The sequence below is a fragment of the Lacerta agilis genome, chromosome 2, assembly GCF_009819535.1.
Source record: "Lacerta agilis isolate rLacAgi1 chromosome 2, rLacAgi1.pri, whole genome shotgun sequence".
Lineage (NCBI taxonomy): Eukaryota > Metazoa > Chordata > Lepidosauria > Squamata > Lacertidae > Lacerta > Lacerta agilis.
The window spans coordinates 52,346,873-52,474,873 of record NC_046313.1 but is presented as its reverse complement, the minus strand read 5'-3'; the positions used below and the strand labels follow the sequence as shown (position 1 = coordinate 52,474,873).

The 128,001-nt window shown below is 43.0% G+C and overlaps 4 protein-coding genes across 5 annotated transcripts; 3 read left to right on the top strand and 1 right to left on the bottom strand.

Moving 5' to 3' along the window:
* Positions 1–14,288: 14,288 nt before the first annotated feature.
* On the top strand, positions 14,289–16,882 carry SOWAHA (sosondowah ankyrin repeat domain family member A). The gene has a single exon (XM_033140045.1). It carries the CDS (start codon positions 14,597–14,599, stop codon positions 16,055–16,057), a length of 1,461 nt encoding a protein of 486 aa, XP_032995936.1. The 5' UTR covers positions 14,289–14,596; the 3' UTR covers positions 16,058–16,882.
* An 18,351-nt stretch (positions 16,883–35,233) lies between these two features.
* On the bottom strand, positions 35,234–84,781 carry SHROOM1 (shroom family member 1). The gene is made up of 9 exons (XM_033140044.1): positions 84,568–84,781; positions 79,695–79,838; positions 54,080–56,861; positions 50,532–50,602; positions 46,215–46,859; positions 44,372–44,944; positions 43,319–43,448; positions 36,931–37,203; positions 35,234–35,826 (listed from the first exon to the last, which is right to left on the bottom strand). Exons 3-9 carry the CDS (start codon positions 56,714–56,716, stop codon positions 35,572–35,574), a joined length of 4,584 nt encoding a protein of 1,527 aa, XP_032995935.1. The 5' UTR covers positions 56,717–56,861; positions 79,695–79,838; positions 84,568–84,781; the 3' UTR covers positions 35,234–35,571.
* A 138-nt stretch (positions 84,782–84,919) lies between these two features.
* Positions 84,920–102,173, top strand: GDF9 (growth differentiation factor 9). 2 transcript variants are annotated; one of them, XM_033140042.1, is made up of 4 exons: positions 84,920–85,041; positions 93,218–93,330; positions 99,152–99,477; positions 101,145–102,173. In XM_033140042.1, the coding sequence occupies exons 2-4, from the start codon at positions 93,257–93,259 to the stop codon at positions 102,083–102,085; spliced, it is 1,341 nt and encodes a 446-aa protein (XP_032995933.1). In that variant the 5' UTR covers positions 84,920–85,041; positions 93,218–93,256; the 3' UTR covers positions 102,086–102,173. The 2 variants fall into 2 exon arrangements, with proteins under 2 accessions (XP_032995933.1, XP_032995932.1); XM_033140041.1 differs by lacking the exon at positions 84,920–85,041 and having other exon boundaries at positions 93,297–93,330; positions 98,963–99,477.
* A 19,186-nt stretch (positions 102,174–121,359) lies between these two features.
* Positions 121,360–123,161, top strand: LEAP2 (liver enriched antimicrobial peptide 2). Its single transcript, XM_033140043.1, has 3 exons — positions 121,360–121,514; positions 122,101–122,237; positions 122,837–123,161. Exons 1-3 carry the CDS (start codon positions 121,455–121,457, stop codon positions 122,871–122,873), a joined length of 234 nt encoding a protein of 77 aa, XP_032995934.1. The 5' UTR covers positions 121,360–121,454; the 3' UTR covers positions 122,874–123,161.
* Positions 123,162–128,001: the final 4,840 nt, after the last annotated feature.

The window sequence follows — 128,001 nt, the reverse complement described above, 5'->3', positions numbered from 1 at the left end:
GTTGGACTAGGATTGGTGTGAAATGCTCAAACCATCTTGCCCCAGTGAGCAACCTGGCTGCTGAATTCTGCACCAGCTGAAGTTTCTGAAACATCTTCAGAGGCAGCCCCACATCTAACCCAGTAGTTACCAGAGCATTCTGATCTGGATTGAGCTTCAGTTTGTTGGCTCTCATCCAGTCCATTACCGAGGCAAGACAACAGTCTAGACCATTCACTGCCTCACCTGCAGGTGTAAAGGAGAAGTAGAGCTGTGTGCCATCAGCATATTGCTGACAGTGTACTCCAAAATGTCAGATGACCCCACTCAGCAGTTTCACGTAGATGTTAAACAGCATGGGGGATAAAACAAAACTCTGAGGAACCCCACAGTGAAGAGTCAAAGAGCACTTACCAAGCATCAGCCTCTGGAAATGACTGTCCAAGTAGGACCAGAACCACTGCAAAGCAGTGCTGCCCACTCCTAACTCTGACAGCCGCTCCAGGATACCATGATCAATGGTATTGAAAGCCAATGAGGGGTTGAGGAGACAGGGACACATTTCCCCTGTGTCAAAAAGAGGCCTAAACCCCAATTAAAATGAATCTAAAACATCCGTTTTAGCACCTTGATCTGGACCATGGCTCAAGAATCTTGCCCAAGAAGGGGAGATTGGCACCTGGCCAGTAATGAGTTAGATTTTCCAAATCCAGGGAGGGCTTCTTGAGGAGTGGTTTTACCACTGCCTCCTTCAAGCAGAATGAACTCTGATGAACCACAGCAACTCCCCCTGCCCTGCTGCCCTCTAGCCTCGCTTGATGCTGCATGGAGTACCCAGTAGGGCAGACCTGAGTATCCCCCCCCCCCAGGTCTGACATTTATAGCAGCAGCATCACCACCATGCTATGGGGCCCTGTGGAAGAACATCCAACCATACCATAGGACTGCAGGGAGTTGGGGGCAGGCACCAGATACAACCACCTGTTGCTCCATCTCTGCTTCTCCCCTTGATCACTTAGGTGCCGTTATCCCAGCTCATGTAAAAACATATAATATGCTTAGGTGTGGGGAGGAACAACTTGGGATTTAAGATACCTAGTTTGAGCTATTTCTTACTGCCACCTCTGCATTCAGAACTCAAGCAAGACACAGATGCAAGCCAGAAACATTTTCCCCCCTGGGTTGTATTTGAATTAAGACAGCAGAAGCTGCCACCAGCTTCCAAGATTGCAGCAGCATTTTCCCCAGCTCCTTTGATCATAGCAGTCCCTGTTATCTGCTGCTAGCTGTATCTCTGTGCAGGTCTGTTCAGGTTGTCATTTCCCCACATGATCCTGTATCCAGGAACAGTCAGGGTGACCTGTGCAGTGTAGTAAAAAGCTGCTTATTTCTCCCACTTATGTCCTGAAAGGTAATCTATATTCCAAGCAACTTACATAAAGAACTCCAGGACATTCTGACTCAGCTATGCGGGCATGTTCAACGTAAGGCAAATTTCTCTGTATACATTTAAGATCTGCTGTTTACAATTTGCATACCAGGCAGCCCTTCCACAGATGTTTGTGTTTTCTAATCTTTGTTCAGCAGATGTAAACAATCTTAAATGCGAGCTGGGTTTTGCACAGGTAAGCAGTTTGCCACCAGTATCCTCACCCTGGTCCATTTGCAAGGAAGCTTGAGAAGCAGAGTTGGCCCCACTCTTGTCCCATAATCCCATGTTCACCCTCTTACTTCTAGGCTTTCGAGCAAAGACTTTTAACTGATTATTATTTGGCTTCTGGCTAATTTGAAAAATCCCACATCAGTTACATGAATTGTGGGATGGGTTTTAAAGGCTAGGAGAGAATATATTAATTGCAATTTATCCCTTCAGGCTCCTGTATGTGTGGGTTGAACAGAATTTTTAAAATCCCATCCTTGACAGCAAAATTAAAAGAATAGGAACTAGGCTGCAAAGCCTCCATTTTAGCAAGTCTAGCTACAAAGTAAGCTGCTTTCCCCAGTGCTGGATTTACGTATAAGCTAAACATGCTATAGCTTAGGGCCGCACTCCCCCCTCCCAATTTCACTATTAATATAGGTAAAGGGTAAAGAGACCCCTGACCGTTAGATCCGGTCGCGGATGACTCTGGGGTTGCGGCGCTCATCTCGCTCTATAGGCCAAGGGAGCCGGTGTTTGTCCACAGACAGCTTCCAGGTCATGTGGCCAGCAAGACTAAGCCGCTTCTGGCGAACCAGAGCAGCGCACAGAAACACCGTTTACCTTCCCGCCAGAGTGGTACCTGTTTATCTACTTGCACTTGATGTGCTTTTGAACTGCTAGGTGGGCAGGAGCTGGGACCGAGCAACAGGAGCTCACCCCGTTGCAGGGATTCAAACTGCCAAAACTCCGATCGGCAAGCCCTAGGCTCTGTGGTTTAGACCACAGCGCCACCTGTGTCCCTACACAATTAATATACTACTTCTTCTTAATTGTATTTCAGTTCAACAATTACTTTGATAAAATACATAGTACATCAGCAATACATATTTTGTTATGTGCAAATGGGTTTAGATACCTATTAGGTCCATAAATTACTATATAGCACAGGAGTCAGCAAAAATTTTAACGATTGACAATTGGTGCTAAACTGTTAGGGAAACAGGATTAATTTTGTGACTGCTGTGACCATCTGCAGTGATCATGGAGCCCAAGAAAGTAAAATCTCTCACTGCCTCAATTTCTTCCCCTTCTATTTGCCAGGAGATAATGGCCATGATCTTAGTTTTTTTGCTGTTGAGCTTCAGACCATATTTTGCGCTCTCCTCTTTCACCCTCATTAAAAGGTTCTTTAATTCCTCCTTGTTTTCTGCCATCAAATATGTGTCATCTGTATATCTGAGGTTGTTAACAAATAAACTACTGCCCAACAAACCTAGATCATGTCTAACTTCAAGTGTAACTCCACTTTTTAAAAAATTGAGCAAAAAGATTATTCTACAACACTAAGAATTTTTTTTTAATTGGTTCTTGATTTGTATCCAGCTCTTTGTTCAGAGAATGCCTTTTATCTGTGGATGCCACCCCCGTCTCCCCACAATCTCTTGTTTGATTGTTTATCCATTGAAATGTTACTGCGTCTTTCACCCTAACAATGGAGAAGCTGTTTTGCCTGCACATAGCACACCCTTTGTTTCAAAGGAAAATATGAATGAGGAAATTCGATAGCCCTGGCTTTCATGGTTCTGTTTGTTGTACAATGCAAGATTGCATTCCAGGAGCAGATTCACTTGGTCAGAAAGGTTTGAAAATATCACCAGTTCTCACAATGGAGGGATAGCTCACAACTGTTCAGCTATGAAGCATGACTTTCCCTTCACATTGTTCATTCTCATATTTTTCCGGCTCATTCAGCATTGCTGCTGTTTCTCTCCACCTGTATTGCAACATGATGCCACACCTTATTTACAACAGTGAAGTTTGGCTGTCACTTAAATTGCTTTTAACCATAAGTTTGTTTGGGAAGGAACATCTGGGTGGAAATCTGTTTGCGTTAGGAGTTAAATCACTCAGCAGAAGTTGAACTTCATGCTGAATAATGGTTGGAGAAGCACACTTTATCCTGCATATAATCACACTGAGATTCTGAGTTTAGAAAAATAAGAAAGCTATGTTTATTATGGGAATACACGTCTGGCTGGAAAGGTCCTAGTTCTATTTAACTAAGGTGGAGATGCCTTGAGCCATGTTTGCTCTTGCATCTCAACAGGAAAGACACAAAAGATATGTCCTCTCCCAAGATGAGAACGAAGAAGGAGGAAGGAGGAAATGAGGTCAGCAACCCTGAGAGTATCAGTCTAGTACCCGAGGGCAGGTCAGCACAAGTTAGGTCAGAAAGGACATTCTAGGAAACTTGTCCCTGTACTCTACTTAAAGCTAAAGCTAAAGGGACCCCTGACCATTAGGTCCAGTCGCAAACGACTCTGGGGTTGTGGCGCTCATCTCGCTTTACTGGCCGAGGGAGCCGGTGTACAGCTTCCGGGTCATGTGGCCAGCATGACTAAGCTGCTTCTGGCGAACCAGAGCAGCGCACGGAAACACCATTTACCTTCCCGCCGGAGCAGTACCTATTTATCTACTTGCACTTTGACGTGCTTTCGAACTGCTAGGTTGGCATGAGCAGGGACCGAGCAATGGGAGCTCACCCCGTTGCAGAGATTTGAACTGCCGACCTTCTGATCAGCAAGCCCTAGGATCTGTGGTTTAGACCACAGCGCCACCCACGTCCCATACTCTACTTAACTCAGCTTAAAAATGTGTAGTTGAAACACAAGCACATTCCACCCTTAATTCTCCCTGCCTTCATTTCTCTCCCCCAATATATGAATTTTAGATTGTTAGCACCTCAGGACAAGGGTTTTGTCCTTTCGGACTTTTTAAATTGCCGTGTGTGGTGCAGCAGTAATAATTTACCAGTGCCTAAATCAATATAATTAATATGGAATCCCTGTCTCTATTCTCTATCTCTTCTTCTCTAGTGCAAGGCACATATTAGTTTAAGACTGGGACAGTTTGTGCACAATCAAAAAGCAGCAGCCACAACACCCTCTAATGAAATGCAGCTCAGCACTCATAATTCCCCACCCCTCACGTCATTGGATCCTTAGATGAATACAAAATATTCTACCTAGTAGATGCTATTCGTTGAGCTACTTTCTGCTGTAATGTCCATAGTCAGACAGAGTAATGGTGGCCTTCTGCTTAGACTTTGAAGGAAACACATTGACACTAACAGGCTGCTGAGAGCCAGTGTGGTGTAGTGGTTAAGAGCGGTAGACTCGTAATCTGGGGAACCGGGTTCGCGTCTCCACTCCTCCACATGCAGCTGCTGGGTGACCTTGGGCTAGTCACACTTCTCTGAAGTCTCTCAGCCCCACTCACCTCACAGTGTTTGTTGTGGGGGAGGAAGGAAAAGGAGAATGTTAGCCGCTTTGAGACTCCTTCGGGTAGTGAAAAACGGGATATCAAATCCAAACTCTTCTTCTGCTGCTGCTGCTGAGAGAAGGAACAGACTCAGGAACTTGCTTGTGGGACTCAGTACTGCCTCAACAATATTTGTGTTAATAATAATAATTGTTTTGGGTAGATTTGAGTCAGCACCCTTGGGCTCACAGAAGGGCTTTTGATCCAGTGAAAGCTAATGAAAGGGAAGATGGGGTGATTTTTACCAGCTGCTGCTCTGCCACCCCCCACCCTCCAGAACAAGGCAGGTGGTGGCATGGGGACTATGGAAGGAAGCATAAATCAATAAAAACACTTTGCTTTCCTTTTGAGGGATACAGGCCATAGCTCAGTGTTAGAACATTTGCTTTGCATGCAGAATGCCCCAGAGTCAGAGGCGGTTCGAATCCCTGCGGCATCTCCAGATACAGTTGTGAAAGAGCCCCTGCCTGAAACGCTGGAGACCTACTGCCAGTCAGTGTAGGCAATGCTGAGTGAGATGGGTCACTGGTCCAAGTTCATATAAGGCAGTTCCGCACCTTCCTTTTCTGTTAACATAGATACCTCCGCTGGCCTCAAAGATCTTCCATGCACACCACCAGGACACCACTGGGATTCCATCCAATGGTTTTGTTTGCTGAAGGTGTAAGTTACAAATTGAATGAAGAAATGAAGAGCTACACATGCTGAAGGCAAACACAGTGGGTGGTTTTCTAAGAGTTAGGTGCTCTAAATGTAATGATGTGTCAAGTTAGGCATGCCTTGACAGTTTTACAAAATTAATTCACCAAGGAACCAGTAAAAACTTATTTAGTTGAGGTCTGGTGATGGGAAACACGCATTACCCTAAGAATTCATGACTTAAATTATGTTTTAACATTTGGGAAGTTTTGTAATGTTTAATGTTTCATTGTTTTTGTATATGCTGGAAGCCACCCAGAGTGGCTGGGGCAACCAAGTCAGATGAGCGGGGTATTATTATTATTATTATTATTATTATTATTATTATTATTACTACCAGATTACATTCATCATGATGATACAAACATCCTAATTATATAATATAGTGCTGTTTATAATGTTAAAGGGTTTGCTTTCAGCTTTCTGTGAATATGCTATCAGATTTCTGTGAATAGGGTTACTGGCCTCACTATGGGGGAATCTTGGACTTGACAAAGAAGTGTTAGTAGCCCAGGATTTTCAGGTGATGTCTCTCCATAGAAGCCAGGGCTTTTTTTCCCATCTGGAACTTGCCAGAACTCAGTTCTGGCACTTCTCGGGTGGGCACCATTGCCATTCTAAGAGAACAAGGGAGGTGTTCAGGCACCTCTTTTTCCTAGAAAAAGTAGCAGTGATGGGAGCTAATTGTTAGAAGATGACTTCTTGGTACAAGTCCACTCTTTATTGCTCTAAATAGGAAAACCAGTCAGAGGCAAGGGTAGTGGAAGGACATACCTTTCTACCTCCCATCTAAGGATGATGTAATCCAGTGCTTTTTTTTAAAGAAAAAAATGGGTGCCGGTACTCAACATGAAGTTATTACAGTAAGTGCCACACTTTTAACATCTGCAGGGGCGGGGAAGGTGCTGCTGCTTTGTACCCTTGAGTACCCCCCCCCGGGGGGGGGGAAGCACTGATATAATCTAAGTTGCTGTGTATCTTAGAAAGCTAACAAAAAAGGGAAGACTGAAGTTTTCTGAGCACAGCACAAGAGGAAGAGAGCTCTCTAAGCATTTGGGGAGTTGCCTCTTCCTAAAGATTTGATGTGTGCCAGTGGTATTTTTGGTTGGAGTGTTTAAACTGTACATCCACCCATGCACAGTCTGTGCATTTGTAAATAAACCCAGATTTTGCAAAATGCCAGAAGCCTACAGCGACTTCCTTCCAAAGCAGTAGCGGATGGCATAGTGGGGTGGAGGTAGTTATTTGACCTCCCTGCAGGTGAAGTGCTTCTGCTTACCAGGAGGGGGAGAAGCGAGGTGACAATGAGGTTGGTGTGGTCCAAACACACCAGCGGAGCCAGCTTGGCACTCCACCACTCTCCCTGCCACCTCAGCCTCCACTCTCCTTCCTGGTGAGCAGCGATGATTCACTTGCTGAGAGGTCCAGAAAGTGTCTCTGTTCCACTGCACCATCTGCTACTGTTCCATAGGAAGCCAAATCTGGGTAAGGTTGTGTGCCACTAGGACATCTCACCTGAGCAGCTGGAGACTTATCAAAGGGATTGCTAAATGTACTCTGCAGCAAAGGTGACAAGAAAGAAGGGGGAATATTTGGAATTGACAGGAACTGCCAAAGCTGATCCTGGCAACTTTGAAGTTATTAGCTGTGAGAATATTTGGTTGTTTTTTTTTTAAAGCATTTTAAAATGTGGATACTGTTTCTGCTCTTTTGTACTTTGCCACCATGGGCTCCTTCCGCAGGGGTGGCGGCAGCGAGGTGGAAGTTAAATAAATAATATTTTCACATGTTGTTCTGTTTTATAAGCACTTCCATAGAGGAAAGAAGTATGAAACCTGAGCATAGATAGCTAAACATGATAATCAGACATTAATTTTGCTGTGGTTTATTTGTACAAGGAAATTGTGACTGTGGCTTCCCAGTGTTTGCACATATAGCAAAATAAACATTCATTCGTTGTCGCAAAAACCAAACCTCAATTATCACATCTGAAAGAGTATTTATGAACTGTACCCGTCAGTGCAAATTGTGACTTCTGGTTCCAAGTGCATGCACACGGAGGCACATAATTTTCTTGATTGCAGCTCATAAATGTTTTGCAAGCAAATCAGTCCACATACAAGTGCACTATTCACGAATAATGTTGTTTGCATATATTTTGTACATTTCTATGGCCCTGAATATACTTATAGGTTTCTCTGAACATTTCACTAACATTTCCCAAGTTGCTGGCACCACTAGTGGGACAATGGTAGGAAGTTTAGTTAGATCTTGATATTTCATCTGAGCTAGGGTTCACCAAATCTTTTTTTTTATTATTATTATTATTATTATTATTATTATTATTATTATTATTATTACTAATTTTCATTTATGACAAATAAACATTTCAAACAGAATCATCTTTACATATCATATTTTTATTTCCCTCCCCCTCTTTCTGTGGTTCCTTATATTTACTCTATTTTCCTGCATATTCCAATTTAAAACTATTTATTTCCATCCATTTTATATATGCTTTCAATACTGCACATTTTTACATTTTTAAAAAAATAATTTTTATTCATTTTAAAAGAAAGGAAAAAGACAAAACATAAAAAGGAAAATAACAACAAAAAAAAGGATTCTTCTTACAATAACATAACTTTTTCTTTACATCAGTAAGTGACTTCCCCCAGTCCCCTCCACCTTCTGAATTTCAATTCCCTAATCTTCTTTGGCAGTTTCTAACAAATTACCATCTTAATCAAAATTTCTTTCAAAAACAGTTTAAAATTAACCTAATTCCTGAGTAAATTGCGAAGACCTATAATTAATTCCCTAAGCTTTAAAAAATATTACACCCCCCCCAATATAATTTAAATTTCTTCCAATCTTCTTCCACCGTCTCTTCTCCCTGGTCACGGAGTCTCCCTGTCAGCTCGGTGAGTTCCATAAAGTCCAACATCTTCATTTGCCATTCATCTATAGTTGCTAAATCTTGGCTCTTCCAATTCTTAGCTAATAGTAGCCTCGCAGCAGTTGTGGCATACTTTACATTAATCCTGCTCATGTCTTAATTTGTTTATGATGAGTTTGTAAATATTCAATAAATGATTTCCATTCCCCCTTAAAGACTTTGTTATCTTGATTTCTTATTCTTCCTGTAAGTTTTGCCATTTCTGCATATTCTGTTAGTTTCTGTAGCCATTCTTCTTTCAATGGGACATCTTCCTCCTTCCGTCTTTGGGCAAATACCATTCTTGCAGCAGTGGTTGCATACATAAATATATTATGATATTGTTTAGGTAACTCCAATCCCATAATTCCTAAAAGAAAAGCTTGTGGCTTTTGTTTTTTACAAAAACTAGGGCTCACCAAATCTTAACCCCCATGATCTGCTTACACAGTCTTAGTTCAGCTCTGAAATGTGGAAACAGTGCCTCTGAGCATGTACAGTCTGCCTTTCACTTAATAGATATAACCATCCCATTATCTTTCATTATAGCACTGCTAGATCGACAGAGAAAGTTCTAAATAATCAATCAACTTGCTTTATGGTAATTATTCTCTTTACTTACTTATGTACTCTCAATGCCTTGAATCTCTTCAAAGGCTCACATAAAATGAGGTGTGTGTGTTTCATTCAGTTTTGCTTGCTTAACCCAGAAAATATGAGAAAACCCAACATGGACAAGGAATTTAAGAACACGGAAGAAGTAATGAAGTCAAATGATTCCAACAGACAAGAGGGATGGCACTATAGCTGTTGCTGCTAGAAAGATTCAGGACAGCCTTCTGCAGGAGATATATCAGCACTGCAGAATCTCTGTAAGGCAAAGGGGTGTTTCCGGGAGAAAGGTCACCTCCACAAAATTCCCACACACAAAACAGGTAGCCTCAGCAAAGGGTGCGGTAGTGTGTAAACAATGTGAAAGGCGGGGCAAGGAAGTTACACAAGAAGCCAACAAACATCAGAGGGTTATAAGCAACAGAAGGATGAGGCTGAATTAAGACAGCAAGACCCAGCAGGGCAGAACATTCTGCAGACTGTTTTGGCAGGAGGTTTAGTCACTTGCCCCATTTAATGGGACATGGGAACTATTGCAGGCCGGCTATGATAAGTTCTCTAGGCGCTTTGAGGACAAAGTCACTTGCGTGCACACAGATTTTGATGCCCCTGTTAATGCTGCCTCTGCTCTGGCGAGGTGCCTGGTGTTGTTGTCCTATTTGATTCTGTGGGGTCAGTTCCAGTTACTGAGGCCTGAAGGTGTGGATGAGGTGCTTGTGACTGTCCATCCCAGTAGTCACCCCCTCAACTCTTACCCATCCTGGCTTGTTTGTACAGATTGGGGTGGGACAGAGTGGCTGAAGAAGGTGACTAATGCATCCTCCCATGAGAGGGTGGTCCCTTGAAGGAGGTGGTGGTATATCTCCTCCTGAATAAACCCTCCCTGGACCCTGAGGCACTTGACAACTACTGCCTGGTCACTGATACCTCTTTTCTAGACAAGGTGCTCTAGAGGCTTAAAGCTGCAGACATTCCTGGAATATCACCAGAATATGTGGGGCACAATGTTATCAGGATGCCAATGGCACCCAGCACTACTCATCTATTAAATCTGGGTCAGGAGAGGCTCTGCACAATCGGAACCAGTGTCTTGAGACAATGGGGGTTAGTGGACATATCATATGACTCTGAGTTGTATGGATCGAAAGTCACACAAGGTGGTTAGGCTCACTCAAGATTTCTGGCTACTGTTAGGTACATAAGAAGCTGATTTATACCACGTTCATCTAGCTCAGTATTGTCTGCTACACTGACTGTGGCTTTTTGGGGTCTCAGGCAGGACGCAGGAGCCTTTACCCATCCTACATGGAGATACCCAGCAATTGAAGCTAGCATAAGAAAGAAGAGCCCTGCTGGATCAGGCCAAAGGCATCCTGTTCTTACTGTGGCCAGCTGTAAGGGAAGCTACAGAAAAGACTTCCCCCATTTGTGTGCCCCAGCAATTGGTATTCAGAGGTATACTCTCTCTGATACACGGAGCTTTTGCATGCAAATTATATGCTCTGCCACTGAGTCATGGCCCTTCCCTGTCGGAAGAGTCTATCCAGAGCTGATTTCATTAGTTGTACAAGCATCTACACATCTAAAAGGTGTGCTAATGTTTTCATGCATACACTTTCACCTTCCCATTTGATTTTGAAAGACATTAAACAAAACCACACCACTCTCTGCCTCCCGTCGGGAGGACATACCCACACGTCTGAATGACTTTGTATAACCTTCTCCAACATTGGGAAGATAGACCCATAAGCCTTATAGACTTTTGCATAACCATCTTTAACATTATATTGCACTTTGTATATTGCACTTTGAATCAGCACTTTGATGTTTGAAAGCATATATAGACTTTGCCTCTGAGGAAATATCTATGTATACTTTTTGTATGATGATATTGTCAGTTTTGTTCTATAATTAATATATTTCTATCCAGAGATATATACAGTTTTGTATTTTATCCCCGGCAGATTTGGCACAAAACCACCCCCTTGCAAACAGTTGGGTAGATCAGGATTTAATTTCATGACCCTGAAAGCAAAACAAAAACAAACACATGGTACTGTTGCATAGTGTAGTCTTCCTGCAAAAAGGCCTTTTTGTCCTGCCAAAGCATACATCAGTATTAACAGGGACTAGAGGCAAGGATTGCAGAGAGCACTTCTAATTTTTTTCAGAAACCTAAAGAGGCATGATCCTATTCATTTTCATGTAGCAATATATTTAATTGCATTACAATAACAAATTCATTTGGCAATCCAAAGCAGTGCAATGCTCCTTTCAGAATGCTAAATTCAAACCACGAAATCTTGCCTAACAGTTCCAGCAGCTGCAGAGCAAATGATGACTTGAGCCACTAAAACTGTCATATCCAAATACAATCTGGGCAAGCAAGGCAGGGGACACCACACTGGCCGCACCCATCCTGCAGGAGCATCCTGCAGCCAATCAGAAACTGTGCTTTGGTTTCTAAACATTTTGGAATTCAAACGGATTTCCAGAACAGATTCCATTCGACTTCCAAGGTATGACTGTACAAGCGCTTCACTTCTGTCCCTGCACTCGAGTGCTGCTCCCTACATGTAAACCTATGGACTGTTATGCCTTACAGAAGCAGGCAGATTTTATAGCCAGCTGGAAATATATGTGCAGGCCCGTCTTAGAGGGATCGGCCGCCCTGGCGCAGCGATCCCTCGGCGCCCCCAGCCTGCCGCCTCTCCGCCCGCCTCCCTCCCGCGCTGGCCGCCCCTCGGGAGAGGGGGTGGGCGAGCGGGGATGAGAGGCGTGGCGTTGGAGCGGGCGCCCGCGCGCCGGCGGGCGGAGGATGAGGGGCGGGCGGGCGGGCGCTCGCGCACCGGCGGGAGGGCTGCAAGCCGGCCGCCCTCGCCTCCCAGAGCCCCAGCTGGGAGGCGAGGGCGGGCGGCTTACAGCCCGCCCGCCGGCGCACGAGTGCCTGCCTGCCCGTGGGGGCGGGGGCGGGTTGGGGAGGGGGAGCCCGGTATGCCGGTGGGCTCGCGGGGGCGCCCCTGGGGTGCCCTGCGCCCTGGCGCGCCGCGCCACCGGCCTCTATGGATGAGACGGCTCTGTATATGTGTCACCAAAACTGCAGCTTGAGATGCATACAGACGAGAGGTTCTTGGGAACAATAAAAATGCAATTTACAAACCTCAATAATTGTACTGAAAGCTGCGGCTTTGGCATGATAACTGAGGGAAAAAAGTATTCATTACTTCAGGAAATTGTGGCAGAAATAAATCAAGTGAGCATCTTTTATTAGCCCTGGCAATCTTGCTATAAAAATTATTTGATCTGTTGCCTTTAGAAGTTAGTTTGACAAGTGGAATTAAAAAATGCTGTTGCTGCCAACCCCTTTAATCTCTTCCATATCCAGCTGTAGGTAGCGAAAGGGTGGACTGTGAAATATTATCAAGGTGGAAGATATCTTCTTAGCAAAGCTTCTTCCTTCTTCTAAAATCACTTAAGGAAGGGAAATGCAGTCCACTATATACTGTACTATGTAATAACTTACCATGGCAGACATGGAAACACGAGGGAGGTGGTCATTTGTGCCATCTATTCATGTGGCAAGGATAATTTTAGCATTCTTTTGCTTCTACAAATTTCTGATCGGGTTCAGATTAAGGTAACATTTTCTCTCCACCTCTTGGCTAAAAGGTTAGGGTTGGGTTGGCATCCATCTTTCTCAGAAGACAATGGAGGAGTGTGCCTCTGGGGGTGAAGTCAAATTGTTGGAAGGTTACAGCACCTGCTGTGGCTGTAGAAACCAATACGGGAGAGACATGTTTTGTTGCTATTGGTGCAGATGTAGGCATCTGGTTGTGCTGCTGCAGATGCACCATGGCTTTTATTCTCTCTACGCTCCTTCCAGTGGTCATTTCTCCTCTGGTCACTGCTATGGATAAACAAGTTGACTGTCTCCAGGCACTGTGGTCATCTGCAAGAGATGACTACATGATGGGGTTGATGTTGTCAGTCTTCAAGTCACACTTGCAGATATCTCTGTAGTGCAGAGTTGGTCTGCCAACATGCCAGTAGTACATCCTCTCTTTAGCTTTAAACGGGAACAAACGACAATGCATGGAAAACCCGAATTGCTGTTTGGTCTAATAGAGTACTAAAGAGTAGTTCCTCCAGGGGGAAGCAGCAGGACAAGAGGAAGTGTGTACAAGCCCAAAATGTACAGGTAGGACCACCTTTCTAGTTAGATTACATTTACAGCAATGCACACTGAAAGCACATGACTTCCCCCAAAGACTCCTGGGACCTGTAGGCCTAATTCAACATTTCACTATTCAGTGAGGCTCTCACCTGTGGACAAGCAGCAGCTGTGTCAAGTGTACACACCTCAGTCTAACCACAGCTTGCTTATTCGAATCAGGTGGAAGCTGGCTTGAGGGGGAAATGCATCAAACACCAGAATTTCTCCAGCGGCTACAGGATGCATAATATGGATCCGGGCTAACATCCTCACGTGTATTCAGCTTCAAACACCAGCAGTGGGAGCGCCCAAGAGCCCGAGTAAACGGCAATGTGTACACAGCCTTAGAGAAAGCCGGATTATAAACAAGTAAGCGTCGCAATAAGAGTGGGTGGAGGGTCTGTATATATATATATTCACCTAAATATGTCCTCTCCCTCTGCGGTTCTTGCTCTACCAGATATCGCTGGCGGCAACTGCAGACGCGTTTAATTCTCCTTATCAGAGCATTCTATTAAAGCGTGTATAGGCAAGGTTACTACTACGAACAACCCTGAAAATATTTTCAAGACAGCTGCTCGAGCTAATAAGCGGTTCTGCACGGTCCACGATGCCCGCCACATTGGATACCACGCTCGATTAACGAGGTGCTGGTTTAGTTCGGTGCGATGGCGATGCTGCCGGCCAACCTGCCACTGGCTACGCGGCCGCTCCTGGGAATCAATGGCAACGTCGTGTGTTGGAATGCTTTATTTCTGACTTGCGCGCGGGGGGGGGGGGAGTGCAGTGCGCCTTGCTCTTATCTTCTTCGCGTGGGATGGGACCCGAGATGCGCGCTTTGTGGGCACAACCACTTGGGAAAGAGAGGCGGGGGTGGGGAGAGCCTTGCGGCGGTGCCTAGAAGCCGCGCTCGGCTTCGGGAGAGGCGCGCGGGGCTTCCGCCTCAGGTGTGTCCTCGCCTACAACTCCCAGGCACCTCGGCTGTGGGTGGCCTTTCCTTCTTCTCCACTCCCCCCGCCGCGCTGCCGGCCAGCTGGGAGAGCGCCAGAGCTGCTCCTTCCCTCATTAGAGGCGGCGGCGGCGGCGGCGGCGGCGGCAGCAGCAGGTGGCTTCACCCTCCCGGGAAAGAGCGCCCGACGCCACCGCTGACTCTCTCTCTTCCCGCGCTGCGTCTGTCCGCGCTGAGGCGGGCATGGGTGAGCCCGAGCTGAGCCAGGCTGCCGTGCTGGGCTTCCTGCGGGAGCGCGGCGGCAAGGTGCGCAATTCGGAGCTGCTGAGCCGCTTCAAGCCGCTCGTGGAAGCGCCCGGCGGGGAGCCTGAAGCCCGAGCCGCCCTCCGAGAGCGGTTTAAGCACTTCGTCAACAACGTGGCCGTCGTGAAGGAGGAAGACGGAGCGAAGTTCGTGGTGCTGAGGAAGAATTGGCGCCTGGAGGAGGCGGAAGTGAGCGCAGCGCCCGCTGGGGGGCGCTCTGGCGAGGAGGAGGAAGGAGAGGAAGGCTCGGTCACTTTGGCGCCTGCTTGCCATGCCGGCCCAGAGGGTCCAGAGCAGGAAAGCGGGACTGAGGCGAGCCCAGCAATGCCTGTGTCCCAGTTGAAGAGCCTGTTTCAAAAGGAGGGCATGGAGGCACCCAAAGCCCCAGGGGACCAAGACAAGTTGGCTCCCAAAGCTGCCCCACAGAAACCCTGCATGTTGCCCGTGCGCTGTGTGCTGCCTGCCAGTGGGGCCAAGGAGCCCAAGGACCTGAGCCCCGAGCCGAAGCAGCCCGAAGTCAAAGACTGGCTCCAAGTTGGGCTCCCGGCCGTTACCCCCTCTACGTCGCCTTACATGAGAAGGCGTCAGCTTGAAGAGATGGGGTCTAGCTCCCCTTACCTGAGGAGGGTGCCGAAGTCTCAGAAGGTGGGCGAGGAAGCGGACTATCCCGCTACGACCATCCCTTTGGAAGCCGCTGAGCACGAGTGGCTGGTGAAGGCCACAGCCGGCCAGTGGTCCCAGCAGCTTCACGGCCTGCTGCTGAGCGACAAAAACCTGGCGAGCAAAAGGGACTTTATGACCGGCTTCACCGTTCTGCACTGGGCGGCCAAGAGCGGGAACTGCGAGATGTTGGGTAAAGTCATCGAGGTGGCCGAGAAAGGTGGCGCTCATGTCAACGTGAACTCCAAGTCCTACGGCGGTTATACCCCGCTCCACATCGCCGCCATACATGGGCAAGAGGAAGTCATCGCCCAGTTGGTCAGGGATTACGACGCCAACGTTCACCTGAGAGACTACAGTGGGAAGAAACCGTTTCAGTATTTGAAAGAGGGCTCCTCTTTTGCAGTCAGGCACCTCTTGCGGGACCCCCACCTTCACACGGTCTCTGGACACAACGCCTCCATCAAGAAGAACCCCAAAGTGGCAGCTTCCATTTTGAGTTCCACTAGTGCTGTCCTGGGGCTTTTGTCTGATGACACTGCTTTCTATGAGCTGACCAAAGGCTTAAAGAAACCAGCTACGCTCAATAAGTTCTTTAATGCAGCCTCGGCTCCAAGGAGGAAGCTGAAGTCCAGAGGGACTTTCTCATCCTATTCTTCCTTGTCTGAGGCAGTGGAAGATGACCAAGAGGAAGCAACGACAAAACGCAGACCAGTTTCAGAGTTGTTTTTTGGTCACTAAGCTCTGTCTCCCTGAAATCAAAATATGAATACTGAAGCAGGCATGTGTTGCTTATTCTTTCGCAGAAATACTTCTGCTTTTGTGTTTTTAAATGTGTTTCTCATTAGCATGTCTAATCCAGGGACTGAATGGATTCTCTATAGGGTTGTATCTGAATACCAGTTGAATTCAATATTCCTGAATATGATCTTTGCCTCATACATTTCACTGAAAATAGTTTTGCTCAGCAAAAATTACCCTTACTAAATCCATGTGACATTTCATGCAGGGCTTGGTTTGTTTTCTTTTGTTTTAGTGAGTGAGTTTAATGTGAGACCCTTATTTTGTTTAGACTCTATTAAGTGATGGAAGTTCCATTAAAACTGAATGAATTATCGGTAAGTAACAGTGCAGTCCCAGACACAGAAGTAAGACGCAAACCAATGGGACGTATTCCCAGGTGAGTTTGTATAGGATTAAGACTCTGTCTTGGGAGTAAGGAAGTCCCATGGAATACAGTTGGCTTCCTTTTGAGGAAGCATGAATAGGATTGAGTTGCATGTCTGAAAAGGACAGGAATAAAAATGTCAATTTCAGATAGATGCATATAAAGCAGTACATCTTGAAACAAACACTATGTTCAGTTCACGGCATGCACATTTTTTAAAGAACAAAATGTTTCCTTTATAGCCTCTAAAAACTTGTGATCTGGGAATGAAAAGCATTTCAGGGAGGTTCTTTGCATCCCATCCATGCCTGTCATCACAGATTAATGAGTTAATTAAAGGAAGTGCTGCCTTCCTAATGCTGTGCCATATTTAGTATTAAAAACATTGAACGTGTTCTGTAATACAGTAGTTTGCATTGGATGCAGTTCTTATGAAATCCACCTTACAGTTCAGTGAATCTGTGATCCCTATAGTTAAAAAGGAAGGAACAGTTATGCCATAGTAAAGCTTTATTTTGGCTTTTAAAGCAGATGCCAAAAATTCAAAATGTCAATTTTTTAAAATTATACTGTAGTTTTAATTATGTTTGAAAAGGGATACATAATTTTAGTGGCATGCTGGAGAGAAGGGCAGTTCATTATATTTTATACTTTGTACTAAAAACGCCTCCTAGTAAGAATTTTACTGCATGCAGAAAACAAAATATACAGTGAATTTGGAGAACCAGCTCTAGCCAACTTAAAAAGAAAAGAGAAGAAAAAGCCCTAAGCATCTCTACCTCAGTGCTGTATTTATATTATCAACTTAAACTGCAATCCCTGCCCCACTTACTTGGGAGTAAGCACCATTGAACTCAATAGGACTCACTTCTGAGTAGGCATGGCTGAGATTGCAGGTGGAGATACGTCTTGTTTTATTCAGAGAATATATATATATATAATAGTTTTTGCAAACTAATGAAAACCTGTGCAATTCTAAATGCTATAACAGTTTGACAAAATATACAAACCTCTTGTCCTCTGAGTAGAGTATAACATTTCATAAATGTAACAAAAGGAAAAATCTATTTAGGGTACATATTTTTATATGAGGAATAGACTAATGGAAATATAGCTCTTTAAGACAGTTATTTTTATATTGTATATTATGTAAATACTGACATGTTTTGGTGTCTTTCTGGTGACAAACTTTTATGTAAACTAAGGCTGATCATGTTAGGTAGGTGCACCATCAGCCATCATTAAACACTCAAAAGAAGTGTGCATCTCAATGACATAACTAACTTAAAATATGTCAGCTGGTAAGGCTCCGTGGGTAGTTTTTGAAAAGACATTGTGGCTCTGTGAAAATTCATTTTCAGTATGATACTCATCTTGATTGAATAATGCTCTGCATGAAGTAAAAGCCTTTTGTAAATAAGGGTAATTATTGTCCCACCATTAAAAAATTGTATGGATGACAGTTCAGTAAAAATTGATTTTAATACAATTGACTATTTAGTGGCATTGCATGGGGACTTCTAACCTAATTCTGTGGCAAGGTTTGTGAATCACTTTAAATCACAGTTACACTTAACTCCAAACAAACATTGAGTTCATAGGTATGTTCCTGGCTTGCTGCTCATGGATTGTTTGCAAGAGACAAACCATAAACCCAGGTTTAAACATAATGCTATGCCAAACCATTGTTTACTTTGCAGCAGCAGGGGAAGAGCAAAATAGCTGTGATTTTAGTGCTGTGTACCAGCTTCATCCAAGCGATACATCCAGTCCCTCCTCCAAAAGTTGCAGTTTTGGGACAATTTAAATTCTGTTATTGAAGAAGAGCAGATTGACTTCAGAAAGGATTAGTGTATGATTGATCAGTCTCATGTGTCACACATTTAATCTCTCAATACACCAAGGGCCCAAACAGGCAATGGCTGCAACCCTTATTGATTTTTACGTCAGACTTTGACCTAGTAAACAAAGGCCCTGCTGTGGCACAAGCTGGCTCTTGGAATGTTGTATCTGCCTTGCTTTAATAAACTCAATACAGTACTACTCTCTGGTTACCTATGTGTGCATATGCATAATAGTCTTTGCTAAAGCATTCCACAAGATGTTGTAGGACTTTATCTGCTCAAGAGATTGGTAGCTAACAAATTGTTTCTGTTCCCATTCTTAGCAAATAAAAATAGCAAGATCAATCCAGCGTAGAGCTAGGGCCAAACATTGCCAGACGTGGGTGTTTAAATCTGGACCGGCCCCATTCACACAGAAAGAGGGGAGTGAGTATGGGTTCAGTTTTAACAGCCATTGGGCAGATGAGTGAGGATTGCAAAACAACCTGCAGCCTTCCAGCTGAGCTCATTTCTTATATTAAAGGTTGGCTAAGGAGAAAAGCGCTCAGGGATTTTGAATATAGGAGGTTTACCATCCCCTGGCCATGTGCTCACTTTGCTGTTAAAAGTGGACCTCCTCCAAACCCCTTTCTTTGCGAAGCAGGTGTTTGTAAAAGGAATATACTGGCATACTGAAGGAAATGCAAAGACTGTTTCTCCAGTATGACTGATTTATTAATCAAAGATGAAAACAAGTGCCACACATATGTAACATGCGTATTTCATTTGCAATATTATATGGGTAATATCCAACTAAAGTCATTCCCAGAGAAGCCTTATTAAAATGAATGGATTGATATCAATGAATGTATATACTGAATATGACTAAGAGTGGATATTGCCTTAGGCAAGCTTTCCAAGCAACTCTGTAGTAGTTTTCCTTAAAGAGACTAGGGGTTACTTAGAACTATGGCTATTGCCAACATTAGTCCCACTCAGAGTAGACCCATTGAAATTAGTGGACATGACTAACCTAGGCTCATTAATTTCAATCAAGCTACTTTGAATCTGACTTAGTTCAGTGCAGCCCCAAACTACATGACCAGCAGAACTATATTATCCATGTCAGCTGACATTTTTGGCATCACTGCATTTATGCACAAAGTAACAGCATGCTGAGTTTTTTTTTACTAGTCACATACATACCCATGGAAGTCATGAGAGCCTTACCAGGAAAAGAGAAAGTCAACCATCATACACTGAATAACAAATAGCATTTTGGATTACCTTTTGGAACACTTTTCTTTTTGTTTTGTTCTTTTTTCATTTCCGTTACTCCACTGAAAAATTTCATTAAAATGTAATTAAAAAAAATATCCATTTGGATTATGTTGTAAGGTGTGGCAAGGACTTAGCAGTACAGAGAATATCCCCCCAAAGACTTTGCAACTGTATGAATCAATGATGTTATCAAATGGTTCATTACCCATTTCTAGTGAACAATGACATTAATTCACTTTAGTTATCTAAGCTGTAGTTAATTAACATAGTGAATGAGCAGTAAATAACAGTATTCTCATTATACGAGAAGTAATTATTCTGCACAAGCAAATTATATATAACTACCACAATGGGAAGCAAAAAAACAACCCTTTATTCACAATGTCTCGTGTTTTACTTTAGGAGCATAGCCATGAATCAGTTTGCTTCTGAGCGAAGAAAATACATTATCAAATTGATATGATACATATGTTCTATGGTTGCAAGAAGGTAAAACAGCTCATATAAGGTGTTGGCTGAATATTATGAAATGAAGTGCTCCCTTGTCTATCTAATTTTGAATGGTTTGATAGGACTTACTTCACCCTTGTAAAGGTATAGATGATTAGTGAGTCAGTGGGTAATTCAAAGGAGCAGAGTCCCAACAGAGCTTCATTTTTATTATAAAAATGTGTGGGATTAATCTTTTGGTTCTTGCATTGACAAAGTCCTCATCAAAGCAACTAGTCATTTCCTTCAGTGTAAAGCATACAAAGAATTTAGCCTATGATTATTGAAATGTATGAGAAAATACTTGTCCTATTAACCAAGGTAATTGTTTTGTCATGCTGATAATAACATAAACTCTCCCACTGCAGGTTAGTGATGTAACAATCCTATGCTCATATTACATCAGGACATATTGCACTGGAGGTACAATACTGCTTACACCAGCAGAATACCCCCCCCCCCCATATCCAATGTGTGTGCACAGCTTCAGAAGGAACAAGAAAAACACAGAACTAGAAAATGGAAAAATTGAATTGAAACACCGGAATTTCCCACAGTCTAAACCTCTAGTGGCAACCAGTCAGGACTGTATGAATAATACCCACAAGCTGTCCATGCATGAAGCTCATGATGGTAAGGAGGGACCCCCAGCATGTACCTTTGCATCACAACCACACAGAGATGCCACAGTGCCCCACTCCAGCCATCTCAGTGACTCTGCAACAACCATCCTGAATACTTGTTTATAGGCAGAGCACATCTTGTCACCAGACCATAAACATGCTTTTCCTGAGACGTAACACTGCAATGTGCCCACGCCCAACTACTACAGACTAAAGTTCAGTTAGGTAGGTGTTTACCTTTGCCCTCTAAAGAAATGAAAATAAGATTCATTGTGCAGAATTGAAATGAAGTCTAAATGTGCAACTTCTGGTCTTGGCTTTTGTTGTTCAGTCGTTCAGTCGTTTCCGACTCTTCATGACCCCATGGACCAGAGCACGCCAGGCACCCCTATCCTCCACTGCCTCCCGCAGTTTGGCCAAACTCATGCCAGTTGCTTCGAGAACACTGTCCATCCATCTCATCCTCTGTCGTCCCCTTCTCCTTGTGCCCTCCATCTTTCCCAACATGAGGGTCTTTTCCAGGGAGTCTTCTCTTCTCATGAGATGGCCAAAGTACTAGAACCTCAACTTCAGGATCTGACCTTCCAGTGAGCACTCAGGGCTGATTTCTTTAAGAATGGATAAGTTTGATCTTTTTGCAGTCCATGGGACTCTCAAGAGTCTCCTCCAGCACTATAATTCAAAAGCATCAATTCTTCAGCAATCAGTCTTCTTTATGGTCCAGCTGTCACTTCCATACATTACTACTGGGAGAACCATAGCTTTAACTATACGGACTTTTGTTGGCAAGGTGATGTCTCTGCTTTTTAAGATGCTGTCTAGGTTTGTCATTACTTTCCTCCCAAGAAGCAGGCGTCTTCTAATTTCGTGACTGCTGTCACCATCTGCAGTGATCATGGAGCCCAAGAAAGTAAAATCTCTCACTGCCTCCAATTCTTCCCCTACTATTTGCCAGGAGGTGATGGGACCAGTGGCCATGATCTTAGTTTTTTTGATGTTGAGCTTCAGACCATATTTTGCGCTGTCCTCTTTCACCCTCATTAAAAGGTTATTTAATTCCTCCTCACCTTCTGCATATCTGAGGTTGTTGATATTTCTTCCGGCAATCCTAATTCCGGCTTGGGATTCATCCACTCCAGCCTTTCACATGATGAATTCTGCATATAAGTTAAATAAGCAGGGAGACAATATACAGCCTTGTCGTACTCCTTTCCCAATTTTGAACCAATCAGTTGTTCCATATCCAGTTCTAACTGTAGCTTCTTGTCCCACATAGAGATTTCTCAGGAGACAAATGAGGTGATCCGGCACTCCCATTTCTTTAAGAACTTGCCATAGTTTGCTGTGGTCGACACAGTCAAATGCTTTTGCGTAGTCAATGAAGCAGAAGTAGATGTTTTTCTGGAACTCTCTAGCTTTCTCCATAATCCAGCGCATGTTTGCAATTTCGTCTCCGGTTCCTCTGCCCCTTCGAAATCCAGCTTGCACTTCTGGGAGTTCTCGGTCCACATACTGCTTAAGCCTGCCTTGTAGAATTTTAAGCATAACCTTGCTAGCTTAAAGATGCTATTACTAGATGTGTAAGACTCCTTAAGCTACTGCGGCTCATTCATGGACTCCTAAGGATTTCTAAACATAATGAGAAAGGAAGTGTGGCAGGTATTCAGGTTTGGGGTTTAGTCTTCCAAGGGATTAGGAACGTGGTTCATTCTGCTGACTAGTATCTCTTTTAAAAACTGGTTTAGAAGGGAAACTAAATTTAATGCAAGCATAAACATCCTTATGCTTGTAAATGCTCAACTCTGAATTGTAACCACACATTTCACAGATGAACATGGTTTAGTGTTTAGGATTTATTAGTGTAGCTTTTGACATACTTGTTTTAAATTTAGTTTTCTTGTAAAAATCAGATTGGGTGGAATTCAACATTGCGGTCTTCCAGCTGCTCCACTGTACATTGCAGCTTGACAGATAGAATGACCCCCCTCCTCTCCTCAAGTGCTGTTGTGGGGGGTTCTCCTGATAATCCCCAAACCTAATTTAGGGGGTACAGGAAGTGTGCAGGGGAAAGGAGAAGGCGGGCAAAGCCCTGTTGTGCAAGCAGAAGTCCTTACACAGAGCTTCCATGGATGGGGCTGGTTAGGTGACTCCTACTCTGTTTGTTTTAAAAGATATTGCAACAAAAGTTTTTTGTTTTTTTTAAAAAAGATCCAATATACATTTTTTTTAAAGGCAACTCAGATTTTTAAAAATAATTGTTTTTCAATCAGATCGTCTGTGCAGCCCTTATGAGTATTTTGTAAACACACAAAGAATCATGTTGCACAACTTCTGAAAATGATGGCAGCTTGCCATTTTCCCTTCAGTTGTTTCTACCCTGGCTCTGCAGGTTCTCTGAGATCTGGTTACTTTCTGCACTTCCTCAAAGATGGAAAATAGCTGTATATGATTGTGGACCCCTATTTTGAATAATGGGAGAGAAAAACATGAAAGATTGCAGTGCTACTTCTATGAAAACATTGTTTTAATTCACCATGTGCATAGATTTTGTTTTCTCTGGCCTTCGCTCTATGTATTGCTTTTCTGGCTACATTGACCTACATTCCCTTGGTCTGCTTTGTTGTTTGATTTGCATGTGAATCTAAGTAAAGCCGGGCACCGTGACAGCAATTGATGTTTCCAGGGCCAATGCAGTAATGAAGAAACCTCTAAAGGGTGCCCTTGGTGCAGGCCATTTGCTAGGCACAATGTAGTAATTGTCTGCAGTGAAAACAGATGAGCACATGCATCCTCTGTCCCCATTTAGCAGGGACAGACCTTGCTTATGATGCTGAGGTTAGTTACTGCTTCCGTTTCCTGGGTCCTGCCCCTGATAAATCACTGGGTCCTCCTTTTCATGGGATGCCTTCTTACAATGGCTAGTGTGGTGTAGTGGTTAAGAGCAGTAGACTCGTAATCTGGTGGACCAGGTTTGCGTCTCCGCTCCTCCACATGCAGCTGCTGGGTGACCTTGGGCTAGTCACACTTCTCTGAAGTCTCTCAGCCCCACTCACCTCACAAAGTGTTTGTTGTGGGGAAGGAAGGGAAAGGAGAATGTTAGCCGCTTTGAGACTCCTTCGGGTAGTGATAAAGGGGGATATCAAATACAAACTACCGGTACTCCTCCTCCTCCTCCTCCTCCTCCTCCTCTTCTTCTTCTTCTTCTTCTTCTTCTTCTTCTTCTTCTTCTTCTTCTTCTTCTAGCTATTGTCTTTTTCTCTTAAGTGCACCTGCAAGTTTGCAGTCTATGATCCACGCAACTGAAATTTTAGAGGAGATATCAAACCAAAGGTTGATTCATATAATAGAGAGCAGCAGAACTGCCAGTAGTATATGAGAGAACCCAAATAAAAACAATACATGTGGCATATGTTGTAGAGTGTGAAGATAGAAAACAGTCTCTGAAGCTGTACCCACAGCTTGCCAGTGGCTAAGCACAAGATACAGTATTCAAAGTGAAACCATATGGTTGATATTCTGCCCCCTAAGCAGATGTGTTTTATATTGCTCTGATACAGAACAATACCCTGCAAAAGTTTTACCACGGCTGGCAATGGGGTGGAGGGAATTTATGGACTTGGCTGGACTAGAGATGTAAAATTTCTGGAAATTTTGAAGCTCAGAAAAACCCCTTCTTTTTTCTCAGAAAAAGCACTTCTTTTTTCTTTTTCAGATTGAAAGTCATTCTGTTACTCTAGAAACATAAAATATAACTATGGACAATTTTAATGGACATAAAATTATCACAACTAGCATATTAAAAATATAGTGTATCCAAACAATTATTACAAACAGAATTTACTTTTAAAATAATATTTATTTGTATTTGTAACAAATGGAGCAACAATCTCCTGAACTATTTACTAGTTTATGTGAAACAAAAAAAACCTCCACAAAACAATTTTTAAAAACCCAGAAGTAACAATTATTCATATTTCCTCTCCACAGTATTAAAAAAAAAACATTCTCATAAAAAGAACTGAAGAAGGAAGTGGGACTAAATTTCAATGAATGGGCATGAAATTTAATCAGAATCATTTTCTGAGCTGTAATGAACCTTTTTCTTTTCTGGTGACAATAGCAGCTCCTAAAGGAAGAAATGTATCTTGTTCTTGCATTGGAGAGTTCAGTTTGTAACCTAGGACTTGCTTGTCCTCACAGAAATCAGAATAATCTGATACCATACATATTTTTTAGAAACGATTTATAAAATATTTGAACCCCTTATCTTAAAATATGTTATCCATCATGTTAAAATAAAACATTCCATAATCTATTTTTTATTTTTCCTATTTTTCGGGGGAAAACAAAAAAGGCTTCAGGGATAAAACTGGGAGGGGGGAACCATTCCCCCCCCCCGAATTTTTCCAGTTTTTTCCTGGGCCTTCACATCTCTAGGCTGGACCCTGGGGAGCTATTTTAGGAATTCGGGGTCTGGTTTTGCTTCAGAACCAGCACTGCCTCCCTGTGTGATTGCTGCTGTGCATCTATTCAGTTTGTGCAGTTATAAATTAACAGGGCCACAGCCAGAATCCATGTCTTTAAAGGGAAGGGTGTGGAGGCTTTGCACATGCAAATTAACTCTGGAGTCTCCGGAATGCAAAACCAAATCTGGAGAGCTGCACACACGCAGATCTCACTGCAACACAGCTGCTCATGAGAGCAACCAGAAGGGCTTCAAACTTTGCAGGATGTGAGACAGTAGCTTAGGCCCGGGAAAGTCCAAATGCACAGGTTACAGTTGCTGTGTAGGTGGCCATTTATGCATCACACACAAAAAAGGACAACAAAAGAGAGTATCTATTTTCAAAGAGACAAAAATGCATCTGCTAATGTTTTGTGCATAGCTGTACACTCAGAATTAATTACTATAATTTAAATAGAATTGTAGTACATCTCACCATACTGAGGAAGATGGTTACCAGGCGACCTGTGTTCCTGTTCAGTCTGCCATCCAGTTGCTACCTACTGCTGACCAACTGCTCAGGGGGCTTGGGCCAGACAGCCTTTCCAACTTTACCCTGTAAAGTAGAACACATGGCCGGCTGAGTGTGTGCATGGGGAATCTGAATGGAGCCAGGATGCCACCTGAGAAGGGGTGTCAATGCAAGGGGGCATCCAGGGCCGTCTCAGCCATAGGGGCTTGTGGCGTGGCGCACCAGGGCGCCAGGCCCCCCAGGGGCACCTCCGCGAGCCCGCCGGCATACCGGGCTCCCCCACCCCAACCCACTCCCGGGCGGGCGGGCACTCGCGCGCCAGCGGGCGGGCTACAAGCCGGCCGCCCTCGCCTCCCGGAGCCCCAGCTGGAGCGGTGCGGGGCTTTGCGCGCCCTTCCAGCACTCCAGCTGGGGCTCCAGGAGGCGAGGGCGACCGGCTTGCAGCCCGCCCGCCCGCCGGTGCGCGAGCGCCAGCCCGCCCGCTCCAACGCCACGCCCCTCATCCCCCGCTCGCCCACCCCCCTCCCGAGGGGCGGCCAGCGCGGGAGGGAGGTGGGCGGAGAGGCGGCAGGGGCGCGGGGGTGTGTGCCAGAGGGATCTTTGAACCAGGGCGCCGGATAGGCTTAAGATGGCCCTGGGGGCATCCCATGTCACAGTGTGGGTCACAACTCCTTTACTTCCTTAGAGTCATGAAGCTTTAGATTCCGATGAAGAAGAGCCCAGACACAATGGAATGCACACTCCTCAATTTTTCTGTGTGTGAGAGCACAGTCCCCTCCAAAGCACCTAAGATCTTGTGCAGGTCATATGATTTGCATGGGAGTGTGTCCCCGGAAGACCTCTGTGGGCCTGCACTTGGAATCAGAAGTCACAATTTGCACTGGTGGGTACAATTCATAAATACTGTTTCAGATGGAATAATTGAGGTTTGGTTTTTGTGACAATGGGTGCAAGCTTATCTGATCTTTCGGTTTCTGCTTCTTCATGTTTGTCATATTTATCACGTGCTTCTAAAAAATGAAGCTTTGCCCAGATTGGAACAAGCTTCTTGACACTTTCACATGTCAGTTTATTTCTTGATTTGGTGTGAGTATTTCCAAACATAGAACAGCTTTTCACAAGCTGCAGTAGGAATCTGAAGTAGACAAGGAGCCAGAGGAGTCAGAGGCTGTATTGCGCAAAGGCCTTGCCACCATGTTGCAGGAGGGTGTTTTTTTTACAGAATCCTGGACTGCATGCCTGGACCAAACACCTGAAGATGTTGTATCAGCAACATTTGAAAGTATTTTTCCCGCCCCAAGCCCCAAGTGTGCTGCTTGTTTTGCAATTCAATCAAATGAAGCATCAGTGATATCATCACTTCAATTTCTGCCTTTGAATCTTGGATGTAACAAGTTTGCAGCAGGGCAAGTTAGTAATCTGAAGGCTGTGGCTGTGTTAATGGGCTTCTGTTGTGCTGTACACAGATGTATTTTATATAGGATGTAGCAATATCATTAGAGAGCTAGGCTTAGTTCCCTGGGAGAGCACATGTTTTGCATGCAAAAGGCTGATTCCTGGCATCTCCAGATAGGGCTAGGAATGCTCCCTGCTTGTAGAAAAAACAACAACAGGAGATCTAATGCTAGTCAGCAAAAGAAGATACTGAGCTGGGTGGGCCAGTGGTGCGGCTCGCCGTAGAATTGATGCTTTTGAATTATGGTGCTGGAGGAGACTCTTGAGAGTCCCATGGACTGCAAAAAGATCAAACTTATCCATCCTTAAAGAAATCAGCCCTGAGTGCTCACTGGAAGGGCAGATCCTGAAGTTGAGGCTCCAGTACTTTGGCCACCTCATGAGAAGAGAAGACTCCCTGGAAAAGACCCTGATGTTGGGAAAGATGGAGGGTACAAGGAGAAGGGGACGACAGAGGATGAGATGGTTGGACAGTGTTCTCGAAGCTACTAACATGAGTTTGGCCAAACTGCGAGAGGCAGTGAAGGATAGGCGTGCCTGGCGTGCTCTGGTCCATGGGGTCACGAAGAGTCGGACACGACTGAACGACTGAACAACAACAACAACAATGCGGCTCCCTAACTTACATTCTTCCCAATACTCTTCAGCAAGAAAGCTGCGAGGCTGTGCTTTGCTTGTGAGCCAGAGAGATTTTAGCACATGGATTCCTAAATTCTCTCACATCCCACCAAGATTACCATTATATAAAGAAAGTGCACATGTCTAGTTAATTATGTTCTCCATGGAGGAATTATATTTGGTACTTCATACAGTATAATGAGATTTTGAAGGCTAACACTTGTACGGCTCACCGAAGGGTTTTAATCTTCCATTCTACAGCTACTTTGCAGAGAACTATGAAAAGGATAAAGAGTGAGCCACAAAGCATTTATCACACGGTGCACCTGCACACAGCTCTCTGTTGCTGATGGGCTGGAGGGCATAGAAACCTTTATCTGGAGACATTACCCATGATGGGAGATAGAAAGATTTATGCTGGCAAAGTCCTAATGGAGGCAATGCATCTGTGCTGTATCTCCTAAGAATGAACATAGGATGAAAGCTCCTCCTTAGAAAAACTAGATGACAGGGGAAGGGGCTCAGTATAGCTATTCCCCAGACTAGTTTTCCATTCGTACAAAGAAGCATTTCATTATGTTACTTCCCATTTTCAATCTGCCCAGACATCGATTAAACTCCTTGGTGAAATTTAACAGTCTCCAGTTTAGACTCTGGAGAGGTGACTTCAGTTTATATAATTACACAGAGGTAACAAACTATTTCTGTATGTAGGAGACAAAGTGGACTACACTTCCCGTGGTCAGAACCCTGTAAAAGTTTATCTAAAATAGAAAAAACCACTTTAAAGAGTTAAAAGCATTGGCAGGGATGTAAAGACACTTGTAATGTGGAATCAACTATGGTAATTATGGATATATAACAGATGGGCAATGGTAAAAGATGCAGTAAATTTAATCGTAAATATGGAACCCATGGAGGGAGGGAAGGAGGTCCGAAGGTTCAAAAGAACCTTTTATTTTAATGTTTGAAATGGTTCAAGTTAAAATGTATAAAATTGTGAAAATTATTATTATTATTATTATTATTATTATTATTATTAATAATAATAACAGTAACAATAAAGTTTATCTAAAATAGTTGTGTGTTCATGCCCTAGTCTCACCTACTGGACATTGCAAGATGGGTACAGCATGGCAAAACTGCACATACAGTGGTACCTCTGGTTACATACTTAATTCGATCTGGAGGTCCGTTCTTAACCTGAAACTGTTCTTAACCTGAAGCACCACTTTATCTAATGGGACCTCCAGCTGCCACTGCGCCGCCAGAGCACGATTTCTGTTCTTATCCTGAAGCAAAGTTCTTAACCTGAAGCATTATTTCTGGGTTAGCGGAGTCTGTAACCTGAAGCGTATGTAACCTGAAGTGTATGTAACTTGAGGTACCACTGTATTTCTAAACCTACTATGGTACTAAGCACCAGCAATCAGCACCTGGTCCCACGGTTTCACTTTCCACCATGTTGCTCCAAGTTACATTTGAGAATGCAACTAATACAAAACTCTGTGCATTTTTGCAGATACGCCCCCATTGCTTCAAGAATAGAGCAACAAGCAGGGATTCTACAGAGGCCAGTCATTTTTAAGGTAAGACCTTAGCCTAGCCTCCACAGGAGACTGTGTGCTCTTGATCATGATTGTATTCAAAGGCCATCTTAAGGGAACACCAATTAAAAACACTAAACTGATTTGCTTGCGAATTTGTGAGTATACCAGTTCACACATGCTATTGTCTGGAAAATCGTAATACCTTCAAGTACAGTGGTAACTTGGTACTTGAACAGCTTGGCACCTGAACAAATCGGCTCCTGAACGCCGCAAACCAAGAAGTGAGTGTTACGGTTTGCAAACATTCTGGGGAAGCCGAACATCCAGCACAACTTCCATGGCTTACGATTGAGTGCAGGAAGCTCCTGCAGCCAATCGGAAGCCGTGGCTTGGTTTTCGAACCATTTCTGGAGTCTAAAGGACTCCCGGAATGGATTAAGTTTGAGCCGAAGTACCACTGTGCCTGCCACTCAAACACTCTTTCAGTCGTTCCCACTTTCTCCCTCCCACCCTACCCTTTCCACACGGGTGCTTCCTGATGTAAAAAGCAGCACCAGCATATTCCTTTGGGTCCTGCTCCACCTCTTACACACTCACCTGCTTTCCATTCCTGCCTGTATGTGTGCTTCCCCCTCCCCATCTCACTTGTTACTATTTCTACGCCCACCTCTCCTGCTTTTGCCTGCACTGCACTTTGTTATATCAGAATTATGAAACCTTATGTAACAAGAAAGCACTCTCTCTTGACACCTACTTTTCAGCTCTGAGTTACCTTGGAGCTCTAAGAGAAAAGGCGCACATGAATAATAAGTGACTATTCCCAGGGTGCTTGCAGATCCTGTGGGATGGAAGTAGCGATGGAACGCATCGATTTCTTTATATAGTTTTTGAAATGTGTGTAATAACTGAGCCAGCTGGTTAAGCCGCTTGAGCAAAAGGGGAGGTTACAGTCCCCTGTAGCTTTGCAAACCAGTAATTTTCCAGTTCTTTGAACAGGCTATGGAATGCAAGATCTAAAGAGATCGGTTGCTTAATCTAATGCATATTTGGCTATCATGGCTGAAGGCAGGGGGGTGAACATTTAGCAATTTGCAACTGCTGACTTAACCTTCCACCTATGACCCATGATTATCTTATCATACAGTATGTTAAGTCAACTGTAGACGGGGGAGGGAGGGGGAAGATAATTGTATCGTTCGCAGGGGTAGAACTGCAGTATATGGGTAGAAGGAATTTTAACATCTTGTTGATCTAAGTCCATAGCAGGCTCTACAAATTTGCCTATTTGACTGTGATAGTTGGTGTGTGAACCCACATTCAGTGTGTGTGTGTGTGTGTGTGTGTGTGAGAGAGAGAGAGAGAGAGAGAGAGAGAGAGAGAGAGAGAGAGAGAGCGCCTTGTGGGTGGGGATGCTTGAGGAATTTAATCTTTCTCAAATTCAGATGTGAACTGATCTGTTCCTCCACCTCCTCCTCCTCCTGAGCTGAAGTTTGGACGGGAACAAGAGGTAGCCTTCAGATTTGGCCCTTCTCCAGATTTTGCTGTGCAGCTCTTGGCAAAAACAAAATCTCAAAAACGTGTATTTTAAGAGAAATTATATTTAGAGATGTGCAGAAATAGGCTAAAAAATTATGGAGTTGTATAATCTTTAAATGCAAATTTTTGTATGGATTAAAAATGAAAAAAAACATAGACCAACATGGACATAGGGCGGAAGGCATTTATGAATGAGCACGGGAAAAGTGACAACAAACTGCAAATATTCTGAGCCCTCTTATCTGTACCTATTTCCAGGCTTCCTGGAAACAAGATGATGAACTAGATCAGGGTGAGGAAACTCAGGACACAGGACTGAATGTACCCCTCCAGGCCTCTCTTCCCAGGCCACGCCCCTTCCCAGGCCACACCCCTTTCCCCAGGCTTGACCCTTTAACAGCCTTGCTCTTCCTCCTCAAGTGCCTTTGCATGGCTGGAATGCATCCCGGATTTGGATTTGGATTTGATATCCCGCTTTATCACTACCCAAAGGAGTCTCAAAGCGGCTAACATTCTCCTTTCCCTTCCTTCCCCACAACAAACACTCTGTGAGGTGAGTGGGGCTGAGAGACTTCAGAGAAGTATGACTAGCCCAAGGTCACACAGCAGCTGCATGTGGAGGAGCGGAGACGCGAACCCGGTTCCCCAGATTACGAGTCTACTGCTCTTAACCACTACACCACACTGGCTCTCGGAGTGGGATTATCCCGGGAGTGGGATAATGCCTACTGCTTGCCTGGATGGAGGCTAAAGAGATGTGTTTGCAATGTGGCTGTATGTGTGTAGAAACCTCAGGGTTTTTTTTACTGTACAAAGGTAAAAGTTGCACCTTTTGCTCCAAACACTTCTGCCTCTGGCCATGCTTACCATTTGCATGTGGCCCCTTGCAAAACTGCCCATGAGGTAATGTGGTCCTCTGGCTGAAGCAAATTCCCCAACCCTGGGCAAGATAGACCTTTGATTGGAGGCATCTTTGCCAATGCCTGACTTCGATCTAGGCTGTACTTCTGCTTTGCTCTTGCTGTTTTTCTTTTGCCTTGTTCTTCAAAAAGAAAGGGAAAGGAAGGAAGACTGTAGACATTTCTGCTTTCGAAATTCAGCCCAGATAAATGGAAATAGTATGAAATTTGAATCCTGCCTCTGTATTTTTATTTTTATCCTAAAACATATATTCTACCAACTTAAGGATGAAAGAAATGTAAGGCAGCTAATGCATTCAAACATCAAACAATCAAAACCTATATCACAATCATAAGACCAGAATATTAATATTAACATTAAAAATAAAAACAGTAATCATTTCTAAAACAGCTATCTAAACTAAGGATTGTAGCCAATGTCACACTAAGCAAATCTCCCATCAGCACAAGGATTTCTGCACAAAGTGGCCTTTCACCCCCCTCTTCTCCAGCCCCATGCAAAGCCTAAAATTGTTCTGAAGGTTCCCCCAAACCCTGCATTTGGGGAGGATGTATGTATGTGGGGGGGGGGGGAATACCCCTGGACTAATGAATCCAGAGAAGGCAAAGCAGGATGTTTAATACTAAATATTGTGCTGTAAGGTAGGGTTGCCATATTTCAAACACTGAAAATCAGGACAGGAAAGCTAAATATTGAGCTAAATATTGTGTTTCTTCTCTTTCTCTGTGTGTGCTGTGTCTGTGTCTACCCTTTTCTGTACCTGTAGACTGCAGCATGTAGCAACTGACCGGTATAGCTACTGTGCTAGACAACAGTGCAGAGAACAGTGCATGGTCCCTTGGTGTAACAGTAATGTGAGGAACAAGCAAAAGGATCTGTTGCTGCCACTAGAAGGTGCTCATTCACCAGTGCAGGGGATATGTAAATGCACAGCCTCCAACAAATGACAGAGACAAAAGTTCCTCAAATGCAAGTGTCTCTGTCTTGTGGTAGAGGGGTTAGCATGCTTGGAGTTCAGTATTCCCAGAGAAGTACTCCTAAGATGATGTGACACTAGGGTAGAGGAATTAGCTACAGAGCATAGCCAGTTGTAATAACATCTGCACAGGTTCCAGGCCTCATTGAACTCAGTGGAGCTTATTTCTCTGTGCTTAGGACTGTGCTACTGCAGCTAAGGGCTCATCCAGACTTCCACATGCCCCACCTCTTTCCCCTGAGAAAACCCAATCTTTAGAGCTAAATTGGAGCAAACATTGATTGGGTTTTCTCCAGATTGATGTTTGCTCTGATTTAGCACTAAAAAGCAGGTTTCTTCGGGGGGGGGGGGGAGCAACAGGTCAAAGGCAAAACTGCTCAGATACATGCCTACAAAGCATGGGACAAGCAGAAAACTGCTCTGACCCGTGGTTTATAGGCACAGGACAAGTGGGAGTGTGGCAAAGACCAAAGGCTGTGGCTCAAAATGCAGCTGGATTGTTCTTACTCTCAGTTTTGGATCAAAGCTGGTTTGGTGTGAAATGCATTGAAATGCAGTATTTCGTAAGAAACAATAGAATAGATGCAAGACAGATATGGTTTGTGGCTAACATGTGCACACCACTTCCCAAACCAGGGGTGGGAGTGCACAGGATCCGTATGGCCGAAGTCAGGGGTCGGCAAGGTTTACCTCGCCTAGGCTGGTTCACTCCAGCAGAGATCCCTCCATGGACTGGATCATGCCCGCCCGCAATTTCCAGCATCTGTGTCTGCGCAGACGTGATTTCCGGCACTGCGGATGTGAGTCCCCACGCTGCGCTGTGCTGGTTTAGCCCAGTGCATGGGGGCTCGCCGAACAGGCGGCTCAGTTCGGGGGAGGCTCATGGGCCAGTTAAACGACCCCCATGGGCCGCTTGTGGCCCATGGGCCTTAGGTTGCCGACCCCTGGTCTAAGTCATGGGCAAGTTTTCAGTTGTTAGTTGCAACTGTGATGGGCAAAAGGGTTTCCTTGGAACTGAGCTTAATGTCAGGGATACTAGCTCTTTCTCCTACACAGTATCTCAGGTTGTTGATTGTAAGAGGAAAGGCTATTACCCCTGATAGTAAATCCAGATCCAAATGGTAGCCCTTTTGCTCATCCCAACTGCAATTAACTACTGTAAACTTGCAGTGTTCCCCCTCTGGTTTAAGGAACCAAATGCCCCTTCTGATTTTGTTGGACTTCCAACTTCCATCTGCCCCAAACCACTACAGCCATTGGTCAGGGATGATGGGAGTTGTACTCCAACAGCATTATGTTCCCCATCCCAGTCTTGAACTGATCATTCTAGTCCATTGGTTTTGTCCTTTTCCCATTCAGCACCCTTTCCTTGTCCTTCAGTTAGACAAAGGCAGTCAAAGTAACCTACAAATGTGCAAATGGTGGTGGGTGTTTGAAAGAAAGATGTGGCAAAACAATAAATAACATAGCATATGGTCAGCTGGAAGAGTACATTCCCTAGAGCTGTATATTGCACCAAAGCCTGTGTTTTTGAGATACTTAGTTTTCGTTTAAGTATTTTTAAATGCCTAGAAATGCCATGTGTATTTATTTACCCCACTCTGATTTTTATGTTTCAATTAGAGAGGAGAGATCCTTGCATTAAAAAAAATGAGCATTTTGATATATCGACCATTGTAAAATGTATTAAACACAACCAGCATTTGGAATAGATTAGCCGAGTGGAAAGTTATGCCCCCTGCACACAACACTCTATGGTGACAAAGTTGGGTTTTGGCCAAGGCCAGCAAAGAGGCACTCTAACAGTGTTATCATTTCCATTTTGCACAGAGTATTCAAGAAGAACTGATTCAGCTTAAGAGAATTATTAGGCAATGACCCGCCTCTTCCACATTTGGGGGTGGGGATTGAGGGTGCTCTGGTGAAGAACTGCCCAATCCCTGGAGCCAGGACCCATCAGAACAGACCAATGGTTGGACCCAGTATAAGGCAGCTTCTTATGTCTGCTAAATTTACATATTGCTTCTTAAGGAATAAATGTTATAATTAAATTGAATGCTGTCCAAAAAAAAAATTCATTCATAGGATACCAATTATTTCATATAAAATCTGGGTACATATTTTGAAAAAGATATGGCTGTATAGGGGAAATAACTTTAAGCACACCTAGTAAGAGTAAGGTAGGGGAGCAAGAAAGAAAGGCAGGTGGAAAGGGGTATTCCTCAACATCCTGCACACCTATGTTCCAAAGAAACAATTCTAGTTTGTGAATAGCTCCAGGCTGGGTTTTATTACTGTTTCATAGAGCCAAGAGTTATTGGCCCTGCAGGCTGCTCCCTTTGTTAGAGGGAAGCCCTGTGGTTAAACTGGAAAAGGGGTTTGTTAAAAGGCCTGCAAGTGTTGTGCCACAGAGTTGGTGCTATTGTGTTTCACATTTAAACGTGAACGTTGCCTGTCAATTAACTACCCACTCCATCCAGAAAGAGGAAAACATTTTATGATACTTATATATTCTTTATTGGGATGATGTCAGTCTGTAAACAGACCAGCAGTCTGCAGGAAAGAAAAACAGCGCACCAGCTCATTAATGAAAGGTAATACGCATTGCATCAGTCATTCCAAGATAAAATGCATTGCCACCTACAGTTAAGGTTTTGTCACTTTCTCCTAAGAATGTTTGCCCGGGCCAATTAAGCCCTTGTCAGCACTGAGGCATGGAGATGCCTATGTGAAGTCACCAAACACAGCCTTGCTCCCTTCTTAAATGTTTCCATGGATACAGATGGAGTTCTAGCACAGTCGTTTCATTCATGAAAACTAGTGGCCTGCTAATATGGCTTTAAGTAGGAATACTCTTCTCCAACCTCTCCAGCTTCTCTTCAAGAAATTTAATCTGCTCCTCAAGGTCCTTCTGTTCAATCAGTAGTGATGTCTTTTCCTGTACAAAGTGCTTGTAGTCCTGAAGCTGCGTTTCAGTCATGTATTTGGAAAGAATACCTGACACCACCCTTTCTCTCCGATCCAGATTCTCTTTCAGGTCCTTTGCATCCTCCCGCTGCCTGGACAAGAGTCTGTGCCGCTCTTTTAATGACTGCTAAAGACAACCAAAACAACACAGAAATTAGTGTGCGAACATGCAACGATTATTTCCTTCTGTCCTGTAGTCAGTCAACTGGTCCTCCTGACACTTCGTGTTTAGAACTTGCATTGTATTTTAACAAAACCGGAAATGATTCCTATCATGCCCTAAATTAATCTACCATGAATCTGAGTGTGGATCGTGGCCAGAGAATGCCCGCGGATGCCTATTTGTTCATAATATTTATTATCTGCTCAAAGTAATATCAGAGCAAGTTACATTAAAAACAGCAGAGACTCTCTGTAGTTTCAATATGGCACATGTTAACTGTGGTGTATTTTATGGACCCGAGAAGTGACAGAAATGTGATCAGAGCAAACAAATGGATTTTACCAACATCACTGAAGTTGCAGAATGATCTCCCACACCCACACCCCCGAAATATTTGTGCTTGTCTGACCAGGTACAGCTTATGGTGGAAAGACTGACTGAGGATCAAATTTAATGCAACACACAGTAAATGTATGAACAGTTTCTTGTCAGTGTGAGGGTGCTTCCCTGTTTTTTCTTTCTTTCTTTTTTTAAAAAAGCTTTCTGTTTACTTTTCTACCCATCTTTTACCTTATGGAAATAATTCTGAAGGGGAAAATAGCCAGAGATGAAAGAGATTCCATACACCCCACTACCAATTCCTCTGGTGTCTCCTATGCCATGTGTTTAGTTTCAGTCTCCAAACAAGAGTTAATACTTCGCCTGAGAGACCTCTGTATTGTGGAACACTGAAAAATTGTCCAAGATTTCAGAGGGGCAGAAGTCAGATAGGGGACAGCTGGCAACATGGTGATTTCTCACCCCATTATTGACACATGTGACACACACCCTCCTTCAAATGTTACTAGCAACAGCCTGGGATCAGCTACATCACAGCAGCACCCAAGCTGCTGAAGGCAAATATTACATACTAGATCCTAAGCACCATTAATCATGGAATCCACATTGTTGCAGCAGGTGTCTAGATTTAGAAATTTATGTCCACAGAAGTCCAGGCAACCAGAGAAGTCATATCTTGAAGGGCATATAGTAAAACAGCCTACCCTCAGTTCCTTCCTTGCAACCCACCTTCTCCTCAGCATCTGTGTTTTCATCCATTTTCTCCATAGCGTTTTGGACCCGAGCAAGGCGGCTGGAGAGGCACAGCAGCAGGCTCACCACCTTCTCCAGATCGCCAATGAACATCATGTAGCGCTCGTACTCATTGGGTTTACACAGGTCTTGGACCAGGGACTCCAGCTCCTTGCCATGCACAGCATACCCCTTAGCTTCAGACTCAATAAGCTCTCTCTCAAGCCACAGAGCCTGTAGCTTCAGATGGATGCTGGAAATAAGTTCTCTCTGCAAGGAAGGAAGGCATTGAGAAACTGAACTCGGTTTGATAGACAGGTTTTAAGTAGGGTGGTTCTCGGATAAGGTGGCAGGCCCTGAAGGAACACTTCGGAGGAGAACATTTTAAGCCAAAATTCTCTCCTACCTGGCATGGCAGGGTTTATAAGCCTCTTTTTACTGCCTTAAGCTCCTTGTTGAGTTTCTGTGGGAGTGAAGGAAATCCAAGTCTGTCTAAAACATTGGACAGCTAGGAAGGCCTATTGCTCCATATTTGCCACCACAGAAATTGTCTTATTGAGGTTACAGGGATATCCTAAAAGGGACACAAAGCTTGGGCTAACATTGCTTCTGAGTATATAATCCTTTTCAAGAAAACTAATTGAGGCAAGCCTTTTCACAAAATGCAGGAGCAAAGCTATACAATTCTGAAATGAAATAAATACAGTTTATTATAATGAAAATGCTGGCAAATATTACTTAGGTGAATGCCTTTTTTCACCGATTGGCCTGGGTAGTAGTAGCTGCTATTGTTGTTGTTGTTGTTATAATAATAATTAGATTCACAGAACAAAATCAAAATATAAAACCACAAAATATATAATCAAAATAAAAACAACGCAATAACCCCCCCCCAAAAAAATACATTTTAAAAGGGCATAGAATGTCAATGAAAGATGGAGGGCACAAGGAGAAGGGGACGACAGAGGATGAGATGGTTGGACAGTGTTCTTGAAGCTACTAACATGAGTTTGGCCAAACTGCGAGAGGCAGTGAAGGATAGGCGTGCCTGGCGTACTCTGGTCCATGGGGTCACGAAGAGTCGGACACGACTGAACGACTGAACAACAACAACAGAATGTCAATGAAATCAACCAAAGGCCTCGCTAAAAAGGTACATTTTTGCCTGTCGCCTAAAGGTGTATAATGAAGACGCCAGGCGAACTTTTCCGGGGAGAACATTCCACCGATGGGGAGCCACTGCAGAGAAGGCCTGTTCTCGTGTTGCCACCCTCCGGACCTCTCGAGCAGGAGGCACACAAAGCAAGGCCTCAGAAGATGATCTCAGGGTCCAGGTAGGTTCATATGGAAAGAGGCAGTCCTAGAGGTATTGTGGTCGTGAGCTGTTTAAGGATCTATAGGTCAAAACCAGCAATTTGAATTGGGCCCGGAAACTAATTGGTAGCCAGTGCAGTCCAATCAGGATTGGTGTAATATGCTCAAACTGTCTTGCTCCGGTGAGCAACCTGGCCACTGAATTCTGCAATAGCTGAAGATTCTGAACGTATAATGCATTGCAGTAATCTAACCTTGAGGTTACCAGAGCATAGACAACAGTATTGAGGCTATCCCTGTCCAGATAGGGGCATAGCTGGGCCACCAACCAAAGCTGATGGAAGGCACTCCGGGCCACTGAAGCCACCAGGAGTACCCACAAGCTATAAACCTGCTTCTTCATGGTGCGGTCCTGGATATGGAAGGCTAGAATAATAGATATGGATGGCACGCATATCTGATATATGACAAAACAACAGTCCACAAAGAATTTTTAAATCATACTATAAGAAAACCCATATATAAAACTTGGATAAAGTATAAGTGGCTCTTGGAGCCAAAAATACCAAAGTGGGTGTCACCATTGGAAGCAATAGCATTAAAGAAAAGTTATTTGGAAACAATTTGGCCTACTTATCAACAATTAACATTTGAAAAAGAGGGAGATATCCAATTGAAACCATATGAGGAAATAAAACACCATTGCAATAGTTGGCTACAATATCATCAATTAGCAAATAGATTCAGACAGGATAAAAAGAAAGGATTTGAAAATAATATATCTAAATTGCAGAGCGAGTTAATACAGCCTAAGAAAAAGAATATATCGAGACTGTACAGATTGCTGTTAGAATGGGAATTGAAGGATGAAATCACTAAGGAGGTAATGATTAGATGGGCGAAAGATATTGGACATGCAATTGATTTTGATAGATGGGAGAGATTATGGAGAAGAGATTTATATTTTACAGCCTGCGTAACCATAAAAGAAAATATATTTAAAATGATGTACCAATGGTACATCACACCAGAAAAATTATCTAAAATATACAAAAATCAGTCTAAATTTTGCTGGAAGTGTAAAAAAGAAGTGGGTACATTTTATCATTCATGGTGGGGATGTAAAGTGGTTAAAAAATTCTGGGGTGAAGTACATGATGAGTTAAAAAAATTATTCCAAATCACATTTTCAAAGAAACCAGAGGGCTATCTACTGGGTTTAATTTCGAACAATATATCGGAAAGGGGACAAAATTCCGACAATTTCTGAATGGAGAATTAAAATGTGTGAGATGGTAGAGATGGCAAAAATAACAGCAAATATTAGAGGTTGCTCTAATCAAGAACTAATAAAGGAATGGGAAAGACTAAAAGAATACATGATCATATCTTGTTCCGGAATTTATATTTTGTTTAATTTGGAGTAAATCGTACAGGGGAAATGAGAGATTTGGAAAATCTAGAATAAGGATAAAAGGATATAGGATGTAGTAACACGATTATAAAAGATAACACAAGGTATTGAATAAATAAAATCACGTACGAGTGTGGGGGAGTGAAGGGGGTGGGATAAGGGGATTTAATAATTTCATTGCTTTTATTGTATGGATATATATTGGTATGTGTGTTTGTGTTTTATGGAAATCAAATACAGATTATTTAAATAAAAAAAAGAACCTGCTCCTTCAGAAAAGCATTTCCCAAGCAACACCCTCTGGGAACGACCATCCAAGTAGGACTGGAACTACTGCAAGGGTCTAAAAAGCAAGTGGTTGCCCCAACTGATCCGAGCATCTTGTCCACATCCTTGAGCCTTATCAGCTGAAACTCATCTAATGCAACAGGACTAGACTGTGCTTTGGACACCCCATTTGGTTCATCTGCTAGTGGGATTCAAGACTTACAGTCACCAAAGAACTTTGTTTCTAGCACTTCTGTAAGTGTAAAAAATAGCTCACACCACCATGGGGTCCAGCTCAGCCATCTGTCCTCAAGCAGGCATCAGGCAGAAGAGGAAAAATAGATTCCAGGAAGTGGAAGAAAGCAAGCTACTGGTCCCCAATTGTTTTAAAGCCTCAACTCTCTACAATAAAGTCAGATTGCCCTGTCTCCAGGGCCCTGGTATGCACACAATGAATGTCACTATACATCAGAGTTGAGGCAGCCACACCTCTGTCTGATGCCAAGATTTATCAACATTTAGATGGGGGAAAGCATGGTAGGGCAGATATAGAGTAAGTAAGTGGATCCTGTCTATGTGTGTGATAGGCGGGATTCAGCCACAGGAACTTGAACATGCATGTTTATGCTAACTAGGCTGCACCTATAATGGTTTTTAAAACAGAGGGCAGTAAGATCAACATGGCCATGTTTTAACAATGATTTATTTGTGCCTTGCTCAGGTGGCTTATGAGGTTCTTGCTCACCCATTTATTCTCACATCACAGCAACCCTATGAGATAGGTTAGAGAGAGAGGGATTGAGTAGCCTGAGCTCACTCAGTGAACTGTCGGGGTTTGGGTGCTGGAGCTCCTCGTGCACAACTTGAACTAGTCATGCACGAGGTACCAGTTGCGGGGAAAGCGGCCAGCGTTCCGCGTGCTTTTGAGCACGGTCGCCGGCCAAGTCTCACAATCCGAAGGAAGCTGAGTAAGCCAATTGATGACTCCGAAGGTGTATGAGTTCCTAGTTGCCTTCTTAGTGAAAAGTTGCCTCGTGAAATAGAATATACCCTGACTCTGAATAGATGAACCAACTTAGGAAAAATAAAATTTTACTTTAAACCTTTTACTCCCCCTTTTACCCCAAAGGAAGACAGACACCGGTTGTATCTTTAGTGGCTTCGGCAGAACCCGCATAGGCTCGTCCCCTAAGCTAAGTTCACCTAAGCTTAAAGTCCCTGCGCGCCCAATCTTCCGCGAGGCTAGCTAAATAACACTAAAACCGAAATATCTTCCGCGAATCTAGCCCTAGGCTAAACCTAAAAGAAACCTGTCTAAGGCTAAACCGAATGATCTTCCGCGATCTAACTCTAACTAAAGAAAAACCCATCCAACCCGTCCAGCCCGCTCCCAATACCCTTAAACTAAACCCTGAACTTAAACTAAGGTAAAAGAACGTCGACTGACTAAACCAAAGAAACCAAGGAAAAAAACGCGCCTAAGCGGGGGTGCCTCTGCCTTTTATTAGGGAACAAACGTGACATCATCATCAATGCCTCAACCAATAAAATCACTGTTGCTGCCCTCCAAAAAGGCGGGAAGCAAGTTTAACGCTCATTAACAACTTTGAACATGACCGGAACTATAAAATAAAGGCGGATTAATCTCATAAGTGAACCACACTATTCATTCATGCTTTCACTTTCGCTTTTGCGCGTAGTTATACCAAAAGTAGATCTCGAAAACCTCATTAAATAACCAAATAAATATGAATCCATGGCGGATCCGTGAAACGTATTCCGACAGTGAACTTCATTGTTGAGTGGGGATTTGAACTTGGCTCTCTCTGATCTTAGTCTGGCGTTCAAACCACTATTCAACACTGGCGCTTATATCAATGGCTGGGACAAGTCAGGTTCATCATCGGAAGTGACAACTTATAAACCGCCGAAGAAAGTTACAGGTGGGCAGAACATGACTGGCAGAGTTGAAATGTCGCCAAGTTTTAATGACTAGCGAGCCTCCTTTGCAAAGAAACTTGGGATTTCTGCCAAAGGAGCCTCAGTATAACTATTTCCTCAGTTATGGTTTCATTCTCTGCATTGTGAAAGCCAATATGACACACCGAGCCTGTCAATAAGAAGGGCTGCCAGATTTCAAAATGAAGCGTATCATATTCCCACAGGATGCCAGGTCTCATTCATGTAGGGTTCATGGCCTTTCCGGGGAAAAGTGGTGGAGTAAAGGCAAAACCACTCAGATTCATACCTAGAAAGCATGGGGCAAGTGGAAAATTGCCCAGACCCGTGCTTTCCAGGTACAGGACAAGCGGAAGTGTGGATGAGCCCTTAGTCTGCATCCTTCTTGAGAGAGAGAGATAGAGAGAGAGAGAGAGACCCTGACCAGGAGGTTGGCAGGCACATGTATGACAACAAACAGTGGGCCTAGAATGTATTTAGATGCTCTAGGTGCTGTCCTAACCATCCTTAAAGAAATCAGGCCTGAGTGCTCACTGGAAGGACAGATCCTGAAGCTGAGGCTCCAGTACTTTGGCTACCTCATGAGAAGAGAAGACTCCCTGGAAAATACCCTGATGCTGGGAAAGATGGAGGGCACAAGGAGAAGGGGACGACAGAGGATGAGATGGTTGGACAGTGTTCTCGAAGCTACCACCATGAGTCTGACCAAATTGCGGGAGGCAGTGGAAGACAGGAGTGCCTGGCGTGCTCTGGTCCATGGGGTCACGAAGAGTCGGGCATGACTAAATGACTAAACAACAACAGGTGCTGTCCTCTAAGGCTGGCTTATTAAACTGCCACATTTGCCTCGCTGCCTGCCTCTGGTTTCCCTTTCTCTGTCTTGTTCTCATTTTTTCAGAGGAGGAGAGCAGGAGGGAGAACCAGAGAGAGAGAGAAAGACAGAGACTTTGTTGGAGGAGGTTGTTGCTGTTATTGGTGTTATTATTTTTTATTTCTTTATGTGTTATAATTTATGTGGAAATTGTTTCAATTGGGTTGTGTGCTTTTTGATGGTTTTTATTTTTTATGACTACTTTTGTTATGTTTGTAATTATGTGTTTTTTAATGTTGTAAGCTGCCTTGAGCATGGTTTTAACTGTGGAATGGCAGCACACTAAAACAATTATGTATGTATGTCTATATGTCTGTATGAAAGGATGCAGTCAGACAAACATGGAATCTTAGGAAACTGACAGAGGGTGGCTGCTAGTGTGTCATGTGTCATGGCTTGAAGAGACCTCCAAAATCTGGAGCGGGATGGTTGTCCAAAGGTTGTCTGAAGTTTCCCCAGCCCTACTACACTCACATATCAGAAATGAAGTCCCACGGAACCCAAACTAACTTCTATCTGAATAAACATATACAGGATTGCATGGTCACTTGTCTACCTACTTTCTTTGATGTAATGCTGTCTGGATCATCAAGACTTTCTCTGCTTTTACTCAGAATTTGGTCCGTACTTTGCTCAAGAAAACTCTGAGTCCCATGAGATGGGTCTGCTGCACAGTCACTGCTTCTTTGGCTGTTAAAATAAAAAAACAATCATTATAAATGCTTCTTTAACAATGTGACAAATAATATATTAACAGAGATATTATTGATCACAAAAAAGTGCTCACACAGAGCACTCAAAACCACTTTCCCAGCCTCTCAAACATTGGGATGGCATTCAAAGTATTACTAATTCAACAAAGATACTGTAATGGCTGCTGGGTCACCATACTTCGTAGTTTGTTAGGAACCTCTGATGTAAATTTTCTTAATGGGAGTTCAGGGTTATAAGGAGACCCCCCCCCAAAAAAATGATTTTCTTGCAGGTGGGGTATGAAGCCAGTACTCTGCTGGGTGTGGAGCATGTGTATGAGAGAGAAAAACGTGGTTAGCAGTTTCAAAGGAGTCATCACAGGTGCCCTTCCCTGCTGGCGAAGCGAGGAAGAAGCATATACTGTGGGTTCTGGTGAAATCTTGCGAGTGCCTCGCAAAATTTTGCAGAGACCCTCATGAGATCTCGCTGGTACCTGGAAGCCGCACGACCCAGTAAGCAAGGCCAGTGATGGAGCTTCATGCTCTGGGACCGGGGGCGGGGAGCAGGCGGAGGCGGGTCTGGCACCGGGGGTGGGGTGCGCCGCCCGCGGGGGTGGCGCACCCAGCCTGGGCAGGGGGGCAGCTGTGATGGAACCCCACCAGGATCGCGCTGCCCGGGGTGGTGCGCTCCCATCGCCCCCCTTCCTCCGCCCCTGAGCGAGGCTTTGGCAGGACTGGCAAAGGGTGGTGAGTTGTGTGCAGCATGCACCTTCCCATTTCACCTCATGTGGCAAAACAGGATGGGATTCCCCTGCCCCTACCCAAAGTGTGCTTCCTGTGGTTCTCTGTGCCATGTATGTACTTTCCTAACCCAAGAAAATCTTTAATAAAAAACAAATAATAAGAAATATATAAACTTACTCTTTTTCTTGGACAGACTGAATTCCCTCCTTCCTTCTGCAGGATCTGCCTGGCATTGAAATGTTCACAGGGAAAAGGCCTTCCATGAGATCTAAAGCAGTCTTCCTGGTGGGATGGGGCGTGAGGATGTCAACCAGAGACTTGTCTTTGGCAATAATCTCAACTGCAAGGTCTTCACACCTTTGGTCCTCTGTTGATATTGACTGTGCTAAAGATAAATCTGTGCCTTGTGCTGGAAAGTTACAATCATGCTCATCTTGCAGAGCACTCGAATCTGCTAATGGATGGCTAGTATTTCTATGTCCTTGGCTGTCTAACAAGGCAGTGCAATAATATGCCCTGCTCTCTGAGTGATGGGTTGCGTTATTTGCCTCTAATTGCTGCCACCGGGTTCTTCCAGAAGCACTGGGAAGTTGGGATTTGTCACTTAATTCTTTCTTCAACAGTCTGCTGTTCTGTTCTTTGAAAGCCGGGAAGTCAAGAGCCATGTCTGCACCATGTGAATTTTCAGGAGAATTCTCATCTTCTCTGCTATTTCCAAGACCAGATTCTTCTTTTTCATAGACAGGGAAGCTAGAAGAAAGACAAAGCTGTATAAAATTATTTTGCTTCTTCTTTGCCTCTGGGTTCCAGGGATGGAGTACTCACTCAAGCTTCCATGTCTGGTTAAGTCCTGCTTTTAGGTTCATGACTGGTAGGTTTATAAACAGCTTTGTTGTTATTGTTGTTGTTGTTGTTGTTATGAACAACAAATAGAAACACAACTGTCTTTCGGCAAGCCAGAGCAGCACACACAGCCTTCTCTTCCATCGTATAGAAACATAAGCATGTGCACATGTGCACACACAGAGCCATACCCAGTAGGACTACACCACACCTAGCAAGTATTAATGGGGAAACCAGATTATTCAAGTACAGGCCCCTGAAAAGGTACATTGAGTACACAACAGGAATTGTGCGCGGCTGCTACAACTGATTCTGCTCCTTTGCCCATCACACAGAAATGCCACAAATGACGCTTCCTAGCATGGACAGAAGAGTAAGCTGCATCTAATTAATTTCTGTGCATCAAGCAAAAGTCAGATATTTAGTTGCAGTGTCTTTCAGGATCTCCCACCCCCTGCCCCACATTTAACCAGACATGCTCATAACATGCTCATAACAAAGGTGCTCCTGAAACCTTTTGTTTTTGTTATTTGAGTTATATTGGGGCCACTGTGTTGTGTTGTATACAATAGAATTCTTCAGGCATGGTATAACCATGGTTTAGATGTATGGTGTGAATGTGCCCCAAACGTAAGGGTCACACAGACTATGCTGTGTACCACACACATCTCTGCCCTCCCAACATCCCACTGCCATCTGTGCCCCTTAGCACCTGTCACCCAAGGTGACTGCATCACGCCTCCTAGTGGTAGGGGCTGCCCCTGGAGCCTGGATGGAGAAAGCTGGTCCAGAGCCTGAGAATGCTTTGCAGCAAGGAAGATGCTCCAGGCTGCAGTTCTTATAGCCTGCCACATGGGACAGCAGCACACAGAAAAAAACATGCCCAATTCCAGCCCCAGCAGTTCTTGGCACTCAAGACTATGATTAAGAAGCAGTGGAGGGAGGCAAGCATGATTATAGTGTCAGCAACATTCTGTTCCTCTCCTTCAAAATTGCACTTTTCCAGGACAAATTGATTGTGCCAAAGTGATTGTGAGCTTTTCCCAGGGGATTGCAGAGTGCATCACCTTCTACGTATTGCACATTTTATATGTGCATGTGTGCTCTCTCTGAGTTAACATGGCAGCTCAGAATAAATAGAAACACATTGGCCCCAAACGGGAATGTTTATTTTTACCTGGTACTAGGCTCTTCCTTGACTTGCTTTCCTTCTGTGGAAGCCGGAGGCATCGGGGCAGGCTGTGGTGCTCTTCCGCTCGGAATAAAACTCCTACTTTCCCTCTGGAGGGGAGGGAGGTCAGAGGCTGCATCTGAGCCGCTGCCGAAAGACTCCTTAAAAACCTCATCGTCCATCTCAGCAGGGGCTGGTGAAGAAGGAAGGGGCTCCAAAGGTACGTTTGGAGAAGGCAACCTGCCAACCGAAAGCAGGGGTACACTGCTTACACCTGGGAAAGTGTGCGAGACTTTATTTGTGGTAGGGGGTTGTTTCAGTTCATGGACTGTTGAATTTGATCCCCTTTGTCCTCCAACACCTTCCACATGTGGCTGTCTGAGCCCAGATGATGCAGGCTCACAATGCGCCAGAGTATTTGCATGCTTTTCTCCTTGCCAGTCTTTGCCTGTCTGTAGCCCAGAGGAAATATGCCACCTCTTCAGGTGGTGAAGCTGATCTGTACTTTGGCTCAATGGGGACAGTCTAGCCATTTCAGAGGTGCCAGGTTCTCCCATAGACTCCCCTCTTCTTCCAGCACTTTGCTTTGCAACCACCAGAGCATCTGTTTTGTCAGACAGATCAGCTTCCAGTTTCTCCTTTGATGGGGAGCTAAAGTTTGGTTTTATATATATATATATATATATATATATATATATATATATATATATGTATGTATGTATGAATGAAAGCAAAGTCACTTCATTTCATTCATCCTTTGCCCTAACAGACCAGCTTCCAGTGTCTAATTATAAATGAGGCTTCCCTCCCCACCTAGTGCCAAATGGAAACAGTAGGGAAGCACTTGCACTGAGAAAACTTTTGAAGATTCATAGCCTGAGTAGCAAGGCCACCTTTATTGTGTGTGCATGTGTATGAAAAGCAAGCACCTGGAAGCTCTCTGATACCCAAATTGTTATTCATTCATATGTAAAATCTGCTAGGTAAACGCACCCTCAGTGATGTTAACTGACACATGCAAATTGATTTTGTGTAAGGCTTTCTACGTGATCACTTAGCTTCTCCCTCTCAAGGGTGTTTAGCTGTCCTGCTTCTACCCACCTTAGGTAATGAACGCCAGCTTTTTGTGTACGTGCAAACAACAACTTGTTCGTTTGCTATATTAATGCACGCATTAAAAGAGCAGATGTCCCTACCATCAGATAACAACAGGCATATATTGGGGGCAGGTGGGTTATAAAATGATCTGTTCCCTTTAGAGCAGCTGACTGTGCAAACCTAATAAATCTGAAGCACTTTTATGAGTTGCTTTGAAGTTGGAATCCTAATTCACTGGAATGCAGTTATGGTACCAACATTTCTTTCTGGAAAGGAACTGAAGAATTTAAAGGGTACGGGAAATGGAGGTAACTGATGAAGGTTAATGTGTGCTATTTTAGTCGGGCCTGTGGCTTTCTCTGTCAGTGAAAGATAATAAAATGTATCATCCATAGTCTATAAATCTGTGCTAACTGAGGGGATAATCTTACATCTAAGTATTTTTCCATCCTTCACTTAACTTGAATTTTAACCAGTCTTTTTATACTGCATCAGTGCCAAAACTCCCTTTTGTTTTAAAGTTCTATTTTAAGCATGCATCTTAAGAGTTATAAACAGATCCAGAGGAAACTTCCATTTTCTTCTCCTTGCAAGTCAAATGCTGTTTCAACAGGAGATCAGATGGTGGAGCTATGATCTCAAATAATGGGCAACAGAACTACTGTTTTGCACCTCTGGAATATGGAGAGGAGTTTCCCCTGCTCCATTTGCAGCCATTTCACATTTTTCTTCTTCACATTTTGAGGCCCATGAGAGACTCAAACAACAGTCGAAATAAATTAAAAAAATTGTCCAGTAGCACCTTAGAGACCAACTAAGTTTGTTCTGGGTATAAGCTTTCGTGTGCATGCACACTTCTTCAGATACACTGAATCAGAAGTCACCAGACCCTTATATATAGTGGGAGGGTGGGTTGGGGTTTTTCTCAGCTGTAGGGCTGCTGAGGCCCCATGGCGCGCCCTGTCCCTATGGGCGCCACGTGTCCCCTGCCGCATGGGGTTCGCAGCATCCATAGGGTGTCCTGTCCCGATGGGCATTGCACCCTGCCCCTATGGGCAGTTCACCCTGCCCCCAATGCCCCAGGTGCCCAAGAGTCTTCCTCCGCCCCTGTTTACAGTACATTTCTAGGGGCTTTTCTTGCATGTGTTTATTACTCAGTTGCAGAAAATTACAAGTCTGATCTATATATACAGCAGAATAAGTTTGCAGAATCTTGAGATGTGGCAGAGTGGATTGTACTACTCCAGACTGCAAGTAGATCATTATATTTTTTCAATGCTGCCTCATGTCAAAAACTCCCTGCAAGTAAAAATAAAACAAACAAAAAACCTACCAAACTAGGAGAGGGGAACTTGTGCAACATGGCTTGCTCAATGCTGTGCTAGTTTTCTACCTGCAGTGAAGACCTTTTAAAAGCAGGGAAGCATTCAACAATATCATTCTATGTACAGTCGGAAGTAGCACAGTTCTTTCTGCTGCATGTGTAGACCAGGTCACTGGTGAAGACCCTCTTAAGGAAAATAATAATAATAATAATAATAATAATAATAATAATAATAATAATAATAATGTATTTGTACCCTACCCATCTGACTGGGTTGCCCCAGCCACTCTGGGGAGCTTCCAGCATATTAAAAACCTAGTAAAACCTTAAACTTTAAAAAAATTCCCTGTACACGGCTGCCTTCAGATGTTTCCTAAATGAAAGGCTTCTATTGCATAGAAATCAGTTTCCCACCTCTCAAAATGTAGCATTTTCTTGCACGGGAAATACTATCTTGCCCCAAACAGGCATGCCTGTCATAACACTTTGCATAGTTTCGGTGATTGCTGTGCAAAGGTCATAGGCAACAGGAAACTGGTAGGACTGAAGTCAGAATCCGCAAGCTGCAGAACCAACCGCAGCAGACATTAGGTCAGTGGCTCCCACTTCTGCTTAACAGCTATGGGGACAACAGAAAGTTTGGCTGTAGCCCTAACAATGCCACAAGTAAATCCTACTGTATAGCTTTACTCTTAATGGTAGGTGGGGTTAGGATTGCAGCCTCAACACTTGGTTCTGGCTAGCAAAGTCCTTATGAAGAAGTTGCTGAGTGTCTTTCTCCATGCCCCCAACCTGCTCTATCAATCTTAAAAGTAGTCAAGGACTGGAGCACCGCAAATAAGCAGGCCCTGGATCCTACTGAACCAAGATGCCAGTTTTATGAACATTTATTCAAAGGATTGTGGCATGCAGAAGAGAAAGTTCTTCCTAAGGAAAAAGAAATGGCTAGATAGAAATTAAGACTTCTGGATTAATTCCATGAGCTGTTAAAGTTTTGGGTATACAGATCCAGAAGCTCTTGCTTTCTTCAAATATCCCTGAATTTGATGGTTGATGTAGGGGAAATCTTCAAGTCAGAGATATTGTGGTAATGCCCCCTCCCCTCAACAACAACAACAACAACAAAACACCAAATAAAACACTCTCCAACTCTTGAATTCCATCCTAAGTATTCTTTAAAACCGTTATCTGCAACCACTGCATTCATTTGCAATCCCAATAGTGCTACATAGAAGGCAGAACCATTAAACCCTTTCAGTTATATAGATGTTTTGTTATTCACAAAGCGACAGATCAACAAATATATGTGCTGGAACGAAGGGGAACTGAATGGAGAATGCAATTCCATTTTGCCAGCAACCGTGCACATTCACAAGAAAGCCTGACCATACATTCACCCAGTCCTCATGCACTGTCTCAAAATGATGGTGGGGCAAGTGACTGTACCCAGGAGATTTCATGCATTGCTTGGTCAACAGGAAAGTTGCACAGTGTTATACCACAGGTAGAATTGCTCAGATGTATCTGGAAAAACTTTTACGCTTGGGTGGAACTAAGAGCTGGTTCAGACATTTAACTGTGTTGTTCTTACCATGAGACACATTTACAGTGATGCACTTACATTACAAACCTAATGTATGACTCACCCCATACAGTGATGGCCTCCCAGAAACAATTTCCATGGCCACCACAGTAGCTAAAACATTAGGGTCCAATGGAAATAGAACCAGAGGCAAATGGAAATTCCTTCTGAGATGCAATGGCCAAACTTCTGAAATGGGGCATGCCTGTCGTAGGTTCTCCACATGAATGCACCCATGGGAAAAGCCTATTCTCATCAAGACATAACACAGTGAAAATCTAATCGTAAGAGCTGGTCCTGTGAATATTTGCACACTTACTTGGGGTGTGTGGGATAGTATTCATGGCCTTGAGCCGACAACGCAGGGCAGGCTGTGGAGCTACAGAAAACCTGGGAATGGAAAACAATCATGTTTTATGATGAGGAGACCTCTTCATATGACTTTGTAGCTCTCTACTTTTCATTTGCATGCTAACTCACTAGGAAGAGATTTCTCAGCCCTAAATAAGAAAGGAAGTCTTTTAATATCCTCTTCTAAGGCACTGTTAATACCCTCTTCTATGACACTCCCACATTGTGCTACCAGCAGAAAACTGAGAAATGATCAGGGACCTGCTCCTTACTATGACCAAGAGAAATAAAATGAAGTTTGGAAAATAAGAAAAAATAAGCAGATTTGTATCATTTTAGCACAGCAGCATACATGTAGCTTGGTGAGTTCTATTTCAAATTCCAATGCTCACAATCCAAATCTTCATCATTCCGCTACCTTTTGACAGGGATCTTTATGGCCAAAATGTAGCTATCCTTCAAAATGTGCATTCTTCTGAATTTTGCAATGCCCAGGTTTTGTACCAAATGAGGTATACAAAGGTGTGCTTGAAGCTGCATATATATTGGTGAAAATAACATACGAAAATGCATTGTGTTAAGGAAAATTACTTTCAGAAATGTGTATATTACAGAAAATTGCACACAAAAATGTTTGTATTCTGAGAAATTCACAGTAAAATGCTGGCAAATTTTTATGAGGACTTTTTTGTTGTTGTTTTTTAAAAAGATCACAATGTGATGTGGAAATATGGAGAACTTAAAGACTGAATAAACAAGAAGCTGAGAGAAACCAAAACCAGCAGGCTCGTCCAACTCTAGTGGTAAGAATAAGTCTGCTCCAGATCTCTAAAGCGGAACTGGTTGTGGTGGATAATGTAAGCTACTGGTTACTTTAGAATGAGGAGTCTTAGAAGGAATCTCTTTCAATCATGGTGATGCATGTCATTTATTTTATATTGAAAAACTCTACAAACCTTTTGCTTATAACATACTGTATTTTTCCGTGTATAAGACTACATTCCCCCCCCCTTTTAAGTTTAAAATTGTGTGTCGTCTTATACACGGAATGTTTAAAATATTTATTTCTTAATTTTGGGCTCAAGAAATAGGGGTTGTCTTATATATGGGGGTGTCTTATACACAGAAAAAATACGGTACTTGATAATTTAGTAAGTATATTGTGAGCAATAGCTACCTAGAGTTGGTTACCAAACCACAAGTCTGGAACCAAAACTGAATGGCAATGACTTGTTGAAGGTCATATGTAGTTGAGGTGGGACTGGACTGAAGGTCCCTCAGTTCCAGAAGAAGAAACATTAGAAGACAGACCCTAAACTTTCCTTGGTTCCGAAGTAGTAATGCACATAGATGGGGAAACTGCAGCCCTCCAGCAAACACCATGGCCCATGGTCAGGAATGATGGAAATTGGAATGCAACAACATCTTGAGGTCCAAAAGTTCTCAAGAGCCCTCTCTTAAGAGTTTTCTAAGGCATAGTGCCAGAGTACTCTGCCATGCTTATCTCCGGAACCTCATTTGTCGAATGGCATATACCAGGAAAATATTAAGCTGCACTATCCTCAGCCTGACACAGACCAAAGGTCCATCTTGCCCAATAACAGAACTTGCCTGCTGCTTCCCGATCCTTAAAAGAAAAAGTGACTAGCTACCCTTAGCAGGAGTCTTTTTCTCTCTCTCCTGAAAACCAAGGAGACTATGAACAGTTTCTTATTACATATGTAGGTAGTACTACCGCTCTTTCTCTATTTTTTATTTCCCTTTTGCCTCTGCTTGCCTTCCTTATCCTGTTTTTCCAGCACTGTTGACAGACATTGTCCTCCAAATGTTGGCACTGAGAAGTGCATATTTCTCCCCTGAAGCTGGAAAAGGTTTATGGAGCATGACAGAAGTCAAAAAAGCCAACAGCTGGTGTTGGGGCGGGAGATGAACCAGGGGAGTATTAAACAGTGAGGTTGGGGCAGTTCACACACCAGAGCCTCTTCTGGAATGGCAAGCTCCAGAACCTGTGTGGTTTCCCCGAGGAATAGAAATCCATCAAGATTCACCATCTATGCCAGTATACCTTGCATAGTATGTGAGCATCTCTTTGCAAAAGACAAAAATTCCTAATCAGAATTCACTTCCATTTAGGGAATTGTACTACTCTCAAGATTTGCACATTACAAGTGAATTTTACATAGGCAATTGGACTTTCATGAAGCAGCTCTCCAGGCTGTTTGAAAAAATGAAATTATGGTGAGTTCATGATTGTGCTGGCACATTCAGACTGCAAAAGTCAGAACCGAAAAGAAGTTAGGAGACCAGAAGTTGATTATATAATTTTATCCAATTCTTCCATATTAGAAAATATGGAACAGAAGAGCTACTGATAGGAGAAGAAAGTGTTGCAGGAGTTTTTAGTCTCACATTCCTAAATTCTGCAAAGATTATTTCAATAATGCACAATCCCAGATACACTGTAGCTCTGCTATATGGCATTAAATTATGAGAGGGGGAGAGATTACAGAATGCTACAATTCAAGCAACACTGGGCATGAACAGTCAAAATTAAGCCTCAATGGTCTCAATGACAGAGAAAGTAAAGGATGTGAAATCATTAGTTTCGTTTTTGGTTTGCTTTAAATCCATAATCTGAACAATTCCAACTCTTGGTAGCCCCCTTCTTAAATCAGAATGGAAATTATTTAAGAAGAGGGCTACCAAGAATCGGAACTGTTCAGATTACTGAATTAGAGCAGATTTTCCCAACCTGCCCTCTAGATGTTGTTGGACTTCAACTCCCATGAGCCACAGCCAGGATCGCCAATAGCTGCGGATGGGGAGAATTCTAGTGCAAAACACCTCAAGGGACCTAAACTGAGGAAGGCTGAACTAACATTCCATGCTAGTTTTCTTTAACATTTATTAGAATGCACCATGCATAATAAAGGCATGCTTTCTTATTATTTTCTTCAATGTGCTTTCCAAACTCCAGTGTTATCTTTCCAGTACAATCAACAGGGGGACTTCTACCCAGGCAAAATGCATCCTGATGGTCTACATCATGGGTAGGCAAGCTAAGGCCCGGGGGCCGGATCTGGCCCAATCGCCTTCTCAATCCAGCCCATGGATGCTCTGGGAACCAGCGTGTTTTTACATGAGTAGAATGTGTCCTTTTATTTTAAATGCATCTCTGGGTTATTTGTGGGGCATAGGAATGCATTCATCTCCCCCCCCCAAAAAAAATAGTCCGGCCCCCCACAAGGTCTGAGGGACAGTGGGCCGGCCCCCTGCTGAAAAAGTTTGCTGACCCCTGGTCTACATTTAGATCATTGATAATCGCAATTTATCACTAATATAATTGCAAGTGGCAAGTTATATCTTAGGTCACATCCACACCACACACTTAAAAGAACATTTAAAGCACATCAATTTTGCAATCCTGGGAACTGTAATTTACTAAGGATGCCGGGAGTTGCACCTCTACGGGGAAGCTGTGACTATTAAAGTGGTACAAATAGCTACTTGGTTTACCTGCACAGGAGGAGGAGTTGATTTTGATCTCCCTCGGCTTCTGCTGCACACAGAACCTGAGTGAAGAAGACTTTTAGCTGAGTCACACTTGCTGGCACAACTTCCTTCATCAGCCATTTCAAACACCGGAGAACTGGTGCTGTGTCTGTCGGTCATGGTGGCAGCAGTTGTAGATGTTAAACTAGGAGGGGAAGAGGGTGGCTCCTGAATCTTCCCTGGAACAGGAAACTGGCAGAAACCATCCATACTCCTCAGCTTTCTGCTGGCACTGGGATGGGAAGTGCTGTCTTCCACAAACTTCTTTGAGTTTAAAGTCCTTGGTTGCAAAGGGGGCTTTTGCTGAGCACTGCTCTGCCCAACGGCAGGCCGTTGCCCAATCTTTCGTTCCATGTAGTCAAGAAGTGCGTTGTGCTGTATTTGTTTAAGTTCTGCCTTAGAAAGAGACCTTCCCTGGTTTTCCAGAGCTTTACCTCTAATGATCTTAGTGTCTTGTTCATTGATCTCATCGGACCGGGACCTTGCATTTTGCTTTCTCCATGAAATGCTTTGATCTTTCTGATCATCCAGCTGGTTGAGTTTCTCAGGTTCAGAATAAGAGATTTTCTTCTGTTCTTTGGTAGCCCTTTTCCTCCCCCCAATTCGGGCAGCTTGTGGCCTCTTTAATTCTTCCTCGTTGCTGATGCTTTGCAGTGGCTTGGAGGCAGGAATCAACTTGGAGTCCTCGCTTGTACTAGATAATGACAAAGACCTGAGATGCTGAATGGATGGCCTTGAAGACGGTGTCTGCTTCAGCCGAACGGGCAAGCTCATTTGTAAATCCTTTCTCTTGAAAGAGGTTTCTCTCAAGACCTTTCTTTGAGCAACTTTAAGTTTTTCCCGATAGTCATTCTTGAACTTCTCATCCACTGATGATGCAGGACTCCCTAGAATTTGCCCTTCCTGGTTGCTGCCAGGATTATCCATACATGGGTTGGTGTCCCTTGGTATCTCTATCGGCTCTGCAGAGACTGGGAGATTGTTCCTTGGAGATCTTAAAGCAACATCATCTCCTCCTCCTCCTCCTCCTTGAGTCCAATTTTCATGACTCATAAAACTGGGATTTTTCCCACCAGAAAGATAGTAAAGCAGAGGAGTTGTCTTTCTGTTGATCTTTATACTGGCAAAGTCATCCGGGGGCTGACTTTCAGTTTTCTTAGAAAAATGATGCTTTGGAAAACAAACAGGCTTAAGCATTTCCTCTTGCCTGGGGTTCACCAGAAGGTCAGGGCTGCTATTCATGTCATTTTTCTTTTCTTTTCTCAACCCATTCAGTGGTTGGGATGCAGAAGTCTCAGCATCGTGAGTATAATACGATAATGCACTGGCTGTCTCCTGGACTCCCCAGTGAGGTGTTTCTGTGAGGTCCAAACCATGAGGCAGTGGCTTCTGCATTCTGGATTGCTGATTTAGAAGTGGTTGCCAGACATCTCTGCTTCCTTCCTCAGAGCTGAAGATATGTTTCTTGTTGCCTTCATAGCTTTCAATCATTCCTAGCATAGCCTTGTTGGAAAGAGAGCTGTCAGTGTATTTTAAGTTCGAACGGCTTTCATATTCATCTTGGCCCAATCCTGAGCGATCAGCAACTCTGAATGGATGCAGAACACCATGAAGCTGCCCCTTCTTTGTGCTGGATACTGCCACGCAGCTTGGCAGATCTGCTGCGAAGGCTGGTTTGTGTACACTGCAGGCATAAAAATACTGTTTGTTCTCTTGTGTATCATTAACAGCATTGTGGCTGGTATGTAGTGACGGAGAGGACTTAGACTCCATTGGCTCAGGAAATGCATAAGAGCAGACTGAATTTTGAGCACATGAAATATTTCGGGTCTTGACCAGAGAATCAGATCTTAAATATTCTTGAAAAATTAAAGGTGTGTTAGATATGGTGGAGCTGGTATTCCTAGAGATATGTTGACTGACAGGATACAAACTGTCACCCTCTTCTGTGATTGGGCTTTCATCCTCCCATCTAGAGAGCCAGTAATCATTGTGATAGTTTGCTGGAGAGTCAGTGTCTTGAATGTACACATCTGCTTGCATACCGGGGTCTAACCAAATTCCAGAATGAGTTGGATCTACATTTCTGTTTGTTTTATAGCTATCAACTCGAGTTGGTGGGGATGGTGGGCGAGGAGATGAAAATCTAGCCAATGGTGGTGATGGTTGGTATGGCATCCCATGGGCAGAAGTGCTTCCACATGGCTTGCCAAGGTCAGAATTTTCCAATATATAGTGGCTGCTCTTTCCCACTGTCTTGTCTTCATACATCTGTCTAAATGCTGGATTTATTGCACTGGGGTTATAAATGCCTCTAACATATCCTGAGTCCATATAGGATAGCTGCTCTAGAGGCAGAGAATCATGCTCATTATAGCAAAATGGGACAGGACACTCTGGGATATTTGAGCCACCTGAGAAAGAACTATATGCAGAGTCTGCTTTTCCAGGAATGTGTAAGCACTGGTCTATGCCACTGATGGATTTATCCAGTGAAAACCTGTTAGCATCGCTAGGCGAGGCCACTGGCTCCAAGAGGTCAGCTATTCTTTTGACATGCCTGAGGTTCCATCTTGATATTTCACTCTCAACAAAAGACATATTCTCTTTCACTAATTAGTCTGTTCCTCCAAGTAACAAACCGACATAATATTAAGAGGTCTTTAATTTTATGGCCATGAGTAAGCATATTTATTGCAGATATTTTCACATGTCATCATCACACTTCATGAACGGAGAGATGATCCTAGGAAAGAAAAGAGGTAATTGAAACACATCAGTGTTGCTTACTGCTGTCTTACTACTACATAGCCCAATTAGATTCACGGGTCAGGCCACCCCCAGTAGCCCCACCCATAAGCATTTGATTGGTTGATCACAAGAGCCAATTCAAATAGTGTATCTAATAGAAGCAGGAATCACATAAAAGGTGAAACGGGTTTCACTTGTTCTTCTCACCATGTAATATTCACATTGACTTCCAATGCTGTCTCTGTACACTTACAGTTTCTTACAGAAACCATTCTCTGGCCCAAAAAAACCTAGAATTCTTGTGGCTAGGAAGTGGAAGAATGAAACAGTACCGACAATCACAGAATGGCAGATGCTTATGTTAGATTACTTACAGCTGGCGAAATTGACGGGAGGAGTTAGAAGAGAAATGAAGCAGAAAACTTTCGGAGAATGGAAAATATTTAAAGAATACATAAGAATATATTGTAGCAGCAAGGCCATATTAGCAGAATTAGAGTGATACTTGTAATTAGAATACAGGTAAATAATGAACATTATTGAAGATAGATGGAAGAGAATAAAAGATCAAAACTGTGCGGGGGAAATAATGATGAAACGAAAGTACATTGAGAAAGATCGGAAGACCTGTATGTTAGAAGTTTGGTTATGTAAGCCAACTTTATCTTTCTTTTTCTTCTTTTACTAAATTTTCTTTTTTCTTTTTTTAATCCTTTCCTCCCCTTATTCTTCTTATCTGTATTGTTGAGACTGTAATTTTTTAAAATGTGTAATTAAAATCAATAAAGATTATTAAAAAAAACAAAACTAAAAAATGGTGTGTTGCTTTCATAGACTCTTGATCCTGCCTCTGTCCATGTACTCCCAGTTCTTCCTCCATCACTGTCTGCTTCCTCGCCATCCCAGCCATGGTTTTTTTCATTTTGGAGTTTGACCCTGAGTTCAACTGTGAGTCACTAGGAATCTTCTGTACTCTTATGTTAGCTGCCTCTGCCCCAACTGATTCCCCATCTGGACTTTCTCAGGCTTGAATACGGATTCACTTGCTAATTAGCGACCCTAATTTGTCATTGCTGTGAACACTTGCATTTCATAAATAACTTGTCCTGTTCTTTAGCAAAAAAAAAAAAAGTGTCTCAGATTATATATCACTACAAATAATACAGCTTCTCTCATTCTGTTTGAATATATTATAAGTATTATCCTTCACTGAGTGTGTGCCAGTATCCTTCAGGCATGAGAATAGTGAACACTATGCTTCTTGGGTGCTTATAATTTGAACAATGTAAATTACATTTTTGTTTTATAAACATAAGATTTGATGGCATCTTGATTCTTGCAAAACATGCAATTTTTAGAATTGTGCAAAGCTTTGGGGAAACTATTTGCAGTGCATCTGAGTTGAAGATCACATCTACCAAACAAAGTGGCACTGTGTTAATATTTAGCTACATTATCACACCGAGACAAGGATTTATATAAAAAGCAAAACTTTTGAAGACCTGGCAAGGATTGCTGCATTTTTTTTCATAAAGGTCCAAAGGTTCACTTTTCAAACTTAAAATAGTGGGCCAGTTCAGAAGTAATGATCTTGGCTCAATAAACCATAGTTTATTAAACTAAGAACAAACACAGAATCTGATCCAATTCTGGTTTCATATCCTGGTTAGTAGGCAGAGACTAAGGCACAATTTCCTGGTTTCTGTATAACAGGGCACAAATCATTAGACAAGCACCTAAACCAGCACACAATGGAAGGAGAGAAGGCACAATGCTCATTTTTTGTTTCATAAATAAATTATGCCAAGATTGTTTTATCTGAACTGGCCCAATTTTTCAGTTAGTTGTAAAAATAAATAAGAGGGGCCAAAGTTTTCAAAAGGAGGGCACCATTCAATCAAAATTTAACATGTTAAAATCAGAATGATTTCAGTGAGAATTGGTGAAACACATGCTCACTTGTTCAACTGAAATAAAGCTTAGAAGTCCTTGGCTGTGCCCAGAACAATGGAATGCATTACTGGTAGAAATGCAGTGTCCTTCCTATTTTGACCAAAGCCTGCATTTTAAGTGTGTGTGATCCTTTCAAATTTATCTCTGAAATGTGGGCACATATTAATGCAAATGTCTTGACAAACCTAAAAAGTAGTGTTATCCTTTGTTTCTCTAGAATTCTATAAATAGCTCAAAATATATGTCAAATACTAATACCGAAAGGTCCTGCTAGAGCAATCATGTTTAGACAAAAACAATTGCTACAAATTTCCATGATGACATTTTGAAATCATTATATACCTTTCAAAAGCCTTTCCTAGGACTCAGCTACATTTGTAAAGATAAAGCGCTGTATATGCGTTATAACACTATAACACCAGATGGCGCTGTGGAATCCTGCTTTTCGCCAACGGAACTTCTCTTTGTGAAGTTTACAACTCATTTAACTAAATCACTTAATTACGTTAGTCTAGAGAAATAAAGTGACTGCCTTCAGATATTGGACTAACAAAAGTAGTGGTAAAGGCCATCACAAAAATACATTATCAGAAGTAGCTTTGTTGCTGATGTCAGCAGATAACTGGAGAGGTCCTTGGTGGTACACAAGAAAATGCTTTCACTTCCACAGCAGGAAATTATCTGGTCTGTAAACAAGCGCCTGGACCCAAAGAACACTGCAGCTAGTTTCGTGTGCCAAAAGGAACTTGAGAGAGGTGTTCCATCACCACCAAATTCATATGCCACATAGCATACATCTTATGAAACTGTTGGAAACTGCTGGTCAAAGGGAATGAATGAATGAATGAATGAATGAATCCCTAGGTTATCGGTGCATTTAAAGCAACTGGTTTGATTCTGGCCAAAATTCCTAGGACAGTGGAATCCAGTCCTCAATACTTTTATTAAACCCCTTTCAAGTTATATTTATGGTTTCATTGTCAACATTGCTTAGCCAGCCTGCTGAAACGTAACATATTATCTCAAAGGATAATTGTATGTTTGTGCTGGCATGTTCTAAGGATATCTTCTAGAGTGGGTGTTTGGATATCTGTTTAATCTGGTAAAGGCATCTTGACTGCCTGTTATCAAGGTTTTTTCCCACCCAAAATATAAGAAGTGTGATTAAAAGCAAATATCACTGGTTACAGTGTAACACAAGACGGAGCCACAGAGGGGCCACAGAGTCCACAATTGTTATCTGTGTCTTATGACCATTAAGGCACATTGATAATGAAAATTGTAAAATGCATATTTCATAGTTAATAAATCACAAAACAGTTTATAACTTAGCATAACTTTTCCATGATGAATAATTTAATAAATATTACTCACTCTATTTACATATTCTGACATATTGTATTAATCTCAGACTTAACATAAGTCATGTTTGAAATATATGTTCTCCAGTAAGTAAAGGAATTTATTATAGTACAGTATTTTGAACTTTGTTGTTCCAATGCATAACAGTCCAGTTTGCATGTAACACTAAGCCAAACCTTGCTACTGTGCTGAACTAAGCCATGGTTTGGCTTAGCAGGTCATCTGAAACAAGGCTCAGTTCTCTCCAAGCAAACCACAAGCTTTAACCAAGGTTTGCCCTATGGTTCACAGTTCATGATTTGCCTGGAGAGAGCTACACCACACACTTGGATTCAGTATATATACTAAGCCAAACTACACTAAGCACTGCACAGCAGCAGAAGGACCAGAGAAGGAGCCAAGTAGCCATGAACTTCTCCCCAGAAGCCCACACATTTGCTCATTTGTGCTAAGTCATGGGTTAGGTAAGTGTTAGGTACAAATGAACTCTGCCTATAAGTGTATGACCATGCTGCTTTCCTTCTCTGCATGAGATCCAACAAAGGGGTGAGAGGGCGCCTGCTTGTGCAACAGGCCTTCTTCTTCCTCTCCTTCTCCCTTCAGCTCTCAGGATCAGATGCACAGGGAAGAAGACAGGCCAAAATTCCCTTTGCTAAGGTGGGTTTCTATTGCACAAGCAGGAAGACATCATTGGAAGTTACTCTCTGACACTTACCATAGCTGTCAACTTTGTCATATAATCTATGTTCCATACCCTTGCTATCCATACACTCAAAGAATATTGGGTTTTGTTTCCTGAATCTAAACAGATAGCCATCTAATCAGCAATTAACAAGTGAGCTGTTATCTCAAGAACTTCCCTGTTACCTCAAAAATTTCCCTGGGCACCAAACCATTTCCCAGTAAATCATGACCTACAGTATTTCCATGAATGTAGAGTTTTAGTAATTTGGGGCATGCCCATAAAATGTGCAGTAGAGTTACTACAGAAGCTCAACATCACTAGCAATGATCACTTAAACTGTGTAGATTCAGTCTAATCTTCCTGTTGTTAGATACCACCTATGTAATGTTTTAAGTGGGACGCAGGTGGTGCTGTGAGTTAAACAACAGAGCCTAGGGCTTGCTGATCAGAAGGTCAGTGGTTCGAATCCCCATGATGGGGTGAGCTCCTGTTGTTCGGTCCCAGCTCCTGCCAACCTAGCAGTTCAAAAGCACGTCAAAGTGCAAGTAGATAAATAGGTACTGCTCTGGCGGAAAGGTAAACAGCATTTTCGTGTGCTGCTTTGGTTCTCCAGAAGTGGCTTAGTCATGCTGGCCACATGACCCGGAAGCTCCCTCAGCCAGTAAAGCGAGATGAGTACCGCAACCCCAGAGTCGTCTGCGGCTGGACCTAATGGTTAGGGGTCCCTTTACCTTTATCTTTATGTAATGTTTTATAAACAATGAAAGTATAAAGCACACATTTATATGCCAATATAAAATATACTGGTTGCACATTGCAAGACTGGAATGTTCTTTTTTTCCATGGCAAACAACAGGGCAGCCAGATATTTATGTTTTAAAGGATTATGCAGAAGTTTGGGTGGCAATGAAACTTGTTTTCCTGCAGCTTTTGGGGGGCCCAGGGTGCCAGGATCATAAATGCATGCTGACTAAATAATTTCTAATGCAATTACACACATCAATCCAACACCCAGTTGATAGTACAAGAGAAAACCATTCTCTAATTGTCTCCAGTGCCTCATCAAAAACCTAAGTAGTTATAGATTTGTGCTTGGTTAGCTGCTGGGATGAAAGGCCACATTGATTTAGTCAGTTAATGTTCTCTATCATCATCTGTCAGGACAGATCCTGACAGATCCTGAAGTTGAGGCTCCAGTACTTTGGACACCTCATGAGAAGAGAAGACTCCCTAGAAAAGACCCTGATGTTGGGAAAGATGGAGGGCACAAGGAGAAGGGGACGACAGAGGATGAGATGGTTGGACAGTGTTCTTGAAGCTACTAACATGAGTTTGGCCAAACTGCGAGAAGCAGTGAAGGATAGGCGTGCCTGGCGTACTCTGATCCATGGGGTCACGAAGAGTCGGACACGACTGAACGACTCAACAACAACAACAACAACAACAACAATCATCATCATCATCATCATCATCATTTAAAATATAGTCTGGAAGCTCTTCCTCCAGATTATGGAAGGAAGGAACACCAGAATGAAATACCAGAGACATCATCCATATTGATGATAAACTGCTTTGTTGGTTGTGCACTATACATCATAGTGGCAAATACTTTTGGCCCTGCAAAACACACCAAACCAAGTGCAACTATTCAGACAGTAATGGAAAAGGCAAGCAGCAGCCCACAGATGCTCCATTATTAGAAATATGCCATGGCAGCTACTAGAGTGTAAATCTGCCAAAGGTTTTAAAAACTAGTCCACTTTTATAGGGCTGGAATAGGCAGCATTTGACAGCTACAGTGCCTTCTGCTATTAACAACTTGATATCCCTGCTGCCATAAATAATCAGAACCCTCTGTAAGCACCTCATCACAATAAGAAGGCACATGTGGACCTCAAAGCAGGGCATCAGATGCTCTTCAGCAGCATGTAACATACCTCAGTGGTCACAGAACTGTGCACCCAAAATTGATGTTTAACATGCTACCAGACTGAGGCCTGCAGTTGAAGTTTTCAAACCTCCTTTGTTGGAGTGGTTGGATGGTCATCTATCAGGGATTCTTTAGTTGCGATTCTTGCACTGCAAGGAGTTGGACTAGATGATGCTTGAGGCTCCTTTCCAATTCTACGAGTATACGACTTGGAGAGAAGAAAAACTATGAGGGACACATCCACCCATCGCTCCTTACTTCAGAGGAATTTCATGGGGATTCTGATTCTGATGTGCAAGGTCACTCTGGTCATCCCTTTGCCAGATCTGTGGCCCAAATGGTGCCAAATTAACCCCATTAATTGGAGGTTGTTCGACATACATTCCCAGAGGATAACACCCGGTGTTTGGAAAACCTGTTAAATTATTTCCTCCATAAGGCTATGATTTTCAATGGAACAGAGAGACTGAAAGAAGGTATTTCACTGGAGGAGACCAAGCTTCGAACAAAAAAGCTTAGCATTCCTGCACTGCTTCAAGGACAGTTTTGCTATCAATCATTCTGAGCCAAGGGGAATGTGGAAAGAAGCCAAAGTGCAGCGCAGACGGAGGTGGGGGGTGGGGAGTCATTACAATAAGTTAATTTATAAAGTGGAGCTACGTTTTTACAAGACATAGCAAACAAGTGAGGCAGCTCCTAAGAAAAGAACAAAGAGGACCAAGGGCGTCATTGATAGGGGGAAGGGTTTTCAATGGGTTCTTTGGGGATAAAAACCAAATCCTTGGGTGGTACTCAATGAAGTTTTACTCAGAGCAGACCTATTGAAATTAATGAATGTAACTAAGTCATGATCATTAATTTCAGTTGGCGGTTCGAATCCCCGCGACGGGGTGAGCTCCCGTTGCTCGGTCCCAGCTCCTGCCCACCTAGCAGTTTGAAAGTAGATAAATAGGTACCGTTCTGGTGGGAAGGTAAACGGCGTTTCCATGCACTGCCCTGGTTCGCCAGAAGCGGCTTAGTCATGCTGGCCACATGACCCGAAGCTGTCTGCAGACAAACGCCGGCTCCCTCGGCCTATAGAGTGAGATGAGTGCCGCAACCCCAGAATCGTCTGCGACTGGACTTAACTGTCAGGGGTACCTTTACCTTTACTCTGAGAAATACTTACTTGCATGACACCCACTATGGTGCAAAGTGGGACTTGACTGGGTGTCATCTAAATCAGAACAACCTATTTGACATTTAGGTAACTTCATTTCTACAGAAGCTGAGAAATTCAAACAAGGAACAGAGAAATTCAGGCAGCCACCTTGTGAAAATGCCATAGCACCTTTGATTCACAAACAACCATGTAATTACCTTCTTGGCTGCCATCGATTTCATTCCAAGAGCTTAATAAAGCAACAGTCAATTTGACATTAAGCAGTTCTCTTTAAATGTTTTTAATAGTCATAGCTTGAGTAAGCAAGTCTATAGAAAATCTGGCCTGATTTATATATATATATATTTTCTGCTAAATTCCCTTCCAGCTATTCCACAAACTTTTTAGATTTGGATGGAAAATGTGAAAAATGATGTCACTTGGAATTGTAAACTAAACCACATAGGCCCAAGCAGGAGGAAGGACCCTGGGTAAATTTTACATCTATTACACAAATCAATAGGACTTCTTCCAACCCCAAGTGGTGAATGCAATATTTATGTCAAGGCCATTCTGAATATATGATGGAATGTAAACCAACAAGCCAATCCCGTGCTTGTTTATTAAGAAATAACCCCCACTGAGTTCAATGGAACTTAGTCCCATGCATTGTCCAATCTAAGCATTTGTAAGTTCCACTGGTTTTAATGTGTGAGATAGCTTTGAAATCTACATGAGATAAAAAAAAAACCAGTGTACTCTTTTATCTGCACAAAGAGCATGGATCACACTTAAGTTTTTCCCCAGGCCTCTGCAAATCCTCAAAGAATGCCAAAACATTACTCTTTATGTGTAAATGTTCTGGAAGAGGAAACACATCTTGAGAAAAGCTTTTTACATTCCCAAGCAAGATGATGAAACCAGCAGCTTTAGTCTCCGCGCGTTTTGAAAAGCTTGCAATAACTACACACAGCCCAAGCACCTTTTGCATCTGGAAGAAAGGAACACATTCATTTGCTGAAAATCCAGCTCATGTCTAAAGTGACACTTTTATTTTCAGAAACTGTTTTGTGGCTAAAAACAGCCACAATGCTACTTTCTAGAAATGTCCTGGCAATCTCATATTGCAAACTGCTGTGATAACTCAAAGCATATTGAAGGGAAGGCACTCTGTGTTGTCATTGCAATTCTCTGCCAGGGGTGGGAGTGGGGATTACATTAAACTAAGTGATTATCAGAGTCCACAGAAATAGCAAATGGAGCCAAGTGCTCTAATACACGCTGCCATTGCAGGGGGCTGGATGGTGGAATGCAAGAAGGAAATCAGCCATCACCTTTAAAAGGACCATGGTTTTATTCCCCCACAATAATCTTGAAATCACGGGCATGGTGAGGGGGGTGGGGGCAGTTCGCCCCGGGTTCCAGGGGAGGGGGGTGACACTTGGGCCAGCCCCGCCCCGCTGGCGGGCCCTGAGCAAGCCGCGGAGCCAAGCCGCTCCACCCCACGGCCCTTCCGGGGTCTGCCCGCCAGCGCCGCTATGGGGCTTCCCCACGCGATCGGCGGCTCATGGGGCTGCCCCGTCCGTGCTGCTTAATGCCCGTGGACTGCACATGCCCGGATTTCCAGGCATGTGTCGGGGTGCCTCCACGCAGCAACGCTGCCCTGGGCGCCCAAGAGGTTTCCTATGCCCCTGCCTGAAACACAGGCAAGGATGAGATAGTTGTACTGCTTTATATGACCGGCACAATGTTTCTTCATGAACATCATGGCTAAGAGGGCTTGCAATTTATGTCCTTCTAGTCTAAACCCAACCATCTTTCAGAAGAACCTAAGAGCTCTGCTGCATCAGGTCAGTGGGCTATCTAGTCCAGCACCCTGTTCTCACAAGGGCCAACCAGAAGCCCACATCCAGGACCTAAGTTGCAACAGTACAGAAACTGGTATTCAGAGGCATAGTCCACTGCATCACACTGCTCTGAGCATCATATCTCTGAAAACCAGTTACTGGAAACAACAGGAGAGGAGAGTGCTATTGCCTTCAGGTTCTGCTTGCAGGCAGTGGTGCCACAGGGTGCCACTGAAATTTGAGAGCCCAAGGTCCACCACTGCCTGCATGGAGAACCTGAAGGCAATAGCACTCTCCCCTCCTGTTGTTTCCAGTAACTGGTTTTCAGAGGTTTACTGCCTCCGGCACTGGTTGGCCTTTAGCTTGATCTGGCTGGGGCTCTTCCTGTGTTCTGACCAGGGCCTTTTTCTTAAAGTCCTCAGACAACCGCCAGCCTCTCACTCTCTGTTCATTTTTTAAAAAATTCTGGATGCCTTATGGGGTTCATTTTTATTTGCCTATTTAATATATTTGTATACTGCTTAACACTGGTCCCATCACCTCCTGGCAAACAGAAGGGGAAGAAATGGAGGCAGTGAGAGATTTTACTTTCTTGGGTTCCATGATCACTGCAGATGGTGACAGCAGTCACGAAATTAGAAGACGCCTGCTTCTTGGGAGAAAAGCAATGACAAACCTAGACAGCATCTTAAAAAGCAAAGACATTGCCTTGCCAACAAAGGTCCGTATAGTTAAAGCTATGGTTTTCCCAGTAGTAATGTACGGAAGTGAGAGCTGGACCATAAAGAAGGCTGATCGCCGAAGAATTGATGCTTTTGAATTATGGTGCTGGAGGAGACTCTTGAGAGTCCCATGGACTGCAAGAAGATCAAACCTATCCATTCTTAAAGAAATCAGCCCTGAGTGCTCACTAGAAGGACAGGTCCTGAAGTTGAGGCTCCAGTACTTTGGCCACCTCATGAGAAGAGAAGACTCCCTAGAAAAGACCCTGATGTTGGGAAAGATGGAGGGCACAAGGAGAAGGGGACGACAGAGGATGAGATGGTTGGACAGTGTTCTCGAAGCGACTAACATGAGTTTGGCCAAACTGCGAGAGGCAGTGAAGGATAGGTGTGCCTGGCATGCTCTGGTCCATGGGGTCACAAAGAGTCGGACACGACTGAACGACTGAACAACAACAACAACAATACTGCTTAATCCTCAAAACAGTCTCCAAGAGGTTTACAAAAAAATGCAAATACAATATTTATAACAACGAAACTGACAAGCTACAATATAATGCAATGTAATACGGTATCAAACAGAACGGCAACAAAACCCTAAAAAGCAAAAAGTGAGCAGCACATTTAGAAACATCTTTAGGGTCATAAGATGTTGTTGGGGCATGCCCTGAACTGATTGCCTGCTTGGTCCATTGTCTTACAGCCGGTGAGAGAATCTAATTTGGAGTTAATTTATGTGTTTCATATCAGTAATTTAGGTACTGAGCAGGCCTTTTCCCAATGGCTTCCCAGAAATGTGAGACAACCACCACCACCCGCCAATAATCTTTTTTTTTCTAAATCCTGCCGTCCTCAAAAGAATGCGATCAATAAGCATGTGAAATGTAAAGCAAACATCACGACTAGCCTACCAGTGTTATGTCTTGTACCCAGCTGTGAATGACCCGTTGCTTATCAAAGTACAAATGGTTAAAGTAAATATTAAACTAAATTCTTCAGATTCCATTCGCCTACAGGGTTGGCACCTGTAGCTTCACCTGATTTATAAGCACTAACAAAAGTCAGTGGGGAAGGCACCACCTCCTGGGCCAGACTGGACATTCAGGGGGAACCTAACTACAGAAACCTGAGTATAATGAATGGAAGGAAACTGATAGTGATGGTGAGTACCGGTACTTAACCCTCCTCCCACCCAGCACTTCTCCCCTGCATTCCACCTCCACAGCTGATTTTCTCCTAGCTATTACTATTACTACAATTTATTACTCATTGTTCATCCCCTGGTCCCAGGTCAGGTTATAGCAATTAAAACACAATGTTAAAAACAGTTTAAGGCAACTTAAATTTACAGAAATAAAGGAGGGGAGGTTCCTAAACAATGACAATACACTACATTACAGAGAAGTAGTGAGTAGGAGAAGGGTGAAGCACCATTTCCTATTTCCCTTTCCTCACTAGTTTTTGTTTAGATTAGAGTTTCCTAAACTTGGGTCTTCAGGTGTCTTTGGGACTACAATTCTCATAATCCTGACCGCTGGTTCTGCTAGCTAGGGATGATGGGAGTTGTAGTCCAACAGCAGCAGCTGGAGACCCAAGTTTGGGAAACCCTGGTTTAGATGTTCAACAAATTCCCAGGTTGCCAGTCACAGGTGCTGCTAGATGTCTAATGAAATCAATCTATCTTTTTTAAATTAGTTTTTAATTAAGAAAAATTTAAGTCAATACAATTTATCAAGATTACAGCCAATTACATTTTACCCCCTTTCCCGCTCCCCCACCCCTCCCTCACCCACCCTCTTAGGACTTCCCTCAGCTCCCCTATCTGATTTGTTTATTCATACTGTTTCTGCATGTGATACAATTGTACATATCATTTCCCTGTTGTTCAAATTTTACTAATAAAAAAATTGTGTATGTTTATTCAAAACCTGCCAATGAATCCAAGTCTCATTGTTGTCTTTTCAAGTAATTTGTAAAAGGTTCCCATTCTTCCTTAAAGTCCCGACTGTCCTTCTCACGTAGTTTGTATGTTAGTTTTGCCAGTTCCGCATAGACTACAGAGATCTATTGAAAGATCAAGAAGGTGAATGGAAATTAAAAGAATATGAGGAAATAAAAGGGTATGTTCAGAGTTGGTTACATTTGTTGTTGTTCAGTCGTTCAGTCATGTCCGACTCTTTGTGACACCATGGACCAGAGCACGCCAGGCACCCCTATCCTCCACTGCCTCCCGCAGTTTGGCCAAACTCATGTTAGTAGCTTCGAGAACACTGTCCAACCATCTCATCCTATGTCGTCCCCTTCTCTTTGTGCCCTCCAGCTTTCCCAACATGAGGGTCTTTTCCAGGGAGTCTTCTCTTCTCATGAGGTGGCCAAAGTATTGGAGCCTCAACTTCAGGATCTGACCTTCCAGTGAGCACTCAGGGCTGATTTCGTTAAGGATAGATAAGTTTGATCTTTTTGCAGTCCATGGGACTCTCAAGAGTCTCCTCCAGCACCATAATTCAAAAGCATCAATTTTTCGGCGATCAGTCTTCTTTATGGTCCAGCTCTAAGTTATTCAAGCCCCTTCGAAACAACAAGGCAGTGATCCATGAAGGAGTTGGTTACATTATAGACAACTAAATGAAATGTATAAGGAAGACAACAGAAAAGGGTTCAGTTACACAATTTCTAGATTCCAGAAAGAGGTGGTAGAAGAAAATGTGAAGTTACTGAAGAAAGCTTACAGTATTTTGTTGGAATGGGAAACAAAAGATGAAGAGGTTAAATCGGTAATGATTAAATGGGCACAAGATTTTGGGCATAATATACAATTTGAGGACTGGGAAAAGCTATGGAAATTTACAGATTGTTCTTTGTTGAAGGAAAACTATATGAAAATAATGTATAGATGGTATATTACACCAGTCAAAATGGCAAAAATGTATAAAACTGGGTCAAATATATGTTGGAAATGTAAAGAAAAAGAAGAGACCTTTTATCATATGTGGTGGGAATGTAGAGAAGTTAAAAAAATACTGGGAAATGATTTATAATGAATTTTTAAAAAATTGTTTAAAATGACTTTTGTTTAAAAAAAACCCGGAAGAACTTTTATTAGGGATTTTAGGCCAAGATCTGCCAAAGAAAATAAAGAACTTATTTATGTATGCTACAACTGCAGCAAGGGTTTTTCCAGCGCAGGGATGCAAGATGGAAGAAATACCAACGAAGGAACAATGGCAAGAAAATTGATGAAATCAATCTATCAATCACATGCAGAGGTCCTGGGAAACATAACCACTAATTCTAGTCCTGCCACAGGCACAGTGCCTGCTTGTAGAGGGATCCACCCACCCCCCTTTTGCACATGGACAGTTTGCCAGTTGAGCTTGCATTCCTTAATTCAGTGGAAAAAGGAAGACAAGAGAGGGAGATGCATGGTCAGGGGTCCCTTTACCTTTACCTTTACCTTTACATTTACCATCTCAGATTACAAATAAGGAATACAGTGGTACCTCAGATTACATACATACGCTTCAGGTTACATACTCCGCTAACTCAGAAATAACGCTTCAGGTTAAGAACTTTGCTTCAGGATAAGAACAGAAATTGTGCTCTGGCGGCGCAGCGGTGGCGGGAGGCCCCATTAGCTAAAGTTTCTTCAGGTTAAGAAGAGTTTCAGGTTAAGCAGGGGCAGAGCAAGGGGGTGGAGGGCTGCCCCGGGTAGTGCCCTGGGGGGGTGACACTCGGGGCGGGGCCTCCAGCCAGCGGCAAAGAAAGCCGCTGAAAGGGGGCCTTCCCCCTTTCAGCAGCTTTTTTCACCGCTGGGCTCACTGAGTGGAGCCGGGGTATGGAGAGGGGCGGGCCAGCGAGGAGGGGTCTCACCCCTCCTCGCTGGCCCGCCCCTCTCCATGCCCAGCCAGCGGTGAAGATGTACTGGCTGGGCTCCCGGGGAATGGAGACGGGCGGGCCAGCGAGAAGGGGTGTCACTACGCGACTCCGAGTATATTTCACTGTGCCTGTGCCATCAGCTGCCCAGGTGCAAACCGTTGACAGACTGACTAGAATGCAAACAGCCGCAGCCTGTACAGCAGCAGATTTACTTTGGGCTTTTCTTTACTTTTTGGATTTTTCAAGGTCTGAGGAAATCCAAATTTAGTCAACAAAAGCATGGATGCCCAGAAATCTTGGACTCAGACAGCCTCAGATGCATGGTAAAGTTCAGTGTGGACAATCCCAGAGTCAAGCCATCATTCCACAGAGTTCATGAGGCTTATCTACATAACACTCTGTTTTTCTCGCAGCAAACACAGGTTTAACTGACAATTACCCTCTGGACCCGCCGGCAAACTTTGGTGGTCAGCATCTCTCGGGGCATTTGAAGTCTCAAACAAGATCTTGGATTACAACCTGTCTTTCTGGGCTTTATCTGAACTGCCTGAAGCTAAGGGGTAAATGAGATCCGGTTAAAGACTGCAATCTGGCTATAGCTGGCAATACAAGAAATGGGATACTGTGATCTTGGTCTGGGCAGAATAGCAATTTTCCAGCAGATGTGTGTGTGTTTGTATAATATAATGTGTATAAATATAATGAGTTGTGGTGAAGCAGAAAAATATCCTCTGTCATTACTGCCCAAGAGGCCCAAGCAAGGGAAAATGTGCATATGTCAGTTTCTTAGTCTACACCATCATTTTCACAGACATAAACTACCATAAACTCAGAGCCTTTTGCCTTCCCTCTGATTTCAAACTGAACTCATAAACAGCGCATTTCCTCTAGCAATACACTCTACTGCTCTGCTCTTAATAAAATCCACCCCTACGACAGAGCTAACGAAACCAAGGCATGGAAATTTGTTAGTTTTTAACCGTGAGCCACATTCATCAAGACTGCAGTGCAGGATGAGTTGCATTGCCTTCCTTGTTCCCATCCTTAACTAAGGTCAGTGTAAAACCTTTAACTGGGTCTTTCTGCTTTGGTTTCGGAGGCTGTCTGTCACTACAGTAACTTACAGACATTGTAATGCTGCGCAACAGTGAAAAAGAAGTAAAGTTGTAATATGATAACCAATAATATTAATGTCCAGCAAGGATGAATGAGCTGGAAATAGATGTTTGGACCTAGTGGTCAGAGCCAGTTCAACCATCTAGGCCCAGGCCAACTCCTGGTGATGGGGACTGCAGTCCAACATCTGGAGGACCACAGGTTCCCCATCTGGTAGGGAACAGCCACCTGGATTAGCAGAATCCCAGGGCTGTGGGCTGTGTTAGAAGCCTGTGTCTAGACTCTTACAAACAGGCCTAGACCTATCTTGGTTTTACCAATTCTTTATTCAGCATTTTAGACCTAACCACCTACTGTAGAGTGAGCTTCCCTGACCTCACCAGCAGCTTAAGGAAACACATTCCTGTCCTCTTCTGCTATTACACTGCTTCTAGCATGTCTGGTATTTTATGCTAACTGAAGCTGTGCTTCAGAATCCTCTGATATCATGAAGATGTTGCGGGGGGTGGGGGTGGGGGTGGGGGAGTCCTGTCCCACCTACAGTGGCAAAGGTGCCTGAACCAGTCCTACATGTGATTTAGGAGACAGGGCACACTCCAAACCAAAAAGGCAGCTGCTCTCCGGAGCGGCAATCCTATACCCTCTTTCCTTAGAGCAGGGTTCCCCAAACTAAGGCCCGGGGACTGGATGCAGCCCAATCACCTTCTAAATGTGGCCCGTGGATGGTCTGGGAATCAGCGTGTTTTTACATGAGTAGAATGTGTCCTTTTATTTAAAATGCATCTCTGGGTTACTTGTGGGGCATAGGAATTCATTCATATTTTTTTCCAAAATATAGTCTGCCCCACCCCAAGGTCTGAGGGACAGTGGACCGGTCCCCTGCTGAAAAGGTTTGCTGACACCTGCCTTAGAGTAAGTCTAATTGAACTAAATGGGAATTACTTCTATGGAGGTATGTACAGGACTGCAATCAGCTAAATTCATTGATTTTCATTGGGAGTCAGAAGTCTCCAAGTGTATTTTTTATTGTTATAAACTACTTTTGAATGAACACACACACACACACACGTGTATACACACACACACACACACACACACACACAGAGAGAGACACACACACACACACGCACGTGTATATACACACCCCAAAAAAATCTAGTGTCAATTTTGTACCTAGGATATCAAAATCTCTTAAAATAGTGGGGAAGGGTTATTATACCTCCATTTTGTCCCCAAGCAGTTGCATGATGGATGGCTTTCTCCACATCGCCCAACTCTGCAAACATCCCCCTAAGTGTTTCTGCCTGATCTCTTGCTCCACATTGTGCAGAGTCTGGCAATCACAAACAAATGAAACAAACTGTTCCATTGGTTAAATCGTCCTGCATCCAAAATCAATTGGTCTTCAGAATGCATGTTTCAACTGATATCTATCAATGACTTCTGAAACTATGCAAGGATTATGCAGGTACAGTGGTACCTCAGGTTAAGAACTTAATTGTTCTGGAGGCCTGTTCTTAACCTGAAAATGTTCTTAACCTGAAGCACCACTTTAGCTAACGGGGCCTCCTGCCGCCGCTGCACCGCTAGAGCACAATTTCTGTTCTCATCCTGAACCCGAGGTACTATTTCTGGGTTAGCGGAGTCTTGTAACCTGAAGCATCTGTAACCCGAGGTACCACTGTATTTGGTGGCATTTATTTGTGCAGAAGAGGAGAATGTACAGTATATTGTTATAATAGCGAAACAAGTTTTTTTTTTTAAACGTTATCGTCCAGCAGTCAGAATACTCCAAATTGGCTGAGAATTGAAAGAAAACTCAAGCCATCTTTCTTGGCCATTACCCTGGACATTCAGGCTCTGAGTGGCCTCCAGCATGGTTTCTTGACTGGCTAGGATCCATTATTATATAGCAGCCTCCAGGTCAGAGCATTTTTACTCAAAGCTATTGAGTACTTGGGCCTTGAGCTTTTCTAAGCAAGATTCTCCAGGATTTCAGAGAGGGGACATTCCCAGCCCTACTTGGAGATGCCACCGATTAAAACTGGGACCGTCTTCATCCAAAGCAGATGCTGAACCACTGAACTGTGTCATTCCCTCACAACATTATTGGGGTTATGTTAACAGTATGGAAAACAGGGCGAATAAGGAAGATACAGGGTTATATTCAGCATGGCATCATGTCAGGGACCTCTTAGCACAAGAATTACAGCTCATGCAACAGGACTTCTTCCTCCCCACTCCATGAAACCCCTAAATCTCTTCTGGGTCCTCCCCCAACCCTCTGGAGCACATCTGGGGAGGGCAGGGGATGTGCCACACATTGGGAGGAGGGGAAGTCCCATTGTGCTAGAGGTAATCCTTGTGCTAATGCAACAAGTCAGTGAGTGGAGTAACACCTACAGGTCCCGGGACAGCACACAACAAGCATTAAAAGCACAATTAACAACCAACATTAAAAAAGACATCATTGTCAACAATCAAACAGATAAAGCAAGCACCATGCATTTCATCCTTCCCCAGAGGTGAGCGTGCACTAAAAAGGGAGAGGCATACCAGTTAGCTGTTTTTGTCATTGTGTGCAGCAGCAGCAGCAGCAGCAGCAAGTAAGTAAGTAAGTAAGTAAGTAAGTAAGTAAGTAAGTAAGTAAGTAAATAAATAAATAAATAAAGGAGGAGGGTGGCTTCTGCTGGGATGGCCGATATTGCTACGTGGTTGAGGCAAAGCTTGGCTCTCTGCTTTCTCTGCCAGGGCTCTGAAACAATGGGATCTTTATTACAGGGTGCCTAAATAAATAATACAGCCCTCAAATGCAAGAGAGAGAAAGAGACTTTTATTCTGAAAAGTTCTCAAACCAGAACTGCTTATGGCTTGGAGCATATTTATAATTACTTGGGGTGGTGGTAAGTCTCACTGAACTCATTGGGGCTTCCTTGTGACAGGCACACGATTGCACTGTTAATCGTTTAATCAAATCCAGAAATTAAAAATACACTGGCTGGATAGAACAATAGATAGCCACCATAGTTACATCACACAATGGATGCTCGGCCACAACATGTGTACGACTACATTCCACAGTTCAAGGCTAAGATTACAATGCTCAGTGTGTGGGTGCGTGCTGGCAGTCTCTCAGAATATATTTCATTTTGACCATACAATGATGAATTCCAAAAAAACAGTGACGCTGCACTGAGGGAAGACCTTTGAATGACATTGAGGAAACCAGTAATAATGAGCATTTAGCTCACATGCACAGAGAACCGCAATTGTGTTCATGCATTATCATGGTTTCCGAGAGCAAGGCGGATTCAAAACACTTTAGCCCAAATGCACTTAGAATCCTCTGAGTATGGGAAGGTAGGAAGTGGAATAGGCCCATGCAGAGACATGAGGGGTTGGGTATGGATGCATGCTTCATCACAACTTTAAGCCCACATGTTTTCCAGCCCAAATAACAATGGGGATTCCCCCCCCATGTTATTACCTATACAGTAAGGTAAAGGTAAAGGGACCCCTGACCATTAGGTCCAGTCGTGTCCGACTCTGGGGTTGTGGTGCTCATCTTGCGTTACTGGCCAAGGGAGCTGGCGTACAGCTTCCGGGTCATGTGGCCAGCATGACAAAGCCGCTTCTGGCGAACCAGAGCAGCGCATGGAAATGCTGTTTACCTTCCCGCTGGATCGGTACCTATTTATCTACTTGCATTTTGATGTGCTTTTGAACTGCTAGGGGGGCAGGAGCAGGGACCAAGCAATGGGAGCTCACCCCGTCACAGGGATTCAAACCGCCGACCTGATCAGCAAGCCCTAGGCTCTGTGGTTTAACCCACAGCGCCACCTGGGCCCCATTACCTATACAGTACACACCAACAAATCTGTATTTAGTAGTATCTTAATTCTAACAGGAAAAGGGGCATAGCATATCGCACACCCTGAGATTTGACCCCAAATCCTGAGTATTAAATGATTTCTACTTTAAATGAAAGATTAGTCAAATTCCAGTTCTCCCAGAAACACATAAGCATCTAAGACGGAAAACATATTTTTAAAACAACCTGTTGAAGAATATGGATTTAAGTGAAGCCAGGGTAGGCAATGGAATTTAAACAGCAATCAGTCAGTCAGATTAATGTTTCTGGGAAGAGTGGCTCTTTGGAGGGAATTCTCATCCTATCTTCAGGATTATTATTTTTAGAAAATAGGTCCCTTTCCCCAACCACAGCAGCCATCGTCGTAAACATCACATTTGCTCACTATTGGATCACACGTGTTAAAATGTTGTGATTCCCATGTTTCTTTAGACAGAATGAACTAATAATCCAAATAATAGGTACTGGTGCTCCTGTAAATGGACACTCTTCTTTTGCATAAATCAATCCTCTAGATGGGAGATGAACAACCTTTTTCTGCTTGCCAGGAACATAACTGGCCAGAACCTATATCCCAGTGGTGGGTAGACGTGGAGTAGGTGAGGCCACCCCACTTTCCCCTCTCAGACTTGCTGATATAGCAGCATCAATGTGGATTACAGAAGCTAAAAAAAGACTTGGTGTCTGCTGTAACATCTAGTTCCATTAGTGTACAAAGTGCTCCATTTCCAGGTGAAATGAACATGAGGTCAGTCAGGTGCATTTTTCTTCTTCTTCGTGTAGCTGCATGAACTACAACCTTGGGTCACCAAGCAATCCTTGTTATTATTTTTTTTGACCTGCTTGACTAGAAGTGGGTGGGGTGGGAGAACAGCCTTGCCACTTCCAACTACAATTTAAAAGTCGCAACTTGTTGTTGAAGTCCCCCAAGCGAGAACACTGTGCCAAATATAGAACAGGACATTAAAGTTGTATTACTGTAGCTGGCATGCAAGATGTCACAGCCATTTGAATAGCTGAAGTTTGACGGGCATCTTGTGTCACAGGAACAGGCTCTTACAGGGAAACAATGTAAAATAAAAGAGCCTTGTGGTCTTCTTTCAATGCCTCTTGGGTAGATGTGTCACTTCTGTTCACCACAGGAGCAACTGGGCATCCTAAATCTGCCTCTTGGATGCCGATGTGATAAGAGTCAAACAGCAGTAGCGTGGGTTGGATTTAAACTGGTGGCCTAAAATAAAAATGGACACCATTCTCCAGTCCCCTGAGATGAGGCAGGAAGTGGAATCTACCTGCTCACTTCTGTCCCGAAATCTGAAACTCATTACAAAGTTGAAATTCGGGCCAAGTAAACAAGAGCTAGTGAAAAAGCCAGACCTAAGTTTCTATTGTGCCTGGGCCAGGTTTCTGGTGCCAGGAGATGGATTTATGGGTTACAGGCTGAAATGTAGAAGCTTTGCATGTGTAGCGCACAAGTGGGATTTATTTATTTAATCCCCCAGAAAGGGAAAAAGACAACCACAGCAATCAAGCGCCTTTCTTTGAGCCAAATGAAAGATAATCCAGCCACCACCATGGCTAGGTTTTGTTGTTAAGAGTGGTTGGTTTTGTCATCTTTGCCAAAGCCCAATTTGTGGTCTTTATTTCATCGGTATCAGCTTCAAAACAGGTGTCGATCAATAACCCATATGTGAGGCTCCACTAATAGAATTCCATTTGAAACCCTGCCTGTCAGGATGTAAACCCCATTAATGTCCCTAGCGGATGGTCCCTCAGTAGACCTACAAAGATCCTCTTCTGTTCTTAAGTGCCAGGTTCCTATAAAAAAAGGTACGGTAAAGGACTCCTGGGTGGTTAAGTCCAGTCAAAGGTGACTATGGGGTTGTGGCGCTCATCTCGCTTTCAGGGCAAGGGACCCAGCATTTGTCCACAGACAGCTTTCCAGGTCATGTGACCAGCATGACTAAACTGCTCCTGGCGCAACACAACACCGTGACAGAGACCAGAGCGCACGGAAATGCCGTTTCCCTTCCCGCCACAGCAGTACCTATTTATCTACTTGCACTGGCATGCTTTCGAACTGCTAGGTTGGCAGGAGCTGGGACAGGGCGTGACGGGGTGAGCCCCCATCGCCAGGTTCCTTTACTTTCTTATTGGCATCCCAGGCATGACTGTAAATAACATATTATATCAGGCTCTTCTTGAGGGTACACCAGTGAAATTTCTCTATTGCCAAACATACACACCAAACCGAAAAACTCCAGCTGTTTTCAGATTTTGAAAAAGTACAGCTGCTTTCAGAATTTGGATCATAGTGAAATTTGCATTCCACAAGGAGAGTTTGACCAGCAATGAAGTGATGCAGGGTGGAATACAGATGTCTAGCCTTGTAGTTAATAGATCCACCATATGCAAAAACAATAAATAAAAACGGCTCATGAATTGCAGCCTGCAATGAGCTGCTACTTAAAATGGCCTTCTAATAATAGTGTAAGAAGAAGCTGGGAGAGTTTGGGCACATGCAAATTGAACATTTGCCACCATGAAGAAAGTCTACACCCTTTGTGGATTAAACCAAAATATGAAGAGCATGAGCTCAGTTCGCTTTTAATTGGAAGGCTCCTTAAAGGTACAAATCCCCCAGTAATGCAGAACATGTGCCTGCTGCAAATATGAGGCAGGAAGATGGAATGATCTCTTTTTTGGTGCTACAAAACAAACATTCCTGGTGAAAACTGAGCTCTGAGTGTTTGAAATTCTTACTTGGCATGCAGTTCATACAGTGGTGTAGGAAGGGCATGGCGTAGGGGGCGGTCCGCCCCATGTTCCAGGGGAGGGGGTGACACTCCCTGGCCCCTCTCGCCACTCCCCCGCCGTCCGGCACCCCGTCCGTGTTTCTTTACGGCCAGCCGGGGCAGCCCCACAAGCCGCTGCTCACTCGCCAGCTCGTGGGGCTGCCCTGTCCATAAAGCAGCACAGCCAGGGCAGTCCCATAAGCCGCCACTCACTTGCTGGCTCGCCGCAGGAGCAGCAGCGTCGGCCTGGATACACTACGCATGCCCGGAAATCCAGGCATGCATAGTGCATCCGAGTTGGCGCTGCTGCTCCCGTGGTGACCGAGCGAGCCAGTGAATGAGCGGCAGGTCGTGGGGCTGCCCCAGCTGTAAAGCAGCACGGCCAGGGCAGCCCCATGACCCACCACTCGCTTGCCGGCTCGCCGCAGGAGCAGCAGCGCCGGCCCAGATGCACTATACATGCCCGGAAATCCAGGCATGCATAATGCATCCGTTGCACCGTGACATCACGACGCATGCGTCATGACGCCCCGCCCCCAGGGGGGTGCCTCCGCTCTGCCACTGAGTTCATCCATTTAGGCTTTCTTATACCACCATAGAGTTGATGGCTACCACAGTAGGGTAACATGATTTGGATGGGCCTCTTATGCAAATTAAAAATGAGTACTTTTTTTAAAAAAAAATGATTGCTGTTTTTTAAGGAAAAGGCATACTTTAAAAGACAGTGGACACAGGACAATAAATTTTTGTGGTAGGGTTGTTGGCCAGCATTCCTATTTATTCTGAATGCCACAGTCAATGAGGAAGAAAGCATCATTGTAGCTTTAGCTGTTGTTTGCCAGGAAAAAAATGAAATATAAAACATGATCATGCTGACGGGTTGATGAACAGATTTCTACACAAAAGTAAAAGAGGACCTTACTAAAAACTAGATCTGAATAGTTGGACCCAAGCCCACATTTTATTGAATCTTATGAACCAATGAAAGAGATGCTCACTCAGCAAACCTTTCAGCATGAACACCCCAGTCCAGCAGAAGTTCCAGTGTACGCATGAATCTCCCAGATATGCAAAGGATTCACCATTCATTACAGTGGAACATGTAAAAGGCAACTTTGTTGTTGATTGGGGTAAACATTGCAGAAAATGGACCAATGCTCATTTGTATCAAGTGACAATTTATCTGTAATAAAGATGAGTCCTTGTGTAAAAATCCTGTTCATCCCTTAAGTCAATGCAAGTTTTACTATTAAAATGGACAGCAGTATAGTTTCACCCTGTGTGGTCACTCCAGTTTACCCTCCTTTGGGCAATCCAGCTTTTCCCCAGATGTGGGAGTTGTTTATAAAATACCAGAACAGCATTTATTTACATTTTCATGTATACAAGGAGTACATTAACATTCCACAGTGTTTATTATTTAAAAGCCTTTGGGAGGCCTCTGAAGCCAAAGGGCATCTTTCAGGGATGTCTGCAGACATGGGACCCACCCACAGTTGCAGTTACTTAATTTCCCCACATGCCACTTACCCACATTGACCAAGAAGTCTGCGTTGACCCTCTCTGATCTCACGGCACAAATGGTGATGAAAGGTGGGCAAGGAGTACTGACAACAGAACAATTTAAATCAGAACTATGCAGCCTTCCTTTGCCACACACATTGCCAATGTCATCTGAAATCAAGTAGGGTTTTTAGTGAAGGGAAAAGGAGACACAAAGCAAAATGACACATTCTTGTTTGTTTCCTGACATGCAGATGAAGATACGATCAAAATATGTCTGTTCTGCTGGCCTCAGAAGAACTACACGAATTTTAATTACCTGACAATAGTACCTCAAACTTAACGGAGAAACAAATAAAGGGTCATTCATATCTTGGTTTATTAAACAGAGATATGATCATCTAAAAGCAGCCATTAGGTTCCCAATTCTGGCACAAGAAGTATTCAACTTTCTACTCTTAAAGCAGGAGATGACAATGTCACTGGCATAATTGCATTTGCCCTGGATGAGGCCACATACAAAGAGCAGGAGTACCTGCAACACATTTGCTGTTGTTTCAGATACAGATGGCGAGAAGCTGTTGTGTCCCACAACCCCTCTAACTTGCATGTTAAGGGCTAGCAGAGGACCATAATCCTTGCCATGGTTCAGACCAGGGTTAGTAGTCCTCAAAAGCATCCTATATTCCTGGCCAGCTACAGACCAAACTACACATTACACAGGAGATCCATGCTTCTTACACAAGATCCATGATCATTATGTTGGAGGTACCAATGTTGTTGTTGTTTTTACTTAAAAGCAGGTGTGCATGGGGTGGGGGGTGGGGGTTCAAATTTGATCGGAGTTGTGGTGCTTAACCTTTTCCCCCTGTAGTCTAAATCATACACACCCTCCTTAAATTAGGTTACTTCATCATTTAGGTTGGGAAATTATACAGCATCCACCCCCTAACCCACAGCTCCAATCAAATCTGGAGGCAGCCTTCCCCTGCCAGTTGCTTTTCAATAAAAATAAAACACTGATCAATTCAATCATGGACCTTTCACTTAATTCAAAGTTTGGCCATCACTGCTTCTATACACTGTATATAGCCTTATATACCGACCTTCAGTCAAATGGTTCCCAGAGCAGCTCACAACAAAATACATAGAAAATCAGAAACAAAATGATAAAATCGGGGGGTGGGGTGGGGTGGGGACGACTTCTAAAGACCCCAATAAAGAAACCAGCAATTAAAAATAGCAGATGAAAGCAGATGAAACTCAGAACTTATAAGCCTGGGAAATCTGCACTTCTCTGAATTTTTCAATGAAAAGTTCTCCAACTCACACCCCTCCCCCTCGGTACAATGAAACATATATTACGAGAAAGCGTGCACACAAAAATGCTCATACTAGTAAAACATAATGTACAGAAATGCACTATGTTAGATAAAATAACTTGCAATTATGTGTGTATCCAGCAAAATTGTATGCAAAAACGCATACGAATTTGAATGCTGACTTAAAAAAAAAACTGATGTGGAAATGGGTAGAATTAAACTTAAGAATGGAAAAACAAGGAATTGGTAGAAACTGAAATCGACAGATTTGTCTATCCTTAGCAGGCATGCAAGTCTCCTTGGTTACAGTCTCCCCAACAATGGTGATATCTGTTTCTATTAAAATCATAGTAATTATTTCTAAATGTGCATCTTTACATATAAATTAAGATATGTTCACTTTACGCATCCCTGTGCCTTCTTTTGTTCTTCATTTTTGACAGTGCTTAATTTTGGTCCCATCCCCCTCTTCCTTCTGCAGGCCCATTAATCTGTTCTATGATTTCTCCCAGCCCCCTCAAGCAGATCGAGGGGGCGTAGGGGCGCACCAGAGGAGTGGGGGGAATTTCTATCTCACAAGCAGAAATTGTTATATTAATGGGTAGCTTAATGCCATCCCAGGTCCCATATTAAAATAATTTTATCAACCAGTTAATGAGCTGGTTTTCTGTATGCATTCCAGGGCAGAAATGCCTTTGCTTTCAACCTGTTTAACCTTTGATGATGATGCATTGCTACTGCTATAGCTGTGGTGGGTATTTTTAACCTTTCGTAACAAATGGACTTAAAAATACACTGCTTTTGCAGTTTAATATTTAATATATCCAAAAGTGGGCGTCTAAAGCTTTCTCAGACTCTCAATCATTACTGAAATAACATCCTTGTTAGAAGCCCATACCTCCTATACAAAGTTTCTAACTGAGACCAATATCTTATCTGATGCAATTTAACAATTTTGGTTGTAGAACTTTTTCCAACCATTGTAAAGTCAGTAAAACCTTGAGAATTATAGACTTTGACTGTTTGATTCCTATTATTCCTCTTATGAATTGTATTGTAAGATGGGCGCAAATGCCGAATAAACATCTATCTATCTAATGAGTATTTTGTTTTTATATTCAGTGTTTTATTGCAGTGTTGTGTATAGTGTTATGTATTGTTTAACTTATGTATTACTGTTTGCCACCTTGTCAAAAGAAAATCTAAAAAGCAGGATATAAATTTATTGACTAGAATTTTTTTAAAAATAAAATTTCTCCTTGAGTTTATGCATCTTCAGTGAAACAGGATTAATTTTAATCGTTAATCCCCCAAAAATCTTCCTAATGGGTTTGTGTGGTATTTTTGTATGGTATTTCCACTTGAAAGCAGAACTACATTAAGTGAAATAGGAGATTTTTGAGTATGATTGAAAAGTTCTTAGCTTTTTTAAAAACAAAAAAACAAAAACATTATTACATATCTGTTTAAAGTTTCCTGGGAATGATCACACAACACAGTCACAGATTAAGTCAGCAAGCCTATGTATGCCAACCAGGGAATAAGGCCTATTCCAAAGACAGGGGGCCACTACTAACAAGACCCACAATCTTGTCACTGCCCTCTGAACCCTTGCTGGCTGGAAGCATACAGAGAAGCACCTGTAATGCTGACCACAGGATCCAGGCAGGCTCGTATGCAGAAAAGTTTTCCACAAGGCACAAAGAACCTGAGCCACATAAGGCTTTATAGGTTGACACCAGCCCTTTGAACTGGGCCCAGAAACAAATTAGCAGCCAGTGCAGTACTGGATTTATGCGTTTGGACTGTGTGATTCCTTTCAATAATTTGGCTGCTGAATTCTGCACCACCTGCAGTTGCAGAACCATCTTCAAAGGCAGGCCCACTAAAACATTGCAGTAATCCAGTGGTGAGGTTACCAGGGCACAGATCACTGAAGACATGTTATCCTCATCTAGATAGGCTTGCACTTGGGCTACTAGCCAAAGCTGGTAGAAGGCACTGTTATTCTGCTATAACCTGCTTTTCTCAAAGCAACTACTGTATGAGACTCCTGTATAGGGCCGGCCCACCCATGAGGCAAGGTAAGGCAACTGCCTCAGGCAGCAGGGTCTACTGGGGCAGCAGATCCCAATGTAGATCTTTATTCAGTGCCAGCTGATTCAAGAGGCTAGGTAATAGCCTCTGGAGGCAGGATTCACAGGGGCAGCAGATCCCAATGTCAATATTTCTCCTCACTCCCCCTTGTTCCTGATGTAGACAAGGAACCAGGCAGAGGGCCTTCTCGGTAGTGGCACCCACCCTGTGGAACACCCTCCCACCAGATGTCAAAGAGAAAAACAACTACCAGACTTTTAGGAGACATCTGAAGGCAGCCCTGTTTAGGGAGGCTTTTAATGTTTAATAGATTATTGCATTTTAATGTTCTGTTGGAAGCCGCCCAGAGTGGAAACCCAGCCAGATGGGCGGGGTATAAATAATAATAATAAGAATAATCATCATCATCTCCCCTCGCCCCTTCTTCCCTGGCGAGGAGGGCAGGGTGCCATTTTAGAGCCCACCTCAGTTGCCAAAATGTCTTGGGCCAGCCCTGCTCCTGTATGTAGGCTCTCAGCCCAATGTGGATATTTCTTTTCAAAATTGTGCAAAAGTTTACACAATCTCAAATGGCTAGCCTTTATTCTCTGAAGTTTTAAGTCGAGACAGAGTAGCTGTTTCTACACAGCTCTGCTCATTTCCTTGGCAGCAGGAGGAGAGAATCCCATTAATGGATCCCTGCACCACACAGCTGTAATGGAAAAGGTAACTGCTGCCCTTGCAATTGTTACAAATGCTTTACGAATGAATAATAAAGCTTCCATTTAGCTTCCAACCGGTGCATATTGAGGGAAATGTGGCAAATCTGATGGCCGCAGCCCTGTGCTGACTCCTAAGTGATCCTACCGCAGTCAGTAAAACATCTCTGGAATGAACTAATCCAGGTATAGGGCCAAAGTGGTTCTGAATTTTAGCCTAGCTCATTCCAAATTAATAAAGGACTCTTACTCTAAACAAGGTATAATCTTACTATATAAGGCTAGCACAGACGACATTGCAATTTTTTAAAAAAACTTTTATTCTAATTCTATAAAAGCAAGTCAGCTATAGCTCCAGTACAAATAAAATGAAAACCACAGAATTTCAATGCATTCTTCATCGTTTTCGCCTCCCTTTTCCTGAGGCTTCAAGCAGGAAGACAACTTCCTTGCACTGTTAACATTTTTCACATTAAAAAAATGCAACAAACTGGGTTCAAATGGTCAGTTACACATTTTGCGTCCTGAAGCACCACATCACTGAACTCTAAGAAGAAAACAGAATGCCTTTCTCAATCTCCCACTGGCAGTTTCAAATCCTCCTTCCTTTATAAATCCCATTCATCTTCCCTAATGATATATTGCCTCCAGATGTGTGCACACATAACCAGGAATCAGAACCAATCAATATAATGTCTATACCATGTGTCATCTCCCCCCCCCCCTTCCCCCAAATTTGTTATTTCTAAAGATAGGCTGTCAACAAAAACCGCTCATAATTACCTGCTTGCCATCATTTGGTGCTGCCTCTGTTTTAACTGTACTTCCCAAAGCGGTTGGCTGAAAGAGATCGAGGTTTTGACAGACAGTATTGTTTCCCTTGGAGTGCTGGCAAGTAGCAAAAATGTTGCTGTTATTCCTTTAACTCTCTTCCCACACAGGAGTGCAATTTCCGAAAGCGCAAGTGAGAGAGGACTCGGGTTCTTTTGAGTTTTCTTTGGTTCCCCTAGCTACTTTTAGATCATAAAGGTAATTGGAAGGATTCCCTGTCCAATCATGGGAAAGTAGGTGGGGCTAGAATAATGAACCTGAAACTCTGGCTTCAGAGTAAAAGCGTTTCAGCCTGACCCAGATCTCCTCATGCAAAAGAGAAAAGGGAAAGCACCCGCCAGCACTGGACAAAAGGATAAACTGGGGGATTTACGCCACTGATTACAGTCCAGCTCAAGGCTCAGTTAGTAACTAGAATCTTTTAAGGTATTGAAACAGCACACAGGGCAGCCACACGTTCATAATGCTCTCTGCTTATAGACCTCATATGACTCATTTGTTTTCGAGGGAAAAGAGTCTTTTATTACTTCCTTGTATATTCTTTTCTCTCTCTCTCTATTTGCCAGACATTAGCAACATTTCAATAGGAATGTTTTTTCCAGCTCTTTGTAAGGAATATATTTGGAGTACAGAGGCACAAGTTAGGCCTTTCTAAATAGGATGACCGACTAATGCAGTGTTTTTCAACCACTGTTCCGCGGCACACTAGTGTGCCGCGAGATGTTGCCTGGTGTGCCGTGGGAAAAATTGAAAAATTACTTTATATATAGTCAATATAGGCACAGAGTTAATTTTTTTAACATTTTCTAATGGTGGTGTGCCTCGGGATTTTTTTCATGAAGCAAGTGTGCCTTTGCCCAAAAAAGGTTGAAAAACACTGGACTAATGGTTGCTTTCCTAATTACGGTGTTGCTCACAAAAGTACTCCTTCAAATTATATGCATGAGGAAAATCATGGTGTGTGAAGAATTCATACTCCTATCTACGCAGGTGTCCGACAGGTATGTATTTGAATTCAGTGGTCCAGAATTAAGACAATAAAAGGCGAAACTCTAAGGCAGTGTTTCCCAGACTTGACTCTCCAGCTGTTTTTGGACTACAATTCCCATCATCCCTAACCATTGGTCCTGCTAGCTAGGGATGATGGGAGTTGTAGTCCAAAACCAGCTGGAGACACAAGTTTGGGAAACACTGCTCTAAGGTATAAATAACTACCGGGAGGGGCTGCAGCTGTGCAGTAGCAATTGCATTGCAGGTGTGAGTCCTTGTGTTCAACCCCAGCAGATCCAGCAAAAAGTTTTCATGCAACAGAGCTTGGAATAAGGTCTACCTGAGATTTTGGAGAGGTGCTTCCAGCCCAGGTAGGCAATAATGAACCAAATGGATCATTAGCCTGTCTTATAAACAATTTGCTTTGTATTCTTCTCATGGGTGTAGCTTGTGGGATCGTTCTCACAAATAAAAATCGTAATACTCTGGAGACAGAGTAAGAACCAGATTTACGTTAGTCGCTTTAGCAGGAAAACCTCCCCGCTTACTCAAAACACATTAAGCTTTGGATAATGAACTCTTAAAACCAACGTGTCTCATTTGGATTTTGCTCCGTAAGGTATGAATAAAGCTGGTTGGAGATGTATCTGGATGGATACAGCTAGGAGCGGTATCAATCGTGGCCTTTCTGCTGTAAGTTACAAGTGGAATTGCAGTTGACTTTCCACACTTTGGGATGGGGCACAGCACGTTTTTTGGGGGGTGTACATTCCCCTGAACAAACTCCCTCCACTGCACGCCAACTTTTAAATTCTATTCTTTAATTTGCATAAATATGCTTATTTAAATGACAATTTTGTGATTACTTTCAGGGCGTCAAAAATTATTAGAGGGAGTTTTAGGGCAAATTTCATACATGGGGTGGGGGTGTGAATTAATATGTTGCTTAAAATGGCAGCAGCCAAAAAGGCAGTGGAGGTTATTATAGTCATTCCACACACACCCCACTTGAACATGCCAATGATATTTCATTTCAGCATTATTGCACAAATATTTCCTTTAAAAATATAGCTGGAGACATTACAGCTCTAATTAAAAGACTGAATTTAAAAATAACCATGATAATAAAATGGAACCCAGCCTGGAATGTAATAGTGAAGATGCACAGAAGTGGCAATAGGTTCACCCTGCCTGATTTATCACTGCACATGTCAGAAACATGTTTCTTAGAAGGGGTGGAGGAGTAGTCTAAAGCAGGGGCCAGCAAACTTTTTCAGAAGGGGGCCAGCCCACTATTCCTCAGACCTTGTGGGGGGCCGGACTATATTTTTTTGGGGGGGGAGAGAATGAATTCCTATGCCCCACAGATAACCAAGAGATGCATTTTAAATAAAAGCACACATTCTACTCATGTAAAAACACCAGGCAGGCCCTACAAATAACCCAGAGATGCATTTTAAATAAAAGGACACATTCTACTCATGTAAAAACACGCTGATTCCTGGACCGTCCACAGGCCGGATTTAGAAGGATTTGGCCCCTGGGCCTTAGTTGCCTACCCATGGTCTAAAGCAATCTACAACTGCAGAGAGAGTGACTGTTCTATTCTTTTTGGGAAGTCAGATTTGGCAAGTCTTTTTGGAAGGCAGTCTGAGAAAGGATGGAAGCAGCATAGGAAATCACAGGACCACAACAATTTGATGATGCCATCGTATGGATGCCCCATAAAAAGTGGAAAGCATGACAATTACACACTAAATACCTACAGCGCAATCTTAGGCATGTCTACTCAGAAGCAAGCCCCAGTGAGTTCAACGGGACTTACACTTGGGTGAATGGGTATAGGACTGAGCCTAAGGCACCCTGAGAAAGAGCTTTCATGTGAATCTCACATTTGTACTTGAGAACTGATGTATTACAAGAATCGGATAATATTTAACCAAGTTGCAGAACAAGTCTTTGACTTGGTATAAAAGGTGCTTGGGAAAAATGTATTTCCTCCTGTAGGGAAGCTGACAATGTAGTAAATACTTCTACTGATAAGAAAGTATGTGAAGTTAAAATGGGGGGGGGGTAGTTCTGACTAAGCAAGATGTCTAAACTCCTAACTTTTTAATCAGGTGTGTTTAACAAGAGGGTGGGGAGCTAAACATATCCCACTTCACCACATATTAAATCAGGCTGGAGACCCTCAAGCGCAGCACCAATTGCAGCCCTCCAGGCCTCTGTCTGGCCCTCACAACTCTCCCCTGACTGCACCCTTCTCCGCAGGCTGTATCCCCAACTGACCAAAATGCATCCTTGGACTATGATTATCCACTTGCTTGCTTGGATGGGGAATGAAGAGATGTGTATACATGCATAGACTTCTGACTTTTGTAGGGGTGGTCTATAGCCTCTTGTACAGAGGTAAGAGTCATGCCCATTACTCCACTACTGCACATTGAGAGGTATCCTAAAACACAACATCACTATAGGGCATAATTGCAAAGCATGTTGTCCTAAGGACACACTGAACACCCTACCTGTCCATTAGGTCAATTTTATCATTAAGAAAATTGTATCTAGTCTAATATTTTCATATTGCTTTTCTGCCAAAACACAACCAATACATTTTTTTCCTACAATAGCGCAAATTACATCAAAAATATGTCGGATACCTTGAAACAGAACAAAATTTTAAAACACAATAAAAATAAGCAGCACTATATAAATCATTAAAGCCTTAAAACAGACAACAACAAGAAAAACATCAACAGAGTGAGGTTCTAATCCTAAACCTTATCTGGGAGCACGTCTCAATGAACTCCATGGGACATAATGTAGTTCTGAACTGATATGTATAATATTGCACTGTAAAACACAGTCCATACTTTTAAAGCTGACTGGAATAAATGGAGTATCTGCCTCTAGTTTAAAAAAGAGGAAGTCTGGCAGAGCTTCACTAGCAAGCAGCTCCACAAACCTGACATCAACACTGAAAAAGCCCTGATTTAAAAGAGCCTTGCAGCCTTAGGTAACTCATAGCTACTGTGTTAAGGATAATACCAAACACAGAGAGTAAAAATCAATCCACATGGGTTTAAAAAAAAAAAGTGTAGTGCACTAAACAAATTAAATAAGGGGCTGATGCTGGTGAGTGCACCCAGTCTTTTTTGCTCCATAAGACACACCTGACCATAAGATGCACCTAGTTTTTAGAGCAGGAAAACAAGAAAAACAATATTCTGAATCACAGCCTCCTCGGGAGGAAAGCAATCCCCGCAGAGGCTTGGGAGGGAAGCTGCACGCCTGCCAGCCATATGGTTTGTGGGGCATAGCTTCCATCCTAAGCCTCTGCAGAGATCATTCTCCTCCCGTGGAGGTTAGGGAGGCTTTCCTTCTCCCCACTTTTTTCTCCCCCTCCCCAAACTGCACAGGTGCCTTTTCTAGCCTCCTCCTCTCCATCCCTTTTGCCCAAATTCCTCAGGCGACGCCTGCAATTTCTCCCCTTTGCTGCTGCCTCTCCTTTGCCCTCTACTATGACTCTCGACTCGCAGCAACCTACCTACTCTCCCTTTGCCCCGCTTCTCCATCCCCCTCCTCTTCCTCCCCTCTCTCGGCAGCTGCCTCTTCTCGCCGTCCTCCAGCCAACATCCCCAGAGCCATCAGGGGAAAGGGGAGGCTGTTGGCAAAGCCTCTCTCAAAGAGAGCAGCCCGGGAGTGCGAGGCAATGTCGCACAGCCTGTCCGCCACTCCCAAACCTTCCCAGGGCTTCAGGGGAAAGGGGAGGCTGCTGGCAGAGTGGCGTGGCTCCCTCCCAAAGAGCAGCACAGGAGTGTGGGGCAGTGGCGCACAGCCTGCCCGCTGCTCCCAAACCTTCCCGGGGCTTCAGGGGAAAGGGGAGGTCACCGGCAACCCAGGAGGGCGGGGCAACAGTGTGCGCTCCAGGGACCACACATTCACTCCATAAGACACGCAGACATTTCCCCTTTTCAGGAGGAAAAAAGTGCGTCCTGTGGAGCGAAAAATACGGTAGATGTACCGTTTCATAAGTTTTGAGAAACACTGAAGCAGTGAGGTTACTATAACATCCTGAACAGTTTGCCCATAGAGCCAAAAAGTGTTGCTGCATTTGCCAGTGGGACATCTGCAGGGACACTGGTAGGTGGACTGGGTTATACGTTTTAATCTCTGGATTTGATTATAACCATGGCCTGTGTTTATATATTTTAATCTTTGGATTTTATTATCTTTCCATTGCGGTTTGAGGATTTAACTAATACCTGCCACCCTCCTAGAACAACCTCTGACTAATGTCAGTATAATGCTGTATGGCTCAAAGAATACAGCTTGAGAACTTTTGTCTAAAGATTTTGGAACTACAGATCATCTTCTAAACTAAATCCTCATGTAGGGCATGCCCCGATCCTCCTTGTAGTAATGGGCATGTTTGCAGCCAGTGTCACCAATCTGCCTGTCCCCACTAGACTTAGCCACTCAGCTGTATATGACTTGAAGTTGCAGGAAGGAATGTTTTGTGATAAGAATCAAACCATCACCAGACAATGAGCATTACGGCAAGCAGGCTCTGCTGACATCCTGGCATATGAATGGACTGTTTATTGTCTAGGGGGAGCTCAGCAAATCACTGGCTTAAGTGGCTCAGAATTTGACTCAAGGAAAGGATGCAACAGGTGGCATTATCACTGCTAACCTTGCCTGCCCCCACTTTCTTACCTGTTGCAACAGTGTCTTTTGGTTCTTACATAGGGCACACTTATGACCCTTCTTAAGTGCCCTAACAAGAAAGCAAATTACTGCCTTGCACAGATTGCCCATAAAGGCTTGCAGTTAGGAGGGGGGAAATGAAAAGCTACTTCTGCAACAGTGCCATTCCCTTTCATTAGCAAAAGAAAGCAGATCTCATGAGGTCTGTGGAATGTTAAGGAATGCGGTAACTAATGGGAAGGAAAGTGCTCGACAGATATGTTTGCAGCAGTTTGAATTTTCATAAGACAACCCTGTGAACTAGTATTTCAGAGGGTTACCTATGAAGAGAGAGAAAGAAGCTGTGGGGGTGGGGGGCAGCAAGTTCCACTCTCCTTAACAAATTCAAAAAGGTAGAGCTAAAGAAAAATGCTCAGTTGTGGGTTATTGAAACATAAAAATAAAATTTTAATATTCTAATAGATAAAATATATGCTACAGATAAATATCTGGCCAATGCAAAAGGCCAAAAGAAGTGCAGAACTTCCTCATCTCGCCTCATTGCTTTAGGCAGGGGCGTAGCAAGGTAAATTGGTACCTGGGGGCAAAAAAATTTTTGTCACACCCCCCGAGGCGTAGGAAGGTCAGGTGGTACCCAGTGCGGAAAATTTCTTGTCACCCCCCCCCCATTGATTCCCCCCCCTGCAAAAATGGTTTTACGTTATTTCATATTTTCTTACAAAGGAATAACAACAAGTAATAATAACAAAAAACTTATTTATATCCCGCCTTCCCTGGCTGAAGTCGGGTCCAGGGTGGCTAACATCAGATACATAACATTGGCATAAAATCAAACAATAATTAAATTACTTCCTAAAAACATCTCAAAATCAAATTAAAGTCTAATTAGATGGCTTTCCACAGGGTTAGGGTTGGGGACAGTAAGTGCTGCACTGAACTGAAATTTCAGCCTTCACGACATAGGAAAACAGCCAAGTAAACAGCTATTTTGGTGGAGGAGGGTCAAGATATTAACCGATATGCATGAAATTTCATGTATAGCTATATAATCCCTATTATAGTAAGATAAGACCTTCGGAGCAGGCATTTGAAAAAAAAAGTTTTCTATGAACCACCTTAGTAGGGCAATAATTGTTCCTTGATAATTTGCTACCCCCTCCATTATGGAACATGGGTCAGACCGCCCCCTACGCCCCCCCTTGCTACGCCCCTAGCTTTAGGAATCCCTTAGGCTGTGATTGGTTTAAAGCCATAGACATCCCTTCCCTGCAGTCTATATCTTCCTAACACATGGCTCGTTCACACTTTTGCTTGTCCCCTGCCTAGAAAGCACGGGTCTGAGAGGTTTTCCCCTTGCCCTGCTCTTTCTCAAGGAAAGCCCACTCTTTAGCTCTACATCAGAACAAACGGAAATCTGTAGAAAACCTGATGTGTTTGCTTCAACTGAGCACTGAAAAGCAGTTCTCCCTTGGCAAAAACCGTAGGACAAGAGGAAGAATGGATTAGCCCATTCTCTCCCTCTCCCCATCTCCATCTGCTCCACGAGACTGACACCCCCTTTGAGTCACACCAGTCACTTTGCCTTAGAAAAAAATGCTCAGTGAACTTCACTGGCCGACAGCCTGGTTACCAACCTTGCCCCTATGCTCAGGCTCCTGACCAGCATCTGCAGATAGTTGGTGTAGTTCGGTTAATGGAAACAAATCAGGATGATCAGAGTCTGTTACTATAATCAGTAAAGCTGTTTAAATCCCTTGACAGCTTTGACTACATAACGCAGCACAGTCACTAAGCAATCCAGTACTCACAACAACAAAATTCGTCTCCGGGTTTTCTGGAGTTTCGTATAGTGAGTGTTCGCATACCTGTGTGTATTAGGAAATTTTGATTTGCAGTAAGATGCCAGAAGTTTTTCAGGAGGATTTTTTTTTTTTTTTAAGAACCCCAATTCCCAATGAAACCGTGTGGAAATGGGGAGGACTGACGTTAAGATTTGAATAGTGAGAAACTGAAACGGACAGATTCACACATCCCTATACTGAAGTCAGAACGGCCATGTTAGGGTAGCAACTATCAACCTTCCAAAAAGCAGAACTGGGGAGGAAAATGTTTTGGTATGAGAAACTGGGCTGACAGCTGTTGCTTTATTACACACAAACTTTAAAATACAGAAGCAATACCCTTTTCTAGGTTTCCTAATTGAATCAGCTGTGAAAAAAATCCAGAGGCAGAACCCTACCTTTTGTAGGGTTGCAGGAACAGACAATTTGCCAAATGTAATCCTGAGCAGCACTTAAATGCACTTAATCGACAGTATGCTGGGATTGACATATTGTACAGTAATTAAGCCATCCCTGAACACGAGCCTCTTTCTTGGAAATGACGAGAGGAGAAACTTAGGAAAGGAGTGACATTTTTATCAAGTTACAACTGACAAGGAATGGGGGTTATTTTATGTATTATTCTGCTGAAGCAAAACAGGGAGGAAGGAAATGTAAATTAATTCCTGGCTTGTCTTTCAGGGCACACTGCCCTCACAAGACAGCCTATAAAAGGAAATTTTAAAAGTCATAAAACATCAGAAGCACAATAAAAACAACAGATTACTGTTCAAAACCATTAATTTAAACCACCAGCAGCCAAATGCTTTCAAGCGTAGCACATTAATGAAATGTGAGCTAGGATAAAAGCATCCTCAAAATTCTCCTGAAAACCAGCAGTGACGAGGCCATACACATCTCCTTGGGGAGGCAGTTCCCAAGATGGGGTTCTGCCAGTGAAGAGACTCATCACTGGTAGACTGCTGCTGTCTATCAAGTCTTACTAGCAGACCAGAGGGCAGGGTGGGAAGAATAGATTTTCTCCAGGCTTTTCAAAACAGCTCCCTTCTTTTTCCATTCAGAAATCATACAGTTTGTACTTACCTGGAACATGAGACGAGATGTCAATCCTTGAAGAGCGCTTCTGTTGTGAAACTCTATGCAGCACTCTGCACATGGCCCAGGGTATTTTGGGGTAAGTGATAGAGAAATTTAGAAAATGTAATGGTAATTCCCAGCAGGTACGTAAATGTCAATGTTTTGTCTCCAGGAGAATGCAGTTCCTCATCACCACCACTAGCAAGTCCTTTGTAATTATGCAAGAACAGGGATGTGTTTGTGGGTGTACCTGGGTAGCACGGGTGGCGCTGTGGTCTAAACCACTGAGCCTCTTGGGCTTGCCAGTCAGAAGGCCAGTAGTTCAAATCCCTGCGACGAGGTGAGCTCCTGTTGCTTTGTCCCACCTCCTGCCAACCTAGCAGTTTGAAAAAACACCAGTGCAAGTAGATAAATAGGTACCACTGCAGCGGGAAGGTAAACGGTGTTTCTGTGTGCTCTGGTTTCCATCATGGTGTTCCGATGCGCCAGAAGTGGTTTAGTCATGCTGGCCACAAGACCCGGAAAGCTGTCTGTGGACAAACACAGGCTCCTACGGCCTGAAAGTGAGAGGAGCGCTGCAACTCCATAGTCGCCTTTGACTGGACTTAACCGTCCAGGGGTCCTTTACCTTTTTACCTTTACCTGGGTAGCATCTGTGAGTAACAGAACTCCCTCTTCTCATGCCCGCTCCATGTTGCAGTCTTTAAAATGTTTTTGGTTTATTTCTGTTTTCAAACATATTTAGAGACCTAATACCACCCTGGAAAAAAGGGGGAGCATTAAAAAAAAAAAGTGGCGACATTCAATAGAACTACCATTTCTCACTCCTCCACCAGAACAGTGCCCTGCCATTTTTAAAAATCTTATTTCTTCTATTTATCTTTAGGATTCATATTAGTAAAACAAGAGAATTGATCCCCCTTGCTACTGCATCTCCCCCGTTTTAAAGCATTGCATATCTGTTTCCGTGCAGCAAAGCAATTCATCCTTCAAGCATTACTCAGGCTAGCCTACTGGTGGATCTTTGTGAGCACAAGCACTGTGTTTACGAACAAAGTGAAAAATTTAAACATTTCCTGGAAAGGTCCTCCGAAACAAAATAGAGGGTTGGGGAAAATGTTATCTTTGCAACAGAACTACCTTGATGGATTTATCAGGATCCTCTTTAATAAATGGGTAATTTACAGATATTTGTAAAGCATCGAAATATCTAGAAAAGCCTTTAAGGCTGCGGCATCCTTAGAAACACTTTGTACTGTATTTGCATTCCAAGCTGAACGTTCCTACAGTTACTACAGCATCCCCTGGTGGCAAGAAGGCACATCTGCACAATGCAAGATCTGTGTTCAACAGGTTTGGACTAGATCAGGCACCCCCAAACTTGGCCCTCCAGATGTTTTGGGACTACAACTCCCATCATTTCTAGCTAACAGGATGAGTGGTCAGGGATGATGAGAATTGTAGTCCCAAAACATCTGGAGAGCCGAGTTTGGGGATGCCTGGACTAGATGAACCCCAAGTTCCTTCCTAGCTCTATAATTATGTTATCCCTGCAACGATTAATGCTACATTGGCATAAGTATATTCATATAATCAAACTGCATTAAAGTCATCTATGGCACAATGATCGACAACATAGGCAACGCTATTTTTAATGCTAGCACTACAACTATTTTATGTGAAAATCTAATTCTGCCCATGTCTTCAGTAACAACGAGGAAGAAATTTGTTTTGTTTTGCATTTCAGTGCAAACCTATCTATTTATTTCACACCTCCCAAAACAATGCTTAGGCTGAAATACAGTTATTCTTTGAAATTCACATTTCTTGAATTTTGCAATGGAGTTCTCCAATCAAAAACCTGTTCAAAAATATTTATACTGAGGGATGATGTTTATAAAAAATGCACACACACACACACACACACACACACATATGAAAATAACACACAAAAATGTATAATGTTGCAAACATGTATTTTAGTCAAGACTGCATACTGAAATATTTATATTAGGGTACAAAGATCATTAAAATCCTGATTAATTTTTCCAAGGGCTTTTATAAAACAAAACACAACACAACACACACCTGCAAACTGATATGGAAATGTGGCAAACTGAATTATAGAGAGGAAAAATGAGAAACTGAGATAAGCCAAAATTGACAGATTTGTCCAACCCTAATCTGCAGGACTGCTTCAGAAATCAGTGGTTGCTCTGTGGCCCCCTCTCACCTGGAGAACTCAAGCAACACAAAGAAAAACTTGTAGATTGTAAAAATATTATTCAAATTCATTAAAAAAATTAAATAAGGTTTCTGATGACAAACCCAGGGTTTGTGTAGATCAATACAGGAAGCAGCAGTCCTTGAAGTATTGGCGTTCTTGTTTGCATGGGGCTTTATGAATCAAAACCAGCTCTTTGCATTGAATGCAGGAGTCAATCAATGGCCAATGTAGTCAGGCCAAAATCGGAGTTATATGCTCAAACCATACTAGTCCCAGCCAACAATCTGGCTGCTGAATTCTGCATTAACTGCAGCTTCTGAACACCCTTCAAAGGCTGCCCCACATATAATGCCTTCTAACTTAGAGGATACCAGAGGAGAGATAACAGAAACTAGGCTATCCCAGCTTAGATAGTGCTGCAGCTGGACCACTAACTGAAGCTGATAGAAGGCACTCCATGCCATGGAGTCTTCTTATGCCTCCATCAAAAGCAGTGAATCTAGCAGTACACCCAAGGTGCATGCCTGCTGCTACAGGGGACTGCAACCCAATCCAGAACAGGCTGAACCCCATCCATTCATTCTAGGGAACCACCAACTTACCCTGTAATAGTCATATGTGGATTAAGCTTACTGGTTCTCATCTAGTCCGCTGCCAAAGCCAGAAATCAATTCAGTGCAGCCACCATCATACCTGCTTGAAATTTAAAGGAGAAATAGAGCTACGTGTCATCAGCACGTGTAATGACAATGCTGTCTAAATCTGTGGATGACTTCGCCTTAATGCACTTTACTTGTGCAAACCTAAATTCCTGGTTTGCCATGGAATCCCTCTCACGAAATGCTGACGGTCTTGAAGCATCCTGATAGTAATATATGTGTGTGTGTGTGTGTGTGTGTGTGTGTGTATCCATCCATAATAAACAGTGCCAGTTGAAGTCGGTGATTCTACCTGTACGAGGCTAGTCACTTCTGAGAGAGAAATTAAAGACTCAGATTTTCAGGGCTCCACCAATAATAACCTTGTTGTTGTTCAGTCGTTCAGTCGTGTCCGACTCTTCGTGACCCCATGGACCAGAGCACGCCAGGCACGCCTATCCTTCACTGCCTCCCGCAGTTTGGCCAAACTCATGTTAGTAGCTTCGAGAATACTGTCCAACCATCTCATCCTTTGTCGTCCCCTTCTCCTTGTGCCCTCCATCTTTCCCAACATCAGGGTCTTTTCCAGGGAGTCTTCTCTTCTCATGAGGTGGCCAAAGTACTGGAGCCTCAACTTCAGGATCTGTCCTTCTAGTGAGCACTCAGGGCCGATTTCCTTGAGAATGGATAGGTTTGATCTTCTTGCAGTCCAAGGGACTCTCAAGAGTCTCCTCCAGCACCATAATTCAAAAGCATCAATTCTTTGGCGATCAGCCTTCTTGATGGTCCAGCTCTCACTTCCGTACATTACTACTGGGAAAACCATAGCTTTAACTATACGGACCTTTGTTGGCAAGGTGATGTCTTTGCTTTTTAAGATGCTGTCTAGGTTTGTCATTGCTTTTCTCCCAAGAAGCAGGCGTCTTCTAATTTCGTGACTGCTGTCACCATCTGCAGTGATCATGGAACCCAAGAAAGTGAAATCTCTCACTGCCTCCATTTCTTCCCCTTCTATTTGCCAGGAGGTGATGGGACCAGTGGCCATGATCTTAGTTTAATAACCTACACACGTATCAAATCATAGCAAAAGAGCACTTTTGAAAATTCTGTCTGGCCCCACATCATGCAAGAACCTTATATGGTTACAGGCTTATTTGACAACAATAAGAAACAAGCCTTTAGTATCATCAGTCCAGTTCTGTGGAATACTCTGTTAATAGAGATTCAGCAGGTGCCTTCTGGGCCAACTTTTAAACACCTTCTGAAAACTTTTCTATTCTGTCAGGCCTATGCAGGCAATTAAGGGTACACCCCCCACAATGGGTTGCTCTGTTTTTAACTTTTTAAACTTTTGTTCAATGGTGTTTTGTTTTTGTTTTTTTACTGTTATAAACCACTTTGATACATTTTTGTGATGAGTAGTATATAATTTTTTTAAAAAATAAATATAGTGATACAACTCAGAGGTTGCAATCATATGAACAATTACTTTTCAACAAGTCCCACAGAATACAATGTAGCTTACTTCTGACTGGACAGACATGAATTTAAGCTGCACAGCTCCAGTCCTGGTGTTTGTTTAATACTTTCACTGTGCTTCTGCTCATTGCTTTTTTTCCTAGAAAAATAGGTGCCGGTATTCACCATGAAGTTGTTACAGTAAGTGCCACACTTTTTAACAACAAAAAAGAGGTGCCGGTACTGTGTATCCTTGAGCACCCCCTGAAAAAAACCCCACTGCTTCTACTTATATATTCAAATCAACATTTGATAATGGCTACAAAGCATTATCTCAAAGCTACCAACATGAGTCTGACCAAACTGCAGGAGGCAGTGGAAGACAAGAGTGCCTGGCATGATCTGGTCCATGTGGTCACGAATAGTCGGACACGACTAAACGACTAAGCAACAACAACAAACCAATAAAAACAAATTATGTAAATACTTTCAACAAAGCAGAATAATAAGCAGTCATAAAAACCCCCAAACTAATCTGATGACCATTACCTGTAAGCACTGTAGAACACATTGGGAACTGCAATGGAGTAAAGATGACTTTATATGTGGTGGCTTTCTGCTCAAACTTCACAAAAAACCTCTGAAAGTCAAGGGGTCTTCAAGAGCAGCATCCCATACAGTGTTGCAGTTAAGTAATTTTGGGCTCTGAACTGAATTGTATCACAGCTTCCCCCCAAACCCTAAGATGGGAACGAATGCACCTTACTTCAAAATGTAGCAAGCCAGCACTCTCGTACTTGAGAAGCCCTCGCACTCATTCTGTTGATGAAGCCTGGGATTTAAAAACGGGCTACTTTCCTGATTCCTCTTATTGCCTTTGGCTGAAAAACAAAATCAAATAGTTAAGAGCCTTTGGCTTTCCAACCTGTCTCATGTTTCATGATGTGCTACACATATCATTGTCTTCTCTTGGAAGATGATGGGGTAAAATTCAGATCAGAGACCAGCAACCATATGTGACGGTGTTGTGCACAACTATACAAGGAAATGTTGCAACTACAGTATTAAAACTAAGCACATTTCCAGAATGAGGTACAATTTAGTTAATTCGGAGCAAGCAAAACACTATAATCTATGCAAGTCTACTTTGTAGTAATCCTTATTTAGTTCAACTGAGGTTACTTCCAGGTAAGTATATATAGGGCTGCAGCCTTAATTCCAGGTAGGTGTGCTTGGGTTTACAGCATTTGCTATACTTACCTAGTTAGCTTAGTTAAGCCTTGGAGTGGAGAAGACCTGGCTTAGCAATCAATTTCACAAGCAGAGACACAAGGTGGAGTATTTAGAAGATCAGTAAACTGGATTATCTCATCAGGTGTATGTTTTTTCCTTTAATGCCTTGTTAGAAAGGAATTACACCTGGAAATTATTTAAGAAACCAGAACTGACCAGAACAGAACAGACTGACCAGAACTGCATGTGGAAAGGGTGGTTTCTTTGCTTCGACAAATCCCCATCATGAAGATTTTGGGGGAAGTACTTGTTTGTCTGTGGTCTCTAAGGCTACATTTTTGTGGTGTCTTGTGTTCCCCCAGTCCCAAGGATGAAGGGGGCTCTCGGACATCGCTGGTGTCAGAGGCCTCTGAGCTGCCTCCAGTGTTGTTGTTTCGTCCAGATGTAGAAAATAGCTATGGCCAGTTGCCGACTCTTTCCAAGTTATTGTCTGACCACCATCAGCAGGAGTTGGGAGGTTGTGTGCAAGGTCCACGACTGGATTCCAAAGCCCTGAAATACATGAAGAGGCTTTATAAAATGTCTACTACCAAAGAAGGATTCCCGAAGATAAACCATCTCTATAACACAGTCCGGCTCTTAACTCCATGTGCTGAAGGCAAGCACCTCACCATGGGACAAACAAAAGGTAAGTGAGGAGATATTTGATGAACATCCCCTCCCCCCAAAAAACAACCAAAAAGCCTCACATACACACACTTGGTGTTTGGGAGTTGAATTATTATCCCATCTGTAGAATTCTTGCCCTTGTAAATCAATGGAATTTCTATACTGTTCTTATAAAGGTACACAAATTACAATTTATTGGTCCCATATTTGTGTCTGTGCAGGTATGTGACCTTTAGAGGTCAGTAAGCTCTCTGGTCAAGTTCACATGGATCTTCTCTGAGTAGTTTGTGTTTCCAAGCATGTAGTATTGGGAATTTATCCTTTCCTAATGTGTATCTTCACGCTGGATTTCTAATGTTCCTATTGGGTGTATATCCCAAACTATATAAGAGCTTTGTTTAATAATTTATGGGACAGGCCAAGTGGGGATTGTAATAAAGCCAATCTTAATCTTGGCAGAAAACTCGGAATGGTTCTGGTCATCTGGCCACAGTTTGGATTACTGTAATGTGCTCTTCATGGGGCTGCCTTTGAAAAGTGCTTAGAAACTGCAACTCGCTCAAAGAGCTGTAGTCAGACTGGTGAAGCGCTGGTTATAGGGAGCGTATGGCTGCTTCTGGGCACAATTCAAAGTTCTGGTTGTCACATATCAAGTCCTATGTGGATTCAGTCCTGGCTAACCAAAAGACCATATTTCTCATACCAACTTGCCTGAGCTCTTAGATCTTCAGGGGAGGCCCTTCTCTTGGTCCCACCACCCTCACAAGCATGCTGGACACAGGAAGAGGGCCTTCTTGGTGGCTGCTCCCAAACTTTACAACTCTCTTCCTAGAGAAATTAGACTGGCTCCTTCCTTGTTGTCCTTATGCTGGCAGGTGAAGGCTTTTTTTGTTGCAACAGGCTTTTAGGAACTGCCCGTTTTTAAGAAAAGGGATTGAGCTGTGATTTTATTGGAATGGTCTTTATGTTTTATTAGATTGTGTGTGCATTCAATTGTTTTTTCATGATTGCTTTCCCCCTATGTTTTTAGCTGTTTATAGCTAAAGCTATAAGCTGCCTTGAGTCCCTGTTAGTGAAAAAGTAGGGATATAAATAAATATTATAATTTGGTGGCATTTATATAGATCTGTTTAGCACTATGTGTGAGCACTGTTTGGGTTTAATAACTTGTAACAATTGAGCCCTAGTTAGGATCCAAGCCTATTGGTTGTACCTTGGATCCCGAACACCTTGCGAGTTTAACATTTTGGCTCCCAAACACCGCAAAGCCGGAAGTGAGTGTTCCGGTTTGTGAACGTTCTTTGGAACCCAAACATCCAATGCGGCTTAAGCGGCTTCCGATTGGCTGCAAGAGCTTCCAGCAGCCAATTGGAAGCCGCTCCTTGGTTTCCAGTTTTTTTGGAGGTTGAACGGACCTCCAGAACAGATTGTTCGACTTCCGAGGTACCACTGTATTCTAATGGCACTGTTACAGCCTGGAAAGTCAAGGGAAACAAATGCAAGTTTTTGGCCCCTCTAAAACATTCTTGGGTTGCTCTAGGAATAAATTGCATCTTTAGGCAGGCAATTGAAATCTTCCTTGATACTTACAATGCTGGAGTTGTGAGGAATTTGCTGCTTAAATAACATAATATTACGGACAAGTTGCTATCATTGGTACAAAGTGTTTTTTCTTTCTTTTGACAGGAGACCTTCGTTCACCAGACTTCCTCTTCAGCTTGGACCATGTTACTGCTTTGGAGCACTTAGTCAAGTCAGTCTTACTCTACTCATTTGATAAACCATTTTCTAAATCATGGGCTGTTACGTGTACAGGAAGTCTAGTTGTAAAGACAGATGGTGCCTCTGGTCATGCACACCCCAATATTGAACATGCCATGACTTTCCATTTTGAACTTGGACGCAAACGGGCTGAGATTGATGTGACCTCTTTTATCTGGCCTCTGATAGCCTCTAACAATAGAAGCGTTTACATGGCTGTAAATATTGTGTGCCCGAATGACCAGCCCTCCAACTCCAAACAGGATCCCTCTAATATGACACGGGCATCACTTTCTCTCCTCCTGTACCTCAATGACACCAGTGAGCAAGCTTACCGCACATGGGATTTTCTCAAGCACAGGAGAAGGAACTCCATGAGAGCCAGGCTGGAAAGGGGTCCTTTTGCAGGTCTTGGAGGAGAGGCAGGAAAAAACCTCAAACAGAGCGCAGGAAAGCCTCGTCACCGAAGAGATGGAAATGGGCAAGAGGAAAACATATCAGTTTCCATAGACAACTTACGTAAGTACTACGAACAGTTTCTTTTCCCACAAAATGAATGTAAGCTTCACGACTTCAGGCTGCAATTCAGCCAGCTGGGCTGGGATAGTTGGATAATTGCACCACACAGATACAATCCTCGCTATTGCAAAGGTGACTGTCCAAGAGTTCTTAGGCATCGCTACGGCTCTCCTGTACACTCGATGGTACAGAACCTCATACATGAACAAATAAACCCCTCTGTCCCCAAGCCCTCCTGCATTCCTGCTGAATACAGCCCCCTGAGTGTCTTGAAGGTAGAGCCTGATGGATCAATTGTGTACAAAGAATATGCGGATATGATTGCTACCAAGTGCACTTGCCGATAAAGCCAGTCCTCCTGATTTATTAATAATTCCAATATGGTATTTTCCCTTAACGGTAGAAGGAAAGTAGCCTGTTGGATAAAAAAAGAAAGAAAGACTTAGAACGGAGTACTGAGTCAGGTATTTTCAGGACAGCATTTAATTAGCCCCTTCTGATTTGAAAGAGGTAGAGTATGGGCATAAGGAGGTTTCCTTGTTATCTTTTTTTCTTCAAAATGGGGGGGGGGAGAGACAGGAATTGTGAAATGTTTTGGCTGGGGGGGGAGCACTGTTTCTCTAGATAAGCAAGAAAAGTAGAATATCTGTCCTTTCATGCCATTTTTGTGGTGTTCTTTAATCCTCATGTTGAAAATATTTTTTATTTTGAAGAAATTTTATGACAAGTGTTTGGGCACAGAAGGTTTTATTATTGCTAACTGCTCAATCACTTAGTTTTAATAAGTACTTTTAGTGATTGAAACTGGTTGTCTGAGACAGCTCCTGTTCTTTATTATGATGACTACCAGATGTAAAGGTTCGTTTAAAGCAATGAATAACCTTTTGTTTAACTTTGAAGGCTCTCATGTTACAAAAGAATGTAATCGTAAAAAAAAAAATGTCCTAGTTGTGTGTCTAGGAAATACCTTACTAGGGTGACTAAACACATTACAAAATCCTGTGTGAAGACACGTCTGAGTGGGCAGTAACCTGTAACCTGCATGCAGATCATACATGCAGCTTTCTACATGTAACACAGGCATGACTTCATGCAAGTTTCATGCTAAGTTCTACACAGAAGTGCCTTCAAACAGATCGGTGTGGGAAGTGGCCCACATTTCTGTCAATTGAATGGAGGGCGCTGGGAAGGAATCTGTTGAACTTGTCCATGAGCCTACATCAGATTGGATTGATGAGCTCTGTTGAATATGGCATTCAGAAATGTTCAAATGCTTGCTGTCTTCTATTCTGGTTGGTTTATGAACAGGAAACAAAATTCACCTAAACACAAATTAAAATACAAAGTTACATTCTAGTGTAATAGTTAAGCGTGTCTGTAAATGAAAAGTAGGTGGGTTCTCCAGTGATAAGCTAGCTTAAAGCATTTTAATGATTCCTTTTTTCTGTTGCTGAACTTGAAATTCTGTCTGAATGTATTTGTAAACCTGAACACTTGCTGGAAATAAATGTGAAGCAGTTATAGCTTGGCTTGTTCGTTTGCTCTTTCCAGAGAATAATTGTGATTCACTCATTTTCTTTAACAGGCCACTGACAACCCAAGTTCACGATCTCAGTTAGAGGGGAAATGCCGCCACACCAAAACAAGGTAGCGACTTCTACACCCTTGGGTGGGACTCCCCAGACATGTGAACTAACTAGCTAACTAAAAACAGAACACAAATAACTTATGGGGGTGTTTAGAGATAAGAAACCTCTATAACTCATCAGCTACATGGAGAGGAAACTTTGGGGTTCCTGCTGAACACCAAATCCCACTCTTTGCTCTCTTTGTTTAGGGAGGCAGCAGGTGGGGGGGGCAAAGAGGACACATTGCTGCCTAAACTAAAATCCTGGATTTCGCCATTGCTTTCTATGGACAGTTCTCACTGCCACCACAGGGGGGTCTAAAGGAACTGGAAGGTCAGATTGACTATAGCCTTGTTCGCATGTACAAAAAACGGTGTGAGAGCTTTACACTATGACAATGCATGGTCCTTTGAATTGATGTTCTTTTGAATGCATGCATAGGGCTTGTGCGTTGAGCAATTAAATCTGTGGTTGGGGAAGCTTAAGCCCCGTAACTATTCAAGATCTGGGAGGTGCATGTTAGGAAGTTCAACACTCCTGCCCATGCTAAAGAAACAAATAGTGCTAATTTTTTAAAGTACCGGTAGGTCTTTGTTGGCTACTTAGGATTTTTGCAATGAACACCAAAGGCAGGCTTCTGTGAGAACGGAGGTGGATGCTGTGACAGTGGTGGTTAAATGGTTCTTAGCTGTGTTCTCCTTACTAAACAGTAGGTAGGTTGCCTCTGCTGCCATTCTGAAGAACTTGCTTCCAATATGACCTCACCAGACTTCATCTCTCTAAAAAGCCAATAAGCAAATCATTATTATTATTATGCAGCACATTGTGTATGTACAGAAGCTTGACACATAGAATATTACTTTGAACTATATATTTTTATCTCCAGTCCTCTAAAACCTGCCTACCGGATCACCGATCCATTCATGAAGATTCTTTATATAGTGTTCCTTTAACAGAACTGTCAATTTGATAATTTAAATTTGCTCTCAAAGTTTTTGTGGTAGTTCAGTCTTGGAGACATGAATTACTTTTCCATGTTTTCTCATACGTATAAAATAGTGAGGGCATACAGATCTGTATGTTTTTCATCTCGGACATTATATTTAATGTAGTTAAATATATACCTGGGTCTAGGTCTAGCTTCATTTCATATGTTTGTCCAATTAACCCCAACACCATTCTCCAATATTTGGCCACCTTATACATACCAACCACATTTGAAACAAGCCTCCTTTTTTTGTTTAAAGCATCCAATGCTTTCCTTCCCCTTATAGATTTCCCAAGTTTCCCATTGACTTGGATACATCTGCGTACTTATTTCATACTTCTGTTTATGCTGTATGGCTATAGAAAACCCAGATTCTTTTGTATACCAGTGTACCAAACAATGGGGCTCAGGCTCCAATCAGCTGACTGGAGTGACTGCATAATTTCAAAGGGCCTTTTTGAAGTTGTTGCCTGATGTCATGATATCAGCTGATCAGGTAGGTAGCCCCACCCCTTAACAAAAGGGGCCTGCAGACCATGGACTAGTCCTACATCTGGCTGAAAAAGTTTATCCACTCAAGTTATTTATTCCATTTGATTAATTCCCCTTATTAGATTTTTCCCTAGCTATGTATAAATAAAGCATTTAATTTCAGAACTGGCAGCCAACCTCAAACCTAAGCCCTTTTTCCTTGATGTAGCCTGGTGAGGGAAGGTTTCAGGCTGATGGGAAATATAAAGGGAATTCTCTGAGCTTCAACTCCTGTTTCATGTTGGTGGCTGGGGATATACTGACACACTTTTTGTGGGCCTTTTAATTCTAAATTCTGTAGTCTTATTCTAAAAGTGAAGTTCTTTACATGCTTGCTTAGTCGGTGCTGGGCTGCAAACCTTTGCACTCTGCTAATGGCTGCAGGTGGCCATGACCCTGATTGCCAAATCTGTCAAATCTGTCTCCATCTAAATGAGGGTTTTTTTTAATCCCAAATGTGCAGAATAGCAATATATAAACAAGTACCAGTTCTCTATGCAGAATAGTACAATTAATGAGTCAACTCTTGCAGCTGAGATGTACAGTGACCATGGAGCCACTGCAAAGGAAGAGGAGTGCAGGGGGAGCAATCCTGGTGGGGTGCCATCGCGGCTTCCCCCCCCCCCCCCCTGTGCTGGGCACCACGCCCCTGCAGGACGCACTCAGGGGGTGGTGCCCTGCAGGCGGTGCACCACGCCCCCTGGATGCACACCAGCCCCGCCCTGCCTGCTCTCTGCCACACACACACACACACCCTGGTGCCGGAGCATGAAGCTCTGCCACTGCATGGGGCACCCAAGCTAAATTAGTACAGAAGGCATGCACACACACATTTGGCTCTTTTTGGACATGCACGTGCCTCAAATATTAGTTTTCACAAAACACGCTAAAGTGCCTTCATGCTACTGTGCTGCACACAAATTTTAATGCAGGATAGAAAAATGGCAAAGATAAATGGAATGCCCATTCTTGTCTCCAGCTGTACAGTTTACCTTTGAATTACACAATTTCAGAGTAAAGTTCCTGTAAACATATGTGAGTAAACCATAACAAGTTGTTGCACAGACAGAAAAATAATAGTAGTGGAACAGCATATGTAACAAAGCATAGCACTCAGTAAAGCAAACAAGGCCAGATTTAGGTTTGATGAGGCCCTTAGCTACTGAAGGTAATGGGGCCCTTTATATGTCCAGCTGTCCTTTGTCAACAACAAATTGTCACTGTTTTTTGTGTTGAATACATGGTAATTTATGGACCTAATAGGTATCTAAAGCCATTTGCCACTGTTGCTGTATGTAGGTTTTATTTTATTTGTTTATCTTATAATTTGTAAATGTACATCCAGGTTTCCCCCCCCCATTAAATTTTTTTGGGGGCCCCCAAGAGAGTGGGGCCCTAAGCTATAGCTTGTTTAGCCTATACATAAATCCAGCACTGGGAAAAGTATATGATAGTACAGTATGTCTTTGATTTGTATAAGTCTTGTGTCTCAAATGCAGGAAAAAGAAGTTGAATTTGAGATATCTATATATATATATATATGGGATAAATGCCTACTGTCCACATTCATGATAGGAGCACCAGAAGCGTCTTTGCACAGAGTCACACCAGTAGTCTATCAGTGTTTTCTACTCTAACTGGCAGCGGTTTTCCAGGGTTTCAAATAGGCAGTCATTCTTGGACCTACCGGTATCTGGTTCGTTTTCTGGCTAATCCCTACTCAGCCATGAAGTGTTTTTTTCTTTTGTTTTGTTGGGGGGGGGGGGAGCGGATATAGAAATGCAACAAGCCAACTCTCCCCCACCTCCTCGTCTTTCCCGCCGCCCCAAACAAAACGAGGAGGCATTGGGTGCCCCTGCTTGGTGATGCTGGTGGGGTGGGTTGGTTGGTGTGAGCTTGGCCTTGCCTGTTTGAGAGTGAGGGTCCCACCAGTCGAGCATGCGCGACTCTTTCCCTTAAGGTTGGGACTTACTCGCCACACCTGAGGGAAAGCTGTCAAAGTGCTGGTAGGGGCGGGGTGGCGGCGATAAGTATCCTTTCCACTCTCCACCTGGAGCCATTCAAGGGCACTGGATGGAAGAGGGTGGAAAGCAACGGCTGAGAGGGCTCGGCCCCCCTTAGGCGTGTGAATGTGGGGTTTCCGCCTTTGCCGCTGGAGTCCTGCAGAGGGCGCACCGAGCCCACGTCGCCTCCCCGGCCGCCGATGCAGCGCGCGAGTGGGGCGCCCGGGCTTCTCACCCCTGCAAGAAACCGCGGCTTGAGGGTTGGCGCCTTGGGAGCGCTGATGCAACGCGCGCCTCGCCCAGCCCAGTCCGTTTATTTCTGAGAAACCTCTAAGAATAAAGGCTGGGACAGGCAAAAAGTTCGCAGCAGGCTTATAACAATGACGGAGGCTTAGCCTGTTTGTAGTGTTTTGGCACCGCCAAAGGCTAACAGATTGCTAATGGCCTCATAAATGCCTCACTCTTTAAAGGGCCGCAAGACTATTGAAAATGGCCAGTGAGCTGACGCGACCTGTGACTTTACCGCCCGCGATTGCTCTTGTTCTAAGGAGTTTGCTTACAGGAGGCAGACAGGAGCATTGCTTGACTGGTCACGTTTGTACAAGACTTACACACACACACACACACACACACGTCACTTTTGCACCTTAAGGGCATTCTATATCTGCTTGCCAAACACATAGTTTGCTGAAACCTCTAATGGCTCCCCCCCCCCCGAATCCTGGGAAATGTAGTTTGCTGAGAGTGCCCTGCTCTTGTTTCTAACTTCTCTGGTTCCTGGAGACAGGGAAATGACTATGAAACCCAGGCAGGCATGACTCCATCTTATTCATGTTAACTCGGAAGTTTAGTCCCAAGTAAGCCTTAGCAGGATTCCAGCTGTAATTCAGTGATGCTACCACCATACTGGAAGTTTTGAGTCAAAAGCTGCTAAGCCCCCCCTTTAAATCCATATCAATGAAAAGAAAAGAACTCACCCTGAAACTAACCTACACTAAGCCAAGAAAATTAGTGCTAATACGCCCAGGAACCTCACCAAAATGCTGGAGAGGGTCCCCTCCACAGGCACACACCTCCACATGTGGTGGGAGTACCCCAAAATCCAACCATTCTGGACAACAACCATACGAGAAGTATGTAAGATAACCAAGCAAGTGCTAGAAATCACCCCAGAACTGGTCCTACTAAATATCTTCCAAGACAATAATGCCCACTTACGCCACAAAGAACTCATAACCCATCTACTCTCAGCAGCCTGAAACATCATAACCAGACACTGGAAAGACCTGTCAGGAGTAAGCATGGACCAATGGTACCAAGTAGTATGGGAAACGGCCCTACTAGAAAAACTAACCAGTAAGCTGAAACTGACATGGGGACAAACAGAAGAAGACACCTTTACCCCGGTATGGCTCCCCTTCATCACACACACAGCCCAACAAGATAATGACAAAAATCTACCGACAGCATACAAATCAATATGGCTAACCTGATCAAAAACACCCACCAACCCCACTCACACAGGAAACCAAAGACCACCACAGCCAACCACAAATGAACAATCACACCCTACCCCAACCCCGACCTATCTCACCGCCAAAGAAACACAAGCGAACAACAAAGAACCTACACAAACAACGCTGACACCAAACCCTACATATATTAAGGAAAATAGAAACATCGTCACCCCACCTCACCCATCCCACCATCCCACCCACCTCTTTCCCCCTTTTCTCCCTAATAACAACCAAAACTGATTTGTAAAAATGTTACATGGAAAAAATACGAGAGAGACATTGCACATAGCTTTGTAAATCAAGAAAATCTTTAATTAAAAAATACTTTTAAAAAAAAGCTGCCAAGGCTCTGCCCAGTGAAGTTTACATTTACATTTCCAACTTTTAGATCACTTAGTTGTTCCCCCCCTTACAATGTAAAATAAAACCTTAAAATACAAACAACACACTTCAACTGTCTTGCTTATCAATATAACACCACAGAAATAAATCCAGTGGGTGAGACAATGCACTATTAAGTGTGTGAATCCAGAGTTCCTTTAGGGTTGGGAACCTGTGGTCTTCCAGATGACTCTGGTCTCTCCAACTTCCATCCTTCGGACCACTGGCCATATTGACTGGGTCTGATGGGAGTTGGGGTCCGATGACATCCAGAAAGTCACAGGTTGCTCACCCATCCCTGAATTAAGGGCTTAAGCCTGTTCAGCAAGCTTTAACATTCAACATTTCTATGCTTTCTACCCTCTCCCTCCATGCTGCACTGCCAGTGGCTTTTTTGAAGCTTCTCTAAGCTTGCCACGCAGCACGGGTGACTGCAGTTTTGTTTTGCCTTGAGTCTGTAAACTACCGTAAAGTGCTTAGAGGTTTTAGTGCAATCAAGTGGTATATATGGTATATAAATTTCGTTAAATAAAAATAAAATACCGGGCATGCACAATTAGATGTGCATTTCTCTGAATTGTGACCATAACACACATTGCGGAATAAAAGATGCAGAGAATGAATGAATGAATGAATCAATCAATCAATCAATCTTTATTTGCGTCTGCCATCGGCCATAGCAATAAAATAACAATACGATATACAAAGAATAGAAATAAAAAGTCAATTATATAAAATACATTTTAGGGTTTTGAATCAATTGCCAAACAGTGGATCTTATTCTGATTGCCCCAGCTAAAAACCTTGCAACCTTTGCTGTCACCTGCTCATCTTGATCTGCCGAGAGAAAGGACACTGTGGCAGTGGTTGAGCGACCCGGAATGGACAATAAAAGAGAGGCGATAATCTCATTCCTCAAGCTGCAGAGACCTTCCCCCCCCCCCAAGAGCATTAGAATGGGGGTGAACCACATAATTAAAAGTAGAGTTAGCAAGAGAAAGGAAGTATGCTGTTGGGGCTAAGGGGGAGACACCAGATTGGCAAAAGCTGATTACAGCCAGGGTGTTGGTTTCTGGAGTACTATCTGGAATGTTGATACTAGCTAATGACAAATGGCCTGACTCCATCATGCAGAGTCTGCTGGGATCCTAAATCCATAGCTCATCCATCTGCAGCTGACCAGTCAAGGCAAACTGTAGATAAGCTCTTTTCCATACACCACACATCCTGCTGTTCCTCCAAAGAGGACCATTGCAGACTATGGTACAGTCTCTCATACAAATGGATGCTTAACTTACTTCAGTGCAGTGGTATAATTTCAATGTGTGCCTTCAAACCATTTGACAGGAGAGATGCTTGATTTTTGAAGTCTGCTCTCCCAAGTTTGCTATGAGACTTTGGTGGGCTGGTGAGAGGAGTCAGTTTCAGCAACCATGTTTGTTCCTTTTTTTTTTTTTTTTTTTTTGTAAGGTGAGTTCACCCACACCCATGTGCTGCTGCAGTATGTATTATACTTGTGTGCTTTTTAAAGTGGTGTTGAGTACCTTTGGCTCTCCAGATATTATTGAACTTCATCTCCCATCAGCCCCAGCCACTGTAGCCAATGGTCAGGAGTGATGGGACCTGTAGTCCTGCAATGGCTGGAGACAGGTTTTTGCAGGAGTTTTTCCTGTGGGTTGGAGCAAAGCAGGGGGGGGGAGAATGAGAGAGCAGGCTAGTTTCTAGCAATAATAGTGCCTGTACATTTTCCCACATATCTCAAGTAGCTAGAATTTTTTTTTTAAAAAAAATTAAGCTGGGAATTTTGGGGTTATGATTCATTGAGGTGAACTTTCCCCTATCCTCCTCTCCACTCACCCACAGATGGTTCATACATGTTGGGTAGATATTTCAGTATTGTCTTTGCATCATTCTGAACATTAGGTCTCCCTCCCTCTCTTTCTCAGGATCAAATGTCAAAAGAACATGCTTTGAAATGATGGCCTAGATGACACTATGGATAAAAAAAACCCAGTGCATTTAAAACTGAAGCTGAGATATTAAGCTGTTCTGTATTGGCTTGAAAGCAGCCAGTATAAAAAAAGAGCTCCATTATCATGACAAGTCAATCTATCATCTTGCATTCTAATTCTGATTCACTTCTCTCAGTGCCGTTGCTTATGTAGTCAAAATCACAATAGACACACGAGGAATTAGCATGCTTGAGGCAACCTCAAGGTTTGCAGTAAAAACATTGTTTAGAAGGGGGGGACAAAGGGGGAGGAAACCCCCTAAAACAACCCAATGAGATCATGCTCAAGTGCTCACAGAAAGCTGGCTGACTGCTGAGAGTGGGGGAAACAGAAAACTTCAGATAAAGCCTGTAGGGGGAGGAGCAGCCCTCCCATAAAACAGCCCAAAGAAGACAAGGTCAGTGGAGGATTTCTAAATCTTTAGGTGAGGTGGGGTCAAGGGAAGAGATGGGGAATGGTATGGACTGGAAGAGTACAGGGTACTAGCCCAGCCAGCCACAAACAGGAGCACTCCACACTGCAGCACTTACTGGTAGCTGCAGATCTCACTTGTATTTACAAGTAATCATCCTGTTATCACCCTGTTCCCTGTAATTTTAAACATAGGCTTTGCCAAGTGTGCTAATGTTCATTCACCTTGCAGATGGACAAACAACTATCATTCAGGCTAGTTCCCCTTTGTGCTGCCTTGTGCCTGTGGCTATTTTGAGAACAACAACAAGTCTTAGACTGATTCCATAGACCATGGGTAGGCAAACTAAGGCCCAGGTGCTGGATCCGGCCCAACCACCTTCTAAATCCGGCCCGCAGACGGTCCGGGAATCAGCGTGTTTTTACATGAGTAGAATGTTCCCTTTTATTTAAAATGCATCTCTGGGTTATTTGTGGGGCCTGCCTGGTGTTTTTACATGAGTAGAATGTGTGCTTTTATTTAAAATGCATCTCTGGGTTATTTGTGGGGCATAGGAATTCGTTCATTTCCCCCCAAAAAAAATATAGTCTGGCCCCCCACAAGGTCTGAGGGACAGTGGACCGGCCCCCTGCTGAAAAAGTTTGCTGACCCCTGCATTAGACCCTTTGTTGTTGCTGAGATCTTCTGCCTCACCCTCCATGAGATGCTCACTTCTCTAACCACTTTCTTTTGGATACCTACAGACCATTGTGCATTTTCAGCAGAATACTTTTCCACAGTGCCACTTGAACTTCAGCAGAACCTAGCACTTCTTTCAGAATGGAGCCACTGCTTCCTAAGCTGTAAAGCAGTCGCCTGATCCGGCCCAAGCAATTTTTTTCTCCACCCTCCCAAGACTGAGCTTTTGGCAGTTATATAAAGGCAGTGGCAGTAAACATCATGACAGGGTGAGCAGAGCCCGGCATCCTCCCTGGGTCATAAAATCAAATATTTGATAGGGTGATAGGCATGGGCATACCCAAGGGGGGGCAGGGGGCACCTGCCCCCCCCCAGAAGCAAATAATAATAATAATAATTAAATGGTTATCGGCAGCCTAAAAAAAGCTCTCCTAAAATGCTCAACTACCCGTCTTTCTCCCCCTCCCAAAATCTAAATAACAATTCAGCTCTGCCAACCGGCAGCTGCGTGTGTGTGTGTGTGTGTGTGTGTGTGTGTGTGTGTGTTGCGCCGGCTGATCGTTGCAAAGGAGCTTTGGAAACAGTTCCCTTGCATGGTGAGTTGTGATGGCTGAGGATCCTAGGAAACTGAGTTTTTCAGCCATATGGGGGCTTTCTGTTTGGGGGGAAAAGTTTTGCTGTTTTTTGAAGCTGATTTTGTTTGCTGTCTACGTAATATGGTCAGTAATCTAAAAATGAACCGAACCCCTAAAAAACGGGGCATTTCTCATCCCCAAAAAAGGTCAACAACTTTGAGCTGAACCCCCCAAAACGGGGGTAGATCACTGCTGAAAGTAGATCACAGTCTCTTGGGAGTTGGCCACCCCTGGTATAAGACATGTAACTAGAATAAAAATTTAAAAAAAAAATCAAGCAAATAATTGTAATAACTACCGTAATAAAGCACTGCTATAATTATATATAATTTTCCTAAAATTTTGGTTTCATTCGCCTTTCCGTGCTGAAACGTCACAACCTGAACGACCATGGCTTCCCCCCCCCCCCAGTTTTGATCCTGAGTACACCCCTGGTGATAGGCCCCTTCCTCATATGACCTGCATGGACCAGCTGAGAAGGGGAAGCTGTGTACCTGTGTGTGTGTGTGTCTGCAAGACTGTGTGGGCAAATGTGGGGTGGCCACACCCACCACTGCCATGTGACCCCTGGAAGGTGGGACAAGGATCAATGTGGCCCTCAGACCAAAAAAAGGTAGCCACATCACATTGGCTGTAAAGCAAGGGATGAACCATTAACTGTACTACTTAAGTTTCTGTCATTGCTGAACAACTATGTTGCCATTTGCACAATCTCAATTTCCTTGGTATAAAATACTTGCACTTCCTTTGCTTGAATAGCTTCATGGGTGCATCTGCTTGCAAACCTTTCTTGATCTGTCTGCTTGCTGCTGAATGATAAATTTAAAAAGCAACCCAAAAGGTAAAGGTATCTGTGCTAGCTAATAATAATAATAATAATAATAGTATTTTTTTATTTATACCCCGCCCTCCCCAGCCAGAACCGGGTTCAGGGTGGCTAACACCAATAAAATTACAATAAAATGTAAAAGAAAGAAGAAACAGTTAATTAAAATATGGGTTAAAATACAATTTAAAATTTAAAATGCAGCCTCATTTTAGTAGTAGCCCATAAATCAAAAACATAAGGGGAGGGAAACATAAGGGTCAGACTGAGTCCAACCCAAAGGCCAGGTGGAACAGCTCTGTCTTGCAGGCCCTGCGGAAAGATGTCAAATCCCGCAGGGCCCTGGTCTCTTGTGACAGAGCGTTCCACCACGTCGGGGCCAGTACAGAAAAGGCCCTGGCCCTAGTTGAGACCAATCTAACCACCTTGTGGCTTGGGACCTCCCAAGTGTTGTTATTTATGGACCTTAAGGTCCTCGGTGGGGCATACCAGGAGAGGCGGTCCCATAGGTACGAGGGTCCTAGGCTGCATAGGGCTTTAAAGGTCAAAACCAGCACCTTAAACCTGACCCTGTACTCCACCTCTGAACAATTCTGAAAGCCATATTAGAGCAGTGTGCTAGCTTTCAAGTTCTACAGAACTCATTTTCAGACTAGGCAGGGGGAGACCATGGTTACAAGTGGGTTTCAGTTATTGACACACAACCTTTGTGTGTTCCACCTTCCCAGCATCCCTATGGGCTGGGAAGCCAGCACCTAACAGAGGCTCACTTGAATGTATGCCAGCTCCTCTAGGATCCCATCTAAAGTCTTTGAACAGATGCAGAATCCATAACATCACTATAAGCCGCTTTCTCCCAGCGCACGCCCCCCCCCCCCGCCTTTCTCTGTTTACCATCCTACAACAGGGCTAGCAAACTCTGCCCTCTACATGTTGCTGGACTACAAACCTGCATTATCTCTGATCACTGTTTATACTGGCTGGGGCTGATGGGAGTTGTGCCCAGTTGCCTGCTTCTGAGCCAGATGAAGTGTTTGGAGAACTGGAAACTTTCACAATATTTTGTTATATCTTTGTTGGCTTAATGAAGTTATCACCCTGATAGGGATTTTAAAAGCAAGTGCCTTTTCTTTGTTTCATGAGTAGGAACTTCCAAAGAGTTGGGAGTGCTTAAAATTTGCTATTGGATTTGTGCACAGAGGCAATGGTGAATTTTTGATACAAACATATATGTGCCATATGTCTGGATTTTCCCGGACATTACCAGGATTCCAAAGGCTGAAATGATGTCCGAGAGCCAGTGTGGTGTAGTGGTTAAGAGGGGTAGACTCGTAATCTGGGGAACCGGGTTCATGTCTACGCTCCTCCACATGCAGCTGCTGGGTGACCTTGGGCTAGTCACACTTCTTTGAAGTCTCTCAGCCCCACTCACCTCACAGAGTGTTTGTTGTGGGGGAGGAAGGGAAAGGAGAATGTTAGCTGCTTTGAGACTCCTTCGGGTAGTGAAAAGCGGGATATCAAATCCAAACTCTTCTTCTTCTTCTTCTTTCCAAAATATGGCAACCCTACACAAACACATAGCCGTTTCTGGTAACTTCTTGAAATTGGGAGCAAAGTGTGATTCATTTTAACTACATTTATATGCTGCCTTTGTACCAAAGCATTCAAAAATCATAGAATCATAGATCTGTAGAGCTGGAAGGTACCCCAAGGGTCATCTAGTCCAACCCCCTGCAATGCAGGAATCTCAGCTAAAGCATCCGTGACAGATGGCCATCCAACCTCTGCTTTAAAACCTCCAAGGAAGGGTAGTCCACCCCATCGTGAGAGGTGTTACTATTTTAAAACCATGGCATTCAAGCAAATATGCACACTACCACCCCATACCCCTGTACTACAAGGTACTGTGTAGGAAATTACTTTGGCTTCAAAGAGACTGATCAGCATTGGTCAGATTTCCACCATCGCTTCCACAGAACTGCTGAAATGCTCTGGAGGAAGGGATGCTTTGAATCTTATATACTGGATTCCTCAGCTTTTGTTTGCCAGTCACAAAATAAATGCCCAAATATTTGAAAGACATTCATTTCAGCAGTTGTCTGTCCGTGCTCTGTTCAAATTGGGGTGAAATACATCTGAAGCCCAGTCGATGGATTTGTGGGTGGAAGTGGAGACAGGCAAGGGAACAAGAGAGATGGAAAACAGTCAAGGGCACAGAGAGAGAGAGAGAGAGAGGAGAGAGAGAGAGAGAGAGAGAGAGAGAGAGAGAGAGAGAGAGAGAGAGAGAGCAGTGTCAGTTCTGCCAAAACAGTAAAAGGGTAAAGGTACCCCTGACCATTAGGTCCAGTCACAGATGACTCTGGGGTTGCGGCGCTCATCTTGCTTTACTGGCCAAGGGAGCCGGATTACAGCTTCCGGTCATGTTGCCAGCATGACTAAGCCGCTTCTGGCAAACCAGAGCAGTGCACGGAAACACCGTTTACCTTCCCGCCGGAGCGGTACCTATTTATCTATTTACAGTTTGACGTGCTTTCAAACTGCTAGGTGGGCAGGAGCTGGGACCAAACAACGGGAGCTCACCCCATTGCAGGGATTCAAACTGCCGACCTTCTGATCAGCAAGCCCTAGGCTCTGTGGTTTAACCCACAGCGCCACCTGCGTCCCTAAAAATTAGTATTTTACACAAAACATTGTCTATTGCAATGGACTGCTGTATGTGAGGTATTGTGTATGCTCACCCACTGAATAGTGGCTGATGCATGGCTAGAGGGGGGCACAGAAAGTTGAGAAGGAGGGGCTCAAGTTAAGAAAGAAACCTTGAATGCTGCTGTGGGTGGTGGGAAGGACAAGTTAAAATAAAACAGGCCTGAAAGGGAGCAAACAGGCAGTGAGCTGCATGTTGGGAGAATGCTGAAGTAGTGCCTGGCTGACCCCAGCTGAATGAGGACACCAGCAGCAAAGAACAGATTGTGGCAGAACCTGGCTGTGACGTGGCATTACCTTATCTAAATTAAGCACTCACTTGGCACTGTTCAGTATCTCTCTCCTGAGTAATTCTAGGAAACCGATAACCTCTCCGTTTTGAAACTGGGTTGAGTTTGCTGTCTGGGGAAAAGGAGAAGATGGTGCCTCCCCCATAAGCTGATTAGACTGGCAGCTGAATCTTCAGCCCTAGCAATAGGATGGAGTTCCTCACCACACCTTGAAGTGTAGTGGTTGTGTGACAAAGCGGCCAGGGGGCTCAGGAGGAACAGCTAGCCCACAGCATCTGTCACCTCGGGCTGTGGCTTCACTGTGCCTAATTGTAGGTTCAGCCCTGTGAGATTTTGCTTAATGGAATGCATGGGAAGTAACTTAATATTCTCCCTACAAACCTGCTGCTAGGGGAGCAGGAAAGGTACATCTCCTTTTCTATCCTGTTCACTGCTGAGGTGAAAGGAAGATAGGACAAATGGGTTTGTGGAGACAGGTGCACACACACCCTTGTTGCGACCACATCAGAAAAATAATAATGAAGTGAGCAGTAAAACCCCAATTTTACAGATGAGCTTGCAAGGCTTTTTAGTCCATGCTACAAATCTAAGATTCATCAAATTTATGAGCTATCAGCATCAGATTTTGATGTTACAAGTTACAAAGTGTATTCTTTATGTACCTTCTTGTGTTCTGGATACTAGAGTACAGTGCAAAAAGTATTCCCTGTTTTATATTAGCTGTACAATGTTGCATTCACATTTAGGAATGGGAGCAAATTGTGTTTCTTGCTTTTGATATTTGCCCTAGGTAATTATGTATGGATTTTAAGTGTGTGTGTGTGTAGGTAGGTAGGTAGGTAGCATGCATAGATATTGGCTGTGTATACTTCAGAAACACAAAAGTGGAGGGTTTAAGTGTGGCTGACTCTGCAGTCCTATCCATGTTTGCTCAGAGGTTAAGTCGCACAGTGCAAGTTCCACCCAGATTCATTTGCACCAAAGTCTTTTTCTTTTTGCACACATTGCACATCATACTGTGTACTAGAACAGGAACAAAAGTTTATGCAATTTAACTCAAAACCATACATTTTGTTCTAAAGCCAGTAAATATTTTTAAAGTACTGTTTTGTTCCATCTTATTATTTGAAATATTTGTTTGTTATTTTTATCAACTCCAACTGCAGACTTGGTTTTTTAAAAGTCCAGTAGTAGGGTTTTGGTTTTTTAAAAGACAGGTAATACACATAACAACAACAACGACAACAAACAACAACGTCAACAACATATGAAGTGTTATATACAAAAGATAACACTTCATATGTTGTTAGCATCATTAGTACATTTATTACCAGCAGGTCCCTGGGTGGGCTACAGCAACTTAAAATTCAGTATTATAAACAGTTAAAACAAGTTACAGGAATAGCATTATTTTTAGTTTTTATCTTGGTTATTTCTGGAATCAGCCCTGTTGGGTTTCCACCAATCCTATTTCAAAGATAAGGAACTGAAACTGACAGGGACCCTTTAGAACTCGCTGAGTATAATTTCCTGAACTTAATACAGTTTCACCACCACTTGTCTATTCAGGAGGCAGTACTGTCCCAGTACTTTTGCTGTGTGTGTACTCTCACCAGAATTCTTGTCTTTCAGCAAGATGGTTCAAGCCCTCAAGCCCAAATGAGACTCCAGAAACGGTTTATCTTTGTTAGAACTGAGTTACCCAAAATTAAAGAGCTGCATATGAATCTTTAGAAGCTTCAGTATGCACCGTGTAGCAGAGAGAAAGTTTTCAAAAAGTAAGAAAACTGGGGTGATGGGGACATTGCTCACCCCTGCCCCACCCTGAATAGACAAATCCTACAGACCTATCCACTACCACCACCTGTGGTGGCTAAAAAAGCTTGATTTAGAAAGTCTGGATGAATAGTTTGGATAAGGCAACGCCAAATAAAGCTTTGCTGTGTTTTCTTCCCTGAAAACGTTCAGCCAGTGTGTTGCACTTGAGAGTCCTATTTGCCGAGGGACAGCACTATTTCTATCTACAGTATTTTCAAACAAGCCAAGATTAGCTTCCTAGAGATTTAATTAATAACCATACTTGGAAACACATGGACGGAACGCATGAAACAGAGTGGACACAATGCTGGAGTCGGAGCTTGCGATTTTGGGGAATGAGGCGGGGGGCCATAGGCGAAGTGAAACATTAAATGTTTGTGAACATCTGCAGTTAAGTGGAACTAGGAGAGCCTACACCCAACCCACTGAAAATGTGGCTAGGCATTTTTTGGCATCTTTTGGAGGGCCTGGGTGGCTAAAGTTAGACATATTGTCACTTATTCATAGTAAATATATTGCATGAGAAACCCCATGAGCATATATGCAGTATGTATATACAGTATGTGCAATATGTGCAATTAGGGTTTTTTGCTCAGATATCCATCACTTTACAGTTGTTTACAATGAATTGCATTTGCTATTTTACTGTCGATTTCATTCTGGAGAAATCCTTTTGCAGCTTTTCACAATCCCTTTAAAAAGCCCACCTTGAACAGTTACCTGTAGGTATCATCAGCAGACTTGACTACTTCACTAACTTTAGATCAGTTATGAACAAATAAAAAGCACAGGCCTCAAAACTGATACTTGGGGGGCTCTGCTGTCTACATCCCTCCACTGGAGAACTGTCCATTTATTTCTGCTCTCTGCTTCTTGTAACTTCACCAATACCTGATCCACAAGAGGACCTCTTATTCCATGACTGCTAAGCTTACTAAAAAAGTCTTTGGTGAGGTACTAAAAGGTGATGGGAGATGAGGAGCCCTTCATCTGTACTTGACTCTGCACACTCCCGCTGACTGGTCTGGATAATTGATTTACTGGGAAGAATCAGGGCTGCAAGGAAGGGCCTTGGAGAAAAGAGCCAGGCCACAAATGCAATGATTCCAGCAGGTTTTGCAGCTCCAGCAGATAAGGCAGTTTATTAATAATAATAATAATAATAATTTAAGTTACAGGCAGGTAGCCGTGTTGGTCTGCCATAGTCAAAACAAAACAAAACAAAAAATTCCTTCCAGTAGCACCTTAGAGACCAACTATGTTTGTTCTTGGTATGAGCTTTCGTGTGCATGCACACTTCTTATTTATACCCCGCCCATCTGGGTGGCTTCCAACAGAATATTAAAATGCAATAATATATTATACATTAAAAGCTTCCCTACACAGGGCTGCCTTCAGATGTCTTCTAAAAGTCTGGTAGTTGTTTTTCTCTTTCACATCTGGTGGTAGGGCATTCCACAGGGTGGGTGCCACTACCGAGAAGGCCCTCTGCCTGGTTCCCTGTAACTTGGCTTCTTGTAGCGATGGAACAGCCAGAAGGCCCTCGGCACTGGACCTCAGTGTCCAGGCAGAATGATGGGGGTGGAGACACTGGATCGAGGCCGTTTAGGGCTTTAAAGGTCAGCACCAACACTTTGAATTGTGCTCAGAAACGTACTGGTCTTATCTCGTGTTTCCAGGCAGAGAGAGAGGGCTGAGACGAGACAATGGCTTGTCTTGGGGTACTTCTAAATGAGTTAATGGTTGGAGATTTCCAACCAGGACTTCATTCCCTTCACTACTGTGCTATGCCTCTAGGTTAAGGTTTCCCAAACTTGGGTCTCCAATTGTTTTTGGGCTACAACTCCCATCATGCCATCATAGCAAGCAGGACCAGTGGTCAGCGATGATGAGAACTGTAATCCAAAAACAGCTGGAGACCCAAATTTGGGAAACTGCTCTAGGTGCTCTGATGTTGTATAGGATAAAACTGATAAAACTAATGAAGAGCTGATAAAATGTAAAACTAGTAAAACCAAATGAATCCAATTATCAGTTAAAAAGCCATAAAGCTAATGCGGAGCTCAGATCATTGCTTCCTCTGTCAACGCCATCTTGGCAAAAAAAAAAAAAAAGTTGTATAGAAGAGGTTTGATGCACAGTGTTGCTGCATATTCAGAAGTTTCCCTATTCAGGCATTTGACACCTAAAGATACCAAACGTGATAAGAACTAGTGGGAAAGTGTGCCTGGTCAAAGTATGATCAGTTCAATCTGAAGGAAGCCTCTTCAACAAATATAGGGGTAACTCGGTGGGCCCTTCAACCTGAGCTGATCAACTGTGGGACGGTGCCAGCCTGTGCCACTGAAGGGTGGTGGCAAGTTAGCACACATTCTGAAAAGTACACTTTAAAGCCTGGGTGATATAGGATTGATCTATAACCCATCCAGCAAACTTACAGAGGGTAAAGGACTGATGATGGACTATGCCGAAATGGCAATATTAACCAGGAAGCTCAGAAATCAAGAAGACAAGAACTTTAAAAAAGAATGGGAAAAGTTTCTAATTTATATACGAGATCATTGTAAACAGGTTAAAACTTTGGCAGAATTTTAACTACACTTGTAATGTAACGGAATGTACCTGTATGTATAATTTAGAAAGACAAAGAATTGGAGAAGTACTGTACTGATATGCAGTTGAAAATATTATCAACAAGACTGATGGAAGGGAAGTCAGGAGATTCAGAGTAATCTCGGTATTTGGATTTTGAATTTTTTTTGTTGGTTTATATTTTTGAAAATCAAATAAAATTTGATTTTTTTAAAAAAAGACTGTAGCCCTTTGGATGGGCATCCAGAGACTGCAAAAAGACACCACCCTCTGGTAAAACCAAATTGCTTGAATCCTCTCTCTCTTACCATCACCCCACTTCTTTTCAATTAACCCTAAGGAACTGTGTGTAAAAAAAGCTTTCTGCTCTGACCATTGACCCTTTTGCAGGTACACCGTGAAACACTGGATGAGATCTAGGTTTAAAAAAAGGAGCGGTTGGCATGTTTGATACATCGATCAAAGTACAAGTGCTGGAAAAGTAAATATATTTAGCCTCCAGGACAGACCTTGGACTATCAGTTTAGTAGACATTAACTTATGAAATCCCTTTGCCTCTCAGGGTGATCTTTGCTCCTTTAATAAGCTGATGCAATGCCAATTTGCATCTATAAAAGTCCCAGCAGAACAGCTGGACAAGTATGTCTGAAAGAGACTTAACATCATATGGGAAACAGATTGTCATAGGACAGCTATCCAAAGATGATGCAGTGTTTGAAAGTTGTAGCAGTCATCTTCGCTTGTTCGGTCCTTCTGACGCAGGTAAGAACACTTCTGGTATTTCAATTCCAAAGTGGAGGGAGATGCTAGCTTATTTGCATGGCATGCATTTCAGGTGTCTTTATGCTTGGCTATGCCAAATTAACAGAGACCAGTATTACCAGCTGTATCAAGACAGCATGACTGATAGCTGTTATTAGCATTCCACTCATCATTGTGTTTGGAAGGATGATTTGGCTATTGCAATGACTTTGGAGCAGACATGTTGTGCTGCCACACAGGTTGTGTGTGTTAACTGGGCCAGGCAAAGGCCTGTTTTGCCTTTACTGCAACAGAGCCCCAAGCTCTACTTTTGTCCCATAGAAATGAATGTCAACCAGTAACTTGTACTGGAGAGAAAGTAAAATGGTGTACTTAGGGACTCCACTGCGTTGTGTATTTTTGGATGTATGAAGTGTTAGGTTTTGAAATTCCCACTGGTCTGGAGAATGGTTGTGCAGAAACAGCAATAAATAGCTTCCATATAGAAATGTCAGACTTCAGTCAAATTCTGAAGAGAATCAAGAGGGCTTAATAGCTAAATGGACCTCAACATCATATATAACAGCTGCCTACAATTCTGTTTCAGACACACTGTGCCTCTCTGCATCCACAAAATTCTCAGCTATTAAGGCCAAAGAGAATGACACCCTTCTGGAGAGGAATCTCAAGACCAATTGGAGCAGCGTGCAGGGATAACAGTGAATGTGCCACAAGACTATGCAGGTAATTTCTATCTCACTCCTTGAAATGAATTCCATGGTGCCTGGGGCAGCCATTTGAGTCATCCTGAACAGAAATGAGGAACACGTGACTCTTCGGGCTTCCAAATCCCACAAAAAAAAAAATCAGAATGATAGGAATTGCAAATCTAGACTGTCCCATTTTAAATTGAATAAACTTTAAACCACACTGAGCCTTTAATACAATCTAGATTATCTGGTAACATTTTAAATATTGCCAGATGAATTACCATAGAGATGTCAATTGTGAAAATAGTTTAGGATCAAGACACTAAAACACAGACTAATTGATAAAGCTATTTATATTTATGCTAGTCATTAGAATATTTCCTGAAAATATATAGGTATCAACTGAACACCAAAAGCTAAAAGTAAAAAATTTTTTTGGGTGTGCAGTTCTAAAAACATAATTACTCTGTGCTAATGAAATGTTTGCTGGTGGGACTATTTTTTCTCCCCTTAAATACCAGAGACTGATCAGTTTTTTAAAAAAACAAAAAGCATCACGTATAACTTTGCTTTCATATTATAGAGCTGTATTAAAGTATATTAATTCCTCTCTGTATATTGCTTTTTTTTCAGAAACAAACACTGTTCTTTAAGAGTATCGCAGGAGTGATTGTTCACTAAGGTGAAGAAACTGCTGCTGCTTTTGATAATGCTCCTCCCAGTTTATTTATTATCACCTCTCCTGACATCTTGTTCTTAAAGATTTTCAATGAAAGCTTCTGTTGCATGGACGGCTACAAAGGACTTCAACGTGTCAGAAGCATATTTTAATTTAGGCTACATCTTTCCATCATCAGTCCTTTAGAGGAAGCTAAAGTAGCTTAAACCGATCTTATTTTTTGTACTGTTTATCATGTTTTTCTATGCAAGACATTAAATAGCTGTTAAGCAAACACACTATGCTATGTGCCTTATATTCCAGCTAAAAGGGAAAGCCAGTCTGGGAAGATACCCTGAGCAAAGCTGAACTATAGACCTTTACCATTCTACAGGAGCTAAATCCTCAAGCAATTATTCAACCCTGGTAAATAAAAAAAGCATAAGAGCAATAAGTACCTCAGTACCACAATTGATGCCATCTCTTTTCCAATGTTTGCCTTTCAAACTTTAATTGTGTGGTGGGGAATGATGTAACTGGCTTAATAGTAAGAAATAGGTAATTATGTGCATATTGAAAACATACGTTAACTTGGTAAAATCGAGTTTTCCCCACTTGGGAGCAGCATACCACTCTGCCCACTCACCCTCAAACAGAACAATTCTTTTTGAACCAATGTGTAATGCTCTTGTAGAAAGGCCCATACAAAAGGATTAATTCAAGCACAGTGCTTATAAAGTTTAATACAGAAAATCTATTTGATATTTATTAAACTTAGTTTCTCCAGTTACAGTTTTGCATTGTACAAAGCATTTTAATGACACAGTAGTTAAAAAGATCTTTACAAATTGAAATGTGATACCCTTTTCTCCAAATATTTAATTGCCATAAATTTGTTTAAAAATACACATTAAACGCATATTTCAGACACTAAACTTTCTATAATCTCAATACCACAAAATACATAGATATACTATACAGATGTGGGGGGGAAAATCTAGTTAGTATATAATACTTTGCTCACCATTAACATACGTGAAATGCACATACTGACTTATAAATCCTAATTTGGAGCCCCAAAGTACCCTTTTGAAATTTCAAATATATTGCAAAGTAAAGGGGGGGATCACAGTTTTGTTTTAAAAGTTTAGTTTTGGTTGAAAACAGATGACTAAATACATTGATAAGTAACAAAATGTATAAGACATGGACATGTCATGTACAAAGCATACAACAGAGAGCCATCCTGCCAATCATGTTCAGTACCAAGCTGCATGCTCAAGAAGGGATTTTTAAAATATTTTTAATTGATAAGCCAAAGGTTAAAAACAACTTCCCCCCTCCCAACACATTTGCCCCCAAAAGGAAAAGAAAAACCACCTTTACCAAATAATTTCAAATATGATAAAGGATCTTTAATAAATATATAAGCACTTTATCCTCCATATACAAAACTTCTTAAAACCATTTAAAAATGGAACCAGGATACATATGCCAGCAACTGTGCTTGCAGAGGCTTTTGGCCTGGCTCATGAAGCCAAGTTCTTTGTTATTTTAGTGCAACCATCTTGGAATGTTGGCTGCCAATACTGATGTGATCTATGAACTATGAGAAGGAAAACATCTGAGCCCAATTTGCCAGCACCAGCTCTGTTCAGTTACATTACCAGAAACAAACGTTTTGTCAATACATTTACACATGGAATTGGGAAGACAAGCCAAAATTAGATCCACTTTGACAATTAATCTGAGCGGGAAGCAACAAAAGGTCTTCGGCTGAGTTTGCTTAAAGCTTAGATGAATCAGGAGAAGCCATAATGTAAAAACACTTGGGTTTCTACAAAAGTCTCGACTTCGGTGAGAATGATATAATCAACCCATTTCCCATAACTGCTATTTTTAAAATGCCATAAGCACCCCAGTACCCACCCAAAATAATGAAAGTGATTTCTCATACTCTACAGTTTTAACCTGCATTTTCTAGGTCTTGGGGGAAAGTTGCTGAATAGAGCACACTAGTAAAAGCTTTGGCTATACTTTGTTGAAAGATCTCCAACATTAACTTAGCTACCGAAAACCCAAACTTCCCACAATACTGATTTCCACTCAATTTAACCTCATTCTGTCCTTGACGCAAATATTTATGAAATATTTGCCATTCAGGACTCTGCCATGTGGTCTGGTTGTTGCTTACTCCTTGTATGGGTAAAATGTATTCAGACTTGATTTGCTCAGGTCCATCGAAACCCCCTTAATAAAAAATACTGCAAAGTTTACAGTGCAGGGAAATGTTACTATATATAGCAAAAGTAGTCTTTCCCAATATTTGCCAGATTTGGCAAGCTTCGTGGTTATCGGCCTACAGCTGTATCTTACTTGCCTTTGGGCAATCCCTCCATTATATCCAGGCTCCCTATCTGCTGTGGCTGCTCATAACACACACTACAGGGTTTCTCGTGTATAAAATCACAGCAATCAAGCTTCAATAATCTAAAAGAAACTGATAGCACTCCAGCATAATATGCAAAGTTTATCACCATCACCAAAATGAGGATGGCTCAGCACTCAATAAATATATTGATATAGTCAGCTGTACTATAACCTAACACAAGTATAACAAACTTTGGACAGACTTGAGTTCATTCATTTATATATGTATGTAGATATATGTATTAGAAACATGTATATTACAAATTGCATACTGCTGTCAAAGGTCAAGAGCCACTTGCTCTGCTTTACAGCCAAGAGATTTAAATCATATTGAACTGAACACGCTGGGTCATCTTAATCTGGTACCCTGAATGTTCATTTAAGATACAAAATGAAGTAGCTAAGTGTCAACAAGGTCAGCTTTTCCTAGGCATTTTATTAAGGGGATCTGCCATCAGAATTGTTATTTAGTTTGGGGACATGCTAGTCAGAATCTACTGATGAAGTGAAACGTTTGTAGCGTCTAATGCTACAGTGTCTCACCCATTCACTGCCAGCAGGCTGGTGAAACACCCAAAGAATTCCACTGGTGGATCTCGTGCCACCATTCATGAATTGCTCTCCTATGACCCTGCAACTTTTGAGAGAAAATTCAGAATTACTTGAACACCTGAGCAAGCCTAGTCCAACTATTAAGCAGTTCTAAAAGGCTCATCACTGGGATACACAGCAACATTGATATGTGTAAATACACAACCATAAAATCCCTTATTCCAGAGTTTCCACACAAAGACAACAGCACAATGCCAGTGCTCAAAATATACACATAATGCATCTTAAGGGCAGATTAAGGATGCTAAGCTTGCTTTTGCTCTTTGAGAAGAGAAGGAAAAGCTCATGATGTGTTTGCATTTAACAATTAACTTTGGCAAATTACTCATGCACTTCAGAGACAAAGGAATTCAAAGTTTGATGGCCTTTTGAAATTTTGTCAACTCCTAATTTAACTGGTTGGAAACTGCTAGACAGTTTGCATTCATGAAGGAAAAGAACTGCTCATATTTAGGAAATACAAGTAATACCTCTGGGAGGCATATATTACAAAAGATAATGCTTGCTAGCTTAGGTCTACATTTAAAACTACAGAGGCCTTGCTAAATTATTAAACATACAAATGTCTAGGATTCATCTGAAGAAGCTTCTTTAAAAAAATCCAATCTGATATAGAGTATTCTACTTCTGAAAACAATGTTTTTTTAAAAAAAAAAAACCAAGAGAGATTTTCCCACTGGCAGTTATGGTAACTGGGTACAAAAACAAGCCAAATCACCCTGCTGATCACTGCAGCACTACACAGCAAGTGAGCTTGTAATCCAACTCCTGCTAACCAATGTAGAGGCTTCGGTTGATAAGTGTGCCAGGCACTTCTGAACGTTAAGGGAAAAACCTACCCATTGGAGCTGAGTTAGCATCTGTGCTGTACATCTTGGGACCAAAGCACATGAAAATGCGCCTGCTTTAAAACTGCTTCACGAGACTGGTACCTCTACAAAAGCAGCTCACATGAAATGGACCACAGAAACCATTTCTTTTTATTTTTTAAAAAATAATCTGAAACTCTCTTAGTCCATGTGCCAGGCACATACACAATAAGCTGCTTGCCAAGGAAGCGGTTTAAAGAAGGTTCCATATGACAGCAGTTGTATTTGCACTGGCCAAACAGCGACACCAAAAGAATATGTAGCCATTTAATACATCATCACCCATTACTGCTTAACTGAAATTCAGTTTGCCCACAGTAAATCATCCTAGGCTGCATCATTTTCTCAAATATTGTTTGATTTATCATCTTTTGTACGCATGGGTGCGACTTCATATTTTTTCTCCACTCTTACAATGCATTCTTGTGGATAAGAGTGCAACAGTAAACAGCATTAATGATTGTGAATACAGAACCAAGGGATATTGATTTCAGCGGAAACAATTCAAAGTATCAAGGTAAGCGAACCTGTGCATTCCTTGAAGTACAAAACATCCGAACACAAGGCTCCGTGACTATGCAAGCTATAGTTTAGTGACTATAATTTATGAAGTTTCTCAACGTCCCAAGGACACACTGCAGTACTAATCAATGTAGAATTCTATTCCTTCTTTCAACGTTCGCCATCATTTTGGCACATAGCTATACAGCTAGACATAAATTTAGTGCAATCATTTTCTTGAACATGCACATTTACATCTGGGGTAGGGTTCAGGGACAAGGGCAGGTAAAGCAGCATTCCACAACCCCACACTGAGAGGGGTTCAGAGTTTGACTCTAACGAACAACCAATGTGTGTATTCTCAACAAATGACAGCCACTAGTTATCAGGAAAAGGAAGTGGAATTTTACCAAAGTACTGCAGGAGACCAACTGGATACAGTATACCAGGTCCTAAGTGTAAAACCTCTTGTAAACAGTATTCAAAATCTTCGACTAAAAAGGCATAAGGCACACCAGACATGTTAGGGATGCTAAGCAGTATTCTTTTCGTCAGGCAGGCACCTTCTATGGAAAGGTGCTCTGGTTAGTAACCTTCAAGCAGTCACTTAGAATTCCACGCATGATTTTTGCTGATCACAGTTATTTCCTTGAAAATTAAAGATTCTGTTCCCATCACAAACACTTAACATTAAGGAAGGTGTTGTAAAATGGGGTAAAAGCAAGATT

What these genes read in the sequence shown, in the direction of transcription:
- SHROOM1 (XM_033140044.1), bottom strand. Translation starts at nt 56,716, where the DNA reads ATGTCTTTTGTTGAGAGTGAAATATCAAGATGGAACCTCAGGCATGTC. An exon ending in AAGGAAGAGCCTAGTACCAG is followed by an intron (nt 44,945 to 46,214) that starts GTAAAAATAAAC and finishes TCTTTCTTCTAG; the next exon opens with CTTCCCTGTCTATGAAAAAG. An exon ending in ACACAGATGCTGAGGAGAAG is followed by an intron (nt 35,827 to 36,930) that starts GTGGGTTGCAAG and finishes GGTTGTCTTTAG; the next exon opens with CAGTCATTAAAAGAGCGGCA.
- GDF9 (XM_033140041.1), top strand. Translation starts at nt 99,075, where the DNA reads ATGAAGATTTTGGGGGAAGTACTTGTTTGTCTGTGGTCTCTAAGGCTA. An exon ending in CACCATGGGACAAACAAAAG is followed by an intron (nt 99,478 to 101,144) that starts GTAAGTGAGGAG and finishes TTCTTTTGACAG; the next exon opens with GAGACCTTCGTTCACCAGAC.
- SOWAHA (XM_033140045.1), top strand. Translation starts at nt 14,597, where the DNA reads ATGGGTGAGCCCGAGCTGAGCCAGGCTGCCGTGCTGGGCTTCCTGCGG.
- LEAP2 (XM_033140043.1), top strand. Translation starts at nt 121,455, where the DNA reads ATGATGCAGTGTTTGAAAGTTGTAGCAGTCATCTTCGCTTGTTCGGTC. An exon ending in GTTCGGTCCTTCTGACGCAG is followed by an intron (nt 121,515 to 122,100) that starts GTAAGAACACTT and finishes ATTCTGTTTCAG; the next exon opens with ACACACTGTGCCTCTCTGCA. An exon ending in TGTGCCACAAGACTATGCAG is followed by an intron (nt 122,238 to 122,836) that starts GTAATTTCTATC and finishes CTTTTTTTTCAG; the next exon opens with AAACAAACACTGTTCTTTAA.